Source organism: Suncus etruscus, chromosome 14 (genome assembly GCF_024139225.1).
Source record: "Suncus etruscus isolate mSunEtr1 chromosome 14, mSunEtr1.pri.cur, whole genome shotgun sequence".
Lineage (NCBI taxonomy): Eukaryota > Metazoa > Chordata > Mammalia > Eulipotyphla > Soricidae > Suncus > Suncus etruscus.
Genome location: NC_064861.1, coordinates 90,204,929 through 90,331,809, shown reverse-complemented (window position 1 = coordinate 90,331,809; position 126,881 = coordinate 90,204,929). Strand labels below are relative to the sequence as shown.

The 126,881-nt window shown below is 54.9% G+C and overlaps 6 protein-coding genes across 7 annotated transcripts in view; 5 read left to right on the top strand and 1 right to left on the bottom strand.

The window, feature by feature from the left end:
• The window catches only part of AP2S1 (adaptor related protein complex 2 subunit sigma 1), a 9,446-nt gene extending 8,011 nt beyond the window's left edge, over positions 1–1,435 (top strand). The window contains exons 4-5 of the mRNA XM_049787313.1: positions 836–895; positions 1,131–1,435. Coding sequence (XP_049643270.1) covers positions 836–895; positions 1,131–1,232 — 162 coding nt within the window. The 3' untranslated portion in view covers positions 1,233–1,435. The remainder of the gene's footprint in view (positions 1–835; positions 896–1,130) is intronic.
• Positions 1,436–31,572: 30,137 nt separating this feature from the next.
• SLC1A5 (solute carrier family 1 member 5) lies at positions 31,573–43,752 on the top strand. The gene is made up of 8 exons (XM_049787276.1): positions 31,573–32,350; positions 35,402–35,444; positions 36,069–36,113; positions 37,241–37,407; positions 40,331–40,564; positions 41,661–41,855; positions 41,937–42,071; positions 43,489–43,752. Exons 1-8 carry the CDS (start codon positions 31,812–31,814, stop codon positions 43,718–43,720), a joined length of 1,590 nt encoding a protein of 529 aa, XP_049643233.1. The 5' UTR covers positions 31,573–31,811; the 3' UTR covers positions 43,721–43,752.
• Positions 43,753–51,723: 7,971 nt separating this feature from the next.
• On the bottom strand, positions 51,724–56,714 carry FKRP (fukutin related protein). The gene is made up of 2 exons (XM_049787269.1): positions 56,652–56,714; positions 51,724–53,424 (listed from the first exon to the last, which is right to left on the bottom strand). The coding sequence occupies exon 2, from the start codon at positions 53,392–53,394 to the stop codon at positions 51,856–51,858; it is 1,539 nt and encodes a 512-aa protein (XP_049643226.1). The 5' UTR covers positions 53,395–53,424; positions 56,652–56,714; the 3' UTR covers positions 51,724–51,855.
• Positions 56,715–57,866: 1,152 nt separating this feature from the next.
• On the top strand, positions 57,867–69,161 carry STRN4 (striatin 4). Of its 2 annotated transcripts, none has more exons than XM_049787246.1 (18): positions 57,867–58,148; positions 61,902–62,005; positions 62,197–62,270; positions 62,588–62,666; positions 63,311–63,508; positions 63,824–63,965; positions 65,058–65,217; positions 65,654–65,767; positions 66,013–66,107; positions 66,516–66,691; positions 66,788–66,835; positions 66,950–67,071; positions 67,180–67,350; positions 67,467–67,607; positions 67,701–67,799; positions 67,888–67,974; positions 68,241–68,450; positions 68,559–69,161. In XM_049787246.1, the coding sequence occupies exons 1-17, from the start codon at positions 57,867–57,869 to the stop codon at positions 68,408–68,410; spliced, it is 2,262 nt and encodes a 753-aa protein (XP_049643203.1). In that variant the 3' UTR covers positions 68,411–68,450; positions 68,559–69,161. The 2 variants fall into 2 exon arrangements, with proteins under 2 accessions (XP_049643203.1, XP_049643202.1); XM_049787245.1 differs by having other exon boundaries at positions 65,992–66,107.
• Positions 69,162–71,620: 2,459 nt separating this feature from the next.
• Positions 71,621–95,697, top strand: PRKD2 (protein kinase D2). The gene is made up of 18 exons (XM_049787328.1): positions 71,621–71,869; positions 74,725–74,863; positions 79,260–79,391; positions 83,213–83,367; positions 83,450–83,672; positions 85,118–85,195; positions 85,284–85,437; positions 86,002–86,119; positions 87,041–87,118; positions 87,308–87,545; positions 88,358–88,410; positions 88,511–88,583; positions 88,973–89,079; positions 89,877–90,038; positions 93,152–93,250; positions 93,429–93,696; positions 95,152–95,237; positions 95,483–95,697. The coding sequence occupies exons 1-18, from the start codon at positions 71,621–71,623 to the stop codon at positions 95,693–95,695; spliced, it is 2,625 nt and encodes an 874-aa protein (XP_049643285.1). The 3' UTR covers positions 95,696–95,697.
• A 10,649-nt stretch (positions 95,698–106,346) lies between these two features.
• Positions 106,347–120,010, top strand: DACT3 (dishevelled binding antagonist of beta catenin 3). Its single transcript, XM_049787258.1, is given in 10 exon segments — positions 106,347–106,657; positions 114,573–114,669; positions 114,782–114,934; positions 117,587–118,200; positions 118,202–118,315; positions 118,317–118,358; positions 118,360–118,410; positions 118,412–118,447; positions 118,449–118,505; positions 118,507–120,010. Coding segments are annotated over 10 exon segments (2,001 nt in total). The 5' UTR covers positions 106,347–106,408; the 3' UTR covers positions 119,095–120,010.
• Positions 120,011–126,881: the final 6,871 nt, after the last annotated feature.

The window sequence follows — 126,881 nt, the reverse complement described above, 5'->3', positions numbered from 1 at the left end:
AGCGTTCTCCCAGGGAGAGGAGACCAGGGTGCTTTGGGTCACCCTTGGCCAGACTCAAGAGTGACCCCCGGCGGTGATGGGATGAAGGGGTGGGATAGATCCACGCAAAACAAGTCTTTCATGTTGTTTTGGTTTGGGGGCCATACCCGCTGCTCAGGTCTGACTCCTGGCTCTGCACTCAGGTATCACTCCTGGCGGTGCTCGGGGACTCTCTGGGATGCCGGGGATTGAACTGGGGTCTGTTGCATGCAAGGCAAAAGCCTTCCCCCGTTGTATTGTTATTCCGGCCCAATTTTGTTTGTTTGTTTGTTGGGGGCCATACTTGATGATACTCGAGGGTTACTCCTGATTCTGTGCTCAGGAATTATTCCCGGCAGTCTTGGGGATCAAACTCAGGTCGACAGCATGCAAGGCAAATGCCCTACCCACTGTATATCTTTGTGGCTCCTTTCCACTTTTGGGGGGTTGCCACTCCTGGTGATGCTTGGGACCCCGGATCAGACTGGGACCCTCACGTGCAGTCTCTGCCCGGTTCTCCTGCCCTCGACACTTTTTTTTTGGGGGGGGGGCATACCTGGTGATGCTCGGAAATCACTCCTGGTTTGGGGGACCATATAGGACGCCAGGGGATCGAACCACAGTCCATCCTGGGTTGGCGTGTGCAAGGCAGACGCCCTACCTCTTGCGCCTCTGCTCTGCCCCCCCCAACACTTCTCAGAATGACCTTCCTGCCTCCTCCCTGTCCCCACTTCCCTGCCTTGCTCTCCCCAGAGGTCACTTTCAGTCACTTCTGCCCGTACAATCTCTTTTGCTCATTTCCGTCTTCCTCTCACAGGTCCTAAATGAATATTTCCACAATGTCTGTGAGTTGGACCTGGTCTTCAACTTCTACAAGGTGGGTGCCCAAGAAAGGGGGGTGGGCAGGGCTTCCCCAGCATGCTGGGGCCCTTCTCCCCTGAGCACCTCCGGGTTTGGGGGAGGATTCCAACTTCAAGGCCTTTTAGGACCAAGGCCCAGCGGATCTTTGGCCGGTGGGTGGTTCAGTGTTGAGCCCGGTGGTGCTAGGGACGGAACTCGGGGCCTCAGGCCCCCTGGGCACACACTCCAGCTGGTCTGTCCCGCTGCCCCAGGTTTACACGGTCGTGGACGAGATGTTCCTGGCAGGCGAGATCCGAGAGACAAGCCAGACCAAAGTGCTCAAACAGCTGCTGATGCTGCAGTCCCTGGAGTGAGCCTGGCTGCCCCCCTTCCTTCCCTGCCTGCTTCCCCTTCCTCAGCTGCCCCGGGGAGGGGCCACATGGGAGCAGACTGCACCCCGCAGCTGGCCTCGGGCTCCCCTACCCCCACCCTGAGTGGGTCGAGGCCGCCCCCTTCGTGCCGACTTGCCGTGCCGTGGTGTGACGCTGTGCTGTGGCGTGTGGAGTTCCCAATAAACTACAGTCCCACTGGCCGTGTCTCTGGCCTCCTGACCCTCTCCCGCACCCCTGTCCCAGAGACTTGAGGGGTGGTACCCGCTCCTCAGATGCCCCAGACCGCTTCCTTCCACCTAGAACAGTGGTTTGCCCATTGACTGTCCGAAGTGTCCCCACAGAACCACCCCTCGAGGAGGGATCAGCCCAATCTCAGCTCCAGTGCCCTGAGCACCTGCCCGGCCCTGTAGGTCAAAGGACCATATTTTAGGGCCAGTGTGGGTAGGAAGGTACTCCCTAAGTTAGTGAGGGTAGAGACTCGACAGGGTGCCAAGGGAAGGGGCTTAGCAACCCAGAAAGGTGAAGCCCTTTGGGCAGGACAGGACAGACAGAGCTGGGTGGATAGACTGATGGACTGACAGAGGGGCCATTCTGTTCATTAGGAGGGATGGATAAGTGATGTTTAAATGCATGAGTGGGTGGATGTGGGTGGGGGTAATGGTGGATAGATGGGCGGATGGGTGGGTGAGTAAATAACGAAGGGATGGTGGGTGGTAGATGGAGGGGGAGTTAAGGGATGGAGGAATACAAGAGTGGACAGATGGATAGGTGGATGGGTTGGTGGGTGGGCAGTTGGATGGGTGGATGCTGGATGGATGGGTGGGTGAGTGGGTGGATGAGAATGGATAGATGGATGGGTGGGTGGGTGGATGGATGGATGGATAGATGGATGAATGGGTAAATGGGTGAGTGGGTGGGCTGGTAGGTAGTTGCTTGTGGATAGGAGGGCAATGAGAGGTCAGAACCCCAAGCCCTTTGAGTCAGCTCTTAGCCCTGTCACCCCATCTGACTACAGTTCAGCTGCCAACTTTCTGCCCACCCGTATCACTTCCCTAACCCCCTCTTCATAGAGCCCTTCCTCTGGGTCCCCTGTGTCTTCATCTTGTTTTCTTCTTACTCAGGGCTTACTCCTGACTGTGTACTCAGGGATCACTCCTGGCAGGCTTGGGGGACAACATCTCTCTGGCCCTCTCAAAATCTAGTTCGTGAAAAGAAAAATGTGGATATAGATACACAGACAAATTCAGATGCTTGGGAAAGCAGGGTCCCAGATAAAAGGCTCCAGGTAGGGGTGGCAGAACGGATGCCTCAGCCCCAGAAAGAAACCGCTGGGAACCCCATGACCTTGGGCTTCATCACCCCATCTAGGAGCTGAGCTCAGCCACACGAGACCGAGAGAGCCTAGATGCAAGGTTAACCCAAGGAAACCGTGTCAGACTGATTGTGGGGGGAAGGGAGCTCCGGCCTCAACTGTAGGGGTCTGTCCTACAGGGGTTTAAAGCCCAAGGATGGGGGGGGGGGCTAGTGCTGTAGGCTGGTTGGGCTCTAAATATCATTTCTCAACTTCACTGGCTGTGGCCCAGTGGGCAAGGCCCCAGGGCCGACAGGAAAGGAGGAATTGCCCTGGACAGGGCTCGTCCAGTTGGTGGTTCTGTTGGCACTCGTGTCTCGCCAGGTGGCCCAGAGGGCTGCCAAGGTAAAGTTCAGCCAGACACATGAGCCAGTGGGCCTGGTGCATCGGAACATTGGAACATGCCCCTTTGTGTGACGGACACACATTGGCAACAGCTCCAGGAAAAGGCAGATGGGCAGAGAGATGGCACCACTCTCTGCCCAACGTGGGACGCTGGACTCCAGCCCTGATACACGGTGTGATCTGAGCACAGAGGCAGGAGGAGCCCAGATCTGAACCACCTGGTGTGGCCTCAAGCCTGGAGTGTGATCCCTGGCATCATCAGGTGTGATTCCTGAACATAGCCTGGTGTGGCCCCAAAAAACAAAGAGGCAATTTGGGTTTTTTTTTTCTTGGCTTGGTGTTTTTTGGGGTCATAACTGGTGGTGTTCATGGTTACTCCTGGCTCTGCACTCAGAAATCGCCCCTGGCAGGTTTGAGGGACCATATGGGACACCAGGAATCAAACCCGGGTCTGTCCTGGATCAGCCATGTGCAAGGCAAATGCCCTACCGCTGTGCTAGCTCTCTGGTACCCAAAGAGGTAATTTGGGGACCAATTGGTAAGGTCAGATCTTGACCAACTGGAAGTGACAGAGTGAGCCGTGTCCACACGTATGAGCAGTGGAGACACCATGGCAATAGTCCAAGATAAAAGCGGGGGACAGGAACAGTCAGAGGGGCAACTGCCATGGGGTGTCTGTAGAGACCCTCAAGGGCCAGGGGTGGGGAGTGGGTGTCCTTGTGGGTGGAGACGGGCTGGCTATACACACACACAATATAACATACACACAGAGGAACCATACTCACATATATAGACATACAGACACATAAACAGATATACACGCACAGACACACAGACATGTATATAACATGTATGTATCTATAACGCTCATCCCTGCAGGCACTGCCCCACAAAATGTGGGGAACAGCTTTCTACCCTCAGCAGGGCCCGGTCATTGGTCATTGCTCTGTGGGGGCTCAGTAACCCCTGTGCTCTGTCAGCCTCACTTCCTGCCCTCCCGGGGTGCTGCCCTACCACACCCACACCCCATCATGCCAACTGCCCTGGCCTCACAGCCACTCCACTGCTTGACCCACAGCCAGGGACGCAGCTGGGAGCCATCCAGCCCTGATCCTGGCCCTACCAGAGTTCAAAGATGTTTGCCCGGGCCCTGACCTTGGCTTTGGCACTGCCAGGGCCTCACCCTGCTGGGCCCCAGGGCTGCCGGCAGCTATATTGATGGGTTGACGCTTGGCAAAATGGGGGGTGACGCCAGGGACCCCCCCCCCTTGGCCCCAGGAAACAATCTCTGCACACTCCTTTTGAGCAGTCTTGAAATGACAAACTTGTGACAAGCATGTGACATGGGCAAGGCCGTGATCTGGCAGCATATACACTGTATGTGCTCTTAAATGTGGAAAATTGGGGTGTTTGGGTTTGTTTGTTTGGGTGCTACACCTGCCAGGGCTCAGGGCTGACTCCTGGCTCTGCCTGGAGGGCTCGTGTCTGGACGGGTTTGGGGCACCATACAAGGTGCTAGGGATGGAACCAGAGTCAACAGTTTGGAGGGCAAGTATCTTAACCCCTATAAAGTGCTTTTAAGTATAAATATTTATGACAAAGGCTGCCGAAGCAATAGCACAGCAGTAGGGCATTTGCCTTGCACGTGGCTGACCCAGGACAAATCTGGGTTCAATCCCCAGTGTCCCATATGGTCCCCCAAGCCAGGAGTGATTTCTGAGCACAGAGCCAGGAGTAACCTCTGAGCATCGCTGGCCCAAACACCCCCCAAAAAAGAAATACATGTGACACAGAGGAACATTATATGTGGGATCAAAACAACAATATGCAGAGCTGGAGCAATAGTATGTAAAGCTTTTTGCCTTGCACGCTGTTGACCTGGTTCTATCCCTAAAATCCGATAGGGTTCCCCGGCGCCACCAGGAGTGATTCTTGAGTGCAGAGCCAGAAGTCAGCCCTAAACACCGCTTGATGTATCCCCAAAGCCAAAGCCAACAAACAAATGAAAACAGCAATATCCATCAGACAAGAAATCTCTAAGTAAAAACAAGAAACAGAACAATAATATGTACATATAAAGAATCTTTAAAAACAAAACAAGGAAAAAAAAAAAAAAGGGCCCGGAGAGATAGCACAGCGGCGTTTGCCTTGCAAGCAGCCAATCCAGGACCTAAGGTGGTTGGTTCGAATCCCACTGTTCCATATGGTCCCCCGTGCCTGCCAGAAGCTATTTCTGAGCAGACAGCCAGGAGTAAGCCCTGAGCACCGCTGGGTGTGGCCCAAAAACCAAACCAAAACAAAACAAAACAAAAAAACAAGGGGCCGGCGCGGTGGCGCTAGACGTAAGGTGTCTGCTTTGCCAGCGCTAGCCTAGGACGGACCGAGGTTTGATCCCCCGGCGTCCCATATGGTCCCCCAAGCCAGGAGCAACTCCTGAGCGCATAGCCAGGAGTAACCCCTAAGCCCCCCCCCAAAAAAACAAAACCAAACAAACAAACAAAACATGTGAAATGGGGCTGGAGCGGTGGGGTAAGCGGTAAGGCCTTGCCTGAGCTAGCCTAGTACAGACCAGGGTTCAATCCCCTGGCATCCCATGTGGTCTCCCAAGCCAGGAGCAATTTTTTTTCTTTCTTTTTTTTCTTTTCCTTTTTGGGCCACATCCTGTGATGCTCAAGGATTTATTTCCAGCTCTGTGTTCAGAAATCACTCCTGTCTCGGGGGACCATATGGGACACCAGGGATCGAATCCAGGTCCTTCCTGGGTCAACCACGTGCAGGGCAAACGCCCTACTGATGTGCTATCGCTCTGGCCTCTATTTTCTTTTTTTTTTTTGGGGGGGGGGTCACACCCAGCAGCACTCAGTGATTACTCCTGGCTCTATGCTCAGAAATCTCTCCTGGCAGGCTCAGAAGACCATATGGGATGCCAGGATTCGAACCACTGACCTTCTGCATACAATGCAAACGCCTTACTTTCATGCTATCTCTCTGTTTTTAAGCTTTTTTTTTTTTTTTTTGCGAGGGGTTTGGACCACACCTGGCCTTGTTCAGGTTAGATGCTGCACCGGGTGAAAGGAGAGAGGGAATAACCTGGACGGCTTCCTAGGGGAAGGGAGGTCCAAAATCTGGCAGGTGAGGGGGATTTGCCCTGCCCCTTCAGAAGGCAGGCCTGACTGTTTTCATGGAAATGATTGCCACGGTCCAGGGCCCTAAGCGGTGAAGATGTGGTTGCTATGGCGACGCCACATCCTCCAGCAGGGTGGGTCCTCCGTTCCTGCCAGATGTCCTTCGGGTGGAATGAGAAGGATGCAGATAAAAATAGGCTGCCCTTGGGCCTCCGGCTTAGAATACTTTCCTTTATTTTTATTTTTTTTTGTTTGTTTTTGGGCCACACCCGGTGATGCTCAGGGGTTACTCCTGACTCTGCGCTCAGAAATTGTTCCTGGCTTGGGGGACCATATGGGACCCCAGGGATCGAGCCACGGTCCGTCCTGGGTCAGCCACCGTGCAAGGAAAACGCCCTACCACACCACTGCTCCACCCCACCACAAGCTTTTTGTTTGATTTGGTTTAGTTTTTTGGGACACACCCAGCAACGCTTGGATGTTACTCCTGGCTCTATGCTCAGAAATCGCTCCAGGCAGGCTTGGGGGACCATATGGGATGCCGGGATTCGAACCACCATCCTTTTGCATGCAAGGCAAATGCCCTGCCTCCATGTTATTTCTCCGCCCCCCCACAAGCTTTTTGATCTCTTTTTCCTACCAAGACCCTCACTCTCAACGTCTGCCTGTCCATTCCTGGTCCCAGCCTGGCTTTCAAGTATTCCACCCACCGCCTCGCACCCCAGTACCACCCTTTGGTGCTTTCCTGCCCCTTGTACCTGTTCTGGTTCCCAGATGCCCATCAGCTGCTCACCATGTCCTTTGGGAGGCGACCGGTCCCTTGCACTCCACCCCCCCCACCCCTCCTGCCTTCCTGGCCGCGTCCAACCCAAAACTCAGGAACCAGGGCCAGAGCAATAGCACAGTGGTAGGGCATTTGCCTTGCACGCAGGCAACCCCAGACAGACCCAAGTTCAATCCTCGGCATCCCATATGGTCCCCTGAGCCTGCCAAGAGATATTTCTGAGCTCAGAGCCAGGAGTAACCCCTGAGCGCTGTTTGGTGTAACCCCAAAACATAACAACAATGAAAATGACCCACCCACCCCCAAAATCCTACAGGAGTTTCTCACTTGCACCTTGGACCACATACCTCTAGGGAGCGCTAGTGTTGCCTGACACACTACCTCATTGAGCCTTAACCCAGCCACGTTTCCAATATCCCTTCTTTTTTTTTTTTTGGTTTTGTTGGGGCAGGGGGCACACCTGTTGGTGCTCGGGGTTACTCGTGGCTCTAGTGCTGGGGAAGCCATGCAGAGCCGGGGATGGATCAAAGACTCCCCACACTTAGATGCTCCAGCCCCTGAGACTTCGCTCCAGCCTCTAATTCTGGGTGGGTGTTTCCTGGAACCGAACCCCAGGCTCCACACCCTTGGGGCCTGCAGTGTACTGTGGAGGCGCATGGCCACTCCTAATTTGGGGGCCACACCCAGCAATGCTCAGAGGGTACTCCCAGCTCAGTGCTCAGAAGGTTGCACTTGGTGGTGCTCAGAGGATCATGCCGTGCCTGGATCAAACCCAGACCTTGGTCTGCACCCCACCTGGTTGTAAGCGTGAGTGGGGGAGACTGGAGCAATAGTACAGCGGGGAGGAAACGGAGTTTGCCTTGCATGTAGCAGACTTGAGTTTGATCCTTGGAATCCCATATGGTCTCTTAAGCACCACCAAGAATAACTCCTGAGCACCCAGCTAGATGTATCCCCTGAGCACTGCCAGGTGTAAGTCTAGGCCAAAAGCAAACAAACAAAAAAACACTATTAGAGCCAGAGCAGTAGCACAGCAATAGAGCATTTGCCTTGCATGTGGCTGCCTAGCATAAACCTGGGTTCGATCCCCAGCATCTCATAAGGTCTCCCAAGCCAGGCGCAATTTCTGAGTGCATAGACAGGAGTAACTCCTGAGCCTCACTGGTGTGGCCCAAAAACCAAAAACCAAACAAACAACTTGCTTTGACTTAGTATCGCATTCACCTTTGGGGATTCTTTTTTTTTTTTTTTTTTTTTTTTTTAGGGTTTTGGTTTACATCCAGTGGCACTCAGAGGTTACTTCTGGCTCTGTGCTCAAAAATTACTTACTCCTGGCAGGCAGAGGGGATTATATGGAACCCTGGTCTGCTCTACACAAGGCAAATGCCCTCTCCACTCCAGCCTTTTGAGACCAATTTTATTTTATTTATTTATGTGTTTGTTTGCTTGTTTGTTCATTCATTCATTCATTTTTGCTTTTGGGGCCACACTCTGTGATGCTCAGGGGTTACTCCTGGCTCTACACTCAGAAATCGCTCCTGGCTTGGGGCCCCATATGGGATGCTGGGGGCTCGAGCTTCAGCCCTGTGCCACCACTCCAGCCCTATCTCCGTTTTTCTTAAGGGCCACTGCCAAACGAGCTGATCCCATTACATAGCTTAGTGAAGACCCTATATGGATAGAGTAGCGGCCCCTGAATAAAGAAATGCTCGCAGCTGCCCAAAATTTGGTGCAAGAACAACTAAAAGCAGGACATATAATCCCCTCTAATTCTCTTTGGAATTCCCCTATGTTTGTGATTAAAAAGAAGTCAGGAGGGGCCAAAGAGATAGCATGGAGGTAGAGCATTTGCCTTACATGCAGAAGGATGGTGGCTCAAATCTTGGCATCCCATGTGGTCCCCCAAGCCTGCCAGGAGCGATTTCTGAGTGTAGAGCCAGGAGTAACCCCTGAGCGCTGCCGGGTGTGACCTAAAAACAAAACAAAAAAGTCAGGAAAGTGGAGTCGAAAGAGGAAGCGGCCACAGATGCTGAAAAAATCAATCTACAGTATGAACCTCTCGACTCTGCAGCCACCAGAACTGTCTTGGCCCCATGAAACCGCAGTCACTAATTTTGTAGCTCAGGCTGAGAAATTGCTAAAAGCTATTGATGCCCCTCAAACCCCTTTTGCCCTTTTGCATGTTCATGAGATTGTGCAACCGGCCTTCCCAGAATTTTTTTATCATCCCTGGCAGAGAAACACTGTGGTCCTCCCTCCCCGCCCCCAGGCACTCGCTCCTCCCTCCCGTAGCCCTGTTCACCCCTCATCTACTTTAGGAGCCTGTAAAATGGCCTCTTTAGGGATAAACAGACTCAGGAAACATTTGTCTGTGTCTGTCTGGATTCATGGAGCTTAATAATAGCAAGTTCATCTCTGCCAGAAGAGCAGGTGGCCAGCCATAACTTCAGTCCTTTGGGGGCCGGAGCAATAGGACATCAGGGAGGGCATTTGCCTTGTATGGACCTGACCCAAGTTCCATCCCTGGCATCCTCTATGATCCCTCGAGCCTGCCAGGAGTTACTGAGCAGAAAGCCAGGAGTAACCCCTTGAACATTACCTGATATTGTTCCCAAACAAAACAAATAGAAAATAGTTTTGATCCTTTTTTTTGGGGGGGGGGCACACTTGGTGATGCTTAGGGGTTACTCCTGGCTTCTGCACTCAGAAATCGCTCCTGGCTTGGGGGACCATATGGGACGCCGGGGATCGAACCCCTCAATCTTTTCTTAGTGGGGCACACCCAGGAATACTCAGGGATTACTCCTGGCTCTGCACTCAGAAATTGCTCCTGGCAGGCTTGGAGGAGCCCATGGGATGCTGGGGATTAAACCAGGGTCTGTCCTGGATCAGCAGCATGCAAGGCAAATGTCCTATGTGCTATTGCTCCGGACCCAGGAGTTTCAATCTTTTATTGGGGGTGTCACACCTGATGGCCCTCAGGGACTATTCCTGTGCTCAGGGATCCCACCCCAAAATGCTCAGAGGCTCATGTGATGCCAGGGGTCAAACTGAAGACAGTACAAGACGTGGGGCTGGAGAGATAGCATGGAGGTAAGGCATTTTCCTTGCATACAGAAGGACAGTGGTTCGAATCCCGGCATCCCATATGGTCCCCCTAGCCTGCTAGGAGAAATTTCTGAGCATAGAGCCAGGAGGAATCTCTGAGCACTGCCAAGTGTGACCCAAAAACCAAAAAATAAATAAATAAATAAATAAAAAATAAAAATAAAAATAAACTGAAGACAGTATAAGACGTGTAAGACGTGTAAGACAAGTGCCTTTCCTACTGCATGAATTCCCCAACCCCAGCATCAATCCTGTTTCTCCTCTTAAAGCATCCCCCTTGTCTATTTAGACCCCCAAAGAAGCCCAGGAATTCTCTCCTATACCTATTTTTTTGGGGTGGCACACCCATTTGACGCTCAGGGGTTACTCCTGGCTATGCGCTCAGAAATCGCTCCTGGCTTGGGGGGACCATATGGGACTTGATCCTTCCTTGGCTAGCGCTTGCAAGGCAGACACCTTACCTCTAGCGCCACCTTCCCGGTTCCTCCTATATCTATTTTTGGGGGCCTGGTGTGGACCCCATCTGGCAGTGCTCCTGGCTCTGCACTCAGAATCACTCCTGGGGCTGGAGCGATAGCACAGTGGGTAGGGCATTTTGCCTTGTACTTGGCCAAGCCAGGTTCGATCCCTGACATCCCATATTGTTAGCACCCAGCTAATACCCAAAACAAAGGTGTTCCCCCAATTTTCTCTTTTCTTCTCACCTATCCTTTTTTTGTTCTGTTTTGTGGGGAACCACACCCTGTGGGGCTCAGAGGTTACTCCTGGCTCTGGGCTCAGAAATTGCTCCTGGGGCCAGAGAGATAGCATGGAGGTAAGGCGTTTGCCTTTCTTGCAGAAGGACAGTGGTTCGAATCCCGGCATCCCATATGGTCCCCTGTGCCTGCCAGGGGTGATTTCTGAGCATAGAGTCAGGAGTAACCCCTGAGCGCTGCCAGTGTGACCCAAAAAAACAAAAAGCAAAAACAAAAACAAAAGAAATTGCTCCTGGCAGGCTTGGGAGATCATATGGGATGGCAGGGATAGAAACCGGGTCTATCCTATCCCTGTGATATGTAAAAGTCCACCTGTATCTCACTCTCTCCTCCCCCTGCAGGTTGAATTTGTACTGATTTTTTTTTGGTTTTGGTTTTGGTTTTGTTTTTTGGGCCACACCCAGTGGGTGGCGTTCAGGGGTTACTCCTGGGTCTGTGCTCAGAAGTCGCTCTGGCAGGCTCGGGGGACCATCTGGGATGCTGGAATTCGAACCAACATCGATCTTGGGTTGGCCACTTGCAAGGCAAACAAACGCCCTACTGCTGTGTTATCTCTCCAGCCCCATGAATTTGTACTGACTTAATAAAGTTCAGTCTGGCTTGGTGGGCAGAAAGAGAGAGACACCATGGGGCGAAAAGCCACTAACTCTATGATTCCCTCCTGGCTGGCTTGGTTTATTTATTTATTTATTTATTTATTTATTTTTTATTTTTTATTTTTTGGCCCACACCCGGCATGGCTCAGGGGTCACTTCTGGCTGATGCTCAGAAATTGCCCCTGGCAGGCATGGGGGACCATATGGGATGCCGGGATTTGAACCACCATCCTTCTGCATGCAAGGCAAACGCCTTACCTCCATGCTATCTCTCCGGCCCCTGACTTGGTTTATTAATTCTTCATGGCTACCCTGTTTCATACCCGTTCACCTGGGATTGGAAATACAGTGCGTGGGTGATTTCACAACATGGGGTGATTTTACACCATATAGTTTCCTAAGCACTGCCAATAATGATTTCTGAATTGAGTGCCGCTCAATGTGGCCACCCCTCCCCCAAAATAAAAAAGAATTACTCCTGGCAGTGCTCATAGGACCAGATGGGATGCTGGGATCTAAACTGGGCCAGCTACTTGCAAGGCAAGCACCCTCCCTGCTATACTCTCACTCCATCCCCTGGTCCCCTGTGCATATTTTTTGTTTTGTTTTGTTTTGTTTTGTTTTAGGGTCAGTGGCGCTCAGGGCTTAGTACTGGCTTTGCTCAGAAGTCACTCCTGGCAGGCTCAGGGACCATATGGAATGCCAGGGATCAAACCTGGGTTCTTCCTGTGCATGCAAGGTAAATGCCATACCACTGTGTTATTGCTCCATCCCCCCTGTGTGTCTTTTTTATTTTTTTGGTTTGGGGTTCCCCCAAAGCTCAGGAAGCTACTTCCAGATTGGTGAGTGGAGGACCATGACATACTGAGAACCATATAGAAGCTTCTGCTCTGGCCCTTTGATACTGAGTGATTTGTTTTGGAGGCCACACCCGGGGGGTGCTCAGGGCTGACTCCTGGCTCTGTGCTCTTGGGAGGGCTCAGGGAGCCATATGGAGTGCCAACGATTGGACACAGGTTGGCTGCACTCGTGTAAGTTAAGGACCGCCCCTGATACATTATCGCTGCGGCCCCTGGTCTGGCTGCTTGAGTCATTTTCCTCATCCCCTCTTGTCTTTGTCTTGCTTTCTCTTCATCTATTTTTACCCGCTGTACCTTCAGCACAGGGAAACCACAGGAATGGAGCCTAAATTTCCAGCCTCATCAGGGTTGGGAGTAGCAAGAGATTCTAATTATCTGCCTCTTAACATTTTTTCCTTTGGCTACACTCAACGGCGCTCCGAGATTACTGCTGGCTCTGCTCTCAGAAGTCTCTCTTGGCAGGCTCGGGGGACTATATGGGAGCCGGGGATTGAACTTGGGTCCCTTCCAGGACAGCCATGTGCAAGGCAAATGCCCTACCACCATGCTATCACTTTAGCTCCCTAAGTTACTCTTTCTTTTTTTTTTTTTGGTTTTTGGGCCACACCTGGTGACGCTCAGGGGTTACTCCTGGCTATGCGCTCAGAAGTCGCTCCTGGCTTGGGGGACCATATGGGACGCCGGGGGATCGAACCGCGGTCCGTCTCCTAGGCTAGCGCAGGTAAGGCAGGCACCTTACCTCGAGCGCCACCGCCCGGCCCCCCTAAGTTACTCTTTTTAATAACTAGCATGGGGGGCGGAGTGGTGGTACAGGCGGTAGGGCGTCTGCCTTGCATGTGCTAACCTAGGATGGATCGTGGTTTGATCCCCGCCATCCCATATGGTGGTCCCCCAAGCCAGGAGCGATTTCTGAGCACATAGCCAGGAGTAACCCCAAAGTGTCGAATGGGTGTGGCCCAAAAACAAACAAAACAAGACAAAACAAAATAATGAGCACAGGTGCCAGACTGATAGAACAGCGGTAGAGCATTTGCTTTGCATGCAACCAACACATGTTCATCCCATATGGACCCCTGAGCCTGCCAGGTGTGATTTCTGAACGCAGAGCTAGGAGTAACCCCTGAGCACCGCCTGGGTATGGCCCCAAAACAAAATGAAACAACAACAATAATAATTAGTACAGCTGGGCGCTGTGTGAGGTGCTGATGAGGGAGGTCAAGGAGCGCCTCTGCCACCTGCCCCCCTTATCCCCTGAGCCCTCTGAACACCCCTTTGCTGACCCACACCAGCACCAACTGCAGTGCCCTTTGATGTGGTCACTCTGGGTCCCGAGGCCTGGCAGAGAGGCACTGAGCCAGACCCCACCCCAATGGCCTTTGAAGATGGGATGAAAGGGACTGACCCAAAGCCGCGTGGGGAGCTCAGGCCAGCGGGGACTAGACTGGGAAGAAGGGAGGATGCTGGGAAGCCCTGGGCAAGGCATTTACTGCATGCCGACTGCATATCTGGGGATAGAGTGGTGACTGGCCCTGCCCTAAATGGACAGCAGCGCAGACGGGCCAATGACCAGAGTCTGGCAGCCTAGCACAAACTGGGTGGCGGTGGGGTGGAGAGTCTGATGCAATCAAGAATGACTTCTTGGAGGAGGGGGTGTGTCACTTTTCACAGACAATGTGACTGCCATGAGACTGGCTTCTTCTGTCATCTCTGATGACACCTCAGGTCCCTGTTGCATATGCACACTTGCACTGGCCTCTCTGATTTCTGAACCCCCTAAGTTCATGTCCTAGCTCTGAGCCATCGTGCTTACTGTTCGTTTCTTCCACCTGGCTTGCTCTTCCCGGCTCTTCATCAAATACAGCTCCTTTTCATCACTCACAGGCCAGGGCAATGTAGAGCAATTACCTTGCATATGTGAGGCCCTGGGTTCTATCCCTGTGACATTAAAAAAAAAAAAAAAACAAAGTTGGGGGCTGGAATGGTAACACAGTGGTAGGACATTTGCCTTGCACGCGGCTGACCCAGGATGGACATGGGTTCCATCCCCTGCATCACATATGGTCTCCCGTGCCTGCCAGGAGCGATTTCTGAGCGCAGAACCAGGAGTAACCCCTGAGTGCCACCGGATGTGATCCAAAAACCAAAATAATTAAATAAATAAATACATAGATAAATAAAAAGGTTAATCGAGGGGTTGGTGGAGAGATAGTACGGCAGAGAAGGCGCTTGCCTTGCACACAGATGATCAAACTTGATCCCCGGCATCCCAGAGGGTCCCCTGAACCCCGCTAGGATTGATTCCTGAGAGCAGTGCTAGGAATAAGCCCCGAGTCCCCAAACAAAATTAAAGTAAAACAAAAACCAAAATATGATTGTTCCAGTTTCTGTTACGTAGCAGGTGAAACTGATGTTTTCTTTCTCCTCATACTCTGGTGATGAACCCCAGGGGGGCCTGGGAAAAGGACTCCCAGGTGTCCAGGGGAAGGTACCTTCTCTTGAGGGTATTGGGGGGGTGTCCCAGGGTGAGAGGACAGCATGGGCGAAGGGGACCTAACAGAAGAAGGAGCGATAGCACAGCAGGGAGAATACTGGCCTTGCATGCAGTCAACCTGGGTTCGATCCCTGGCAACCCATGGAATCCCCCAAACCCTGAGTGCAGAGCCAGGAACAACCCCTGAGCATCACCAGATGTGGCTCAAAAAAACAAAAAAAAAAAACAAGGGCCAGAGAGCTAGCATAGCTATAGAGCATTTGCCTTGCACACAGCCAACCCAGGACAAACTCGGGTTTGATCCCCAACCTCCCATATGGTCCCCTGAGCCTGCCAGGAGTGAGTTGAGTGCAGAGCCAGAGTGACCCCTGAGCAATTCTAGGTGTGACCCCCCCCAAAAAAAACCCCAAAACTAAACAAACAAACAAACAAAAAGGAGTGAGAAGGAGAAGGGAGAGGGAGGATCAGGAAACTGCAGGGGATGGGGGGGGGGTGGGTTTGCCAACTGGACCCCACTTACACAGCCTGAGGAAGGAGGTTCTCTGTGTGTGACAACTGCAGGTGGCAGGATTCTTAGGGGTGCCATATATTTGGGGGGGGGGTGATGAGCCAGGGGACCCTTCCTGGATTCAGGACGCTTTATGGCTGGTCTGAAAGGCTAAGCTGGAGGGAGGGAGGGGCCTGAGGAATGACCTTGGCCTGGAAGCCAGCTTGATTTCCTGCAGAACATTCCAGGCCCGACCTTCTGGAACAGGCAGAGAAGACTGACACCCCCCCCCTGCCCCCCACCTTCCCCCAGCTGCATTCCCCGCCACAGCCCCAGGCTGGTTCTCCTAATGGCGTGCTGGGAAAAAGCAGGGACTAATGGAAAAAACAGACACCAGGCTCCAAGGCTGCAGGAGGGTTGCAGAGAAAGCCTTGCCCCCTGCTTTCCCAGGCACCCCCTGGGGGCTCCCTGGACCTCCATGTCCCCCTGTTTTTGAAGATCTCGTTAGATTAAAGGGAAGCACAAACGGTTCAATGTTCTTTGCGTCAGCCAAACATGCTCCAACATGCTGGTCTTTGTCTTTGTCTTTTTTTTTTTTTTTTTTTTTTTTTTTTTTTTTTTTTTTTTTTTTTTTTTTTTAAAAATTTTTTTTTTTTTTTTTTTTTTTTTTTTTTTTTTGTTTTTGTTTTTTTTGGGTCACACCCGGCAGTGCTCAGGGGTTTTTCCTGGCTCCATGCTCAGAAATCGCTCCTGGCAGGCACGGGGGACCATATGGGACGCCGGGATTTGAACTGATGACCTTCTGCATGAAAGGTAAACTCCTTACCTTCATGCTATCTCTCCGGCCCCTGTCTTTGTCTTTTTTAAATTTTATTTATTTTGGGTTTTGGGTCACACCCGGCGGCGCTCAGGGGTTACTCCTGGCTCTAAGCTCAGAAATCATTTCTGGCAGGCTCTGGGGACCATATGGGATGTTGGGATTCGAACCACTGTTCATCCTGGATCGGCTGCGTGCAAGGCAAATGCTCTACCGCTGTGCTCTCTCTCCCGCCCCTGTTTGTCTTCTTCGTATTCATATTCCAGGCTGCTGAAGGGAATCAGGGTCACAGAGAGAACTATGCAATGTCAGTTGGGGGGCCTGAGCAATAGCACATTGGTAGGGTGTTTGCCCTTGCATGAATCCGACCCATGTTCAATTCCCGGCATCCCATATGGTCCCGAGTCTGCCAGGAGCGATTTATTTATTTATTTATTTATTTGTTTGTTTGTTTGTTTGTTTGTTTTTTGGGCCACACCCGGCGGTGCTCAGGGGGGGTTACTCCTGGCTGTCTGCTCAGAAATAGCTCCTTGCAGGCACTGGGGACCATATGGGACACCGGGATTCGAACCAACCACCTTTGGTCCTGGATCGGCTGCTTGCAAGGCAAACACCGCTGTGCTATCTCTCCGAGCCCTTATTTTTATTTGGGGGGGTCACACCTGGCGGTGCTCAGGGGTTATTCCTGGGCAATTTCTGAACATAGAGACAGAAATAACCCCTGAGCACTGCCAGGTGTGACTCCAAAACAAAAATAGAATGTCAGTTGGGGGCCAGAGAGATGGTGCAGTGGGGAGGGATCTGGCATTATACTGGGCCAATTTGAGTTTGATCCCCAGTACCCCAAGTGTTTTCATGAACACCACCAGAAGTGATTACTGAGCAGAGTCAGGACTAAGTAAGTCCTGAGCACTGCAGTGTGTGCTCCAAAAAAGACAACAACTGTACAGCAGTGAGGATGCTCGCCTTGCACTTGGCTGGCCAGGGTTTGATCCTAGGCGCCCATGTGGTTCCCTGAACACAGCCAGTAGTAATTCCTGAGCTTGGAGTAAGAAGTAACTCCTGGTCATTACTAGGTGTGGTCCAAAAGACAAACAAACAAACAAAGAAAACAAAAAGACATATGTGATGGTTGGAACAATATAGTATAGCAGGTATGGTGCTTGCCTTGCACACAAGTCCAGGTTCGATCCCCGGCATCCCATATAGTCTCCTGAGCCCACCAGGAGTGATCCCTGAGCACAGAGTCAGGAGGAAGCCCTGAGCAAAAACACAGTATGCGCTTTTCCAAGGAGTTACCTCCTGGCACTAGGTGGACGGTTCTGTCTGTCTGTCTGTGGATATGACCCAGTTGTGGCAGATTCCTTAAACAGGGACCGGGCATGTGGGTGCGGGCAGCTGCCTAACAGGGCGGTTTCCTCCAGGGTCGGGCCATGATCCAGAACCTTCCATCGGACCCTGAGAATTTAGCATGTGCTACTGTTTCGCTAGGACAAGTGCTTCTGTTTATTGGTCTTGGTGCCAGGGACAGAGCCCAAGGCCTCACACTCATACTGGATCTGTCCCCGAAGGGTATTTATTTCAATGATGTAGGACTTTCACATTAAACAGGAATAGTCCTTGATCTGGCCCCTTTTGGGGGGCATGGGGTGAAGGGGCAAAAATGAGAAGTGCCCACTGGGCAGGGGCCAAGCTGTGTATGGAGGTTTGATGCCTTGAACCACATGGGCCCCTGATCACTGGGAGTAGTCAGTGAGAAAAGCCAGGTTAGGGGCCCCCTGTCTTCTCAAAAAAGGTTAAAAATTTTTTTGTTTGTTTTTTGTTTGTTTGTTCATTTTTTTGTTTTGTTTTGGGTCACATCCGGTGATGCTCAGGGGTTACTTTTGACTATGCACTCAGAAATTGCTCCTGGCTTGGGGGACCATATGAAATACCAGGGGATCAATTCGTCCTAGGTTCGCATGTACAAGGCAAACGCCCTACCACCTGTGCCACCGCTCCAGCCCCCTTTTTTTTTTTTTTAATTTGGGCTATAGCCATTAGTGCTCAGAGGTTACTCCTGGTTCTGCTCTCAGGAACTACTCCTGGCAGTGCTCAGGGAACCATATGGGATGCTGGGGATCAAACCCGGGTCAGCCACATGCTAGGCAAATGTCCTACCTGATGTGCTATGATTTCAACCCCTTTTGTATCTTTTAAAATTTGGACCACAGTTAGCTGCGCTCGGGGCTTATTCCTGGCTCTGATCTCAGAGATCATTCTTGGTGAGGTTTGGGAGGTCCATGAGGTGAAGTGAGGTGAGGTGCCGGCCAGGGACGGTACCAGGCAAACAGTATTCAAAGCCAGCAAGCACCTTCCCCACTATGCTGTTCTCTGGCTCATGCCATTAATTTTTTTTTTCTCTTTTTGGTTTCTGGGCCCCACCCGGCAGTGCTCAGGGGTTCCTCCTGGCTCTATGTTCAGAAATCGCTCCTGGCAGGCTCGGGGGACCAGATGGGATGCTTGGATTCAAACCACTGTCCTTCTGCATGTGAGGCAAACACCCTACCTCTGGCCCCTCTCCGGAGGTATCTCTCTGGCCCCTCATGCCATTAATTTTTATGTTTTTTTCATGTACATTTAGTTTGTTTTGGTTTTGGGGCCACACCTGAAAATGCTCAGGAATTATTCCTGGCAGTGCTCAGGGGAACATATGGGATGCCAGAGATCAAACCCAGCTCAGCTATGCGTAAGGAAGTACTATGTGGTAGTACAGCTGTGTGTACTATCTCTCTAGCCTCATTTTTTGTTTGTTTGTTTGTTTGTTTTTGGGCCACACCCAGGGGCATTCAGGGTTACTTCTGGCTGTATTTGGGGATCATTGAACTTGTTTTGGCTGCAAGCAAGGCAAGTGCCTTACCTCCAGTAGTCTCTCTCAAGCAATCTCTTTGTTTTTGTTTTGTTTTTTAACTTTATTTATTGATTGATTAGTTTTTGGGCCTACCCAGTGGTATTCAGGGGTTACCCCTCACTCAGCGCTCAGAAATCACTCTTGGCAGGCTTGAAAGACCATATAGGATGCTGGGAATTGAACCAGGTCACTACAGGTTAGCTGCATTCAAGACAGATGCCCTACCGCTGTGCTATCTCTCTGATCCCACTCTCTCCGTTTTTTTTTTTTTTTTGTTTTTTGTTTTTTTTGGGTTTGGGGTCAATCCTGGTGGTGCTCAGGGCTTACTCTTGGCTCTATGCTTAGAAATGAATTCTGAGGCCCGGAAATATAGCACAGCGGCGCTTGCCTTGCAAGCAGCCTATCCAAGACCAAAGGTGGTTGGTTCGAATCCCGGTGTCCCATATGGTCCCCCGTGCCTGCCAGCAGCTATTTTTTTTTTTTTTTTTTTTGTTTTTTGGGCCATACCCGTTTGATGCTCAGGAGTTACTCCTGGCTATGAGCTCAGAAATCGCTCCTGGCTTTGGGGGACCATATGGGACGCCGGGGGATCAAACCACGGTCCGTCCTATGCTAGCGCTTGCAAGGCAGACACCTTACCTCTAGTGCCACCTTTCCAGCCCCCAGGAGCTATTTCTGAGCAGAGGGCCAGGAGTAATCCCTGAGCACCGCTGGGTGTGGCCCAAAAACCAAATAAAATAAAATAAAATAAATTCTGGGGCTGGAGAGATAGCAAAGCAGTAAGGCATTTGCCTTAGACGCAGAAGGCTGGTGGTTCGAATCCTGGCATCCCATATGGTCCCCCGAGCTTGCCAGGAGCAATTTCTGAGCATAGAGCCAGGAATAACCCCTGAGCGCTGCCAGGTATGACCCAAAAACCATAAAAAAAATAATAAATTCTAGGGGGCAGAGTGATATAGCATGGTTGTAGGGCATTTGCCTTGTATGTAGCTGACCCAGGACAGACCCAGGTTCAATCCCTGGCATCCATATGGTCCCCGGACCTGTCAGGAGCAATTTCTGAGTGCAGATTCAGGAGTAACCCCTGAACACTGCTGGATGTGGCCCCAAAAAACAAACAAAAAAATGATTTATGGGGATGCTCATGGTGACAGGAACTGAACCAGAGCTGACTGCATCCAACATGAGCTCCCTATCTATTGTACAATCTCTTTGGCCCCAAGCACTGCTAGTTGTTTCCCAACCTCCTGGCTTATAAAGTAACTTGAACATCCCCTCTCCTGTGCACAACTTACTCCTTTTCAGAAATTAAAATGAGATGGGAGGCTGGTGAGTTTGTCACCAGCTTATACAGGGTTTGTCTTGGGTTTCTGGCCTGTCTAACTTGTCTTTGGATCCCCCTCCATCCCAGAGGTCTCTCTCAGCAGCCTCTGAGCTGGCCTGGCCCTTCATAAAAGTGGCCATGGATTGGGCAATGCAGGGCAAGTCCTGGGCACTGCCTGAATTTATTCAGATGTGGGGGTGCATGTCAGCTTCCTCTAAAGCAGTGCAGAAGAGAAATCTTCTCATTCCTGGAATTCCCCTCATCATTGTTAAATAATAATAAAAAAAAATAACAATATCTTGTCCCCAGAGTAAAATGAGGAGAAGGAAGGAAATTGAGTGAAGGCTGGGGCTGGAACAATAGCACAGAACAAGGCACAGTGGGCCTTGCCCCTTGCACAAAGCTGACCTGGGTTTGATCCCTGGCATCCCATAGGGTCCCCTGAGCCTGCCAGGAGTGATTTCTGAGCACAGAGCCAGGACTAACCCCTGAGTGCCACTAAGTGTAGCCCAAAGGGGGGGGGGGAGATAGAATAAAAAAGAAATAGGGTGAAGAAAAACAGATGTGAAATAATGGCGAGCAGGGGTTACGAGGATTTAGGTGCATTGGTGGTATTAAGAAAAGACAGAACTTGGGCCCGGAGAGATAGCACAGCGGCGTTTGCCTTGCAAGCAGCCGATCCAGGACCAAAGGTGGTTGGTTCGAATCCCGGTGTCCCATATGGTTCCCCGTGCCTGCCAGGAGCTATTTCTGAGCAGACAGCCAGGAGTAACCCCTGAGCACCGCCGGGTGTGACCCAAAAACAAAACAAAACAAAAAAATACAGAACTAAATATCCAAATGACAGCATCAACACTGAAATTAGGGGCTGGAGAGATAGCACAGTGATAAGACATTTGCCTTGTACACAGTCAATTCAGGATGGATGGTGGTTCGAATCCTAGCATCTCATATGGTCCCCTGTGCCTGTAGTGATTTCTGAGTGCAGAGCCCGGAGTAGCCCCTGAGAGCTGCCGGATGTGACCACCCCCCAAAAAAAGAAAGGGGAATAAATAAAAGCTAATCATGTAGAGGCTGGATATTGGCTCAGCTTAGAGCACTCGCCTTGCCTGTGGGAGATCCTAGTTTCATTACTGGCACAGACACAAAACTGTTGACATTCTAGATGCTTCTGAGTAAATGCAATTAAATATATATTTTTTAGTAATATTGGGAATAGAACCCAGAACTGTGTATGTTACTGGACCATATTTTTGGCACTAATTCATATTTTTGGGGTAGCCAAGAATCCCAAGACTCAAGAACATTAGGGGGCTGTTGTGATCTTGCTGGCCTGATTCTGTCACATGGAAGTTGGGTGCTGAAGCCTGGAGATGGTGGGGGGTCATCATGTCCCCAACAGTGTTGGGGGCTTCGGGACAGAGGGTCACATGGTAAAGTAGATTGAACTTGAGGCCTGCATGGATGAGTTTGGCAAGAGTCATCTCTTCAGCTCCTATAACTTTTCTTTTATCTTTTTGTTTTTTTCTTTGCCATGTCTGGTGGCACTCAGGGTTTACTCCTGGCTCTGTAATCATAAATTACTCCTGGCAGGTTTGGGGGACCATATGAATGCTGGGAGTTGAACCTAGGTCATGTGCATGGACAGCAAACACCCTCCCCACTGTGCTATTGCTCTTGCCCCAGTTTTCTGGTTTGTTTGTTTGTTTGTTTGTTTTTTCCTGTTTGGAGGTCACACCTGAAAGTGGGCTTACATCTATCTCTGCACTCAGGGATCATTACTTTGTGGGCCTGGGGGACTATATGGAGTGCCAGAGATTGAACCCATATTGGCTACATGCAAGGCAAGAAAACTACCTCCCACTGGACTCTCTTTCCACCCCCTCCCAATTAAAAATATAAAGGGGCTGGAGAGATAGTATGGAGGCAGGGCATTTGCCTTGCATGCAGAAGGACGGTGGTTCGAATCCCGTCATCCCATATGGTCCCCCGAGCCTGCCAGGAGCGATTTCTGAGCATAGAACCAGTTATCAATTATCAATATATATAAAGCCAATTATCAATATATATATATAAAATGAAGTGGGACCAGAGAGACAGTTCAGAAACACATTTTTTTTTTGTTTTGGTTTTGGGCCACATCTGTTGATGCTCAAGGGTTACTCCAGGCTATGAGCTCAGAAATAACTCCTGGCTTGGGGGACCATATGGGACACCGGGGGATAGAACCCCGGGTCTGTCCTAGGCTAATGCTTGCGAGGCAGATGCCTTACCTCTCGTGCCACGGCTCTGGCCCATAGAAACACATTTTTATTTCCCTGCATGTTCCCAATCTGGGTTCAATCCCCCAGTAACCCATATGGTCCCCCAAGCACTGCTGAGAGTGATCTCTGAGAATGGAGCCAGAAGGGACTGGAGCAGTGTTGGAAGCAGTAGGGAGTTCGCTTTGCACACACTAACCTAGGACTGACTTCGGTTCAAAACCTAGGACTAACTTCGGTTCAATCCCCCGGCATCCCATATGGTCCCCAAAGCCAGGAACGATTATTGAGCGCATAACCAAGAGTAACCCCTGAGTGTCACAGGGTGTGGCACAAAAACCAGAGAGAGAGGGCCCGGAGAGATAGCACAGTGGTGTTTGCCTTGCAAGCAGCCGATCCAGGACCTAAGGTGGTTGGTTCGAATCCCGGTGTCCCATATGGTCCCCCGTGCCTGCCAGGAACTATTTCTGAGCAGACAGCCATGAGTAACCCCTGAGCACCGCCGAGTGTGGCCTAAAAACCAAAAAAAAAAAAAAAAAAAAAAAACAGAGACAGAGAGAGAAAGACAGAGAGAGACAGAGACAGAGAGAGAGAAAGACAGAGACAGAGACAGAGAGTAGAGGGAAAAATGAAAGAAAAGAAAAAGGGAGGGGCTGGAGAGATAGCACGGCGGTAGGGCATTTGTCTTGCACACAGCGGATCCAGGGTGGGAGGTGGTTCAAATCCCGGCATCTCATATGGTCCCCCGAGCCAGCCAGGAGTGATTTCTTAGCACAGAGCCAGGAGTAACTCCGAATGCCGCCGGTGTGACCCCCAAAACCAAAAGAAAAAAGAAAAAGAAAAAGAAAAAAAAGAAGGGAAGGAAAGGTATTTTTAGGAGTGGACATCTCAATGATAGGGGTGCATGGTTCAATGGTTCATACCCAGAAGGTCCAGGGCATCCCCCAGCACTGTAGGGTCCCCTGAGCAGCCTCAAGTTTACCAGTCTTGGCCACTGAGCACAGAGACCTGAGTAGAGCTGGGTGAGGCCTGTATCTCTCCAATCCAGAGAAGAAAAAATCACTCAGGGATTGGGACTAGAGAGATACCATGGGAGTAGAGTGTTTGCCTCTCATGTAGAAGGACGGTGGTTTGAATCCCAGCATCCCATATGGTTCCCTGAGCCTGCCAGGAACGATTTCTGAGCACAGAGCCAGGAGTAACTCCTGAGTGCTGCCGGGTATGACTCCAAAAATGCAAAAAAAAAAAAAAAAAAAAAAAAAAAAAAATCACTCCTGTTTTCAGCAAACAAATTAAAAGTGCCCCCAGTGGCACCTTGGGTTTCAACTGTCCTCCATGAGCCCAGAAACTCTAGGGTGGATGACATGGTACCCCTTGAAATGCTCTACCTGGGGCCCGGAGAGATAGCACAGCGGCGTTTGCCTTGCAAGCAGCCGATCCAGGACCAAAGGTGGTTGGTTCGAATCCCGGTGTCCCATATGGTTCTCCGTGCCTGCCAGGAGCTATTTCTGAGCAGACAGCCAGGAGTAACCCCTGAGCAATGCCGGGAGTGGCCCAAAAACAAAAACAAAAAAAAAAAAAGAAATGCTCTACCTGGAGAAAGACTGGCCCAGTTGCTCTCACTATAGACACTGCTGAGAGCTTTTAGTCCAGCCCCTAGTTCTGTTTGTTTGTTTCGTTTTTGGGTCACACCTGGCGGCGCTCAGGAGTTACTCCTGGCTTTGAGCTCAGAAGTTGCTCCTGGCAGGCGGAGGGACCATATTGGATGCTGCGGATTCGAACCACCATCCGTCCTGGATTGGCTGTGTGCAAGGCAAACGCCCTGCTATTGTGCTATCACTCTGGCCCCAGCTTCTAGTTCTTACTGCTTCCTTTTTGTGTCAGCCTCTCCCATTCCTCCTTGATCATTCTAGTCCTGTCTCCCCAGAAACCTCCAATATCTTTCTCTTACATTTCTGGTTACCCCAGTGCAGGTTGGGAAGAGGTAACAGGGTGACGCATGGCCTAGTGGAATAGTGTGTGTGTGTGTGTGTGTGTGTGTGTGTGTGTGTGTGTGTGTGTGTGTGTGTGTGTGTGTGGTGTGAAGGCAGCTCCTGGCACCCCACACTGGGCCTCAAGGCCCAGAAACCCGAGCCCTGCAGCTGGGAGAAGGTCAGAGGGGGGCAGAAGGGTAGGCTGGGCAGTGGGTTATCAATAAATAATTGGGAAGGAAAAGGCGAGGCCCGGCCTCTCTCCTGTCCCAAGGGAGCCTCTTCTCTTGGGAGATAACATGCCTCAGAGGCCTCTCAATGTCCCCCAAGGTTCCACTTCCTCTTTTCCTTCCTCTTTCTCTTAGAAAGGGGCCTAGAAGTTAGTGCGCTTATGAGGGCCTTGTCCTCTAAGTATAAGGCTGAGGGTTGGTTCCCTGGAACCTCCTGCATGTGCCCACGCTGACAGTTCTGGTGTCTGGGAGCCTCATGCTAGAGTGATTTTCAGGGGGTCCCGTGAGGGGCTCTCCTGGAAAAGAAGCCAGATGCTTCAAAGGGCTGAGTGGATGCTTTGTCTGTGGGAGGCCTGGGTTTGATCCCCAGCACTGCGTGGTCCCCTGAGCACTGCTGGCTAAAGCCCTGCTGGTGCCCAGCACCACTGGAAAGATGCCTCCCCAAATAAAACAAAATAAGCAAACCAGGAGATGGAGAGATAGCACATCGGTTGAGGGTTTGCCTTGCACGATGTGGCCAACCCGGGACGGACTCCAGTTCAATTCCCGGCATCCCATATGGTCCCCCGAGCCTGCCAGGAGAGATTTCTGAGTGTAGAGCTAGGAGTAACCCCTGAGAATCGCCAGATGTGCCCCCCACCAAAATACCAAAACAAAACAAGGATAAAACAAAAGATATATGAACTGGACCAGAGGGCTGAGTGTCTTACATTTGGCTGATCTAGGTTTGAACCCTGGCACCATATATGATCCCAAAAGTCGAACCAGGAGTGATCCCTGAGCACAGAATCAGGAGTTAGCCCATAGCATCTCTGGTGTGACCCCCAAACAGAAAAAATGCAAGTCTGAGAGAGGAAGCAAGACCACCTACACTTGCAGCTGTTGATGATAGATCTGCTGGTAGACAGCTGCGGAGTGGACCCCATTCCTCCCACGATGACCATTGTCTAAGCGGGAAACTGAGGCAGAAAGGGCCTCTCCTTTCTCCGGAGCTCCCGATTCCCCACAGCTCAGCCCAGCTTCCTCCTGCCCTCCCTCACTTTCACTCTGTCCCTGAACCCAAGCAGGTTTTTGTGGGTTTGGGGTTTATTTTGTTTAGGCCAATGATGAAATTTGATGTGGATTAGAGGTTAGGCGGGGCGGGAAGCTGACAGAATGATTTGGGGGGTATGAGGAGGACAGGGGTGGGGCACTCCCGGCCAATCCGGGAGCAGATAAACTCCCAGCCCTGCCTTGCTCACCCCACTGCACCCCCATTGCCAGTTTCTTTTGGCTCCCTGGTTTTCTTTGCAACGACTAGCCCTGCCCTCTGCCAGGGTGCCCAGCTGGGCTGGGACATGTGTCCCTTCTCCAGGGCCCTGGTGACCCGCCCTGCCCCAGCCTGCCACCTGCCACAGTGGCAGCTGGGAAACAGCTGCTGGATCCCACCTGGGCCCCCCCCACCCGGCCTTGCCCTGCTCCTTGCTCTAGGCATGTACAGAAGAGGGCCCATGAGGTCAGCGCCACTACATACAGATGACCCCAGGAGCCTCCTGGTCAGCCTGGCACTTACCCTGGTTTTTATACATGTGAACAGTGCTCCCCACTCTTCCCGTAGGCTGGCACTAACTGTCACCCACATTTCCCCGCTGGGCACAGCAGGATGATCATGAGACACATTTGTGGCATTTCTGTGATTCCCCACAAAGTACTTCGGCACCAGCTCTGGATTTTTGTTTTTGTTTTTGTGTTTGGGTCACACTCGGCTGCACTCAGAAATCGCTCCTGGCAGGCTCAGGGCACCATATGGGATGCCGGGATTCAAGCCACTGTCCTTCTGCATGCAAGACAAATGCCCTATCTCCATCCTATTTCTCCGGCCCCAGTCAAAGACTTCTTAGGAAAGAAATAAAAATGAAGACCGGGGCCGGAGAGATAGCATGGAGGTAAAGCGCTTGCCTTTCATGCAGAAGGACGGTGGTTTGAATCCCATATGGTCTCCCGAGCCTGCCAGGAATGATTTCTGAGTGTAGAGCCGGGAGTAACCCCTGAGCGCTGCCGGGTGTGACCCAAAAACAAAAACAAAACAAAACAAAAAAAACTAGACCAATTCAAAGAAGGTAATTTGTCACCAGCTCTAACGTAGACAGAAGGTATGAAGGCTGGAGCTTCTTGGTGGATGCAGGAACTAAAGCTGAGAAGACTGTGGGGCCAGAGCAATAGCACAGCAGGGAGGGTTCTTGCCTTGCATGCAGCTGATTTGGGTTCAATCTCTGGCATCCCATATGGTCCCTTGAGCCCTACTAGGAGTTCAGAACCATGAATCACCCCCTAAGCATCGCCAAGTATGGGCTAAAAACCAAAGTAAAACAAAACATAAAACCCCAAGTTAAAAAAATAAAACTAACTGTTGCCTAGTATAGCCCTGGTGAAGGCAGGACCCCCACAGAAGAACAACAATACCAGCAGAAACAAAAGACCTTGTTCATGATCAGGACGGACACACACACACACACACACACAAAATAAAACAAAACATGGGACCACAGAGATAGCACAACGGTAGGGTGTTTGCCTTCCTGACATCCCATATAATCTCCTGAGCATACCAGGAACAATTTCTGAGTGCAGAGCTAGGAGTAAACCCCTGAGCATCTCTGGGTGTGACCCTCCCAAATACACACACACACACACACACACACACACACACACACACACACACACATACATACACCAAAGCAAAAGTTCAATGCTTCCTCTGTGCCCAAACCCTGATTAACTCTGATGTCTACATAGAACACTCTAGATCAAGACATTCTGAAGAATATCCACATAGAAGCTCATCCCAAAAGCCATTGCAGAGTTCCCGGTGTTCAGAGAAGCCCGTGTTATCTCTCAAATGCATTAATTTTCTCTCTCCCTCCGCAGAATTCCTACATGAAACTGTTTTACTTCACATCGGTCCCCTGGCATTCTTTTCGGGAGGGGAAAAGGGATTGGCTGTAGAAAGAACCTGGAAAGATGCTTGGGCTAAGTTCCCTCTTAGAGCAAATTCACAAAGAGCAATTTCACGCTCCCATTTGTATTTCACAATTGCCCAAGAAATTGAGAAAATGGTGGAGGGAATTAATTTTCACACCGTATAGATCAAGTGGCACTCAGGCACAATCTGATGGCTGCCTAGTGGAGCTGAGGAGAGACAAGTGTCCATGCCATGCGGGTCCTTGTGGCAGACTTTCTCAGTTCTGGCTCTTCCAAGCTCTTCCCTGGGTGAGGAGTGGGCTGAGAGGAAAGTGGTCAAACTCCTTTCAAAGCTGCCACCACTCTTCTCATACACATAAGTCACTTGGAATAAGAGAATGACTGTAGTTATGAGTCAGAGCAATAGTACAGTGGGGAGAGCAGTTCCTTTGCATAACACAGATTCAATCCCACATACCATATAAAGAATAGTTCCTGACTGCAGAGCTAGGAGGAACCACTGAACACTACTGGATGTGACCCCAATGCCCTCCCCAAAAAGAAAAGAGTGATTAGAGTCACATATTTTTATCTCATTTTTTGTTTTTTGGGCCATACCTGATCTGCACTCAGAAATCGCTCCTGGCAGGCTCAGGGGACCATATGGGATGCTGGGGGTCGAACTTGGGTCTGTCTGGGTCTGCCCTGTGCAAGGCAAACACCCTACCACTGTGCTATCACTCCAGCCCCTGATAATAGTTCTTTAGGTAGAGTAAAATTATGTGGGAACCAAGGAGATAGTTAGAGGTCTGGATAACACATGCTTGGCATGTTCAAAGCCACAAATTCAATCCTCAAGCCTCATCTGACCTAACTACTAGCAAACACCCTACCGCTGTGTTATTGCTCCAGCCTCAAGATTTGAGATTCTTTTTCCTGTGGATTTTTGACTATACTGGGGTCTGCACCACTAGATCATTGGCTCTGGTCAAGGGTTAGCACCATGTATTGACCACTTGGTGTTACTGAAAGCTGCCCTTTCCCCCTGAGTTCCATTGGCCTTATCACACTCTTCCAGGGACACAGTTTCCAGAATAACTTTAGAAATAAATTACTAAATAGACAAGTCACTCGGTTTGTATTTAACAAAGGTTAAACCCATGGTGACAAGAGTTAAACCTGTGCTTTGGAATGTGTCACACTCTGCTCAACTCCGGACTTTGTCAATCTCTCTCTCTTTCTCTCTGGTTTTTGGGTCACACCCAGTGGTACTCAGGGATTACTCCTGGCTCTGTGCTCAGAATTCGCTCTTGGCAGGCTCAGGGGACCATATGGGATGCCGGGATTCGAACCACCATCCGTCCTGGATCAGCTGCATGCAAGGCAAATGCACTACCACTGTGCTATCTCTGGTCAAAATTGCTCCTGGTAGGCTCGAGGGACCATATGGGATGACCGGATTTGAACCACCGTCCTGCTGCATGCAAGGCAAACGCCCTACCCCCATGCTATCTCTCTGGCCCCACCAGGAGTGATTCCTAACTGTAGAACCAGGAGTAACCTCTGTGCAAGGATGGGTGTGGTCACCCCTTGAAAAAAGAAATTTGAGATCAAATCCCCAGCTGGTCAGATCATGAGTTTGGACCACAACCAACTTCTCTGCTTTCAAATCAGGGAGAAAGGAGCTCAGGTTCACAGAGATGATACAAAGTCTGAATGGACTTCCTACCTGAGGATGCCTGGGGCTCTGATTTTTTTTGGGGGGGAGAGGTTTGGGGTCATACCTGGTGGCACTCAGGGATTACTACTGACAGTTCTATGCTTGGGGAAGCAGCATAAGGTGCTGGTGAATAAACCTAGACACACTGCACATAAGGTTGTTGAGGGGGATGGAGCAATAGTACAGCAGATATAGTTTGCCAGGGTTCAATCCCCGGCATCCTCGACTTCCAGGAATAATTTCTGAGCTCTGAGCCAGGAGTACCTCTGAGCACTGCTGCACTTCTGGGTCTGGCCCCAAAACAAAATTAAGCATAAAAAAAGTCTGTATTGAGCACTTTGAGCTCTCACCGATTCTGTCCTGGGCTTTCGCATCTCTTCCCTGCTTCTCCAGTGACTTCCCTTCCTGTCCCCATGACTCTTTCTGGCCACTGAAATCTCCTGAGAAGGGTCATTTCCCCACAGTGGCCCATCTGTCCTCTCCAACTCCTCTGGACATGCAGTGTAGCATGAAATAATTAACGATGGGGCTGGATGGCGGTGGATGGCAATGGATTTCTTTTTGCCATCCCAGGCCACGTGGCTCAGCAACCCCATGAACCGGCGAGTTTCAGGCCCAGGTGAAACGCGAAATCACTCACTCACAGGCAGGCGTCAGGAAGCAACAACTTTATTCATGCCCTATTCACCACATGTGTGTGGCCTACTCATAACCTTTTAAGCATTCAGCCATTCTAGGCTAGCCCTGCGTCTTAACTCACTTTAGCCATCTTCAGGGCCAAAGGAAACGGCCAAAAGGGGGCCGAATTCCCTCGGTTCCAGCCTTATTTATCTTTTCCAAGACCCCTCCCAGGAATGGGAGGGTTTTGCAGGTAAGGTTACACCTACTATTCAGTTCCCAAGACCCCTCCCCAAAATGGGTAGGTCTCAGGTACACTACAATGCAGTGCCTTGATTTCCCACTGGAATTCTAGCAAAGAGCTTCTCTTGCATAAGTTTGCTTTGCTGTGGGGAGGTCATGGTTGGTGGTGCATGGAGTTACTTACAGTAAGAAGAACTGGGTCAAGCAGGCTTGAAATGGAACCCGAGTCTCCTACATACGACCCTTTGGGTCTTTCCCCCTTTTCTCTTTAGCCACTCAGGTGATGTTGTTTTAATACCGTTGAAGTTCAACAGCCAGAGTGTTAGTATGAACAGGTAGGGTGTTGGCCTTGTATAAGGGCAACCTGGATGTATGATCCCTGGCACCTCCTATGGTCCCACCAGGAGTGATCCCTGAGCACAGAGCCAGGAGTAACCCCTGAACATCTCCAGGTGTGTCCCCCTCCCCTATGAAAGAAAACCCACAAAAAACCCCAAATTTACTAAAAACCAAAAAGCTCATTTTACAGCTGACTCGTCAGGAGGATGAACGTGTCTCATCTGCACATCCCCCGAAAGTTCTAGAACTTCACCTGGAAGTTTGGGGTGGCCACTAAAACCCCGAACTCAGGGGTGGGGTGGAAGTTCCAGGACAACGAGTCGCCGACGAAACACCTACGTTTTCTCGAGACCGCCCCTCCGCCCCTGCGAACCCCCAATTTTGGCGCTCAGCCCGTCGCCCCAATCAGTTTCCTCGGCGCTGGAAACTAGCGCCGTCGGGTTTCCCCTTCCCATAACAGCGTCCCCGCCGTGGGCGTGGCCATTGTTCTCCTGTCCATTCCGAGACCCCCGCCGGCCTTAGCCACGCCCCTTTGGGCGGGCCCTGGAACTCGATGGCCAATCGGCGCTCAGATTCTTGCCAGGCCACGCCCCTCACCGCCGGCCATGCGAGTCTATATCCAGCAACTTCCGCCCAGCGGGCTTAGAGCCACTTGGTGCGCCCTCGGGACAGGTCCTCCCGCTCCGAGCACCGCTAATTCCGGGGGTCCCCGGGCCGCCGGCCTCCCTGCACCCCCCCAGGCGGCTGGATCTCCCCTTGGCGGGAGCCTGATCGACGCTCCTCTTCCAGGAAAGCTAGCCAGGGTCTCCCCGGACCCCCTTCCATCCATCCCGCTCTGCCTGCCGAAGCCCGGGACTCCCCGATCGCTGGGTTCCCGCCTCCCGGATCCGGGCGTCCGGGATCTGAGCCACCGCCTGCAGACCTGCCGCGTGGACGCCGCCTCCAGCCTTGCGGGGAAGGAAGCCCAGGATCCCCCCCCGCAGATTCCCGCCTGGGACGCTTCTGCATCTGCCTCCCGGCGGTGGCAAGGCCAGAAGCCCCCCAGGGGAGCCTCGATCGCGGGGAGCCGCCGTCCCAGCCTCGCCCGACCTCTCGGACCCTGCCGCCGTGAAGTCACAGCGGCCAGGTTCCAGCCCCCGCGCCCGCTTGCTCAACTGCTCGCCCCGATCGGATCGTTCGAAGGGGCTGGGCCCGGGGCGGGGAAGGTGGGCCAGGCCTCCAGGAGGAGGGAGAGCTGCCACCTCGCAGGCGCCCGGGATTTGCACCCCATCGGGGCGCGCCTCTAGTGCCCCCTGCCTCCTCCCATCATGACGGCTGACCCCCCTCGGGGCGGCCCCAAGGCCGAGCCCACCGCCAACGGGGTCTCCACGGTGGTGGTGACGGAGCCCGAGGAGGCGACGACGGCCAGGGGCGACCGCGTGCGCCGCTGCCTGCGCGCCAACCTGCTGGTGCTGCTCACGGTGGTCGCGGTGATCGCGGGCGTGGCGCTGGGCCTGGTGGTCCTCAAGGTCCGCGGCGGGGAGGCCCTGGACCCCGCCACCCGCGTGGCCTTCGGCTTCCCCGGCGAGCTGCTGCTGCGGCTGCTCAAGATGATCATCCTGCCCCTCGTGGTGTGCAGCCTGGTGGGTGGCGCCGCCAGCCTGGACCCCGGCGCCCTGGGCCGCCTGGGCGCCTGGGCACTGCTCTTCTTCCTGCTCACCACCCTGCTGGCATCGGCGCTCGGCGTGGGCCTGGCGCTGGTCCTGCGGCCCGGAGCCTCCTACCAGGCCACCAACGTCTCGGCCGAGGCCCAGGGGCCCGAACTCCCCGACAAGGAGGTGGCCGATTCGTTCCTGGATCTTGTGAGGTCAGAGCCCGCCTTGGCCCACTTCGAGGGAGGGCAGGAAGGGGGAGGGAGGAGATCTGGGGGACCCTGGCCACGTGGATCCGGGCTGGAGGGCTGAGTAGAGGGGATTCCACTTTCTCCTTACCCCTCCAGCACCAGGGAAGGGCCTGGTTAGGGAGGGAGAAGCCTCTCTACTTTGGGGGGGCACAAGAGACAGTCTACTTGGGGAAGAGAGGAGTGCCTAAGGGCTCTGGAGAGGGGCTTGGGTACCCCTGGAGGATCAGAACGGGGAGTGCGGACCACCACTGGGCTCTCTCCTAGACCCCACCTACATGCACCCATGCCTGCCTGCCTGCCTCCTCTGGCCCCTCTGGCCCGGCCCATGCTTCTGGTTAAGTGGCCACCTCTGTGGGTTCTTCACCCCAGTTTCTTTCGCGCCACAGAGAGTCCCCCAACACTTGCACATGCGCATGACACACAGCTACCCTGACGTGACCCGTTAGAAAGGGGGCAGATTCTATTTTTTTTTTTTTTTTTGGTTTTTGGGCCACACCCGGCGGTGCTCAGGGGTTACTCCTGGCTGTCTGCTCAGAAATAGCTCCTGGCAGGCACGGGGGACCATATGGGACACCGGGATTCGAACCAACCACCTTAGGTCCTGGATCGGCTGCTTGCAAGGCAAACGCTGTTGTGCTATGTCTCTGGGCCCGATTCTATTTATTTTTATTTTTGAGTTGGGAGGATTTGGGGCTATACCCCGTGGCTGCTCTCAGGGGTTACTCCTGGCTCTGTGCTTAGAAATTACTCCTGGCAGGCTGGGGAGGACCCTATGGCGAACCCTGGTTGGCCTCCACGTGCAATTTTCTCTGCTTCTCCAGGACTCTCACCCTCATTTCTTTTAGCCACTCAACCCACTTTATGGGAGGGTAAGTGATAGGGCCCCCCCCCCCCCCCCCCGTGATCTTTTCCTTTGAAGCTTCTGCTGACTCAGTGTCTCCTGTTAATGGGGGGAATGATGAGTCATAGAACTGGGGTTCTCATTCCTTGGGGCATCCCTACAGACTGAAAGGGGTTAGTCTCCAGCAGGCCCCTGGTAGCCCCAGAGTAGCAGGGGGTGGCACCTCCTGGCTGGTGGAGATTAGCCAGGGGCCTCCCCAATCCTTGGGTGGCAGAGTGGGCACACCCAGGCCCAGGCCAACTGTGTGCTGCGAACCCCACATGCAGAGTAAACAGCCCACGCTTGGCCCGCCCCTGACATTCAGCTGAAACCACTCAGCCACACAGAAGTCATTTAGTGATCATTTAGTGTTTGGGCTTGGTGGGGGGGACCCTGCCTGGCACTGCTGGCAGGCAGATTCAGACTCTCTGCATGCCACAGCCTCTGTGGGGCCCCGAAGCCACCCAATCTAAGATTCCAGCTGTCACAGTACACGCTGAGCCTTTAGTGCCGAAGCGCTCAGGGGGCACCATGGGGGCCTGGCACCATCTGTTGGGCTCACACACGTGCACAAGCCCACCAGAAACTAGCGCAGCAGGGCCGGAGAGATAGCACAGCGATAGAGTTTTTGCCTTGCACACAGCTGATCCAAGGATGAACAGTGGTTCGAATCCCGGCATCCCATATGGTCCCCAAGCCAACCAGGAGCGATTTCTGAGCGCAGAGCCGGAAGTAATCCCGAGTGCCGCAGGATGTGACCCAAAAACCAAAAAAGAAAAAGAAACTAGTGCAACAGGTTGCTCCCTGTACCCTCAATCATAGTGCCACATCCGGTGAGGCCCAAACTCCTGCCCAGGGCCCCTTGAACCCCCTAACCTGAGACTGGCACCACACAGCCATGAACATAGAGGGACCCCTGGGGAGGCCAGTGAGTGAGGGCTGGCTGGGCTCAAAACCTCCCACTCTGCCACCTCCTCCTCATGCAGGTTTTGTCCGAGCTCTGTGCCTCAGTTTCCTTTTCTCTAAAATGGAGTGTGGGGGGCCCGGAGAGATAGCATAACGGTAGGGTGTTTGCCTTGCACGTGGCCGACCCAGGATGGACCTGGGTTTGATTCCCAGCATCCCAAAAGGTTCCCCCCTCCCAGTGGTTGGAATCCCGGCATCCCATATGGTCCCCAAGCCTGCCAGGAGTGATTTCTGAGTGCAGAGCCAGGAGTAACCCCTGAACACTGCAGGTGTGTCTCAAAAACAAACAGAAAAAGGGGTGTGGGGAGTTGTAGGTGAGCTCTTCCTATTGCAGCTGTCTGTTTGTCTGCCTGTCCTTCTGTGCCCCACCTTCTGCAACATCACCCCCCAGGCAACTCATTTCCTCTTGATAAGGTGCAGACTGGGGGCAGAAAGGGTCCTGTGGGAGTGGCGTGGGTACAAGTGATGTGACACCTCGCAGCCATCCAGGTCACCCTTTGTGCTGAAACCCTTTGGGCCCCCTGCACATAGAAGGAAGTGGCTGATGCAAGAGCCTCAGAGGATTGAGTTTGTTATAAGGGCAGAACCTAGTCTGGACCCGCCTAGCTGGCTGGGTCAGGAACGGTCACCCCCAAATCACCATCCCTTAGAAACCCCTCCCCCAAACTAAGGGGCTCCCTTATTTTTTTTTTTTTTTTAATTTTTTTTTTTAATTTTTTTTTTTTTTTTTTTTTTTTTGGTTTTTGGGCCACACCCGTTTGACGCTCAGGGGTTAATCCTGGCTATGAGCTCAGAAATCGCCCCTGGCTTGGAGGGACCATATGGGACACCGGGGGATCGAACCACGGTCTGGTCCGTCTACGCTAGTGCTTGCAAGGCAGACACCTTACCTCTAGCGCCACCTTCCCGGCCCCAGGGGCTCCCTTCTTGTGTGGAAGGGTTGTTTGTTTTTGTTTGGGGGGCCGGGGATACTCAGGGGTTACTCCTGGCTCTGCATTCAGGGGTCATTTCTGGTAGGGCTTGTGGGGGCCATGTGGGATTCGTGCAAGGCAAACAACTTCCTCAGTGTGCTCCTCTGTCTGGTCCTTGGAATGTGTTTCTGGGGACAGAATCCGCACCCCCCCCCCCCACTCTATCTTGTCTAACCACCCTCCTATGTTTATCTGCAGAAATATCTTCCCTTCCAACCTGGTGTCCGCGACTTTCCAGACAGTGAGTCCTGGGGAGTCCTCAAGGGTGCAGGGGGGACAGGAAGGGTTCTGCTGCTTAGAGCATGGAGCCTCTTTCCGGGCAGTCCCTGGAAAAACCTCACAAAACAGTTGGGTTCCTAGCACCCCCACTTCCCCTTGTATTCCCTTAAACCCTTCCTACCAGCATTCTTCCTTCCTTCCTTCCTTCCTTCCTTCCTTCCTTCCTTCCTTCCTTCCTTCCTTCCTTCCTTCCTTCCTTCCTTCCTTCCTATCTCCCTCCCTCCCTCCTTCCCTTCCTCTTTCCTTATCTCCTTCCTACCGTCCTTCCTTGTATCCAGCAATGCTCAGGGGTTACTCCTGACTGTACTCAGAAATCAGTCCTGGCAGTGCCCAGGGGACCCTGTAGGTTTGTGGGAATCAAACCGGCATCAGCCACCTGCAAGGCAACAGCCCTCTTCACCATGCTCTCGCTCCGGCCCCACACTTTAGCTGCTGATTTTGCTGTGTGACCTAAGCCAGTGTCAGGAGTTCTCTGAGCCTCAGCTCAGGCTTCTGGAGAAGGGGGTGTTAGTCCATTATCAGCGGGGTGTGCAGAGGCTGTGATGAAACTTTGGTGGAACTAACATGTCTCCCCATCTCTCTGCAGTACTCGACCTATTATGTACCCCAGAAAGCCAATGGAACCCTGAAGGTAAGTGCAGAGGGGATTGGAACCTCCTCCTGCCCCTTAAGTTTTCCCATTTTGTCCTCCCACGCTTGCTCCCTCCCTGCCACCCTGCCTTTTTTCTTGGTTTTTGGGTCACACCTGGTAGTACTTAGGGGTCACTCCTGGCTCTACGCTCAGAAATTGCTCCTGGCAGGCTCAGGGGACTATATAGGATGCCAGGATTCGAACCACCGTTTCTCTGCATGCAAGGCAAACACCTTACCTCCATGCTATCTCTCCGGTACCGCCACCCCGCTTTTATATGCCATTTGTTCTCCAATTTGATTCAAACTTAAAAGTAGTACAGCCGGGAAGACAGGAAACTTGGCAGCTTCACCCAGTTTCTTTTTATTGGTTTGCTTTTATTTTTGGGCCACACCTGACTGTGCTTGGGACTTACTCTTGGCTCTGTGCTCAGGAATCAGTCCTGGCAGACTCAGGAGACCTTATGTCATAAGGCTTATGGGATGCTGGGGATTGAACCCAGGTTGGCTGTGTGCAAAGCAAGCGCCCTTCCCTGTACAATTGCTTTGGCCAGTGTGTCATTTTCTTTGTAGAACTTTCTCCCACCCTTTCTTTAGGCTGTTTTTTCCCCCTTCCTTTTCTTTGACGGGGGGAGGCACATCCAGCAGCACTTAGAGGTTACTCCTGGCTCTCTGCTCAGAAATTATTCCTGGCAGGCTTGGGGGACTATATGGAATGCCAGGGATCGAACCTGAGTTGTCTGCATGCAAGGCAAATGCTCTGCACACTGTGCTTTCTCTCTGGCCCCAAAAGTTATTCTTGGCAGTGCCCGGGGACCCTCTGGGATGCCGGGAATCAGACCCAGGTCAGCCACATAGATGATAAAATACTTCCATGCTGTACTAATGCTCTAGCACTGCTTCCTTCTTCTCTTAGCCCCTTCCTTCAGGAATCCCTCCTTGATTTCACTCCCCTCCTCCCACATTCCCCACCCCCATTATACTCCTATCCCTGCACCCCCTCCCTCATTCCCACCGTATCCCTTATCTGCACTGGATGTCTTGGGAAGAAAGACACTGTCTGGTCAGGGATTGTGCTGGTGGCCTGAGCATCCTCCCTCCAGTGCACCTCTGTCTTCTTGCCCACAGGAGCCCAGGGGGGAAATGGTGGAAGGCATGAATATCCTGGGCCTGGTGGTGTTTGCCATCGTCTTTGGTGTGGCCCTGCGGAAGGTGGGCCCTGAGGGCGAGCTGCTCATCCGCTTCTTCAACGCCTTCAATGATGCCACCATGGTGCTGGTTTCCTGGATCATGTGGTAGGTGGTTGTGTGTCTTTGGGCCCGTGGCTGACCCTCTTGGGGCCTCTGTAAATGGAGGACTCCTCGAGCGTGGAGGCGAGTGTGTGTGGATAGTTCTCTTCTGGGGGCCAGGGTTGGGTCACACCTGGCAGGGCTTGGCAGACTATCTGAGGTGCCAAGGATGGAACATGGTTTGACTGTGCAAAGCAAGTGTCCTACTTCCTGAGCGCAGAGCCAGGAGTAACCCCTGAGCGTCGTCCTCTTCTTCCTCCTCCTCCTCCTCCTCTTTTTATTTTTATTTTTATTGTTTTTGGGCCACACCGGTGGTGCTCAGGGGTTACTCCTGGCTCTGCATTCAGAAATCGCTCCTGGGGCTGGAGAGATAACATGGAGGTAAGGCGTTTGCCTTGCATGCGGAAGGTCGCTGGTTCAAATCCCGGCATCCCAAATGGTCCCCCAAGCCTGCCAGGAGCGATTTCTGAGCGTAGTGCCAAGAGTAACCCTTGAGCGCTGCCGGGTGTGACCCCCCCCCCCCAAAAAAAAAGGAAATCACTCCTGGAAAGCTTGGGGGACCATATGGTATGCTGGGATCGAATCTGGGTCTCCCTGCTGTGCTATCGATCGTCCCTCTCTTCTCCTTTTCCTGCTCCTGCTTTTCCTCCTCCTTCTCCCCCTCCCCCCACTAAGTGGTTGGTACCGGAGCTTACTCCCGGCTCTGCATTCAGGGATCACTCCTGGCGGTGCTGGGGGGACCAGATGGGGAACCAATGATAGCCACGTGTAGGCAAATTCCCTCCCTTCTGTCCTGTCGCTCCAGCCCTACAGATACTTTCTAGATCTTTCTGGAAGGCAGTAAAAAGGGCCCCAGCTGTTTCGCTTGATATCTGCCCTAGCCTTAGTGACTTATTTATTCATGGGGGGCTTCCCATTCTCTACCAGGGGGCCCTTTCCCCATGATACTTGACCTGACTGTGGGCTTATGAATTCAGTGCTTGGCCCAGCAGTCCTGAGGGTTAGGAAGGCCAAATTTTGGTGCAGAATGGGGGCGGGGGCGAGAGATCTCCATCCATCACATTTAACCAGGGATCCAACTTGGGGTCTTGCACTTGCTTATGCCCTAGTCCTCTGAGGTCTGACCTCCTAGCCTTAGAGATGATACTGGCCTTTGGCTGGAGGAAAGACTGAGATGGCTCCGTTGGGGCAGGGAGGTGACTGGAGGGACTCAGCTCATCCTAGTGTGTGTGAGGGGCCCTGGGTTTGAATCCTGGCAGCTCACTGCCTCCAGCACCCCATTAACAACGCCCACAGCGCCTGCTTCAGAGGTTTGTCAGTATGTGAGCCGATTAGCGGGGATGTTGGTAAGGTGCTTGCAAAGTTCCTGGCACCATTCCTACTACGCTCCTTCCCTTTGGCACAATGACTATCATCTTGGTTTTTGATAAGGAGCCCAGAACAGGAGGGAAAAAAAAAACAACCCTTTCTTCCCCGCCTGCTCTGTCCCCCCACCCCCCCTAAGATCTGCACTGCTGAACTCAGGCAGCATTTCCTAAATGCCCTTCTACCTGGGACTGGAGAACTAGCACAGCAGGGAGGGCGCTGGCCTTGACACACGGTCAGCCTGACTTAGGTTCCTTAGCCCTACTGTGCCTCAGTTTCCCCAGCTGGGAAATGGGGCCTGTGACCCCAGGCGCCAATGAGTTAACTTGTGAGACGTCCCCAGGACAGGGGCCAGCCTCTAACATGTAGACGGGCAGCATGAATGGCTAATATTTACCCAGGATTTGGCTTGTATAACTTCGGGGCACACCTTAGCTGCGAGGACATGGGTCTCTCTCACTGGCCAAGTGACACAGCCCAGCTGACTGGGAAATGGCGCTTTTCTTCTGGAACCCAGGGAGAGGAGGGGTTTGGGAGGCACCCGGCAGAGAACTTGGGTGGGTGGGTGGGGGTGCACAGACCATCCCCACCTTTTTTTGTTCTCCCCTGGGAGCGTCTGTCCAGGGAAGGTGTTGATGAAGCCAACCCAGGTCAAGGCTCCCTTGTGCGTTTTTTGCACAGAGCTTTCAACCCCGTCCTTTGGCTTCATGTTTCAGCCTCCAACATTCCTGTGGCTTTGGGGGCCTCCTGGTCACTGTTTAACGCACCTATTATTGGTTTGTATTTAACGTGACAGTCCCCAGCTCTGGAAAGCTGCTGGGGTGTTCAAGGGTTGGGCACCTCATAAATATTTACCTGCTCCACCCTGCACACTTAATACCCCTTTAAGTTGCAACACACAGTGCAGTGATAGAATTGTGGATTGAAGGGGCCGGAGGGATAGCACAGTGGGGAGGAGGTGTTTGCCTGGCATATGGCTGACCTGTGTTCAATCCCCGGCATCCCATTGGGTCCCCTTAGCATTGCCAGGAGTATTTTCTGAGCACAGAGTCAGGAGTAACCCCATAGCATGGCTGGATGTGGCCCATAAATTAAAAAAAAAAAATTGTGGGTTGAAGTTAGGTTAACCGGATCAGCAGACCCACAAGAGAAAGATCTCGAACACCTCTTTTTTGTTTGTTTGTTTGTTCTTTGTTTTGGGCCATATCTGGTGGTGCTCGGGCATTACTCCTGGCTCTGCGCTCACAAACTACCCCCTGGTAGGCTTGGGGGAGCATATGGGATGCGGGGGATCGAGCCCTGGTCGTCCACGTGCAAGGCAAACATCCTTCCCGCTGTGTGATTGCTCTGGCCCCTCACCTTTTTGGGAAGGGTGATGTCTCAACTCCTAATGGCCATAGCTTCTTAGCCTTCTGGGGGGGGGGGGGTGTGTTTGTGTGACCTAGACCTAGGTTCCATCCTTGGACTTCTAATGCAGGAGCACCCTGGAGAGGACACAAGATGGGAGGGGGGACAGGGGCTGGGTTCTGGCCTGAGCCCCGGCCTGCCATCTCTCTATCTTTAGGTACGCCCCCGTGGGCATCCTGTTCCTGGTGTCCAGCAAGATCGTGGAGAGTGGGGATGTGGGGGTGTTGTTCGCCAACCTGGGCAAGTACATCCTGTGCTGCCTGCTCGGCCACGCGATCCACGGGCTGATCGTGCTGCCCCTCATCTACTTCTTCTTCACGCGCCAGAACCCCTATCGCTTCCTCTGGGGCATCTCCTCGGCGCTGGCCACCGCCTTTGGGACGTCTTCCAGGTATGACTGACTGGGGACCTCCAGGGCCTGGATGCGGGGCAGCTGATGTGTAAGGACTTCCCGGTCCTCCTTCCCACTGAGTTTTTCTGTTTGGAAGCCTTGGGTGTGAGGCCAGACTTTCAGAAGTTTCTCTGAGGTCCAGGATCTTGCTTTCCTGCCCCCCAAATCAGGACTGGTTTCTGGACTTGAGCCACAGCAGAGTGAGGCTGGTGGTGGTGTTGGCCTTGGACACATGGCCGACCCAGGTTTGATCCCTGGCACCTGAGCACCGCCAGGAGTAAAACATTGCATTGCTGGGTGTGGCCCCAAAACAAACAAAAAAGGCCTCTTCTTCCTCACTGGCCCTGGCCCTGGGGACCTGACTGTTCCTCCAAAGTGCCCCAACCCAAGTCTCTGGGACTTCCCTTCTGGTTGTCACTATGGTGGGTGGTTGTATCAGTGAGTTCTTAGACAATGTAAATTTGGGGGTGCCCAGGGATTCTTTGGGATCTCTCCCAGCTTGATTAAGTCTAAGTCCCTGGTCTCCCTGCATTCCGCATTCTGGGGAGCCCTTAGTGCCTTTGGCCTTCTGGGAACCTGGGAGCAGCAGAGTGCATCCTGGAGGTGGACAGGTGGGAGTGGGGTGGTTTGGAAGGACGGGGTTGTGGGCAGGGCTTGGGTCATGGGCGGGGCCGATTAAAAGTGGGCACACTTAGAACCAAGTGGGGAGGCTGGTCCGGTGGCAGTGGTTTATCAGAACCCATTAACGTTAGTATCACGAAAGTTGGCATATAACACGCCCCCCCCCACTGCTCAATTTGACTGGCTTAAAGAACTATGTGGGGTGAGGAGGGGGCGTGCCTTGTCCAGGAAAGTGGGCGTGGTCAAAGAGGCGACCGAAGCCTGGGTGGCAGGTAGGCGTGGCCAAATATGTAGCTGACTGGGCTGAGCACTGGGCGTGGTCACAGAAAGGGGTGTGGCCTGGGGGAGTGGGAGTGGCCCTAGAAGTGGGTGAGGTCTGAGCAGTGGGCGTGGCCGCAGAGAGGGTGGTTGTGCGGTGGGCGTGGCCTGATCGGTGGGCGTGACCCGGGCTGACCCCGCCCCATGCGCCCCATAGCTCAGCCACGCTGCCCCTGATGATGCGGTGCGTGGAGGAGCGGAACCGGGTGGCCAGGCACATCAGCCGCTTCATCCTGCCCATCGGCGCCACGGTCAACATGGACGGCGCCGCCCTCTTCCAGTGCGTGGCCGCCGTCTTCATCGCGCAGCTCAGCCAGCGGCCCCTGGACTTCGTGAGCATCATCACCATCCTGTGAGTGGGTGGGCGAGCCCCGAGCCCGAGAGGGGGGCCACTGCCTCTCCCTTCCCTGACCTGCTGCCCCCTCCCTCCCAGGGTCACCGCCACAGCCTCCAGCGTGGGCGCAGCGGGCATCCCGGCCGGAGGGGTGCTCACCCTGGCCATCATCCTCGAGGCCATCAACCTGCCGGTTCACTACATCTCCCTCATCCTGGCCGTGGACTGGCTGGTGTGAGTGCGGGGCTGCGGACGGGAAGGCGGGGAGGGGGTCCTGTGGGGTTAGAGGAACCCCAGAAGGATGATGAACATACCCAAGTTGTTAATAGGGTACCACGATCTGTTACTGGTGTTCTGGGGCCTCACCCTGCAAAGCTGGAGGCTGGGCAGGGAACCCAGGACTTCACCCAGGCAGAGCGTGTACATAGAACGCGCTTGTTAGCCTGTGTGTGTGTGTGTGTGTGTGTGTGTGTGTGTGTGTTCCTTTTTCTTATTGGCAAATAATCACCCCCAGGGCCAGAGAAGATAATACAGCAAAGTAAAGTGGTTGTCCGGCATGATGCTGAACCAGATTCACCCTGGCACCACTTATTGTCCCCAGAACCCTGCCAGGGCACCTCTGGGTCTGGCCCAAAAACCAAAAACAAGGGTCTGAATCAATACTACAGAGGTAGGGCGATTGCTTTGCATGTGGCTGGCCTAGATTTGATCCCATATGGTTCTCTGAGCACAAAGCCAGGAGCGAGCCCTGAGCATCACCAGGTGTGGCCTAGAAAGAACAAAAGAAAAATAGATGCTTCCTTATAAAGATCTCCACCAGGCAACCTGCTACATGAGAAGCCTCACACATGAAGAAACAGGGCCTGCTTCCTTCCGAATATTAAATGCTCAGAAATGTAAAGCCCTGGGCTGGAACGATAGTGCAGCGGTAGGGTGTTTGTCTTTCATGGTGCAGACCTCGGTTCGATCCCATATGGTCCCCCGTGCCTGTCAGGAGTGATTTCTGAGCGCATAGCCAAGAGTAACCTCTGAGCGCCACCAGGTGTGACCCAAAAAACAAACAAACAAAAAAAGAAATGCAAAGCCTGGGACTCAGGGGGTGGGGGGAAATTGTTCTACAGATGGAGCACAGGCTTTGCATGTGGGAAATCTGAGTTTGCTAGGAAGTCCTGGCACCCACGGGTCCCTGAGTATCACCAGTAGTGAGCACAGAGCCAAGAGTCAGCTGAGCAGTCAGTTGTCAGCCCTGAGCATAGAGCCAGGTCAGCCCTGATCACTAATTCAGGAGTAACCCCAAAAGAAGAGACAAGAATGAAAAGTGGGGGCCCGGAGAGATAGCACAGTGATAGGGTGTTTGCCTTGCATGCAGCCGACTCAGGAGGGACCCGGTTCGATTCCCAGCATCCCATATGGTCTTCCATCCTACCAAGGGCAATTTCTGAGTGCAGAGCCAGGAGTAGCCCCTGAGTACCACTGGGTATGGCCCCAAAACCAATCAATTAATCAACCAATAAATAAAGTTAAAAAAAATGAAAAGTGGGGCCAGAGAGCTAGTTGGATGGAGTAGTGGAGAGGAGGGCAGTTGGAGGCAGCGGTGGGGGGGGGGGCAGAGCAAGTCCTCACCCTTCCTCACATTGCCCCCTGCCCACAGGGATCGGTCCTGTACTGTCCTCAACGTGGAAGGGGACGCCTTTGGGGCTGGGCTCCTCCAGAGCTACGTGGATCGCACTGAGAAGCAGAGCTCCGTGCCTGAACTACTCAATGTGAAGACCGAGGCGACCCCTCTGCCGCCCCTTCGTATCGAGGAGGGAAACCCCCTCCTCAGACACTGTCCTGGGCCGGCTGGGGACGCAGCCACCTTCGAGAAGGAGTCAGTCATGTAAGGCCCAAGGTGGGCCCCCGATGGAGCACTGGAGAGAGAGTTGGAGCAGACACGGAGCCAGGTGGCCATCACACTCTCCTGGGAGCTGAGGGGCTCCCAGATGCCCCCACTCCCACAGCACAGTGGGTTGGGGATTATTTATGTGCACGTGGGTGAACGTGTCCCTGCACCCCATCTCTGCCCCAGTCCACATCTTAGAAACAACCTTAATGGAGCCCCCTGGCTCCAGGGTCCAGAGCACCACAAGGACTTTGAAATTTGAGAGCGGGACGTGGCTCCTGTGTGGCTTTTTGGGTGACTTGTGTGTGTCTGTCCGTCCCAGCCTGTCCCCAGGTCCCTCTGTTTCCTCCTCATAAACATTACTCCTGGGGTCAGACATGGCCTACCTGGGTTCCATCTCCAGCATCCCCTAGGGACCCCTGAGCACTGTTGGGTGTGACTCACCCACAAAAAACATACTTGGTGCCAGAGCCTGCCAGGAGGGATTTCTGAGTGCAGAGCCAGGAGTAACCCTGAGCACCGCCGGGTGTAACCCAACAGAAACAAAAAAACAAACAAAAAACCAAAAAAAAAAAAAAGAGAAACAAAGAAAATCACTCCTGGAAACTGGGGGTGACAGGCCATTGATGCTTTCACTTATGAGAACTTTTAGCGTCCAAGGCTCCAGAATTGCCAGTGAACTCAAATTTGACTAAAAACTAAGCACAAGACCTAGCTAGCTTAAAAGAAGCAGAAGTCATGCCTGGTCTTTTCCCCGTCCCCACATGGCCTCCCACTCCCTGCTTCCCCAACCCCGAACTGTAGCTAACTTGTGGAGACCCCGGTGTCCCGCCTCAGCGTTGGGCCCCAACTTTGAACCTTACGGCCCTGTTTGGCTGAGAATTAATGGGGTTGATTGCTGTTTACCCTGGACATTGTTGGGAGCCTCCCAACATAGAAAAAAGATGAATAATTTCATGATGAATTGGGTTTCACTGGAATAAAATCTTAGCTCACCAGCGATTAGTCAAACCATATTCATGGTGCGATTGTGGGGTACCCGGGAATGGGATAGAATGTATGCGGCCATGGGGACGCAATGGCCCAGTTTTTGAGCAGTTTTTTGGGGGAGTATTTTGGAGCTGTATCTAGTGGTATTTGAGGTTACTCTGGGGTCACTTTTTATGATTTGGGGACTACATGTTGCCCAAGATCAAACCCCGGTTGGCCGGGGCCAGAATAATACAGTAGAGAGGGCACTTGGCTTGCACATGGCCAAGTTTGATCCTTTGCATCTCGGGTCCCCAAAGCCTGCCACGTGTGGTTCCTGATTACAGAGCTAGAAGTAACCCCTGAGCATAGTCCAGTTTGACCTCTAAAAACCAAAAATAAAATTTCAGTTGAGCTGGAGCAATAGCACAGTGGTAGGGCGTTTGCCTTGCACTTGGCAGAGCTAGAGAGACCCGGGTTGGATCCCCAGAATCCCATCTGGTCTCCTGAGCCTGCCAGAAGTAATTTCTGAGTGCAGAGCCTGGAGTAACTCCTGAACGCCGCTGGGTGGGCCCAAAAACATTTTTTACAGTTGGTCCCCATTTTTTTTTTTTTTTTTTTTTTGGTTTTTAGGTCACACCTGGTAGCGCTCAGGGGTCACTCCTGTCTTTAGGCTCAGAAATTGCTCCTGGCAGGCTTGGGGGCCCTTATGGGATGCTGGGATTTGAACCACCGTCCTTATGCATGCAAGGCAAATGCCTTACCTCCATGCCATCTCTCCAGCCCCAGTTGGTTCCCATTTATCTGAAGATATTCCCAAATATCCTGAATTGGGCAGCGAGTCCCTTGGGTCAACTTTTATTGTCCTCAGTGATGCCACTGGAAGGTGATGTCACGGAGAGACAGACTGACACACTCCATGGCACAGCTGGTATTTAGGCCTTGAGCAATGCTGGGTCTCTAGTTCCAGGCTGCAGTGTTCAGCGCTTTGGTGTTTGTGCAAAAGCGACCTTGATGGTGTTCAGGGGACCCTCTGCAGTATTGGCTGCCTACAAGGCAAGTGCCTTGCTCACCAGCTGTGCCATCACTGGCCTGGCCCTACCTTGTACCAGAGCGAGGAGAACTCAGATCTTGAGTTCTTGCCTTACATGTGGTTTGATCCCCGGCACCCCATATGGTCCCCCGAGCACCACCAGGAGTGGTCTCTGAGTGCAGAAGCCAGGAGTAAGCGCTGAACATTGCTGGGTGGGGCCCAAAATAATTTCTATGCACTTGGGGGTCAGTAAATGTTGGTTGTTTTTTTTTTTTGGCCACACCCATTTGATGCTCAGGGGTTACCCCTGGATAAGCGCTCAGAAATTGCCCCTGGCTTGGGGGGACCATATGGGACGCCAGGGGATCGAACCTCAGTCCTTCCTTGGCTAGTGCTTGCAAGGCACACACCTTACCTCTAGCACCACCTCACCGACCCCTTGGGTCAGTAAATGTTGGAACTGCAGCAGGGAAGGTATTTGCTTTTTATACAGCTGACCGGGTTCAATTCTTGGCACCACATATGGTCCCCTGAGCCCTGGGCATAGAGCCAGGAGTAAGCCCTCAGAATTAGGAGGTATGGCAATAAGCAAACCATAAAATGATATATGCTATATTTTCTTTTTTTTTTTTTGGGGGGGGGGGCACACCCGGTGGTACTCGGCCCCGCCTGGAGTAATTTCTTCCCTCTTTTTTTGGGTTACACCCGGTTGTGCTCGGGTTACTCCTGGCTCTGCGCTCAGAAATCACACCTGGCAGGCTTGGGGGATCATATGGGATGCCGGGATTCGAACCACCATCCATTGTGGGTCAGATTTGTGCGAGGGACCTTACCACTGTGCTATCTCTCTGGCCCTTGGAGTAATTTCTAAATTCAGAGTGAACCAGGATTCAGCCTGGAGCATTGCTGGCTGGGTATGATCCAAAACAACACAAAACAAAAATCAGATAAATAAGCCAGTGATCATTCAGGGGTTACAAATTCATTTCCATCTTGTTCTGACTAAAATAAAAAGGGGAGAGGGCCTGGAGAGATAACACAGTGGCGTTTGCCTTGCAAGCAGCCGATCCAGGATCTAAGGTGGTTGGTTCGAATCCCAGTGTCCCATATGGTCCCCTGTGCCTGTCAGGAGCTATTTCTGAGCAGATAGCCAGGAGTAACCCCTGAGCACCGCCGGGTATGGCCCAAAAACCAAAAAAAAAAAAAAAAAAAAGAGAAAAAACCCCTGATTCCTATTACCTGTATCTCATGTGGGTGAGGCTGCACTCAGAGATCCGTTTGTACCTGTCACCTGCTGCTCTGGTTACCCCCAACCAGGCCCAATGTTCTGTTCTGAATTTGCTGACAGTCCTTGGCAAGTTTTGAGCAAAACACAATGCAGGCACTTTCTCTGTTTTGACATGGCTGGGTCACTTCCTGGAAAATCCACTCTGTGGATGGAAACTTCCAGAAAGATGCCACTGTGTGTGGGGCTTGAGTTAAGAATTGGGCTTCGGGGCCGGAGAGATAGCATGGAGGTAAGGCCTTTCATGCAGGACAGTGGTTCGAATCCTTTCGTCCCATATGGTCCCCCATGCCTTTCAGGAGCTATTTCCGAGCAGATAGCCAGGAGTAACCCCTGAGAGCTGCTGGGTGTGACCCAAAAACCAAGAAAAAAAAAAAAAGTTGGGCTTCGACCTTGGTCTTTTTTCTGTTTTTATTTTAGGCTTTTGGGCCTCTGCCAGGCATGCTCAGGGATTACATCTGGCTCTGTGATCAGGAATCCTGGCAGTACTCCAGGGACCATGGGGGATGTCAGGGATCAAACCTTGGTCAGTTGTGTGCTAGGTACTATTGCTCTGGCCTCATGGATCACATTGTCTTATTCTTTTTTTTTTTTTTTTTTTTTTTTTGGTTTTTGGGCCACACCCGGTGGTGCTCAGGGGGCGTTACTCCTGGCTGTCTGCTCAGAAATAGCTCCTGGCAGGCACGGGGGACCATATGGGACACTGGGCTTCGAACCAACCACCTTTGGTCCTGGATTGGCTGCTTGCAAGGCAAACGCCGCTGTGCTATCTCTCCGGGCCCCCGTTGTCTTATTCTAATTTTTTCAGTGTCGCAGTGGATGGAATCCAGGCCTCAAACTTGGGAGGCAAGTGTTTTGCCATCAAACTATATATCCCTGACTTGTTTTTTATTTTGAGGTTGGGGTATGGAAATCTGTTAGTACTCAGGGGCTCTGGTGGTGCACCATCAGGCATGGGCTTCAGCCCTTGAGTTGTCAAATGTCTTCCAGGCCCTCCTCAAGAACTTTTTTTTGAGGAGAGGGGTTAGCCAGCATTCAGAAGTGCTCAGGGACTATTCCTAGCCTTTTTATGCTGAGTGACCTATGATGGTGTTTGGGGGACCATACGCTGTGTGAGGGATCTAAGCTAGGTCTAAGGTGGGTTTTTCCTCTGTACCATCTGTCCAGGACTTTAGCAGGATGATTTCAGACTGTGGTGCAGGGGCCTGAGAGAGCACAATGGTAGGGCATTTGCCTTGCACACAACTGATCTAGGACGGATGGTGGTTCGAATCCTGACATCCCATATAGTCCCCCAAGCCTGCCAGGAGTGATTTCTGAGTGCAGAGCCAGGAGTAACCCCTGAGCAGCACTGGGTATGACCCAACACCCAAAAATAATAAAACTCCGTGGTGGACCCGATGCTTTGCTTTGGGTTTGTTCTCTAGCCCTATCTCTCCCAAATAATAGTGATAAAACTGCTGAAGGATAGTATAGCAGGTTTCCCTTGCAGTTTCCCTTACACGCCGCCAACCTGGGTTCGATCCCCAGCATCCCATATGCTCTCTTAAGCAGTGCCAGGAGTGGTTCCTGAGCCCTGAGCATCACTGGGTGCACCCAAAAACAATAAGGAAAACCAAATGAGAAAAACTGCCTGTAAAAAGAAGCGATCTTATGGTCTACATGACCCTTCCTGGTATAATCATTTATCTTAGGCATGGCTTCTAAGAGCCAAGGGCTTGTCCATCACTGGGTGAACTTAGAGCAACTCCATTTGCTCCTACCAAGTCCCACGGGAACGCAAAAGTCTTGTTGGGAGCCACTGGTGGCTCAGTAGTTAAACATTGATGAAGCGGTACATGAAATCTGAGCCTTGAGGACCGGGTCACACATTCACCTCTTACTGCTCTGGGATGCCTCAGTGGGGGCCCCCATCTCTAGACCCCCCCATCTCTAGACCAGTCTCTCTACTCAATCTCTAGCACTCAGGTTTTTTGCTTTGGGGCCACACTCAGCGGTGCTCAGGGGTTACTCCTGGCTCTGCACTTAGGAATTACTCCTAGCAGTGCTGGGGGACCATATGGGATGCTGGGGATTGAACTTGGGTCAACTGTGTGCAAGGCAAATGCCCTCCCCACTGTCCTATCACTCCTGCCCCTCTCTAGCACAATGAAGCCCTTGGCCCCATCTTTAGGCAGTGATCCCATCCCATCACCAGCCCAGTGTAGAGGCGAGGGCCTCTCCAGCACAAAGATTCCCCATTCCTTGACGCATTCACAAGCACAAGTTGGTGTGACTAGCAGTTGGTCTCAGAGAAAGTGACAGTACAGGGCTTTGATTTTCATTTTTGTTATTTTTGGCCACATCCGGAGGCGCTCAGGGGTTACTCCTGGCTCTGCGCTCAGAAATTGCTCCTGGCAGGCTTGGGGGACCATATGGGATGCTGGGAATAGAACCCAGGTTCTTTGGCTGCGCAGAAGCCAAATGCCCTACTGCTGTGCTATCTCTCCAGCCCCCTCTTTGATTTTTGTTTTTTTGTTTTTGGGTCTCACCCGGCAGGACTCAGGGCTTATTCCTGGCTCTGTGTTCAGAAGTCACCCGTGGCAGGCTTGGGGAACCATATGGGATGCCGGATTTCGAACCACCGTCCTTCTGCATGCGAGGCAAACACCCTACTTCCATGCTATCTCTCCGGCCCTCCTCTTTGACTTCTGATTCTGGTTTGTTCTGTTTGTTTTGGGGTTTCTGGGTCACACCCAGCAGTAATTAAAACTTAAAATTAGCTCTGCACTCGGATGTCAGTGGTGGGGCTTGGATGACCATATGGGGTGTTAGAGATAGAACTTTGGTTGGCCATGTGCAAAGCAGTCTGCCTACTCCATCTTTTTCTTTGACCAAATCCCGTTTGCCTCAGGGACAAGGAATGAAATAGAGGGGCTCACATGCAAAACATGAGCTGACTCCCCTAGATCCCTAAACCCTGCCTTTTGGAGCCTTTGGTCTCAAAGCCAGGGGCATATTTTGTGTGTGTGTGTGTGTGTGTGTGTGTGTGTGTGTGTGTGTGTGTGTGTGTGTGGCGTGCACGCCATAGGTTTGAAGCAGGCAGGAGAATAATACCCTCAATATTTATTCTTTATTTGAAAATAACTTAAGCCTCATGACTCACACACAAGTCTGACAGTGGCACCTGTCACCAGGTTAGAAATAAATAGAGGTGCCAGGGTAGAGGCGCTAAAGCGGGCACATGCTCACACTGGGGAGGCAGCTCCCGCGCCCAAGAGGGGGCAGCGCCTCAGCAAGGGAGTTTCCCTTTCTGGCCTCACTTTCCACATTTGTAAAACGGAAACACTTGCAGCTCTCCAGGGAGGGAAGGAAGGAAGGCGAGGGAAGCACCCTGAACACTGCCCCTGGGAAGTGCCAAGGCCAGTGCCAGCTGCAGGGCAGTCAGGGCGGAGCTTACACAGGGTCAGGGTTGCTAGCTAAGGAGTGTCCGGGCTCCAGACCCAGTGCTCAGCCACCCCAGGCACCTGGCAGAGTTCCTGCCGGAGGGGAGGTGGCACCCTAGGCTCCAGAGCGGGGCCTGGGCGCCCTCTGCCGGCGGAAGCAGCCGTGGCGTCCAGGAGCTAAGGAGGAAATTGCTCTCTGGGTCAGAACTGATGGAAGCACAAACTGTAGACACAGGCCCAGGGCTGGGGTTTGTGGCAAGGCAGAGAGGTCCCAGGCTCCACGTTTACTTTTTACCTTTTAGACCACACTCGGAAGTACTCAGAGGTTACTCCTGGTTTTGCACTCAGGAATCACTCCTGTCAGGCTTGGGGGACCATCTGGGATGCCGGGGATTGAACCTGGTCGGCCACATGCAAGGCAAAACTCATTCCTTGCTGTCCACTCTTGACAAACTCTGTTCCTGTGCTGGTGGCCAGGTTCTCAGAAGTCTTGGGCAGGGCACAGCTTCAGTGTCCAGGGAGGAATGGTAACCAGGTTCTGTCTACCGTAATATTGCTGATGATGCCAATGTGCTGGCATGGGGCAGGACCATAAGGCCCAAAGGATGAGGCTCCAGCACCTAAATTCTCTCCTTCTGCCCAAGCCATGCTTCCTACGGACTTTAAAAAGAGATTCTTTTTTTTTTTTTTTTTTTTGTGGTTTTTGGGTCACACCCGGCAGTGCTCAGGGGTTATTCCTGGCTCCAGGCTCAGAAATTGCTCCTGGCAGGCACGGGGGACCATATGGGGCTCCGGGATTTGAACCGATGACCTCCTGCATGAAAGGCAAACGCCTTACCTCCATGCTATCTCTCCGGCCCCTTCTTAAATCTTAAGTGTTTTTGTTTTTGTTTTTGGTGGGAGGATCACATCACATGTGGCTGTGCTTAGAGGTTACTCCTGGCTCTGCGCTCAGCAATCCCTCCTGGCCGTGCTCAGGAATCACATCGGATGCCAGGGATCCAACCTGGATCGGTCAGGTGCAAGAGAAACCCCTCCCCATGGTGCTATTGCTTCAGGCCCCTTTTCTGAGATCGCTGGCTGAGCTTCTTTCTCATAAGAAATAAAGCCTATTTTTTTTATTTGATTGTTTTTGAGTCACATCCGGCAGCGCTCAGAGGTTCCTCCTGGCTCTGCGCTCAGAAATCGCTCCTGGCAGGCTTGGGGGGAAACCATATGCGATGCCAGGATTCAAATCACTGTCCATCCTGGATGAACTGAGTGTAGAGCAAACGCCCTACCGCTGTGCCCCATGAAATAAAACTATTCCTATGAGAAATAAGAGACTCGGGCCGCTCTCTCTGCTGGCACGGACACCCCCCACCCAACCCAAGAGAGCTTCGCTTGGGGAGAGGTGGCAGGAGAAGAGGAGAGGAGAGGAGGCTTCAGCCGCTCTGTGCCAGACTCAGGAGCGCCGGGTTCGGGTACTCGGGGTTCTCGATGACGCCGGGGCCGAACTTGAGCTCCAGGAAGCGGCGGTAGTTGTTGGGCGCCTGCGCCACGAAGCCCGCGAACGCGAGTGGCACCAGCGGCTGCAAGAAGTGCTCGGGGAACTCGGTGTCCTGCCGGTGGTCGAGCCAGGTGTCCTTGGTCATGACGCCGTTGCGGGGGTAGAAGGGCCACAGGTCCACGTGCAGGTGGTTGGTCTCGCTGTACTGCACGCGGAAGAAGTCGCCCTCCACGGCCTTCTCCCACACGAAGCCGCGCTCGTCCACCACTGAGCCGGCCTCGGCGCCGCGCAGCTGCTCGCAGCTGCCCACGTCCTCCAGGTAGATGCCCAGGTCCACGTCGTAGTCCCAGGGGATGATGTCGCCGTGCCGGGCCGCGCCCAGCAGCGAGCCGCCCTCCAGCCAGTAGCGCACGCCCGCCGCCTCCAGGACGCCCACCACGTGGCGCGCGGTCTCGCGCAGCGCGCGCAGGCAGCAGGGGGGCGTCCAGCGACCCTCGTACAGGTAGGCCGGGGTGTCGCCCGCCACGGTGCCGAAGCAGCGCGGGCTGTCCTTGCCGCAGCCGAACCACTCGGGCCGCCCGCCGTCGCCGTCGTGCAGCACCAGGCGGATGCCCAGCGTGCGTAAAAGCGCGGCACGCCGCGCGCGTCCCTCGCGCTCGGCCTTCCAGCGCGCGTGGGCCGTGGCCAGCGGGGGCTGCCGGGCGGCGGGGAAGGGCGCGTCCAGCAGCAGCCGCACCGTCCAGCCCCGCGGCGCGGTCTGCAAGAAGAGGCCGCTGCCCACGGGCCGTGCCAGGGGCGCGGGCAGGTCGAAGAGGTCGCGGGCACGGAGCACCACCACGGCGTCTCCGTCCAGGGCGTCGCAGTTGGCGCTGGCGCTGGCGCTGGAGGCTCGGCTGCTGTAGCGTGCGGTCCACTCCCGCACGCTCACGTTCAAGGCCAGGCAGCGCGCCGGGTTGGCCGAGGCCACCGGGGCGGCCACCAGGCGTGCGCCCCCGGCGCGCAGGGCCTCCACCATGCGCTCCAGCTGTCCCGGGACCCCGGCCCGCGCGCCGTCGGGCACCAGCGCCACGAACTCGGTGGCCACGTAGGTCTCCGGGCGCGAGGCGGCGGCGGGCCGGTCCAGGGCCGGCTGCAGCAGCGCCAGGCGCACGTTGGGCACGCGGGGCAGGGGCAGCGGCGGGTAGGGCAGCGTGTCGGCCGCCACCACCACCGGCAGGCCCGGATCCAGCTGCAGGAACGAGTCCACCAGCTCGGGCACCGCGTGGTCAAAGGCCTCGAACTCGCGCACCAGGATGGTGACCCGGTAGGGCCCAGCTCCGGCTCCGTTGGCTCCGTTGGAGGCGGCGGCTCCAGGCCGGGGATTCCGGGCGCGGGTCCCTCGGGGCTGGTGTCGCAGCCAGGACATGTAGAGGAGACCCAGGAGGTTGAGAGCGATGGCAGCCCCCAGGGCCGCCTGGCAGCGCGTGAGCCGCATGGAGGCGGTCCAGGCCCACGCCGGGGGACGCTAGAGAGAAGGCGACGAAAGGAGGCTCGAGCTGGTCGGCCGGCATTCCCACTCCCTGCCCGGCCTCCACCCAGGACCCTCTCCCCCAAGTCAGTCGTTCTCTTCTGTCTTATGGGGTCTCAGAGCTGGCTTCCCCTCCTCCAGGAAGCCACACCAGATTTCTGGGAGGAGGGATATGTGTGCCTGCTTTTGGGTGCCTTCAGATCCCCTGTTCCTCTAGTGGATTCTGAGACCAGAATTCTCAGCTAGTCTGAGCTAGTAGGGTTTTTTTTTTTTTTGGGGGGGTCTCACTAGTCTGAGCTAGTAGGTTTTATTTGGGGAGCACACCTAGTGGCACTCAGGAATTACTCTTTTTTTTTTTTTTTTGTGGTTTTTGGGTCACACCCGTCAGTGCTCAGGGGTTACTCCTGGCTTCATGCTCAGAAATTGCTCCTGGCAGGCACTGGGGACCATATGGGACGCCGGGATTCGAACCGATGACCTTCTGCATGAAAGGCAAATGCCTTACCTCCATGCTATCACTCCGGCCCCTCAGGGATTATTCTTGGCTCTGCACTCAAAAATCACTCCTGGCAGGCTTGGGGGAACATAGGAGGTGCCATGAATCAATCCCGGGTCTGTCCGTCCGGGTCAGCCACTTGCAAAGCAAATGCCCTACTGCTGTGCTAGCACCCCAGCTCCTGAGTTAGTAGGTCTTTTTTTTTTTTTTTTTTTTTTGGTTTTTGGGTCACACCTGGTGGTGCTCAGGGGTTACTCCTGGCTGTCTGCTCAGAAATAGCTCCTGGCAGGCACTGGGGACCATATGGGACACTGGGATTCGAACCAACCACCTTTGGTCCTGGATCGGCTGCTTGCAAGGCAAACGCCACTGTACTATCTCTCCGGGCCCAGAGTTAGTAGGTCTTGAGAGGTGGCTCAGTTCAGAATAAGGGTGGTTGGTACACAAGAACGCTTGGTTAAGTTTCTGGCTACACCTGGTGGTGCTCTGGGGTTCCTCAGCAATCTATACTGAGGAATCACTCCTGGAGGGCTGGGAGGGGGGGGACCATGTAGGATAACAGGGATTGAACTCCAGTCAGCTGTACACAAGGCAAGTGCCCCACCTGAGGTGCATTTGGTCGCTCAGGCTCCTTGGTCAGGTTTTTATCAAATGAAATCTCCTACCTCACCTGCTCCGTCCCCATCCTTCAATTCTTTGCCCTTCTCATTCAAAGTCAGGTTGAGTTACAAATGCCCCCATCGCCTTTCCAAGCCCAATATGGACAGCTCCTGGCCATTGCCTCCTCTGGGGAGTCTGCCCTGTTCACTTTTCCCTTCCTTCCCAAACCCTAGCACTGGACCTCCAGCCCTCCCCAGCTGTGTTTTCTCTTCACGTCTCAAATCCTGGGTCCTCTGGTCATTGCTTTCCTGATGGGAAATAAATCAAGCTATTTTGGGTTGGCTTCAAAACAGTTTTTTGTTGTTGTTGTTGTTGTTGATGATGATGATTTTTTTCTTTTAGTTTTTGGCACTGGGAATCAAAAGTAGGACATATGTGTAAGCCACGTGCCTTATCACTGAGCTACATCCCTAGAGCAATGTATGTTTATTTTCTAAATTCGGAATAACCCTAATATAACTTGGTTACTTTTGTGCAGTGCCAGAGATGGAAGAAGATGAGGCCTGACAAGACACATATAAGGAGTGGAGATGCCTCGCTAGCACAAATACTTCCACTTATTTAGTTACTTATTTGGGGTTTTAATTTTGGTCCCCCTCTAGGTGGACCCCAACTCAAAACCAAAAACAACTACCAAATGAGGCTGGTGTCAGGGTGTCAAGGTCAGAGCGAGCAATGGTGCAGGTGGAGTTAGTGGCTTAACACACCTGCCTTGCAGCATATGCTCGGAAGTTCAAAACCCCAATGGTGAAGGCAGAGCGACAGCACAGAGGGGAGGGCATTTCCCTGGTCCAAGGCCCACCCGTATTCGATCCCTGGCATCCCACAAGGTCCCTCAAGTCTGCCAGGAGTAACTCATGAGCACTGCCGGGTGTGTCCCCCAAAACAACCCCTCCAAAATTGTCCAAGATGGCACACATGCCAAGTGTTGCCTTGGCACCTCTGCTGTCTTTGATCCCTGGCCCCACAAGCAATTTTCACATCTGGATATATAGAAGGGGGAGCCACCCTCTACAAATGAAATGATGTTTGTGTCAGGGCCGGAGGGGTGACCCTGGCGAGCAGCTGGCCCTTACCTGTGTGCCTAGCTAAGTCCTCGGCACAATGGTAAGCACCACAGCCTGCTACAAACCGGTGAGCAGCTCGGGAGGGAAGGAGTCACCCGCCATTGCAGCAACAACAGTGGCAATATTGGGCCTGATCCCCGGCATCTCTGAGGGTCCCCTGAGTCCTTTCAGGAGTGATTTCTGAGCACAGAGCCAGGAGTAAGGCCTGAACATCACCACCAGGTATGATCCGAAAAACTCAAACAAGCAAAGAAACAAGCAGACAAACAAACAAAATGAACAAAGGAAAAGGGAGGGAATTCAAATATAAACACAAAATAGAAACTCTGGCTTAATTAAGCTCTACACCAATAAACTACAGCTTCCCTCTGGTCCTCAGAGGTGCCTTCAAATCCAGATATGGTACATGGAGTAATTAAGAAAGAGATGAATTGAGCACATGATGTCAGAGCCTGCGTTTTGGGCACAAGGGAGGAAGGAGTCTGCAGAGGAGGCCCCAGACAGGGAGAGGCCAGACACGGCTCCATCCTCCAGGGAGCTCCTGGCACAGATGGGAACAGAGATAGGAACAGAGATTGGGGGGGGGGAGAGAACAGCTTAGGCAAGCCCTGAGTTGTTTCTTGGTGCCCCCCAAAAAGGAGAGTGGGTCCAGTTTCACTTCAGGCCAGGGATTGCTTGGTCTGAGTTGGGATTGAGCTCAAGCCTCAGTAGCTGCGTCTGTACCAGGAGGCTGGACTGGGCAGAGAAAAGGAGCGCTCCATGGGCAAAGCCCTGGCAGCTTCCCTGAGCACTGGCCACGTGGAAGGACTTTGTATTTTGTTAGTTTGGGGGCTACTTCTGGCGATGTTCAGGGCTAACTCCTAGCCCTGTGATCAGGGATCACTCCTGGCTGGTTAAGGATTATATAGGACACTGGGGATCTAACCTGGATTGGCTGCCAGCCCAGGCAAGCGTCTTCCCCACTGTCCTATTGCCTTGGCCCCCACGGAGGAATTTCTTACCTCCTAGGGAGCTGGCTGGTGGAGCTTCAAGGATGCGCTTCTGGCCCAGAGCAGCTGCAGGGCTGGGGGAAGAAGCAGAAAAGTCCAAATCAGCTCATTTTGCACAATCCAACCAAACAGGAGCTTATGTCCAAAAAATAATGGCAAGAAGGTCAGAGCACCGTGGCTTTAGAAATCCTAGGAACAACACCCCGGTTTCAGAAGTGTGAGAGAAGGTCAGTTTTGGGGTGACCAGAAAGGGGCGGCTAAGAGTGACAGGGTGGTTCCCATGGCAACCAGCCCCTGACAAGCTGGATCCTCAGAGTGGGGGAGGCAACCCCTATCTTCTGAGAATGGCTTGCTCAGGGTCAAGGCCAAGGGGTCTGCGCCCTATTTCTTGGCCCCTGGACTTGGCCTGGCCTGGTTTGGTTTCCCTGAGGATGGTTCAGGGCCTGGTAACCATAGCAACCCATTCCTCAGCAGAGCATCTCCAAAAAAGAAAGAAAAAAACCACCTGGCTGGTTTGGTCCACGGCCCTCCCCCTGGGAAAGAGGGAGATGGTAACCATGGCAATGCGGCTCGGCTGGGGGAGGGGGGGCAGAGAGAAAGAAAAGAGGGTTTCCCTTAGGATCCTTGGGGTGTGTGGGGTGGGGAGCCCCCTTTGTACCTGTGCTAGGTGAGAAGAATGCCATACATAGCAGCCAGTGAGGGGCGAGGCAGAAGGACCTGGGTTACCTTAGCCGCCTCCTCCTCCTGCTGCAGGGACACCGGTGGGTATTTTTTTTTGGGGGGGGGGGCGGGTTCGGTTCCACTTGGCCACAAAGAGGGAAGGGGGAGGTTCCAGGCTGAGAGGGTGGGAAGGGTTACCATGACAACCGACCCGCCGGGGAGGCGTAGATGAACTCTTCCCCACGCCCACCCCGCGATGATCGCCCGCCCACCCGCCCGTCCTCTCTCCCCGGGCCTGTCCGGGACTAGAGGAGGAGCCGGGTCCCGAACCCGGGGACGCAGAGGCCTTTGGCGCGCCGCTGCTCCGAGGTCCCGTGGGTGGACGGGTGGGCGGAGCGAGCCAAAGAGGGCGTGGTCACCCAACAGTCCCGCCCGGACCACGCCCACACAACAGGACACGCCCCCGGTCCGGCCGCGCGCGCACGCGCACTGGGGGCCGGCCCAAGGAGCGGCGCGTCCGCGCAGGCGCGCGAGGCTCAGCGGCGCGCGGGCCGGCCCGGGGCCTCCATGATGGAGGAGCGAGCGGCCGCCGCCGTCGCCGCCGCCGCCGCCGCCTCCTGCCGCCCGCTCGGCTCCGGCCCCACGGGGGCGGCCCCTGTCGCCGCCGCAGCCCCCGGCCCCGGCCCCGGCCCGGCCGCCAAGGGGGGCTCCGGCGGCGGGGGCAGCCCCGGCCCCCCGGCGGGCCCCGAGCCCCTGAGCCTGCCCGGCATCCTGCACTTCATCCAGCACGAGTGGGCGCGCTTCGAGGCCGAGAAGGCGCGCTGGGAGGCCGAGCGCGCCGAGCTGCAGGTGACGGCCCCGGCCCCGGCCCCGGCCCCCGACCCGGACCCCGCCCGCCCGCCGCGCTCGCTCACCGCCGCCATCTTGGCGCAATGGCCGCCGGGAAGTCGGGGGGCGGGGGCCGCGCGCCCCGACCCGGCCCGGCCCGGCCCGGTCCGGTCCGACCCATCGGGCCCGGCCCGGCCCGGCTTGGGGGTGCCCGGAGCGTCGGGGCCCGCGAGCGGCCGGCCTGCGAGTGAGCTCAGGCGCCCCGATCGCGGTCCCGGGCCCGGCCCCCGCCCCCGGCCCCCCTTGACAGCTGCTGCTGTTGGGGTCTGCCACACGCTTGCGTCCCGGCCCGCAGCACGGAGGGCACTTTGCTTTCGGGGCCCTGCCGGGTGGACGGCAGCCAGAGGAGGGATTTCGGGGTGCCAGGCCGAGGGACGGGGTGGTTTCCAACCCGCCCACCCCAGGGTGACAGCGCTTGGCTGCTTGCTTGCTTGCTTGCTGCTGCTCGGTACAAAAGGGAAAAGTTGGGGGAGGCCTTGGCAGGGGTGGCTGCCCGCTGTAGCAGCGGAGGGTGGGTGGGTCGGGGTCCCCGGGGTGCAAGGAAGCTTGAGAGCCCAAAGTCTACTTTTGGGGGAAAGCAAGTGGGGGTGTGTGTGAAGTAAGGGTATGTTAGGATACTCCCCCTCTCACGGGGGTATGCGGGTTCGGGCCCCCACTTAGGCTGCAGATTAGGGAATCTGGGATGGGGACAGTGAGGGGGAGTCTGTGGGATCTGGGGGTGACATTGGTACAAGAGGAGGCTGCATGAGTAGGTGTCTTGGCAGGCACGTTTGTGGGGAGCATCTGGGGATCGGGGGTGCGCCCCCCGGGGTGATGCTGGGAAGAGCCTCTGCGAGACTCTGCTCCAGGTTGGGTGACCTTGCTTGACTCCTGGGGGTACCTGAGGAGAGTGAGCCTCAGTGCCCCCGGGGCAGGGGTCTATGAGGGGTCCCCAAGGTGGGGTGGGAGCAGAAGTTGGGACTCCTGCTTCTGCAAGCCCACTTCCCCCCTCCCCTTCTGGCTTAGGGGAGGAATCGGTTCTTGGGACGAATAAGGAAAGCGCCCCCCCCCCCCATTCTCCCACGCCTATTCCTGGGCTGGTGGGCGAGCACCCTTATGTAAGCGCCCCTCTTTGCTTCTGGGGCCCTCTCCCAGATTCTCTGTCAGTCAACTCCTGCGATGCCCAAGTCTTTGTCCTTGTCCTCCTCAGCACCCGGGTGGCGGCACAGTTTATTGAGGAGTTGTTACGTGCTTGGGGCACTAAGGGGCCTTGGATGCCAGGTAGTGTTCAGTTCTGGCCACGTTCTGGAATGGGGAGCTGTCCCCTGTTCCCCCCTTCTGAATAACCAAAGAGGTTGATGTGGAGGCCACGGGTGGAGGGAGCAGTAATTCTAGGGGTCGCCCTTGGGGTCAGGGGTGCTGTGGACGTGGGCACACCCCCGCTGACACCCAGTGCTGGTGAGATACCGGTCTAGGAAGTAGCATACTGGGTTCATCCAGGCTGTCACCAGATTAGTTTGGGGAGCGTTTCTTCTTTTAGCTGTGCTGGGAATCAAACCCAGGGTCTCTGCTTGCAAGAAAGGTGTCTTCTCACCTGGGCTCGGATCATCACACAGGTCCCCACTATGGCCACCACACAGCCTTCCCCTGCGGCCTACCCCTCTGAGACAGAGCATGAGAGTCCCCCGCCCCCGCTGCATCCCGTCCCCCCCCCCCCCCCCTTTAGCCCTTGGAGAGCTGGATGGACTCTGCTGATACTGACTCCAACCCTGTGACCTCAGCTTGTCTTTTCCTGGGAGTGACTTTCCGGTTCCCGGGTACTGGGTCAGCGGCTCTTTCCTCCTGCCCGAAAGTGTGGGAGTGAGAGGGGACAGTGTCCCTTGGGGACTCTTGGTCCTTTTCCCCCATACGCCCCCTCCAGGATCCTCTTGCCAGTGTTGAGTGCTCACGACGGGTGTCCGGGCCCTCTCCCAGCTGCCCAGAGCACTTGTTGCCCTCTGAGAAGCCCTTTCCAGAAGTCTGTGCTGTGGAGGGGCCACAGGGTTGGGGGGGGGGCCCTCTCATGCCCAGGCGCCCCAGGGTTTTTCATCAGGAAGGGATGCAGGAGGCGCTCCCTGTCCTGGGTGAGAGCAGAGGCTGATGGTGGCTTGGGCTGTACCAGGACCCCCAGTTTACACTCCCCGCCGAAGCAGCTTTCTGCCCAAGCTTTGCTCTGGCCTGTCTGTCACCCAGGGATGCAGCTTTTCCGAGAGCCGCCCAAACCTAGACTGGCTGGGAGGTTCTGGTGGATTCTCTGTCCCTGGGTTTGGGGACCTGGCCAGGAGGCAGCCAGCATTGGAGGCGGGAGTTAAGAAGCAGGTCAGTGTCAGTTTCAGGGGGTCCTGGAATTGGTCCCTACTGTGTTCACCCTGCAGACATTTCCAGGCCAGAGAGGAGGCCCCAAAGACCATTTCTCGTGCACGGTGGGATCTGGGAGGGATTTCTTGGGGCCAGACGCATCTCTGGGCTGTCAGAATGCTGTCCCACACCTTCAAGGCAGAGGGTCCCCTCCCGGCCGCCAGCCTCACCTGGGCTCTGGGGTGTATATGGGGGAGCCTTCCAGGCACGTGGCGCCGAGCTTGGGAGGGGGTGGGTGCCAGATGGGCCCTCGGGGGAACAGCCGGAGGGGAGGCAGCTGCGGCTCCCCACTGTGTAAGTTTGGGGCCTGGCTCCAGGAGTGGCTGCAATGTGGGTGTGAGGCCACCTCTGCTTTCCTCTGTGCGGGGTCCACAGATGGACACCTTGAGCCCCAGTGTCTGCTTGCTCCTCCTCCTCAGGGGATATGGGGTGCAGTGGGGCTGGGAATCCATCATGGGTGCAGGAAGGAAAGTCAGGACCCCCCCTTCCTCCACACTCCAGGATTACGCAGCTGCCATCCCAGCCAGTGTGCATTGGGGTGTCTGCCTTCAGCTCTGCTCCCCACGTTGAAACTGGAATTCTGGTTACCTCAGTGCTCTGGACTGCATCTCCCCTTGGCTTAGACCTTTCAGCACCTCCCTCCCCTGTGCTCAGCACTGCTCCCTGCAGCCTGGGAGACCCCCACAACCTCCTGTAGTCAGCATAGCCGGGGCAACCTGCGGCAGGGCCAGGGCCCTGGGTTTCCTCATGGTGGCTGCCAGGCTGTTGGCACAGTCCCTCCTCAGGCCTAGGTTGATGACTGAAACCCGGGGTGTCTTCCTGGGCGAGCTGCTTTTTGTTTTGTTTTGGGGCCATCCCTGGTGGCCCTCGAGTTACTCCTGGCTCTGTGGTCAGGAATTGCTCCTGGCAGGCTTGGGGGATCATATGGGATGCTGGGATTGAACCTGGGTTGGTCTCGGGTTGGCTGCATGCAAGGCTGAGGCAATACCAACTGTGCTGTCAATCTGGCCCTCCTGGGTGAGCTACTGCCTGGAAGCAGGGGATGGGATTGGGATTGCAGGGCAGAGGCAGCAGGGATGGACCGTCTGGGAACTGGATCCGGGAAGATGGGGAAAGCTGTAGCCAAAGACTGCCCTGAGCAACAGAGGGGGACCCACACCTGTAGGCCTGGGAGTCTGAGGAGGTGGGGTAGCCACTTGCCCGCCCACTGCACCCTGAGCTCCAGAAGGAGCTCCAGAAGTCACTCCCAGGGATCCGGCTCAGGGCTGCTGTCCTTTCGCAGGCTGGCTAGCCTGAGCCTGCGCCCAAGTCTGAGCCCTTTTCTTGTCTCCTGCCCAGGCTCAGGTCGCCTTCCTGCAGGGGGAGCGGAAGGGCCAGGAGAACCTCAAGACAGACCTGGTGAGGCGGATCAAGATGCTGGAGTATGCGTTGAAGCAGGAGAGGTGGGTGCGAGGCGTGGGGGTGTTGGAGTGAGTGAGGGGGGTCCAGACCAGCACGAGCTACTCTGCGTCAGGGCCCCGTGACCCCTGTGGCCTTAGTGCCCTCCCTCAGGGTGGCATCGCAGTGGGGGGATCTGGGCTGAGTGCTGGCCACGTCCACCCTCCTGACATCCCCTTATCCCCTGCTCTTTCAGGGCCAAATATCATAAGCTGAAGTTTGGGACCGACCTGAACCAGGGGGAGAAGAAGCCAGAGCCGTCGGAGCCAGGTGCCCCCCTCCCACTAGCCCTGGGAACGGGGGTGTGTGTGTGGGGGGGGGTTCTGCCCAGGTCCCTTTTTCCGGGAGGCGGTTGGGCGGCTTCAACCAGGGCCATCAAGGAACCTGAGCGCTTGCTCTTGGGGAGCAGGGTATTGGGGTCAGGATGCGGTGGCCACTGACTGTCTGAGTGGTTGCTGCTAGATCAGGGAATGGAGAGTAGGGCCCAGGGGTGAGGGGTTAGCGTCAGCCCACCTGAGCAGCCAGGCAGGTCTGGGGGAGGCCGCAGGGAAGGTCCCACACTGAGCCCTATCCCCTCACCCCCGCAGTGTCCAATGGCCCCGTGGAGTCGGTCACTCTGGAAAACACCCCGCTGGTGTGGAAGGAGGGCCGGCAGCTCCTGCGACAGTGAGTGGGGAGATGGGACCCTGGACGTTCCCTGCCCCCTGCTCCTAAGGGCCTGTGTGTCAAGGAAGGGCGTGCTGAAGTACGGGAAGCTTCCAGAAAGATGCGACAGCCCCCTCCTTCGGGTTCCCGGGCCCCTGGAACTTTCTGGCACCTGCTGTTGGTGTCGCCAGAGACTTGGCCTGCGGGGGTGTGGGGTGTCCTTGCCCAGAGGGGGTCCCAGGCAGCGGCTCGTCTGTCGGTGATGCTGATCTCAGGGCCATCCTATACCCCGGACAGTCAGTCACATCTTGGTTTTGGTCTGGGATCACACCTGATGGTGGTCGGGTCCTGGCCCAGTGCTCCTGGGGTGCTCCTCTCTGTCAGCCGCCTTCTTGGCCCTGATCCTGACACTGGTCCAAATGAGCGGCTGAGGGCTAGCAGCGGCTCTGTCCTCAGCGATGTCTCCAGTATTGCTGGGAGTGACCCAAGCACCCCCAGGGATGCCCCTGAAGCCCCACATAAACCACATATTAGCACTTGAAGCGACAACACTTTCTGTCCTTGGCCCTGGCCCATCCCTGTGCAGGAAGAGTCTGGAAACTGAAACGGGGTGTGGGGCGTGCTCAGCAGTGGGAGGTGGTTTGACTATGCCCTGTCTCCGGCAGATACCTGGAAGAGGTGGGCTACACCGATACCATCCTGGACATGCGCTCCAAGCGTGTACGATCCCTCCTGGGCCGTGCCCCAGAGCTCAATGGCACGGCTGAGCCCAGCGAGGGGGCCCCCAGACCCACACCGGGCCCCGGTGCGCTCAGCGGTGGGGAATCTCTGCTGGTGAAGCAGATTGAGGAGCAGATCAAGAGGTAAGGCCCTTTCCCAGCGCCCCATCTGCTCCCGCCTGCTAAGGAGGGTGCGTGCATGCTGGGCGGTCCTTACCAGGAGGGTCTCAGGCTGATGAAGAGTTTGGGCTTGCCCGAGTTGTGGGGAGCCTGTGATTTATAGCTGGGTGAGAGAGAGGGGCCCATTCAGGCAGGTGGGCAGCGGGGTCTCACCCTCCTGTGAAGGGGTTGAGTGGGGAGCCCCGAGTCCCCCTCTCCTTCCTCAGCGCCGGGCACTGGGGAGTCAGGCCTAAGCCAGCAGGGACAACTCTTGACGCCCGTCCCCGTCCTCGTGGGCAGGAACGCAGCGGGCAAGGACGGCAGGGAGCGCCGGGCTGGCTCGGTGCTGGAGCAGGTCCCCTTCCTGCAGAACTGCGAGGATGAGGACAGTGACGACGACGACGAGCTGGACAGTGGACAGCACAAGAAAGCGCGTGGGAAGGTGGGCCTGCCCGTCCGGCCTCCGCCTCTGGGAATTTCCCGCCCCTCTTGCTTGCTAGGCTGCGGGCTTCTCGCTGTGTCAGGCTGGGTGTCTGCTGTCTGCGGGGCTCCATGCCATAGAGCTTTAGGGGCTCCAGCTGGAGGCAGGGCCACCCGGGCCCGGCTGCAGCTTCCTGCACAGGAGCCTGGTGTCTGTGGGATGCTTGGTGCTGGAGCTCCCACATGCAGGAATGGTCTCAGCCCTGAGGCCCCTCTCTTGATGTCCCCCAGTCCCAACTTGGGGTGCACTGCTGGGCTTTATCATTGGGGTTGGCCTGTGAGGTGGTATTCAGCCTGGCAATTGGGAGGGACAGGGGGACTCTTACTCCTTGGTTCCTGCTTGCTGGGTGCTTGATGCCTGGGTGGTGTTGCTTGCAGGAGGTATTGCAAAAATGTTCTTACTATTGCTACTGTTAAAAGTAGCACTGCCTGGGGCCGTAGAGATAGCAGGGAGGTAAGGCATTTGCCTTTCATGCAGGAGGTCATCGGTTGGAATCCCGGAGCCCCTTATGGTCCCCCGTACCTGCCAGGAGCAATTTCTGAACCTGGAGCTAGGAATAACTCCTGAGCACTGCCGGGTGTGACCCAAAAACCACACATACACACAAAAAAAAGTAGCGCTGCCTGTTACTTGAGAGCAGAGATGCAGCCTTCTTGGAGGGGACGAGGAAAGGGGGCGGCCCCAGCCATCCTACACCCTCAGAGCCAGGCACCTGGGCAAAGCCAGGCCTTAGTTTGCTCACCTCCTGTGGGAACGGGATGCTCAGGGCAGGTAGGAGCCACTTCCTGACTGCGTGCATGTTCACGCCCAGCAGCCCAGTTTGGGCTCCTTTCCAGCTCGGACTTTCCTTCCTGAAAAGCCTGGCTGGGAAGCAGGGATCCCTTGTTTGGGGGGTGCGCCTCTGGGAAGGTGCAGTCCCAGAAGTCTCCAGCAGGGGGCCACATTAGGCTTCCCATGGGGGAGGAGCCCACAGGGAACACCGGTGTGTGTTCTTGTAGGTGCCGGGTCCTGTCAGAGCCCCTCACCTCACTGGCCATTTTCTTTGTGCCCCAGCTGCCGTCCAAGGCCTTAGGGCCCGAGATGGAGGACGAAGACGAGGAGGATGACTCGGAGGACGCCATCAACGAGTTCGACTTCCTGGGCTCCGGGGAGGATGGCGATGGCTCAACAGACCCACGGCGCTGCACTGGGGATGGGGCCCCCCACGAGCTGGGTGAGCGAGGGGTGGTCTCTGGATGCTGTTACTCCGCCCTCTGCCTGCAGCTGCTTCCTGCCCAAGCCCCGCCGGACAGAGACACTTCCTGAGCTGAGTGGCCGGAGCCTGCCAGGCCAGCTCTGTCCCTGCCCTGGGGATCCCAAGAGACTTGAGGGCCGCCCCTTTTCCTGCAGCCGGACTGCCAGGCTTGCAAGAAGCTCGCACAGCGCCTGCTGGGCCGATGGGGGGGGCAGGATGAAGGCGGTGGGGGGGCTCTTCCTCCAGCCCCCCACATAGAGCTGTGAGGCTTTGGTCACGTGGGCAGCTGGGGCCCATGGCCCTGGCAGGGCAGCAACTTGCAGCCCCTCGAGCCTCACTGAGCCCCCAGTTTGGGGCAGGTGGGTCCAGCTCACAGCAGCTCACTCCCCGCCCACCTTGGGCCTTGTCGCCGCAGAGAGCCGGCGGGTCAAACTGCAGGGGATTCTGGCTGACCTTCGGGATGTGGATGGGCTGCCCCCCAAAGTGACCGGCCCGCCTCCTGGCACACCCCAGCCCCGGCCGCACGAAGGTAGGAGCCCCCCAGACCGCAGCCTCCCTGTCTTGCCTGAGTCCTCGTGTCTGTCTGTCTCTGCTGCCCTGTCTGGCCCGCCCTACTGTCCGTCCGTCCCTCTGTCTCTCCCCGTCTTTCTCTCTCTCCCTCCGGCTGAGAATCCTGATCTTGTCCTCTCCTGTACCCCTTTTTCTCTCCTCACCTTCCCTTCCACCTTGGCGCCCCCTCCCGTACCCCACCAGGGTCCTTTGGCTTCTCCTCAGACGTTTTCATCATGGACACTATCGGGGGCGGGGAGGTGAGCCTGGGGGATTTGGCCGATCTGACTGTCACCAACGACAACGACCTCAGCTGTGACGTAAGTCCTCAGGGTGTCTTGAGACTCCCCATGTTTCCTTCCCGCTCACTCACGCCTCCCACTGAGTGGAGGTGCCGGCCACCAGGGGTCACCCTTGCCTGCCTGGCTCTGCTGTTGGGGGACTGTGCCTCATACCCCCTTTTGCTAGGGCTGGGTGGGACTTTCTCCCCCCCATCAACCCCTCACGCGCTACTTAAGTCCAAGGTACTATGTGCTGAATCCCAGCCCTCACACAAACTGGCTCTGGGCCCCCCACCCCTCCTGTGGTCCTGCCCCTTCTTATCCAGAACCTCCCCCTTCCCACCAGGGGCCACCCCTTGGGGTCCCTGAGAGGTGTGGAAGCAGGGGTGTGGGGATGGCGATGGGCACCTTCGAGACAGACAGACCCTCAGGAGCCCGCTCCCCCAGCTCTCCGACAGCAAAGATGCCTTCAAGAAGACCTGGAACCCCAAGTTCACGCTCCGCTCACACTACGACGGCATCCGCTCGCTGGCCTTCCACCACAGCCAGTCGGCGCTGCTCACCGCCTCTGAGGATGGCACGCTGAAGCTCTGGAACCTGCAGAAGGCTGCCTCGGCCAAGAAGTGAGGGGGGCACGGCCAGGGGGGCTGGGGCTGCCCATAGCCAGGAAGTGGAGTCAGGGGTGTAGGCCTGATGACCATCTCCCTCCCACCCCGCAGGAACGCTGCGTTGGACGTGGAACCCATCCACGCCTTTCGGGCTCACAGGTAAGGAAGGGACCGTCTTGGGCCCCAGGGTCCTCGATGATTTCCCCGGCTCCAGGTTCTGGACCCTGTCAGTCTGGTTGAAGGCAGGTGCACAGCTCTTCCTTTCCCCCTTAGGGGCCCGGTGCTGGCCGTGACCATGGGCCCCGGCAGCGAGTGCTGCTTCAGCGGGGGCGCCGATGCCTGCATCCGCAGCTGGAAGGTCCCCGATCTCAACATGGACCCTTATGATGGCTACGGTGAGTAAGCAAGCGAGAGCTGGCCCTTAGCCCAGCATATGGCCTCTGTAGCAGGCTGCTGGGGATCCCCGTGCTGGCAGCGGTGGTAAACAAATTGACTCCTCGCAGATCCCAGTGTGCTGAGCCATGTCCTGGAGGGCCACAGCGATGCGGTGTGGGGCCTGGCCTTCAGTGGCGTGGCCCAGCGCCTGGCCTCCTGCTCGGCCGACGGCACCGTCCGCATCTGGGACCCCAGCGGCCGTGGCCCTGCCTGCCTCTGCACCTTCCCCGCGGCCAGTGGTGAGTAAGCGGTCCTGCCACCCAGGACACACACCCTCCAGGACTGACAAAAGGGGGTTGGTGGGGCCCGGCTTGGCTCCCCAGGTCCATCCCCAGCCTCGGTCCATCTCGCCCAGAGCACGGCACCCCCACCTCCGTGGCCTTCACCAGCACCCAGCCTGCCCACGTGGTGGCGTCCTTCCGCTCCGGTGACACCGTCCTCTATGACCTGGAGGCCGCCAGTGCCCTCCTGACGCTCGAGTCACGTGGGAGCAGTGGTAAGGGGCGTGAGATGCGGGGACCCAACACACAGGCGAGTGCCTCTGCCTACCTCTGGGGCTGCCTCTGATCTGACCTGCCCCCACTCCCAGGCCCAATGCAGATCAACCAGGTAGTGAGTCACCCCAGTGAGCCCCTCACCATCACCGCCCATGACGACAGAGGCATCCGCTTCCTGGACAACCGGACAGGTGAGCCCTACCCACCCCACCCCCCCGCGTGCTTCCTAGACAGTGTGACATGAGCCCTCGCGCCCACATTGAGCCCTCCTGTCCCCAGGGAAAGCCGTGCACTCCATGGTGGCCCACCTGGATGCTGTCACCTGCCTGGCTGTGGACCCCAACGGCATGTTTCTGCTGTCGGGAAGTAAGTGGGTTTGGGGCAGCAGTGATAGCGGGAACTCTCCTCTCTAGGCTTGACCTGTTCGTCCAGCCACCCCCACTTCTGTCCATCCAGCCCCTCCCCTCCCTTGGGCCTACCCAGGGCTTCCGCATGGCCACTTCGGGCCAGGGTTGGGACACAGGACTGCATCCATAGGACAAGCAGGGGGAGCCTGCAGTAGCGGGATTCCTCCACATTGCTCGGGGCCCTGTACCCCTCTTTCCTGACCCACACGATGGCCTGTCCCGCAGGTCACGACTGCTCACTGCGCCTATGGAGCCTAGACAACAAGACGTGCGTGCAGGAGATCACGGCACACCGCAAGAAGCACGAAGAGGCCATCCACGCCGTGGCCTGCCACCCCAGCAAGGCGCTCATTGCCAGCGCCGGCGCCGATGCCCTGGCCAAGGTCTTCATCTGATGCCCATGGCCCTGCCCTGGCGCCGGGCAGGGGGCCGGAGGTGAGGGCACCAACACACCTGCTGGGGGTCCCATTCCACTGATGCCCGGTCCCCTCGCTGCCTGGAAGAAGCGGTGTGGCCTCCCTTCCCTTCCCCTTTGTCTCCCAGGTGACTCCTGCCTTACTCCTGCTGGCCTGGGCCTGGAGGTGCTACGGACCCATCCTCCCTCAGGAGGCCCTCCTGGATGCCTGCCTTCCCCAACATGCGGCCTGGGGTATCAACACCTCCGGAGAGCCCACCAGGATGACCCCTGGGAGTTTCTTCTCTACCAGATCCTTGGCTCCCGGACCCTGAGCTGCTTTCTCTGGGGGCAGCACAGCCAAGCCAAGGCTGGGTGTCCTTGGGATCACTCTACTTTTCCAAGACGCCAGAAGGTGCCAGTTTCTCTTTGAACCCAACTCTTCTCCATCCTCTTGAACTTGGGTGGGAACTGGGCTGGGCAGAGCCCCAGACCCCTTGCTCGGGGCCCCCTGGGGAGCCATGGAACCAGCCTGGCCTCCCTCCAGGTCCTTCTAGGGTGGCCTGGCTACAGCAGCCCCTCCCCGCGGCCCCTCCACACTACTGGGCACCCCCAGGGCCCGCAGCTGCTGGGGAACAGACACTGCCCTGGGGGGTGCCCCCACCTCCCCTCACTCTGGGGCATGGTGGGTGGAGTGGGGTTCCCCCCCGACTCCCTGTATATCTGTATAAATAAACGGGATTTTAATGGAGCCCCCCATGTTATCACTGTGTGATAGTCTGCCCCCCCACCCCTCTACTCTGCCTCTATTTATTTCACTCTTCTGGGGTCTCACCCTGTGCCTCGGGCCCCATCCTGGTTCCTGTTTATAAGCCCACCCCCCCACCCCCCCGACTGTCCGTGAACCCTGTCTCAATAAACCCTTTGGAGTAAGCTGTAGCCGTGCTGATTGGGGGGCCACAAAAGATGTGGTGGGGAGGCCTGTGGGAGGGTGAGGGAGTCTGGCGGGTGTGGGTGGGAGGCGGAAGTGGGGGCACAGGACCGAATCTCCTGTCCCTCATGCCGTCCTGTGGCTCTTCCCCGGGGACTGCCCCACCCACAGGGGCTAGATGTGACAGGGCACATGGATGTCCTGTGGTGGGGGCCATGGGGATGCCCGCAGTTGTCCAGAAGCAGGTGGAGGTGCTGCGTGTCCCAGGGCCTGTCCACTTCTCCCCAACATCCCTTACACCCCCATAATGCTCAGAGCCCAGAACAGAGCCGGGCTGGCATGGGAGGCGCCTCACTGTGGTGTCCACCTGGGGCAAGGTGTGGGGGCCCGTTGGCAAGGTGAGCCGGGGGGGGGGGGGTGACACCTGGCCGGCTCCCCGCGTCCCTTCAGCCCTAGCCCTGGCTCTGAGCGCCTCCCAGGTGGGGTTTGGGTTTCTCGGCCTCACACTTCCTCCCAGCGGCAGCCCCCGGATGTGGTGACAATTGTCACTGTACCAACCGCAGTGCTGCCGGGCCGGGGCTGGGCCTCTGCAGGGTCCCTGGGGGCTTCTGTGTGGGAAGTGGATGGTGGCCGGCCCCTCACTTCAGTCAATGGGGGGTCAAGTCCTGCACCCCAACCAGGAGAGGAGTGGAGATCGGCCTGGCACTACAGCAAGCCCGTAGGGGATTCTTGCTGGGGTGCCGTCTGCCCTTGTCTGCCTGTCAGCCGCAGCCACTGAACCTTTCCAGCGTGGGGGGGCCCCATCTCACGTGGAGAAACCGCTGGAGAGCACCTGAGACCCACCTCACCAGAGAGACGCTCGCCTGCACCCCAGGATAATCCGCCAGTCCCCGACGACGTGGGCATGCTGTCTCCCCAACAGCCTTGGCAGGGGGAGTGGGGAGCAGCTGGAAGGGAGACACCCCTCCCCGGGGACCCCAACGCCTTCGAGATCGGAGGACCCCCCCCAGTCCCCGCCAGGCCAGCTCTGCCAGCACAGGCACCCCACTCGGGGGGCTCCCCTCGGCTTGCCCCATTCCGTGCACCTCGCCCGAGGTCCGCACACCTGAGCCCCGCTGTCCCACGCGCTCCCCGCAGTGGGCGCCGGATGCGGCCTTGCAGCGCCTCCGAGGGCCAGGCGCCTCCTGAGCCCGGGGTGGGGCGCGAGGGGGACCCGCCCCGCGGACCCCGCGAGTCCGGGAGAAGTAAGCCAAACTCCCCAAGGCCCGGGCGCTCGCCGGGGAACCGAGGGCCGCGCGGGCCCCCTCCGCCGCGCCTCCCGCGCCCCGGGCCCGCCCTCCCCGGCCCCCTTCCGTCCCGGGGCCCCCGGGGCCCGCCCCGTGACGTCACCGAGCCCCGCGCCCATTGGCCCGCCGCGCCGTCGCTCCCGACACTTCCTCCCGGGCCGCCGCCGAGTCCGAGTTCAACTTTCTGGGGAAGGAGAGCAGCGCCCGCCCGGCCGGCCCCGCCGCCGACAACGCCCCCTCGCCGCCCTTCCCGGGCCCGCCGCCCGCCCGGAGCCTCGGCACGCACCTCCCGACCCGGCCCGGCCCCGCCGGGGAGCCTCCAGCCGTCCGCGGGGTCGCCCGCCGGGCCCGCGATCCACCGCGTCCTCGGGATCCCCGACTCGAGGCTGCTCTGCGGCGAGGTCTGGTGAACGCTTCGGGGCCCCTCCGCGCCCCGGCCCGGGCTTCTCGCCCTCCGGGGGCCTTGGGCCTCTCGGTCCCCGGGGACCCCGAAGGAGGCGCCTCGCCCGTCTGTCCCGATTCCTCGCGATCGCTTCCTCGCCGGCCGCCGATGCCCTCGCGTGTCTCCACCGATCTGGAGCGACCGCTCGATCCCCGGCCCTCCGGGTCCCCCGATCTGGAGTGATCGCTCGGTCCCGGGCCCTCCGGGTCCCCCGATCTGGAGCGATCGCTCGGCCCCCGGCCTTCTGGATCCCCCGATCTGGAGCGATCGTTCGGTTCCCGGCCCGCTTGACCCGCGACCCCCCGATCTAGAGTGATCGCTCGAGCCCTCAACCCACTGGGTTCCCCCGATCTGGGGGTGATCCCTCGATTCCCGGCCCCCCCACTAGATCCGCGGCCTTTCCGTCCCCAGGCCCTCGCTCAAACTCTCCTCCGATCCCCGCGCTCCGCTGCGCCTCCCCGTCGGGGCCCCCGACCGAACGCGCGCGCGCGCGGGGTCCTGCCGCCCGGTCCCCGGTGGGCGCCGCGGGGCGGCCGGGCCGGGCCTCCCCGCATGGCCGCCGCCCCCTCCCACCCCGCCGCGCTGCCCGGCTCCCCGGGGCCCGGGGCCCCGCCGCCGCCGCCGGGCGCCTTCGAGCTGCACCCGCCGCCGCCGCCGCTGCAGCCCCATGGCCCCCCGCCGCCCGGCCCCGGGGTCTCCTTCCACATCCAGATCGGCTTGACGCGCGAGTTCGTGCTGCTGCCCGCCGCCTCCGAGCTGGCCCACGTGAAGCAGCTGGCTTGCTCCATCGTGGACCAGAAGGTGAGCGCGCCGGGCGCCCCTTGCTCGGCCGGGGTGGCCAGGGTCTGGGAGGGAGGAAGGGGCCCGCAGGCTGGGGGGCCGTGGAGGTGGGCGGCGGTGGGGGCGCGGGTCTCTGCCAGCTGTCTCGCCTCCTCGCGCGCTCCCTGGAGGCCTGGGCCAGGGTGCGGTGCCCCAGAGCCACCCCAACTGCCAGTCCCGGCTTGTTGCGCGCAGCCCGAGCCGGCAGAGAGGAAGGGAGGGGCCCGCAGGTGTCGAAGCCAGAAAGCGGGCAGGTGGGAGCCGCAGATGCGGAGTCCCCTCTCCCTCCGCCCAGGCGACCTTCATTTGCTGAAACAGTAGTCAGGGAAGCTCAGCCCGCCAGATCGGGTGACCGAGCAACTGAGGTCTCGGTGCCCAATCTCGGTCCTCCCCCACTCCCCGCCACTGCGTGCGTGCGGGGGTGCAGCCGCCGAACCCCCAGGCTCTGCGACCTGCCGAGCTCCATCCTCACCATCACCATGAGTTACTCTCCAGGCTTGCAGCTGTTTTGCTAGAGGGGCCTTCCTTCTCCCCACTTTCTCCCTCAGCCTCCTTAGTTTAGGACACCCCCAGTCCTCAGGCTGGAAGGAGGGGAGCGTCGTGGCCAGAGGGAACCAGGCGAAACCCAGTCCCCAAATCTTAGAATGCTTCTAGGTTCCAATAGAGGAAAACATTAGAAATGTTGAGTGGTTGACATCTGGGGAAGCTGGTGATTAACCCCTGGGGTTCAAGTGCTTAGAACCCCAACCTGTTGCAATACAAAAACATCAGAGGTTGGAATATTCAATGCCAGGATTGCTGGAACCCTAAGAGTAGTTAAACATTAGCATTAGGGGGTGGGGTCGCAAACGGGGTGGCTGTTCTCTGGATCACTCTGGGCGGCGCTAGGGGATGCATTTGGCTAGCGCCTTACCCCCTCCCCAATACTGTCTCTCGACTCCAACATTAGCGTTTGGGAACACAGTGTGGTGGAAATACTCCCACCTCATCAGTTAAGATATTTATCCAGGGCCCGGAGAGATAGCACAGCGGTGTTTGCCTTGCAAGCAGCCGATCCAGGACCAAAGGTGGTTGGTTCGAATCCCGGTGTCCCATATGGTCCCCCGTGCCTGCCAGGAGCTACTTCTGAGCAGACAGCCAAGAGTAACCCCTGAGCACTGTCGGGTGTGGCCCAAAAAAACCAACCAAACAAACAAACAAAGATATTTATCCTGTTCATGCTTTGCACGCAACCAATCCGGATTTGATTCTCCAGCACCCTTCATGATTCTCTATGGTCATCCGCCCCCCCCCCCCCCCAGCCTGCCAGGAATGATTCCTGAGCACAGAGCCAGGAGTTGCCCCAGATGTGGCCACAAAAAGGTTTAGAATAAGGGAACCCCAATATTATAATAATTATTGTACTATGTTAATAATCAGACAGTTTCAAAGGGAAAACTATTCAAGTACTGGATTCCTCGTATTTGAGCTGATTCCTAGCAGTTTGCTGGAGTCCCTGGACACTGGTGTAATTAAGCTTCCTGCTAATTTGAATTTGAATTTGAAGTTCTTAAATGCATCACCATAATATGGTAGTTAAGAGTTTAGAACCGGGGGTGGGGGTGGGGGGGAGGCTGGAGAGATAGCACAGCCTTGCACGCAGCCAATCCAGGGCGGGCGGTGGTTTGATTCCCTGCATCCCATATGGTCCCTGAGCCTGCCAGGAGTGATTTCTGAGCAAAGAGTCAGGGGTAACTCCTGAGCGCCACCAGGTGTGACCTTCCCCCCCAAAAAGAATCTAGAACAAGATCATTATTAGCATTTAGATTCCCAAGCCAGCCACCATGCTGAATCTTAGCAGACTCTTGCAGATGAGAGTCCTGTGGGCTTCAGGGAGATAAGGGGGGGGGCACTGGGTCCACTCCCCCATTTTCTAGTTAACTGCTTAAATAAAAGACCCTGCAGGGGAACAGGATGAAGGTGGCCCTTGGAGGCACCTTGGAGCCTCTCCTAGCCTCTCCCCATCCCACCGCAGAAGGGGGTCTAGGGGTGAAATTGTGAAATTCTTCATCGGCACCTAAGCCCTTCCTTCAGCCTCTGCTACCATCGTTTATGCTTTGTGCCTTGGGGGGGTTGGTAAAGTGGGGTAGTTAGTGGCTGTCCAGGTGCGGCCCTTGGGGGGCCCAGGCACCCCTTCTTGGTCTCCCCACCTGGGAAGTTTCACTTTCTGTTTTGATGGTTTCATTTCCTGCCCCGCCCCTTCATCCCAACTTGGGGATCCGGATATTGGGGTGGGGAGGGGCCCCCAGTTTGCCTCCTCTTGCATGGAAATCCTTGCCTTCCTCTTCTTACATATCCGTCCCCTGTCTTCCCCCCCCCCCCCCAAACACCCCATTACTGGGCTTCAAGCCAGGTAACTCGGACAACAGATCCAGGAAGGAAACTAGCTGGGAGGGGGTGGTGGTGGCTGGGGTGAGAGGAAAGGGGGGAGTTATGAGGATATTCACAGCCCCTCTGCACCCCCTTTTCCCTCCATTTCTAGAAAATTCGAGGAGCCCAAGCTAGTCCTCCCCGCACTCTGTTTCCCCAATCCCTATTGGGATTGGGTTTCCCCAATCCCAAGCTAGTGGCCGGGGCTTGCACTGTCCTCACCCCACTGCACACCTGCCTGGCACCCTGGCACCCTGCTACCCTGCCCTGCCTTGGGAGGGGGCTGGCAGGAAGCGAGGGGCTGTGAGATCTGAGTTTCCGGGGGAAGCAGCCGGCCCCTGCCCCCCCCCCCCCCCCAGGGTTCCAGCCAGCAGTTCTGAGCTGTTCCGTCCCCGCCTAACCTCCCTCTCTCCCCGCCCGCCCTGCAGTTCCCCGAGTGCGGCTTCTATGGCCTTTACGACAAGATTCTGCTCTTCAAACATGATCCCACCTCGGCCAACCTCCTTCAGCTGGTGCACTCGGCTGCAGACATCCAGGAGGGCGACCTGGTGGAGGTGGTGCTGTCGGGTGAGCGGCTGGGGGTGGGGGGAGCAGAGCTTCGAGCGAAGTTGGGGTGGTGGATGGACCCAGGGTTTGGTTTCTTTCAAGTTGGGGGCCAGTGGTTCTTTTCTGTGGCTGCAGATTAGCATCGCAGCAGGAACTTTTGTAGAGTTTAGCAGCTCTGAAGTGGGCCAGAACTGCTCCGTTCCAGTGCTCTTGGTGGGGGGGGGGGCGGAGGAATCGCAGATATTAAAGCTGGTGGAGTCATAGCACAGCGGGTAGGCCTGTGGCTATGCATGCAGTTTGCCTGAGTTCCATCCATCCTCAGCATCCCTATGATCCCCCCCCACCCCCCAGAACCACCAGGAGTGATTCCTGAGTGTAGAGCCTGGAGTAAAGCAATCCCAGAGAATCCCCAGGTGTGGCCCAAAACCCAACAAAATAGTCATATATATAAAGCTAATGTAGAGGCTCTATTATCTGTTATTTATCTTTATCGACATAGAGGCTGCATCAGACCCCACTGTGGTTGCATTTGTGAAGCACAGACAGGCTAAAGTGACTTTTTGGGGTTTGAATTCAGAGCCTTTGCTCAAGATATGGGATGCTTGAGAAGAGGGTGTCGGGGAGCTTTCCTGGTTAAAACTTCTCTTTCTGCATTTGGATTCAGATGGTTGTGTGAATATGCCCTCATATCTGGTGCCTGTTTTTCTTTTTATTTTATTTATCTATTTACTTTTGGTTTCTGGGTCACACCCGGCAGTGCTCAGGGGTTACTCCTGGCTCTTTGCTCAGAAATCGCTCCTGGCAGGCTCGGGAAACCATATGGGATGCCGGGACTCGAACCACCGTTCTTCTGCATGAAAGGCCAACGCCCTACCTCCATGCTATCTCTCTGGTCCCTGGTGCCTGTTTTTCTAAAGTTAGCCTTTTTTGTTTGTTTTTGTTTTGGGGTCACACCTGGCGGCGCTCAAGTATTACTCTTGGCTCTGGGCTCAGAAATCACTCCTGGTCAGCTTGGGGGACCATATAATATGCCAGGGATTGAACCTGGGTTGACCGTTTAGACCCCTCATGTCAAGTTTTCGACTAGCATTGCTGCAGACAAGAATTGGTAGTACAGCAGGGAGGGCGCTTGCCTCGTATGCTGCCAACCTGGGTTCAGTCCCCAGCACACTCTCCATTCCCCTCAGACCTGCCAGAAGCTTTCCCTGAGTGCAGAGCCCGGAGTAAGCCATAAACACTGAGGGGTGTGGTCCCAAAGCAAATAAACAAAAACCAGCCTTACCTCCCTCGTCCCTGTGACAGGCTAGGCTGTCAGGGTTGAGTCTCTACTCTGTCAGACAGCTCTTTTTTGGCAAACAGCCCCGGTGCTTCAGAGGTGCAGCTGAAATCCGGTTTCCCCCACTAGTCACACCCATCTTCTGAAAGGGCAGAGAGTTCAGTGGTTAAGGCTCTTGTCTTATAAGCCAACCCAGGCGTGGTCCCCTGAGTTCCAGCAGGAGGGATCCCAGAGCACTAGAGAGTGCTCCTCCTGCCCCCCAAAATAAACTTTCTACACCCTGGAAGTATCTAGAACTATGAGGTAGAGGGATGTGCCACACACACAGACATGCAAACACCCAAAGTGCTGAACAGAATAGATGAGTTAACAGAAATTCAGCTGTATGGCCCATGGGACCTGCATAAGTACTTTATTTTAATTTAATTAATTAATCTAGTTAGGGTTTATTTTGTCTCTCTTTTTTTTTTTTTGGCCATACTCTGCAGTACTCAGGGCTAACTCCCCCTGGCTCTGTGCTCAGAGATCACTCCTGGTGGTGTTCAAGGGACCCCCTGGGATGCCAGGCATTGAATTCGGGTTGGCCATGTGTAAGGCAAACAGCCTCCCTGCTGTCGTATTGCTCCTTCACCTAGTTAGATTTTTGTTGTTTTTGCCACATCTGGTGATGTTGAGGGATGATCATTCCTGGGAGGGCTTGAAAGACCATTTCGGTACTGGGGATCAAACCCAGGTTAGCTGTGTGCTATAGCTACTACTTTATTTTAAGAACTTAATTTTTTTTTGTTTGTTTGGGTTTTTCTTTTTTGGTCACACCTGAGAGTACTCAGGGGTTACTCCTGGCTCTATGCTTAGAAATCACCCCTGGGGGCCGGGAAGGTGGCGCTAGAGATAAGGTGTCTGCCTTGCTAGCGCTAGCGTAGGACAGACCAGGTTCGATCCCCCCCCCCTCCCCCCCCCCCCCCCCCCCGCGTCCCATATGGCCCCCAAGCCAGGGGCAATTTCTGAGCGCTTAGCCAGGAGTAACCCCTGAGCATCAAACGGGTGTGGCCCAAAACCAAAACAAAACAAAACAAAAAAATAAATCACCCCTGGCAGGCACAGGGGACCATATGGGATGCCGGGATTCGAACCACCATCCTGCATGAAAGGCAAACGCCTTACCTCCATGCTATCTCTCCGGCCCCCCCCCCCTTAATTTTTTTTTAAAGCTTGTTTGTTTGTTTTGGGCTACATCCAGCACTGCACCAGGGTTTACTCCTGGCTCTGCATTCAGGGAAAAAACTCTTTGTGGTTCTTGGGGGACCATATAGGATGCTGGGATCAAGCCCAAGTTAGCCACATCCTTATCCCCTGCCTCTAGCAGGCCAGGCCTTGGCCTTGACGTCACGTTTATTTGAAGGGGATCTTTAGGACCCCTCCTGGTAGTGCTCAGGCGTGGCGGCTGCATCCTGCAGTGAATCAGTCCTGGCCCCTGGCACAAAAGTACACACTGGCTCTTTGAACTATCTCCCTCGTGTTTGTCCTTTTACCCAATGTGGGAAAACAAACATGACATAAAATGACCACTGAATGATATATTTTCTGTGGTCACGTATTGCTGCTTAGGGGAGGGACTTTTTCTGGCTTTTGGCCCAGCACTGACCCTGGCAGAATGCAGGGCACCCTAAGCAGCACAGGGGCTCTAACCAAGGTTGGCTGCATATAAGACAAGCTGTTATCCCATCTATTATGACTCTGGCCTCTGTTTGTGTGTGTGAGTGAGATGGGATGTCGGGACCCAGAGATTCATTCATGTAAGACTAGTGTTTTGTCATTGAGCTACCCCCCCCCTTTTTTTTTTTTTACTTTTTGGTTTTTTGGGCCACACATGGTGGTGTGTTGTGTATGTAAATATTTTGGGGGATTACTATGTTGCTCACCCTAATCTGATTAGGTGATTGTGCCCTACCCTAGGGTGTGACCTGGCATTCTGCCCCCACCCTAGGGTAGGACCTGATTCTGCTTCCACCATTGGTTGGTATCTGATCCCACCATTGGGTGGGACCTGACTCTGGACTATAAGAGCAAGGGTCTGTGGAAGGCGAGAGGCTTTTGCTGGCTGGAACTGAATCGGAGTCTTTGGACTTCAGTTTTGTCCATCCGAATAAAGCAAATATTTCCACGAGCCTGATTGTCTGCGAGCTGTTTACCCGCCGTTTCACCTCAGAACCGTGGGCTAGACAGGGTGGCTTCACCTCAGAACCGTGGGCTAGACAGGGTGGCAGACACGTGCTCCGAGCTGGAAGAAAAGGGCCTCATTCTCCATCCCTCCATCAGTCAACCTCTTCAGGGGCTGTACTGCTACAGTGGTGCTCAACTTACTCCTGGTTCTGCACTCAGGGGTCACTCCTGGCAGATTCAGGAGACCATATGGGATGCTGGGATTTGACCCACCGTCCTTCTGCATGCAAGGCAAATGCCTTACCTCCATGCTATCTCTCCGGCCCTGTGTGTGTGTGTGTGTGTGTGTGTCTGTTTCGGGCCATACTCATTATTGATGCTCAGGGGTTACTCCTGGCTAAGCGCTCAGAAATTGCCCCTGGCTTCGGGGGACCATATGGGACGGCCGGGGATCGAACCGTGGTCCTTCCTTGGCTAGCACTTGCAAGGCAGACACCTTACCTCTAATGCCACCGGCCTCTATATTTTTAAGTTACTTTGGTCCTGTTGGGTATATTCATGCTGTTGTACAGCTAATCTCCAAAACTGTTTGCATCTTGCTAAACTGAAGCGTTTTGTTTTTGGTGGTGGTTTGGGGTCACATCCAGTGATGCTCAGGTCTGATCTGTATTCAGGGATCTCTCCTGGTGGGCTCCAGGACCATATGTGATGCTGGGGATCGAACCTGGGTCATCCATTTCAAGGCAAATGCGCTCCCCACTCCGGTCCCCAAGCTGAAATGTTTGCACCCCTTCAGCCACATGTCCTATGCCCCCTTCCCTCCTATGTTGGTGTTTGGCCCAGGGAGAATGTCAGGTAGGAGGGAAGGAAGGACCCTGGTGGCCAGGAGCCTCCGGGGAGGGTGAGGAACCCTGGAATATGAGGGCTGGAGCTGTCGCTGCTCCCACCACTCATGTGTCCCCCACTCTGCTCCCACAGCTTCCGCCACCTTCGAGGACTTCCAGATCCGCCCGCACGCGCTCACCGTGCACTCCTACCGGGCACCGGCCTTCTGCGACCACTGTGGGGAGATGCTCTTCGGCCTGGTGCGCCAGGGCCTCAAGTGCGATGGTGAGAAGGGGGCTAGAAGGGTTCGAGGATGGGAAAGGTTGGGGTGGCCCAGCTGGGAACCTGATCTAGTGGGTGGGGCTTGGGAGGAGCCAGTGTGTCCAAGAGGCGGAGATTGGTTTGGTGGGTGGAGCCTGACTGAGGCGGGGCTTTGGCTTCAAGGGTAGTGCCTGATAGGCTCAGCTCCAGGGGGTGGAGCCTGATCTGGGGGTGGGCTCAGTTTCAAGGGGCGGAGCTTGACTGGAGGGGTCCTCATCTTCAGTGGCAGGGTCTGATGGGCTCAGTTTCAAGGGATGGGGTCTGACTGTGGGGTGATGCTCAAGCCCTGGGTGGAGCCTTCTAGACTGGTCTAGCTGGGCCCAGGGCCAGGGCTTGGAGCACAGCTGGAATTCGGGCTAGGGGGCAAAGCGGGTGAAGCCTGGGAGGTGGAGCTCTAAGGAAGAGGTTTGGGTCTTTGCCAGTGAGCAGAGCCTCTCATCAGTCTGGAATCCACCAGAGACCAGTCTAGGAAGGGAGCTATAATGTGCAGGTAGAATTTCCTCATCTGGGAAGTCCCCTTTCTGCTCCTTAAAATCTTTCTGCTGGGGCTGAGCCATAGTACAGCGGTAGGGAGTGTGTTTTGCACGCGACCAACCCAGGTGCAATCCTCGGCAACCCAGATGGCCCCCCGAGTCCCGCTAGGAGTGACCCCTGAGGGCAGAGCCATGAGTAAGCCCTGAGCACACCAGGTGTGGCCATAAACAAAACCAAAAAAGCCTTTCAGAGGGTTGAAACCTCAGTTGCCCCATCACGACTTCCCTCACCCCAGAAAGACTCCCCGGGCTTCGAGAAAACAGGCTCTGGGTTTGGGTCACATTTATAAAACAACCTTCTGAACAGATCTGGGTTTGAATATCTGGGGATGTCGACCTGGCCACTGAGACATACACATGACCATCAGAGCCTATTTCCTATCCGCTGGGCACCAGGGATCGAACCTGGGTCGGCCCTATGCAAGGCAAACACCTTACCCACTCTCCTATCTCTCCAGCCCCTCACATGCACACTGTTAGCAGACTCCGTTGGTTGGTTCAGAATGACAGGTGATGGTCCAAGTTCAAATGGCTCTTAAAGAGGCCCGGTAATTGCCACTCTCTGGGGAGCTGAACTCTCCACCAAAAGGTGAAAGATGAAACCCTGCCATCTGAGAGGCCTTTGAGGAATATGAGAAATGAAAGAGCAAATGAGAAATGAAAGAGCAAGGGGGTGGGGGGGAGAGATGATTCATGGGTGCAAAGGGTACTTGTTTGTTTGAAGCTCAGGTAAGTCTACACACACACACACACACACACACACACACACACACACACACACACACAAAAGGACAGGAACCACAGTGATAACATGGAGGGGAGGGCACTTGCCTTGCATGCAGCTGACCTTCATTCTGTCCCTGGCATCCCATATAGTCCCCCAAACCAGGAGTAAGCCCTGGGCACTAGAAATTGTGGACCAAAAACCACACATGTAATAAGGACAAAAAGAGAACTGAAGGGGCCGGAGCGATAGTACAGTTGTAGGCCATTTGCTTTGCATGCTGCTGACCCAGGTTCAATCCTCGGCATCCCATATGGTCCCCTGAGCCTGCCAGGAGCAATTTCTTACTGCAGAGCCATGAATAACCCTTAAGTGCCTTTAGTGTGGCCTAAAAAACAAAACAACAAAACAAAAGAGGACTGGAGAGATAATGCAGGGATTAAGGCACGAGGTTTGCATGTAGCTAACCCAGTGCAAATCTCTAGTATCACATACAGTTCCCTCAGCAATGCCCGAAGTGACCCCTGAGCACAGAGCCTGGAGTAAGTCCTGAGCACTGCCTGGTGTGGCTCAAAACCAAAATCCATTTGGTGAGGAGATGCACATGGTCAACACAGTCATGCTCTATAAGGAAGAAACCCTTGTCACCCCGTCACCCCGTCCTGCTGGGTGTGGCTTCTTCCTTTCAGTGCCCAAGCCAGGCACCAGGGTCCCCTGGCCAGCTGCCTGCAGTAGGTTTCATCACTTTATACTGATTGGGTAGGTTGCAGTGGTGGGGATCAAACCCAGCCTGTCCCACAGGCCACTCAAATTGGTCTCTTCCCTCCACTGAAGTTTTTTTTTTTTGTTTGTTTGTTTTTTTGCCACACCTGGCGATACTCAAGGGTTACTCCTGGTTCTGTGCTCAGAAGTCACTCCTGGCAGGCTTAGGATGCCAGGACCATATGGGATGCCAGAATTGAGCCCTAGTCCTTCCTGAGCTGGCTGCGTGCAAGGCAAACGCATTACCACTGTGCTCTCTCTCTGGCCCCTCTCCACTGAATTTTTTTTTTTGGGCCACACCCGGTGACGCTCAGGGGTTACTCCTGGCTATGCGCTCAGAAGTTGTTCCTGGCTTGGGGGACCATATGGGACGCCGGGGGATCGAACCGCGGTCCATCCAAGGCTAGCGCAGGCAAGGCAGGCACCTTACCTCTAGCGCCACCGCCCGGCCCCTCCACTGAATTTTTAAGGACACAAATCCAGGCGTCCTAAAAAGCTCCTAATGAGAAGCTGGAGCTATAGTTCAGCAGTAGGGTGTTTGCCTTGCATGTGGCTGACCTGAGTTTATTTACTTATTGGGGGGGCACACCCAATGGCGCTCAGGGTTTTGCGCTTAGAAATCCCTCCTGGCAGGTTCGAGGGACCATCCAAGGATGCCGGGGATCGGACCTAGGTCTGCCCCAGATCCTCTGCGTGCGATGATCTACCCAAACGCCCTACCGCTGTGCTATCTTTCCAGCCCCTGACCCGAGTTTAATCGGCATCCTGTATGGTTCTCTAATGTTCTGCTCCAAGTGACCTCTGAGTGCAGAATCAGGAGTGAGCCTTGAGCACTGCTGGCCCAAACCCAAAACTAAACAAACAAATAAAAGAGCTGCCCATGTAGAGGGGCAGTTTGCAATTTGCAACTGTCTTGCAAGACAGTCTGCAGTCTTGCAGCCAGTACCAAAGCAGTGTTCAACTTTTTTTTTTTTTTTTGGCCACATCTGGCGGTGCTCAGAGGTTACTCCTGGCTCTGCATTCAGAAATCACTCCTGGCAGGCTTGTGGGACCATATGGGATGCCGGGAATTGAACCTGGGTCTGTCCCGGCTTGGCAGTGTGCAATGCAAATGCCTTGCCGCTGTGCTATGGCTCCAGTCCAACTTTTTTTACACCTGGGGACTGGCAAGTGGTTGAAAACCACAGATCTCTAGAAGTGGGAAGGGGGCCGGAGCAATAGTGCAGCGATTGGGCATTTGCCTTGCACACCGTTGACCCAGGACAAACCTGGGTTCGATTCCCAGCATCTCATATGGTCCCCCAAGACAGGAGCACAGAGCCAGGAATAATCCCTAAGTGTCAACCAGGTGTGGCCCAAAAACAAAACAAGTGGGAAGGGGGAGGCAATAATAATAATAATAATAGGTGCCGGGCGGTGGCGCTAAAGGTAAGGTGCCTGCCTTGCCTGCGCTAGCCTTGGACGGACCGCGGTTCGATCCCCCGGTGTCCCATATGGTCCCCCAAGCCAGGAGCAACTTCTGAGCACATAGCCAGGAGTAACCCCTGAGCGTTACCGGGTGTGGCCCAAAAACCCAAAAAACAAACAAACAAATAATAATAATAATAATAATAATAATAATAATAATAATAATAATAATAATAATAATAATAATAGAGGGGGCTGTGGAGCTTTAGGCCTGGAAAGCTGTCCCTGACCCTATAGCGCCCCCTGCAGGAGCTCTAGGGCATGGACGGTGGTCCTTGACCATCTGGCGCCTCCTACAGGCTGCGGGCTGAACTACCACAAGCGCTGCGCCTTCAGCATCCCCAACAACTGCAGTGGGGCCCGCAAGAGGCGCCTGTCGTCCACCTCGCTGGCCAGTGGCCACTCGGTGCGCCTGGGCACTTCGGAGTCCCTGCCCTACACCATGGAGGAGCTGGTGAGGGACTGGAGCGTGGGGGGCTGCGGGATGGGCCACACAGGGGTCCCCGGCCTGATGCAACCACTCCTGCCTTCGCTAGAGCCGCAGCACCACGGAGCTCCTGCCTCGCCGCCCGCCTTCCTCCTCTTCCTCCTCCTCCGCCTCGTCCTACACCGGCCGCCCCATCGAGCTGGACAAGCTGCTGATGTCCAAGGTCAAGGTGCCTCACACCTTCCTCATCCACAGCTACACGCGGCCCACCGTCTGCCAGGCCTGCAAGAAGCTTCTCAAAGGCCTTTTCCGCCAGGGCCTGCAGTGCAAAGGTCAGCAGACCCACCCCGTCCTGTCCCCGACGTATGTCGTCCCCTTCTATGTCCCCCTTCCATCCAGGGTCAGGAAAGGCACCCCTCCATGCATTTCAGATTTAGGACCTCTTTGCTTTTTGGGTCACCCCTGGTGAATCTCAGGGGTTATTCCTGGCTTAGGGGTCATTCCTGGTGATTTTCATGGGACCATATGGGATGCCGGAGATGGAACCTTGGTTGGCCACGTGCAAGGCAAATGTCCTTCCTGCTGCTATCACTCTACCTAAGAATTAGGACCTTTTATGGGACACACAGCCTAAGAAGGTGGTACTCCTTGGATTCTGGAATTCTAGAACCATCTTCGTAGGACCTTGGAGTTCTAGAATGTCAAGTCATCTAGATTTCTAAATTCCTTAGAACAGAATTCTGACCTTAGAACAAGAGAAATCCCCCTCCCATGAATACTTTTACTGGGGATATGGGGTTGGGAGGAGCCTCTGGTTGAGAGAACCTCAAAAGCACAGGGTTCAGGGCTGGCAGGGAGGGGTGCTAGCCTTGCATGTGGTGAAACCAGGCATCCATATAGTTCCTGAGCTCACTAGGAGTGAACCCTGAATGCAGAGCCAGGAGTATATGCCTTAAGCACTGCTGGGTATGGCCCAAACCCTTGTGCCACCCCCTAAAAGCTCCAAATACAAAGGGTTCAAGAATTCTAGATAAGGGCTAGAGTGATATTACAGCAGGAATGATCATCGCCTTGCATGTGGCCAACCTGGGTTCGATCCCCAACATCCCATCTGTTCCTTGAGCCCACCAGGAGTGATCTCTGAGTGTAGATCCAGGACTAAGCCCTGAGCACTGTGGCCCAAGGAATGAAAAACAAAACTGTAGAATCCTAAGAGCTGAGAGCTGGCTCAGCGGGCTGAGGTGCTGGCTTTACATGTGGAACCCTTGAGTTCCTTCTTCTTGAGGACCAGACTAGAAGTATCTCTGAACCCCACTAGGTGTGACACTAAAACCACATTATCCCCTTCCTGCACCCCCGTCCCACTAATTTAGAAGTCTATTTAATGAACATTTACACTGTTAGGACTTTACAACTTTGGAGTCACAGGGGGTTTGGGCCCCAGGTACTACTCCAGGAGGGAGCAGCCGTATTTCCTGCCTAAAATAGCAAAAGTAAGGGACTGGAATGATAGCACAGAAGGAAGGGCATTTGCCTCACACGTGGCAGACTCAGGACGAATCCGGGTTTGATCCCCATCATCGCATATAGTCTCCTGAGCCTTCCAGGAGTGATTTCTGAGTGTAGAGCCAGGAGTAACCCTGGAGCACCACCAGGTGTGACCCAAAAGAAACCTGCAAAAGGAGACTCGGAGTGGGAAGAGAGCTGGGAACTTGGGGTCCGTATGAAACTCACACTGTCTCTGCACTGACCCCCCATTTCCGGATCCCCTTACCAGACTGCAAGTTTAACTGCCACAAGCGCTGTGCCACCCGAGTCCCTAATGACTGTCTGGGGGAGGCGCTTCTCAATGGAGGTAAGAGAGAGACTGGGGGCTGAGTCGGAAATGGGGCCATGACATGGGGGGGTGCCTTCTGATGTCACTTATTTGTCCTCCCCGCCAGATGTGCCGATGGAGGAGGCCACAGATTTCGCAGAGACGGACAAGAGCGCCCTCCTGGATGAGTCTGATGACTCTGGCATCATCCCTGGCTCCCACGCTGAGAACGCCCTCCGTGCCAGTGAGGAAGAGGAAGGCGAGGGCAGCAAGGCCCAGAGGTACCCGGGGCACCTAGGAAGTAGGCCCAGAGTCCTTGCAAGGGCCTCCATCCTCCAACATGGGGTGCTTTCCCAGGTTCCCAAGATGAATCTTCCTAAGCACCCAATAAGCTTTGCTTTTGAGCTTAGTTCTTCAAGTGAAGTTTTCGAAAGTTGGCAGAAGAGGGGCCAGAGTGGGAACGATAAGGCAGTGGGGAAAGCGTTTGCTAACCTGGGTTCGATCCTCAGCATCTTATATGCTCCCTTAAGCCTGCCAGGAGTAATTTCTGAGCTCAGAGCCAAGAGTAAGTAGCTCCTGAGCACTGTTGGGTGTGGTCCAGAAACCAAAAAAGAAAAAAAAAAGAAAAGAGAAACGCTCAGGAAGGCAAAAGTCTTCCTCTCCCTGACCCCTAAGTGCCCTTTTCCCCAATGGAAAATCTGAAAACCAGTAGGGAAGAGGTACCCCAAATCCCCCAACGCCCACCTAGATGTCCACAGGTCCCCAGCATCTCCATTTCCCACAGTCCCAGTCCCGAGGGCTATTTCCTGCTTGTAACCTCGCCCCCGTCTCCCCTCCACCCTCAGCTCCTTGGGGTACATCCCCCTGATGAGGGTGGTTCAGTCTGTGCGACACACGACACGGAAATCCAGCACCACGTTGCGAGAGGGCTGGGTGGTGCATTACAGCAGCAAGGACACGCTGGTGAGTGGCCAGGCCAGGGTGGGCCTTGGGGGTGGAGCTGGACATGGAGGAGGAGCTTAAGTTGTGTGGGCGTGTTGTGTTTATTTGGGGGCGTGGCTTCATCTAAGTAGCAGTGGTTAAGGGGCGGGGCCCGGATAGCTGCGGGAATTTGGAATTGAGGCATATAATTCATGACAACTTCTATAAAGGGCTGGAGGGATAATCCAGTGGGTGAGGCCTTTGCCTAGTACACACCCCACCTCCGTTCAGTCAAAGGCATCTCATAGGGTCCCCTGTCCCAGCATTTCAGGAGGGATTCCTGAGTGCAGAGCCAGGAGTAAACCCCTGAGCATTATTCAAAAAATAAAAATAAAGTCAATGGAGGTGTGGGTGTGTATTGGGGATAAGGCATGGCCAGATGCCTGGAATTCGGAATTCAAGGGAGGGGAGGCCGGGCCTTTGCCTTGCATGCAGAAGGATGGTGGTTTGAATCCCGGTATCCCATATGGTCCCGAGCCTGCCAGGAGCGGTTTCTGAGTGTAGAACCAGAAGTAACCCCTGAGCGCTGTCGGGTGTGACCCAAAAACCTAAATAAATAAATAAATAAAAGGGAGGGAAGGGAAAGGCTGGTTGTAATAGGGCCAGGTCAAGAGAAAAGGAATATGTGACAATGTGACAGACAAGGGAACAGGATGGACGTGGACGTAGGCCTGGAGCTGAGGCCACTTGGAGGATGAGCTGTAATTAGATGGGTGGGTTAGAGGGCCAGGAGAGGTGGTGCAGGGCCAAATGGAGGCGTGGTTATAATATATGGGTGGGGCTAAACTGGGGGCATGGCTATAAGATGGGTGGGCTGGTTGGGTGTGGTTATAAGAGGTGGGTGGGGGGGTGGGCGGTGCTGGGAAGAGCTATTGCCTCATGAGCCCTCCCATGTCTCTGCAGAGGAAGCGACTGTACTGGCGTATGGACTGCAAGTGCATCACCCTCTTCCAGAACAACACGACCAACAGATACTATAAGGTGCCTCTCCTCTGCCAGCTGGCCACTTCTTCCTTCTCTGATCTCTGCTTTCATGTCACTGTCACCAGGAGGCCTCTCCTACCAACCTCCTGCCAGCCCCACTGCCCGTGTATTCCTGGTGTTCTGCATCAGGAAGGTGCCCCAGGCCCCCCGGCCTGTGTTCTGATGTCCCCCGGCCCCGTCCTGCAGGAAATCCCACTCTCCGAGATCCTCGCGGTGGAACCTGCCCAGAACTTCAGCCTCGTGCCGCAGGGCACCAACCCTCACTGCTTCGAGATCATCACGGCCAATGTCACCTACTTCGTGGGCGAGACGGCCGGCGGTGCCCCTGGAGGACCAGGCGGCCAGGGGGCGGAGGCTGCCCGGGGCTGGGAGACGGCCATCCGCCAGGCTCTCATGCCTGTCATCCTGCAGGACACACCCCACCGTGAGTCCCCTTTGGGGCAGAGCACAGGACTGGGAAGGGCCCTGGGGCACCCAGGGGTGACACCAGGAGAATGCGGCTCCCAGGATCAACAGGCATGTGGCCCGCATTCTGCCCAGTTCTTGGACAGGTCGAATCCCCTTTTCTGGCCATGTCCCAGTGGGGCCTGTGCCTCCAGACTGCATCCGGACTGTCACTCTCCTGCCTCCACTGAGTCATTCAGTGCCCTACAGAGCTGGGTCCACACTTTGACCAACACAGGCCAGGATCTGCCCTCACGGGACTCCCAGTCTAGCAAAGGTTACAGACGTGTCCCCAGCTGGTGATGGCCCAGTGGGCTATGTGAGATCAGAGCAGTAGCTAAGTCAGTCTGGCCATTCAGGAGGGCTTCCTGGAGGAGATGGCACTCAGGAGACCCTGAGGACTAGTAAGAAGAGGGAAAAAAACATGGAAAGTCACTTCAGACAGAGGCCAAGGGAAGCCATTCCAGGGTCTGCTTTTATATTTCAGTGTCACTATTGGGCTTTCTTTAATCCTGGATGAGTGACAAATGTGACTTGTCACCAGGAGTTAAGGTTGAAGAATGGGATGACTTTTTGTTTGGACTGAGAGGAGGGTGACAGGACAGAGATCTAGAAACATTTGGGGGAAGAGAGAGCAAGGAGAGAAGTTCAGATGGCCGAGAGATCAGCATCTGTGGGGAGTCTGGGGTGCCGGGATATTCATCCGGGTGCTCTGGCTCCCAAAAACTGCCTGTGGGGTACAGAGTAGAGAGAACTTGGGTCCCTCATCTCCGCTTTTTTTTCTCTCCCCAGGACAAGCCTCTTTGAGCATCTCTGTGTCCAACAGCCAGATCCAAGAGAACGTGGTGAGGCCCCCAGAACTGCCCCCTCCTCCTGCACAGCCCCTTGGTTCTTGGCTCCCCCTGCACCTCCTAATTTGGCTCCCCTGGTCCCCCCCCACCCCAGGATATTGCCACCGTCTACCAAATCTTCCCTGATGAGGTGCTGGGCTCCGGGCAGTTTGGAGTGGTCTATGGAGGTAAGGGTGCTTGGGAACCAAGTGGGGTGCTGGGGGACGTTGGGGCTCACAGCTTCTCTTTGGGTTGACTTGGAACCATCACATTGCCTGTTTCTCTCCCTTTTTTTGGGTTCTTGTTTATGTCTGCCAGGAATCACTCCTGACAGTGCTCAGGAGACCATATGGGATGCCGGGGATCGAACCCAGTTTACCAAGTGCAAAGCTAACACCTCCCCGCCATGCTATGGTTCTGGCCTAATCCATTTCTCTCCTGAGGGCTCCTGAGCCCCCTATAGCCTTCTGTCCACCGTGACCTGGCTCTGGCCATGCCTCTGTACCAGGGGCTCCCCCTCCCAGGACTGGGTGGATCTTACTCCCTGCATCTCTTCTGACCCCCTGATCCCCCCCAGGCAAGCACCGGAAGACTGGCCGGGATGTGGCGGTAAAGGTCATTGATAAGTTGCGCTTCCCCACCAAGCAGGAGAGCCAGCTCCGGAACGAAGTGGCCATCTTGCAGGTGAGCTCTGCACCCTACCCCCTCAGTGCCTCTGGCCCAGGGGACCCATAGTCAGGGAGGACTTCCTGGAGAAGGGAACCTGCTAGTGCTGGCTGGAGAGGTGGAGGGCTCTGTCCTGCCGGAGTCAGCTTGAAGAGGTTCCTGGATCCGAGATGGTTTCCCCTTGAAGGGACAGTCTGGGGCGTACTTTAGAAAAGTCTCTCTGGCTGTCATTAGAGGGTATGTACAAAGGGGGAGGGATTAAAGAGGAGGCTGAGGGCAAAGCCTGAGCAGGAGAAAAGGGATCATGGAGGACTGGGGAGGAGGGAAAGGAGAGCCGATCCTCAAAGATACAAACCTTGGGATGCAGGGGGAAATGGAGAGGACATTTGCCTTGTACACAGCTGACCCGGGTTTGATCTCTGTCTGGCATTCCATAGGATCCTCTGAGCACCATCAGGAGTGATCTCTGAGTGCAGAGCCAGGAGTAACCCCTGAGCACTGCTGGGTGTGGCCCAAAAACAAAACAGGAAAAGATAGAAACCTGGGTCCAGGAGAGTGTTTGAAGGGCTAGAGCACAGGCTTTGACGTGGGAGCCTGGGAGCCTTGAGTCACACCTACCTACACCAAAAGATACAAACTCCTCCCACCATCCTCATGCCAGACCTCTCCAGCAAAGGCTCTACCTTCACCCCAGTTTCATGCTTGAGCAGGAAGGCCACCTCCACACTCCCCCAGAAAGGGAATTCCTCCCATCTTCTCTGTCCCCACCTTTCCTGTCCCTCTGGGGTTTCTAACCCACTGTCCCCCCACCGCAGAGCCTGCGGCATCCGGGCATCGTGAACCTGGATTGCATGTTCGAGACGCCCGAGAAGGTCTTCGTGGTGATGGAGAAGTTGCATGGGGACATGCTGGAGATGATCCTGTCCAGCGAGAAGGGGCGACTGCCTGAGCGCCTCACCAAGTTCCTCATCACCCAGGTGTGCCCCGCTGCCACCCCCTAGCACCTTGGAAGGGCCCTGCACACTCCCCAAGGGCAAGTGCCCAAGTGGGGAGGAGTCCTGCATGGACCGGGACCTAACACAGACTGCATGTGAGAGGCCCCGGGTTCGATCCCCAGTGCATGCATGGTTCCCTAGCATTGCATTTAGTGACCCTAAAATTTCTCCCCACCAAATAAATTAAAAAAAAAAAAAAAAAAAAAAGGCCTAGGGGTCCAGAGAGATAGCACTGCAGTAAGGAGGTTGGTTACCTTACACAGTCAATCCAGGACGGATGGTGGTTTGAATCCCAGCATCCTATATGGTCCCCAGAGCCTGCCAGGGGCGATTTCTGAGCGCAGAGCCAGGAGGAACCCCCAAGTGCCACCCAAAAAACAAAACAACAACAAAAAAGGCCTAAGTTATAAGCTCACCAGCTGGGATCAGAGTGATAACACAGTTTGCCTTATATAAGGTTCGATCCCAGGCATCCCATATGGTCCTATGATCCAGCCTGGAGTAAATTTTGAGTGCAGAGCCAAGAATAATCCCTGAGAATTGTTGAGTGTGAACCCAAAACAAAAAACAAAGCGGGGGGGGGGGGGGACGGACGGGATGAGGTGGCGCTAGAGGTAAGGTGTCTGCCTTGCAAGCACTAGCCAAGGAAGGACCTCGGTTCGATCCCCGACGTCCCATATGGTCCCCCCAAGCCAGGGGCAATTTCTGAGCGCTTAGCCAGGAGTAACCCCTGAGCATCAAACAGGTGTGGCCCGAAAAACCAAAACAAACAAACAAACAAAAAACCCCAACAAAGCTCAATAGCTGTGTGAAGGCCTTCTGAGACAAAAACCAACCAAACAAAAACAATTAAGACATTAGCCTTAATTTCTGGTGGAAAGTCAGGGCCCAGGGTTGAGTCATCATAAGAAACAATAAAACAGAGAAAATAATAGTTCCTTATTCTTTGAGAGTATTAATGACTGTTATTATATTACCAGTCTATCTCATTAAATACTTAATGTTCTGGTATTTCTCCATATTGCACTATTGTTGGAGGGAATTGGGCCACATTCTGTTGTGCTCGGGGGTTAATTCTGTCTCTATACTTAGGGATCACTCCTGACAGTGCCCAAGGGATCATATGGGATTCTGGGAATCGACTTGGATCGGTTGCATGCTAGACAAGCACCCTATCCATTGTACTATTGCTCTCCACTAAAAAAAAAAAATATATATATATATATATATATTGTTTTTGTTTTTGTTTTGGGGCCACACCCGGCGGTGCTCAGGGGTTACTCCTGGCTGTCTGCTCAGAAATAGCTCCTGGCAGGCATGGGGGACCATATGGGACACTGGGATTTGAACCAACCACCTTTGGCAAACGCCGCTGTGCTATCTCTCCGGGCCTCACTAAAAATATTTTTATTTTTATTTTTATTTATTTATTTATTTATTTATTTTGGTTTTTGGGCCACACCCTGTGACGCTCAGGGGTTACTCCTGGCTATGCGCTCAGAAGTTGCTCCTGGCTTCTTGGGGGACCATATGGGACGCCGGGGGATCGAACCGCGGTCCGTCCTAGGCTAGCGCAGGCAAGGCAGGCACCTTACCTCCAGCGCCACCACCCGGCCCCTAAAAATATTTTTAAAAGCTTGAATCTCCAAAGGATTAGGGATGGGGTAGCCAGAATAATAGCACAGTGGGTAGGGCACTTGCTTTACATGCAGCCGATCCAAGTTAAATCTCCAGCATCCCAAATGGTCCTTGAAGCACTACCAGGTTTACCCTCCTCAAAAAATTTTAAAAATAACTGGGGTTGGGCCAGAGAGATAGCATGGAGGTAGGGCATTTGCATTGCATGCAGAAGGATAGTGGTTCGAATCCCAGCATACCATATGGTCCTCCGAGCCTGCCAGGAGCGATTTCTGAGAGTAGAGCCAGGGGGAACCCCTAAGCGCTGCCGGATGTGACCCGAAAACAAAACAAAAAAGACAACCAAAAAAAACAACTGGGGTTGTGGCTCGGGGATAGAAACAGGTAATATCTGTCTCTCTTTTCTCCTGTATGATGTCCTAAAAATACAAAGAAATCAAACAACATGGGGCCCGAGTGATAACGCAGCAGTAGGGCGTTTGCCTTGCATGTGGCTGAACCAGGAAAGACCTCAATTTGATCCCCAGTATCCCATATGGTCCCCCACGTCAGGAGCGATTTCATTTGGGGGCCACACCTGCTGGTGCTCGGGCTGTTTCTGGCTCTGCACTCAGGAAACACAGAGCAGACTTGGGGCACCGGATGTGGTACAGGGGATTGAACCAGGGTCGGCTACACATACGGCAAGAGCAGCCTCCAGGACTCACTCTCCTCTCTCCTCTTAGTTCTTTCTTTGGTTTTGGGCTCACATCCGGTGGTGCTCAGGCTTTATTCCTGGCTCTGTGCTCAAGTATTAGTGCTCCAGTATGGATGGCACAGAGACTCACTGGAGCTTCCCACTCATCTTTCCAGCTCAGCCATTCTGGCCTGCTGTGTCCAACCATCTCAGGCATAAATGATCGTAAATGGGCCTTCCATGTACCCAGGCTCTGGCTCACGGGGATGATCTTTAGGGAATGCTGAGAGGGGCATGGACTGGGTTTGGATGCTGCAGATAGAGTCTGAGGCAGCAGGGTTAGGGCTGGAATCAGTAGTATAGTAGATAGCAGTGCTTGCTCTGCACGCAGCTAACCTGGGTTCCATCTTCGGCATTCCATATGGTCCTCGGGAGCCTGCCAAGAATAATGCCTGGGGCCCGGAGAGATAGCACAGCAGCGTTTGCCTTGCAAGCAGCCGATCCAGGCCCAAAGGTGGTTGGTTCGAATCCCGGCGTCCCATAGGGTCCCCCGTGCCTGCCAGGAGCTATTTCTGAGCAGACAGCCAGGAGGAACCCCTGAGCACCGCCGGGTGTGGCCCAAAAACAAAAAAAGAAAATAATAATAATAATAATGCCTGAGTGCAGAGCCAGGAGTAACTCCTGAGCACCACCACGTGTGGCCCCAATGCTCTATTCCCCAAGTAACCAAGAACCTGGGGCGGGTGCTTTCTCTCTGACCAGCCTCCTCTCGCCCATGCAGATCCTGGTGGCTTTGAGACATCTCCACTTTAAGAACATCGTCCACTGCGACCTGAAGCCCGAAAACGTGTTGCTGGCATCAGCGGATCCATTTCCCCAGGTCAGTCGTGCACCCCACAGGTTTGGGGAGCCCAGCCCACATGGGAGGGCCTGGGACAAGCAGGGCCGTTCTTCGGGGGCTGGATCTGTAGCAAGACACGGCATGGCCTGAGCGGCCTGCATGCCAGCCCACGTCCCCTCTCTGGAGCCCCAGAAGCCCTGACGCCCACGCCCCGCAGGTGAAGCTGTGCGACTTCGGCTTCGCGCGCATCATCGGGGAGAAGTCGTTCCGCCGCTCGGTGGTGGGCACGCCGGCCTACCTGGCGCCCGAGGTGCTGCTCAACCAGGGCTACAACCGCTCCCTGGACATGTGGTCGGTGGGCGTGATCATGTACGTCAGCCTCAGCGGCACGTTCCCCTTCAACGAGGACGAAGACATCAATGACCAGATCCAGAACGCTGCCTTCATGTACCCAGCCTGTCCCTGGAGCCGCATCTCCGCTGGAGGTGGGCGGGGCCGGGAGGGGCGGGGCCTGGGGGACAACAGGGACCTATAGGTAGCCTCTTCGGGGGCGTGGCCAATGCATGAGGGGCGTGCCAGAAGCAACATCTGCAGGGGCATGGGCGGGGCTTGTCTAAACCAGCAGGGACCTTATAGGTAGCATTACAGGGGGCGTGGCCAATGCGTGAGGGGGCGTGCCGGAAGTAGCAGGGGCATTAGGCGGGGCCTGGGAACAACAGGGACCGGAAGGCAATGTCTGCAGGGGGCGGGGGCCGGAGTGTGGGCGGGACTTGTCTAAACCAGCAGGGACCTATAGGTAGCATCACAGGGGGCGTGGCCAGTGCCTAAGGGGGCGTGTCAGGAAGCAGCAAGGGCCTGGGTGGAGCCTGCAGAGGGGCGTGGCCAGTGCTTGGGGGCGTGCCCAGAAGCAGCATGGGCATAGAGCGGGCTTGAGGCAGCATCTACAGAGGGGCGTGGCCAGATTGTGGGGCGTGGCTTGCCTAGATAAAGCAGGAACTTGCAAGGCTGCATCTACAGGGGGCGTGGCCGGAAGCAGCAGGACCCTGGGGTGGAGCCTGCGGAGGGGCGTGGCTAGAGTATTGGGAGTGGCATGTTCAGACACATCAGGGACGGGTGGAGCCCTCCGAGGGCTGTGGCCAGGGCATGGGGAGGGACAGGTCCTGAAATGGGGGCCTGGAGAGGGGGCATGGTCAGAAGCCGCAGGAACCTGGGAGTGGAGGGGCAGGACCCGGGCTTGTGGAGGGGCTTGTCTGGAAACAGCGGGTGGTGGGGTAGGGACCCCTGGGGCCAGGCCACAGGGGCACCCTGGACTTGTTAGATCCCTTGCCAGACATAGCTCATGTCTAGACCCAGTGAACTTTGTGGCTTCCAAAGGATGTGCCCCCCAAATCGTTACGCCACACGCTTGGTTGACACCCTGGGAACTGAGTGAGACTTGGGCAGTCCAGATGAGAATGTTCTGCACCTGAGGAAGCCAAAGATTTGGGGTCAAGGGCTGATCCTTCAAGACAAGACCTGGGATCTTCGGAACTAAGGACCCAAAAGGGTTTACCTAGAGCCAGAGTAGGTAGGGCGTTTGTTTCGCACTTGGCTGACCGGGGTTCAATCCCCAACATCCCATCTGATCAAGCACTGTCAGGAAAGATCCCTGATGCTCCCCTTCCTTCCCGCATAATCTCGAGTGAAACGTGCACGCCAGATTTTATGAAGGTGAAAAAGCAGAACTTGCTGAAGGAGACGTAGAAGTTATGGTGTGTGCCAGTTTGTGTGGTTGGATGGGGGGAAACAAATTCGTAACCGAGGGAGGAAATGAGTAGGCGAGTGTCTGGTGTAGTGAGGCTTGAGCAGAAGGAAGGTAGGTGGCGCCGGCAGGTAGGCTGGGGCGGCCTGGTAGGAGGAGGGCTGGCCCCTCACACTGCAGAACTCGGACTCCTTTGCAGCCATCGACCTCATCAACAACCTGCTGCAGGTGAAGATGCGCAAGCGCTACAGCGTGGACAAGTCGCTCAGCCACCCCTGGCTACAGGTGAGACGGGGTGGGTGGGCGTGGCCTGGCGGCTGGGGTTGGAGGCGCGGATGTCTCCAGCTTTGCTATTGGTCGGCCAGGAGGCAAGGCCATGTGTTGGTTTGTCACCGGGCCTCTCATTGGCTGGGCGGGAGCCTGCCTCTGATTGGCCAGGCCGAGACCCTGGCAGCTCAGCTCCAGACGCTATTGGCCGTCTGCGGCTCAGGCCCCGCCCACAAGTAAACCTCTCATTGACTGGCACCCAGGAGTACCAGACGTGGCTGGACCTCCGGGAACTGGAGCAGAAGATGGGCGAGAGGTACATCACGCACGAGAGCGACGACGCCCGCTGGGAGCAGTTCGTAGCGGAGCATCCTCTGCCCGGGCCCGCGCTGCTCTCTGACGGGGACTTCGGTGGGGTCCTCCAGCCGCAGGACCATGAGATGCAGGGCCTGGCTGAGCGCATCAGCGTCCTCTGAGGCCCGACAGGATGCAGAACTGTTCTGGGGGCGGGGACAACCCGGGACACACCCACATGGGTGGGACCATCCTGGGCCACGCCCCACGGGAGGTTTTAAATGGGGCGTGGTCATCCCTGGGATACGCCCCCTATGGGGCCAACCAGGGGCCTTGTACAAAATCAATTCCCTCCCCCAACCATTAAAACAGACTGTCTTCTGCTAAGCTACTATATGGTGGGGAACCTTCCTTGTTTTCCCAGATGGCATGCACCTGGATGGGTGTCTCTCTAAAAGGGAGGTGGTATGGAGGGGGACTGGAAGGGGCAGGGAAGAGGGTACTGAAGGGAAAGGGATTCTGGAAGGAGAATTAGTGAAGGAAAACAGGGACCAGAAAGGGAAGGTTAGCAAGGTGGGAAGGTATGGGGTCAAACCACCTGGAGAGGAAACTCAAAAGACCAAGAATTGGGAATGGGAGGGAAAGAGTAGAGGGTCCATAGAGTCATAGAAGGTTTAGGGAAGATGATGGTTTGATTTTTTTTTTTTTTTTTTTTTTGGTTTTTGGGTCACACCCAGCGGTGCTCAGGGATTACTCCTGGCTGTCTGCTCAGAAATAGCTCCTGGCAGGCACGGGGGACCATATGGGACACCCGGATTCGAACCAACCACCTTTGGTCCTGGATCGGCTGCTTGCAAGGCAAACGCCGCTGTGCTTCCTCTCCGGGCCCGATGGTTTGATTTTTGTTTGTTTTATTTGGGCACCACACTGCCTATGTTCAGGGTTACTCCTGACTATACTCAGAAGTTACTCTAGGGGCTTGGGTACCCTGCGGGATGCCGAGAATCGAACCTGGGTCAGCCACAGGCAAGACAAGCACCATACCACTGTACTATCACTCTGGCCTCAATGGTTTGATTTTCAAATATTTCTTTCTTTCTTTATTTTTATTTTTTGGTCACACCCTGCACTCAGGGGTTACTCTTGGCTCTGCGCTCAGAAAGGCTCAGGGGACCATATGGGATACCAAGAATCGAACTGCCCTGCTACTCCTCTGGCCCCTCCACCAGTGTTTTCCTTGAAAAATCATGTAATGTTGAATGTGCTTTCGTTCACTGTCCTATACAATCACACCTCTTGGGGTGCCAGAAACACAGTTGGGGACACTTGATTCTCTCTCTCTCTCTCTTTTTTTTTTTTGTTGTTGTTTTTTAGTTTTTGGGCCACACCCAGCGGTGCTCAGGGGTTACTCCTGGCTGTCTGCTCAGAAATAGCTCCTGGCAGGCACGGGGGACCCTATGGGACACCGGGATTCGAACCAACCACCTTTGGTGCTGGATCGGCTGCTTGCAAGGCAAACGCCACTGTGCTATCTCTCCGGGCCGTGATTCTCTCTTTTCAGTGGGTTCATCACCCCATGGGGAGAGAGGACCTTAGAGCGGGACTTCTGAGCACATTTAGACCTCATTTGGCTCCTTTGCTTTGCCTTTGACCAATGCCTTCCAGCTCCCCAGCTTCCTTACCCCGACTTCCTGCCCTCTCATTGAGGGTAAGCAGGGAATCGAACTTGGAGTTCTGATTCTCATTCGAGCAAATAGTCTTTTTTTTTTTTTTGCTTTTTTTTTTTTTGGACCACACCTGGTGATGCTCAGGGGTTACTCCTGGCTGTCTGCTCAGAAATAGCTCCTGGCAGGCACGGGGGACCATATGGGACACCGGGATTCGAACCAACCACCTTAGGTCCTGGATTGGCTGCTTGCAAGGCAAACACCGCTGTGCTATCTCTCCGGGCCCGAGCAAATAGTCTTAACTGTCGCCGCAGATCATCCCAATTTGTACCAAACAGCGCTCTCTGCTGTCTGGCTTCGGTACTGCATGTCTTTGGCGAAAAGCAGTTTGCTCTTGAACCACTGCGCAAGAAACTACAGGGACCACTAGGTCTTGAAGTCACTCTGAAGCTCCATTCTCGCTCATTTGATGATGTAAGAATCAGGAGAGCAGATGGCAGACATGGATCCATCTCTACCAACCGAATCAGGCTGGGAAATGTCCAAAAAGACTACTTAGGCCTGGGCTACTACAGGGGTTAAAGCACTTGCCTTGGGGCTAAAACAATAGTACAGCAGGGAAGGCATCTGTCTTGTACGTGGCTGACTTGGGTTCAGCCCACCCCCTAGCATCCCATATGGTTCCCAAGCCTGTCAGGAATTATTTATTTATTTATTTATTTATTTATTTATTTATTTATTTATTTTTGGTTTTTGGCCCACAACTGGTGGCGTTCAGGGGTTACTCCTGGGTCTGCACACACAAATCATTCCTGGCAGGTTCAGGGGGTCATATAGGATTCTGGGGATCGAACCTGGGTCTAATTCGGGTTGGCTGTGTGCAAGGCAAATGCTCTACCACTGTGCTATCACTCTGGCCCCAGATGTGATTTCTGAGCTCAGAGCCAGGATTAATGCCTGAGTGTGTGACCCAAAACCAAACCAAAACAAAAGTACTTGCTTTGTATGCAGCTGACCCTGATTCTATCCCTGGCACCATCAAGGTTCCCTGAGCACTGACAGGTGTGGCCCATATTCCCTCCCCCAACAACCCCCAAAATACTCAAGTCTGATCTTTGACAATCATTTCACCTTGGCTCTCAGTTTTGTTTGACAATCATTTCACCTTGGCTATCAGTTTTGTTAACATCCTGAGATCGGGAGGGCCTGGAGATGGGTTGCTTGCATTGCACATGGCTGATCTGGGTTCGATCCTTAGCATTTTATAGGTGCCACCAGGAATGATTCCTGGTTACTGAGGTGGGAATAACCCCTCAGCATTACCATGCGTGGCCCCTAAATAAACAAAACAACCTGAGATCAAGATTTAGGACCGGGCCGGAGAGATAGCATGGAGGTAAGGCATTTGCCTTTCATGCAGGAGGTCATCGGTTCGAATCCCGGCACCCCATATGGTCCCCCGTGCCTGCCAGGAGCAATTTCTGAGCCTGGAGCCAGGAATAACCCCTGAGCACTGCCGGGTGTGACCCAAAAACCACAAAAAAAAAAAAAAAAAAGATTTAGGACCGTAATCAAAAATACCCTTGGGGATCAGAGAGATAGCACAGTGGCAGAGCGTTTGCCTTGCATGCAGCCAACCCAGGACAGATGGTGATTTGAATCCTGGCATCCCATATGGTCCCCCGAGCCTGCCAGGAGTGATTCCTGAGCACAGAGCCAGGAGTAACCCCTGAGGGAGTGTGACCCAACAAAGCAAAATATCCTTGGCATGAATACTAGGAACTAGCCCCACAAAACAAGTATGTTCATCAAAGACAATAATCACACAGAGAGACACAGTGACCGACAGCTGAAGTAAAGATGGAAAAAACGTCCACCTGGAGGGTCCTTAGCTATAGAACAGTGGGGAGGGCATTTGTCTTGCATGCGGCCATTCTGGGTTTAATCCCAGCATTCCATATGGCTCTGAGTCTGCTAGGAGTAATTCCTGAGTGCAGAGCCAGGAGTAACCCGAGTGTCCAAAAACAAAAGTCCATCTGGAGGTGTGGCTCAGTGGTAGGGCACATGCCTGGCATATCTGATGCCCTGTACCAGCTACAATAACAAAATGGTGGGACTGGAGAGATAGCATGGAGGTAAGGCGTGTGCCTTGCATGCAGAAGGACAGTGGTTCAAATCCTGGCATCCCATATGGTCCCCTGAGCCTGCCAGGAGCGATTTCTGAGTGTAGAGCCAGGAGTATCCCCTGAGCGCTGCCAGGTGTGACCGAACCCCCCCCCCAAAAAAAAAAACAACAACAAAACGGACCAGAGAGACAAAATGGAGGTAAGGTGTTTGCTTTGCATGCAGGTTGGTGGTTCAAATCCCGGCATCCCACATGGTCCCCCGAGAATGCCAGGAGTGATTTCTGAGTGTACAGCCAGGAGGAACCCCTGAGCGCTGCTGAGTGTGACCCAAAAACCAAAAAAAGAAAAAGAAAAATGGTTATTTGAAGTGAATTACAGCTCAAAGAGCTGAGTTCCCACTTACAATTTAAGAGACCTGGGTCCCACCCCATCTCTCCTGATCTGAGTGTCGCTGGGTATGACTCCAAAATAGTGACAAAATATTTCTACATGAAGGACCTCAGCTATACAACTGAGTTTTCCCTAATGACTCACTTTCTGCCAATTTTCTCCTCACTGTCCATAAAACCCCTTAAGAGCAGGGGGGGAGTGACCCAGCCTCATTAACGAGCACACTAACCCTTTAAGTCTGCAGGGCCTCCCTCATAAAATAACTCAGTCCCTCCCCCCTTCCCTCAGCTGTACCCCCTCACAAGGACCCCCTCACAATGCTTGTCCAAGCCACTGCCCCCCATCCCCTTAGGATTAGCATAATCATTTCATTCCCTTACTCTGGGACCAGGGCGATAGTACAGCAGTAGGGCGTTTGCCTTGCATGCTGCTGATCCAGGATGATGCGGGTTCAACTCCCAGCATCCCATATGGTCCCCCCAAGCCTGCCAGGAGGGATTTTGAGCACAGAGCCAGGAGTAACCCCTGAGCACTGCTGGGTGTGGCCCATAAACATAAAACAACTATTCCAGTTACTCTACTAATTGGGTGTTCGATTTGTTTTGGGACCACACCTGGCAGTGCTCAGAGGACCATATAGGATGTGTGCAAGGCAAATGTCCTCCCTGCTATACTATTGCTCCAACCCTCTAGTTTGTCTTTTAGAAAAGACTTTTCAAGGAATCTGGAACATTTCATGTATGCGAGACTAATTCTCTCCCGCTCTTAGTCCACCAACTCCACCTCCCCTCCCCGTCACCCCATCCACACACGAAACAGGAAACAAAACAGCAGTCTCTCGCCAGGAGTTAAAATAGGCCCATCTCTCTCGCCAGGAGTTAAAATAGGCCCATCTCGGGCGGTGGCGCTAGAGGTAAGGTGCCTGCCTTGCCTGCGCTAGCCTTGGATGGACCGCGGTTCGATACCCCGGTTTCCCATATGGTCCCCCAAGCCAGGAGCGACTTCTGAGCGCATAGCCAGGAGTAACCCCTGAGCATCACCGGGTGTGGCCCAAAAACCAAAAAAAAAAAAAAAAAAATAGGCCCATCTGAAGTCCTGATTCTCTCCATGACCTCCCCACTTCTGGAGAGCCTGTATTTGCCTTGAGCTTTGCTCTGACACCGCCAGAGGGCACTCCTGAGCCAGGTCCCATCCCAGATTCTGAGCTAGACACATCAAGGGCCTTTCTTTGCAGGCCCTCCGGGGAGAGCCCTGACACCCCTTTAGCGCCCCTTGAGACTCACCTGCACACCCCCGTTAAGATGGGTTAAGATGGGTTAAGATGGCACTCGAGGTCCCAGACTAGGTAATGAGCTTGGCACAGGCTTTGCATACAGGGTTTCTGTCCCACATTACATAGTTAGGAGTGACCCCAGATCTCAGAGCCAGGAATAGACCCCAAAAGAAAAACAATGATGTTCAGGCTTCCCAACTGTGTGACTTTGCGTCTCAAGAAATTACAACCTGGGCCCGGGCGGTGGCGCTAAAGGTAAGGTACCTGCCTTGCCTGCGCTAGCCTTGGACGGACCGCGGTTCGATCCCCCGGTGTCCCATATGGTCCCCCAAGCCAGGAGCAACTTCTGAGCGCATAGTCAGGAGTAACCCCTGAGCGTTACTGGGTGTGGCCCAAAAAAAAAAAAAAAAAAAAAAAAAAAAAAGAAATTACAACCTGGGGCCGGAGAGATAGCACAGCTGTAGGGCATATTTGCCTCGCATGCTGCCAATCCTGGAGGGAACCAGTTTGATTCCCAGCATCCCATATTATCCCCCAGCCTGCCAGGGGCGATTTCTGAGCTCAGAACCAGAAGTGACCCCTGAGTGCCGCCGCTTGTGGTCCAAAAATCAATCAATAAATAAAAAAAGTAAAAAAAAAAAAATTACAAGCTGGGAGTTTATTGATAGTCCAGTGGGAAGGGCATTTGCCTTGTACACAGCCAACCAGAATTTGATCTCCGGATCCCTTAGGTCCCTGGAGCACCTCCAGGAGTGAGTCCTTAGTGCAGAGCCAGGAGAAAGCCCTATAAAAAGATTATAGACGTGGCCCCCTAAATTTTTTTTTTTTTTTTTTTTGTTTAGCAGTTGTATCCTTTTTTTTGGGTCACACCCGGCAGTGCTCAGGGGTTATTCCTGGCTCCAGGCTCAGAAATTGCTCCTGGCAGGCACGGGGGACCATATGGGGCGCCAGGATTCGATCCGATGACCTCCTGCATGAAAGGCAAACGCCTTACCTCCATGCTATCTCTCCGGCCCCTGGCCCCCTAAATTTTAAGTCTCTTTGGGACAGGGAGATGGCAGGGGACTCGGTCCCAACTTGTTCTGTCATCTGGCCTACAAGGCTGCCACACCTCCTCCTGGCTCATCTTTGTACAAATGTTTCCTTCAACCATGGTTGTGGACTTCACGCCTTCTTCCCAGTAGGAACCAATCATTTCCCCCCATACTTGTCCCATCCACTCACAGTTTAAAAGTTTTTGGATTGGGCCGTAGAGAGATAGCATGGAGGTAGGGCATTTGTCTTGCATGCAGAAGGATGGTGGTTCGAATCTCGGCATCCCATATGGTCCCCCGAGCCTGCCAGGAGCAATTTCTGGGTGTAGAGCCAGGAGGAACCCCTGAGCCCTGCCAGGTGTGACCCAAAAACAAACAAACAAAAAAAAATCTTTGGATTGACAGCGCTTTGTCCTGCCTAGCCTCCTTTCTTTTTGTTTGTTTGTTTGTTTTTTGTTTTTTTGGCCACACCCATCGATGCTCAGGGTTTACTCCGGCTGTCTGCTCAGAAATAGCTCCTGGCGGGCCTGGAGAGATAGCACAGCAGCGTTTGCCTTGCAAGCAGCCGATCCAGGACCAAAGGTGGTTGGTTTGAATCCCGGTGTCTTGTATGGTCCCCCGTGCCTGCCAGGAGCTATTTCTGAGCAGACAGCCAGGACAAACCCCTGAGCATCGCCGGGTGTGGCCCAAAAACCAAAAAAAAAGAAAAAAAGAAGAAAAAAAAAAAGAGGGGCTGGAGAGATAGCATGGAGGTAAGGCGTTTGCCTTTCATGCAAGAGGTCATCGGTTCGAATCCCAGCGTCCCATATGGTCCCCCGTGCCTGCCAGGAGCAATTTCTGAGCATGGAGCCAGGAGTAACCCCTGAGCACTGCCGGGTGTGACCCCCCCCCCCAAAAAAAAAAAACCACACACAAAAAAAAGAAATAGCTTCTGACAGGCACAGGGGGCCCGGAATTCGAACCAACCACCTTCGGTTCTGGGTTGGCTGCTTGCAAGGCAAATGCCACTGTGCTATCTCTCCGGCCCCCTGCCTATCCTCCTTAGTGGCTCCTCTCACCTCTTTCCCTCACTTTCTCACAAGACTCCTCCCTTTCCTGAGGAGCAGTCTGGAATGGGGGTGCATCCTGCACATCCTGGGTGCCCCATCTTGAGGCTCAGTCTGTCATCACACCTTTTATTTGATATTATTTCTTTTTTGTTTTATTTTGGGGATGCACCTGGCAGTGCTCAAGGGACCATATGGGATGCTGAGGATCAAAACTGGTTTGGTTGGGGCCGGAGAGATAGCATAGAGGTAAGGTGTTTGCCTTGCATGCGGAAGGTCGGTGGTTTGAATCCCGGCATCCCATATGGTACCCCGAGCCTGCCAGGAGCAATTTCTGAGCGTAGAGCCAAGAGTAACTCCTGAGCGCTGCCGGGTGTGGCCCAAAAACCAAAAAAAAAAAAAAATCAAAAACAAAAAAAACAAAAACTGGTTTGGCTATGTGCAAGGCAAAGGCCCTCCCATCACATCTCTGGCCCATCATCACACTTTTTTTTTTTTTTTTGGTGTTTGGGCCACACCCAGCGATGCTCAGGGGTTACTCCTGGCTGTCTGCTCAGAAATAGCTCCTGGCAGGCACGGGGGACCATATGGGACACGGGGATTCAAACCAACCACCTTTGGTTCTGGATCGGCTGCTTGCAAGGCAAACACCGCTGTGCTATCTCTCTGGGCCCACACCTTTCATGTATCAATGACTACACTGTCATCGTGGAGAAACACTCTCTTCACTGAAGTCACCTGGTTTTTTTCTTCGATTAAGGGCCTGGGAGACAGGACAGCTAGTAAGGTAGCTATCCTTGTATGTGGCCAGTTCAGATTCTGGTCAGCCCAACACTCCCTGAGCACTACCAGGAGTGGTGTTCCACCACAGAATCAGGAGTGAGCACTCCTGTATGAACCCAAAATAGTGATGAAAATGACAATAGTGCTCAAACCTTGCATATAGTCAACCCACATTTGATCCCCAACATCCCATAGGGTCCACTGAGCATCACCAGGAATGGTTTCTGAGTGTAAAACCAGGAGTAACCCCTGAGCACCACCGGATGTGGCCACCCCCCAAAAAATCAATAAAATGTTACCAGTCTATCAATCTTCTAGTCTCCATGCCAGTGACAGAACTGCCCTGGGGACTCATTTCATGGTCCAAGTCCTGTCCCTGCCACTTGTCCTTGGCGCGCTGGTCTTTCATCAACATATTTCCTGGCCACTCAAATAAATAGGAAGATTATTCCCCAGAGCCTGGCCTTGCTCCCGATGAGGCTGGCTTTACTGAGGAGATTTCAGTGGCTGAACCGGAGCGTCCTTCTTCAGGAGGAGGACAGAGTTGGCATCTCACTCTGCTGCTGAGAAAGCAGTTTCCTGAGGGCTGCGAGTTGAAAAATGGCACACAGGGGCTGGCTTGCAGGACGTCTGGTTAGGTGTCTTTGGGGGGGGGGGGCGTCCACACCCAATGGTGCTCAGAGGTTGCTCCTGGCTCTGCAGTGAAAGATTGCACTTGGTGGTGCTCAGGGGGACCGTATGGGAATGCTGGGGATCAATCCTGGGTCTGCCATGTGCAAGGCAAGTATATTAGCACTCTGGACCCCTGGTTAGGTGTCTTTTTTTTTGTTTTGTTTTTGGGTCACACCTGGCAGTGCTCAGGGATTACTCCTGGCTCCATGCTCAGAAATTGCTCCTGGCAGGCACGGGGGGGGGGGGGGGGGACCATATGGGACGCTGGGATTCGAACTGATGACCTTCTGCATGAAAGGCAAACGCCTTACCTCCATGCTATCTCTCCGGCCCCTGGTTAGGTGTCTTAAGGTGTGGTGCGGTGTGGTGTGTGTGTGTGGTGTGGTGTGTGTGTATTTGTGTGTGTGTGGTCTTTGGGCTACACCTGGTGGTGCTCTACTCCTAGGTCTTAACTCCAGGGTTCACTCCTGGCAGGGTTTAGGGGAACATATGCAGCGCTGGGGACCAAACCAGCTTCATCTATATGTAAAGCAAGTGTCCTACCCACTGTACTGTCTCTCTGGCCCTTGACCAATGAATTACTCTCAGTTCACAGGCAGTTACTTAGACACAGGGGAGGATCAGAAAAGGAAGAGGTTCTACGGGGCCTTGGCATTTAGGAAGTCAGGGTCTGTTTGAGAAATGGGTGTGAAAATTGGAGCAAGAGAGCCTTGAAGTTGCAGAGATAATGACCCAGTGTAACAGCACAGGCTGGCAGCCTGCTCCCAGAAATGGGACCCTTGGAAACCAATGTGAGCCCCAAAGACCTAGGACCAGGGACAAGAAAACAGAGCATCTCAGATGGTGGAGAACAAAGGGTCTTAGGAGGTGGAACAAAGGGCCCTGGAATCGCAGGCTTGTGATTGCGAAGCCTCCCAGCCTTTGTGGACAAAAGACACTTAGAACGTGTCCTGATGGGATTAGAATCCGGGCCCAGACTGTCATCGTTCCAGAAATGGGACTTTAACGGATCTGAGACTGGGGGGGCAAAAACAGGCTACGTCATGAGTGGGTCCCGGTGCACAAGACAACTGCAGGCAGCAGGACCCTTTGTTCCAAAGATAATATGGAGAGTCTCAGCTGAATTTGAAAAGCAGCGCGGACCTTTCGAAGCCCAAGACTGTCCAGAGAAATTGGTCCAATGCAGAAGCATCTTTTTTTATTAACTAATTAATTAATTAATTTGCAAGAATGTCAGTGAGTGTCTGGGAAGACTTCGTGGAAGAGGAGGCAATATCAGGCCTGGATTCTAACACGATCGAGGCCCCTGAGGGTGATGGTGATCACGGAGGAGGTTGGGTGGGGGGCAGAGAAGCAGCTGCCAAACCGTCACGTGGCCCCATTCTCTATTTATAGCTCTCCCCTGCCCCTCTCTCGGGATTGTCCAATGAGAGCCCTCGCTCGCCCGCCAAGGGGGCGGAACCGAGGGAAGAAACGATCCAATGAGAGCAGAGCAAGGGCGGGCTGGTTTTATTGTGACGCGGGGGCGTGGCCAGGCCCCCCGGGAGGCTGAGCCGGGTGGGCGTGGCCAGGCCGGCCTACCCCAGCGCTGGGCGAGTCGAGCCGCAACGAGCATGCGTCGTTGCGGGGGAGTGAGAGGGGTGGGGCCGCGGGCTCCGAGCTCGTCCGCCAATGGGCGCCGGCGGCTGCGCGATCGGGGCGTGTCTATGCAGATTAGGCGCGGTGGGCGGCCCAATGGGCGGGCGCCTATGCAGATGAGACGGTGACAGCCGGGCGGGCGGGCGGGCGCGCGGGCTGCCGGGCTGGGCGGGGAGGTGGGACCGGTCGGCGGCGCGGCGCGGCGCGGGGTGGCCGCGGGGCCCGGCCGGGCTTGCAGCCGGGCGGGCGGGCGGGGGGCCGCAGCCATGATCCGGGCCTTCTCGTTCCCGGTGAGCCCCGAGCGGGGCCGGCTGCGGGGCTGGCTGGAGGGCAGCCTGGCCGGGCTGTGCGAGCTGCACTGGCTCCGCGAGCGGCAGGAGTACCGCGTGCAGCAGGCGCTGCGGCTGGCCCAACCCGGCCTGGGGGGCGCCGAGGCCGAAGACGACGAGGACGCCGACGAGGACGAAGATGCCGCGGCGGCACGCCGGGCCGCGGCGGCCCTGGAGGAGCAGCTGGTGAGGGGGCCGCCGGTCCGCCCGTCCGTCCGTCCGTCTGTCTGTCCGTCCGTCCCGGGTGGATGATCATGATCCTCGCCCCGGTTTGGGGGGGAAGGGACAGGGGAGAGAAAAAGGACGGGGGTGGGGCTGAGACACCCCCCCAGCCTGGCAGCCCTGGTGGGATCTTGTCTCCCCGCCCCCCTAAACTGGGGGTGCAAATAGAGGCCCCCCACCCCGCCTCATCTCCGCTTATGATGATGCCCAGGTCCCCCCCAATCCCATTCCCCAAAGAAAGATCCTTCCGGGCACCCAAGCGTGTGTCCAACCCGGGGCTGGGTTTGGTCAAAGCTGGCAGGGTTCCCCATTTTCTTGCAGCTCAGCTCCAGAGACAGGGAAGGTGTGTGGGTCCCCATTTCACGGAGAGAGAAACTGAGGTTCAGAGAGGGCAAGGGACTCCCCCCCCCCACGCCAAGGTCACACACACAGCAGCCCCTGCTTCCAAATGCTCATCGTCTTCTGGGGGTGGGGTGGGTGACCCTCGCCTGGGATCTCCCCACCCACCACCTTTCTTTCCCAAGTCTGGGTGTGCTTGGAGATTTCTGGAGGGATGGGGGGCTGTGGGGGGAGGGATCTCGGGCCTCCTGAGGGAAGGATGGATGGATGGATGGCAGCTGAGATGACACCACAGTCCCCCCAAGGCCCCCCCAACTCGGGCGGTGGTGGTGGTGGTTCTCACAGTAGTGACCCACACTCACCCTTCTGTCCTGCCTGGACCCCAGCTTGGCTAAAGCAAAGGGGAGGAAGGTTGAGGCGGCCCCCCTCTACCCCTGCCCCCACCAGAGGCGCACCCCATCTGGGCTGGGGTGCTGGGAGGCAGGCGGAGGTCATTGGAATGATTCAATGAAACCGCATCCCAGCTCCCCCTCTGGGTTGGTCCCTCTCGCCATCTCTTCCCAGGGTTTGCAGGCCTCTCCCTCCCACCCCTACATTCCCGACTTTCTGGGCCCTGCTCGCAGCAGCCTCCCAGGTCCCCCCTCGGCATTTCCGCACCCCCCTCTCCCCAGCCCTGCCCTATCCCAGTTCCTAGCTCTGCTTCCCCTCCCCCTCTCCTGCGCCCCCTCCCACCCACAACCCCCCCCCACCCCGCTCCTGGTGCCCCAAAGCCTGTGTGTGGCCAGAGCGTCAATGTTTGGGGAAATCTGAGCCGAGGTGGCAGGGGTATGTGGGGGGGGAGGAAACGCTCCCCATCGCTGACCTCAACTGCCCCCCCCAGATGGGGGCTGTGGAGGTGTTGGGGGGGCGGTCCCGAGGCCTCCAGACTCGGGGTCTGCACGCACGCCCCACCCCTCCCCAGCCTGGAGAGGGACCCCAGGCTGCTGGCGCATTCTTCTCTGCAAACAGAAACAGCTGTGGGAGGCCCCACCCCCTCCAAAGTTAGAGACGTGGGGTGCAGTGGGGGGGCTGCACCGGTGTGTCTCCCCCCACTACACACACATACACACACACACACACACACACACACACACACACACGCACACACATATGCACCTCACCCAGAGGTGCTGGCAGGGCTGGGAGAGAAGGTGCCACAGGGTGAGGAAAAAGTAGAGATGGATGGAATTCCCGCCTCTGCCTCAGTTTCCCCGTTTCTGCCCCCTGAGCAACCCCCTACAAGGTTGTAGTGGAGAGCAGCCCCCTTCATCCCCACACCCCCAGTCTCCAGGCAAAGCTCAGTCCCCGAAGCAGAGGAGGCGGTGGCAGGCAGCGGAGGGAGGAGCAGAGACTTGCTATATATAAACCCCACTGGAGCGGGCGGTGGGGGTCCTGGGTCCTTCAGCAAGGGGGGTGTGCTCCCCTTTCTGCACCAAGGTGCTTCTCAAGGAAGCAGACCTTCTCCTCTGGCAGATTCACAGACAGCTAAAGAGGAAAAAATGAGGAAGGGGGTGCAGTGGGAGAGCACCACGCAGCGAGCATTTGCCTTGCAGGTCGCTGACCCTGAGCATCACCACGTATGGTCCCCTAGGCAGCTCCAGAAATGATCCCTGAGCACAGAGCCAGAAGTCAGCCCTGAGTACTGCTGGGTGTGGCCCCCAATCCCCCAAATAAGTGAATACATAAATAAAATCAATTAAAAAATAGGGAGAGAGGGGCCAGAGTGGTGGTGCAAGTGATAGGGTGTTTGCTTTGCACGCGCTAACCTAGGACGGACTGTGGTTCGATTCCCAGCATCCCATATGGTCCCCCAAGCCAGGAGTGATTTCTGAGTGCAGAGCCAGGAGTAACCCCTGAGTATCGCCGGATGTGGCCCCCAAACCAAATATATATAAATATATATAAATGGAGGAGGGCATTTCTGAGAAAGAAGAGAACAATATGGCTGGGGTCAGGGGTCCTCTTGTCACTCACCAAAGCACACAAATTTTCCTTTTTCTCTTTCTCTTTTTTTTGGGGGGAGTGGGTTATACCTGGCACTCAGCTCAGGGGTTACTCCTGGCTCTATGCTCAGAAATCATTCCTGGCAGGCTCAGGGGATGCCGGGGGTCAAACCTGGGTTGTCTGTGTGTATGTAAGACAAATGCTCTTCCTGCTGTGTAATCATTTTGCAACCCCCACACCCCAAAAACCTTGACCTTTGGAAGACTAAAAAGTCTCTTTCTAGCAAGAAGAACTTAAGCTAGACCCAGGGAAGAACTTCCCAAGGCCAGAGAGGAGAGAGAAAGGGAGAGAGGAGACAAGACTTAGAGGCCTGGGAGTGGGGTGGGGCACTGCAAAAGCAAGAGTGGGGGACTCTGGCTGGCCAGGAGCCAGTCCCAGGCCTGGGCCTTCTGCTCTGTACAGATTCATTCATTCCTTTGCAGTGGGAAGGGATGAGGTCAGACTCACAAGCAGAGGGGGAGGGCGTGGGGATGTGAGGAGGGGGTTCTGGCAGAGAGAAAAGGCCTCTTAACTCCTGCTCTTCCCTAAACTCCCGCCTGCCAAGTGGAACTCTCCCTCCACACCTCTCACCCTCTTTTTCTTGAGGGGCCACACCCAGCCGTGCTTAGGGTTGACTCCTGACTCTGAGCTCAGGTGTGTTTTGGGGGGAATCTTAGGTGATGTCTGGGATCGAACCCCGGCCTGCTGTGTGCCAGGCAAGTGCCCACCCCACTGACCCCCAGAATTCCCCTCACTTACATTTTTCTTTTCTGGAGTTACTTCTGGTTCACTCCTGGCTAGCTCTGGGGACCCTGTGGGATCTTGGGAACCGAACCCAGGTCAGCCACGTACATGACAAGCTCCTTACTGACTGTGCTGTTGCTCCAGCCCCTTACAATTTTATTTTTTCATGACACATGTAAAACCTTCCTGTATTGATCCACTATTAGAGACATCTCCCTTAAAAGCTAGTATTGATCAATCTCTTAAAAGGGAGTCCTGTTTCAGCTCCGAATTTTGCAGAAGGTTCTAGAAGAGAGGAAGGGGTGTGTGTTGCTATGTGACAGAAGACCAGAGAAGACAGGGCCTGAGCTCCAGGCCACACAGCAGGCAGGGGGAGGATCGAGTTGGATCCCTGGCAAAGTGGTACCCCCCCCCTCACCCCATGTCTCCTTTAAGCCCCTTCCCATCCATCCATCCTGTCTCCCTGTCACCACACTCCCGAGCTTTGCACGGGCCTCTGGTTTCGGGACACAGTTTACATACCAAGCCACTAGACTTTGCATGGAACAAATTCCACTTTCTTAGGGAGAGGGGGCGGGGAAGCAGGTCCCAGATTTTCTGCCAGAGGTTCTTTGAGTGTGGCCTCCTGGGGGGACCAGCTGCTTCAGGGAAGGATGGATGGGTGGGTGGGTGGGAGAGAGCAGGAACTGGTTAGAAGTGGAAATTCTGGGGCTCTGTCTGGACTGAGACCAGACTCTGGTCAGGACACCAGACACAGATTTTAAGCTGCGCTCCAGGAATCCTGCGGCTTGCTCCCTCCCACTGGCCCCTCTTCCGGGCACTTTTGTTCTCCTGCTGGGCCTTTCCAAATGAGGGGTTCCCTCTGTACTGTCCATTCTGCAATCCAGAGAGAGGATCATGGTGAAGGGGCCGTGCCATGGGGAACACCCGGAGCCTAGAGGCGCAGTGAGCTAGAAGGGGGGTGTCCAGCTGGGTGGTCCCATGCTGCTGTTGTTACACACCGAACCTGCCCAGAGCTGCCTGGCATGACTCGGGCATCCTCCAGTGGCATTCAACCATCTTTGGCTGGTTCTGGCCACAGAGGAGGGAGGACACAGCAGGGACCCCAAAGATTCTCAAACCTCTGCCTTTCTTCCCTCCTTCCTTCCTCTGGGGCTGACATTCTCAGCCCTGACAACCGGAAGTTCCCGCTCCGGGGAAGAAAACACACCCCTAGCTAGCTATGGGGATACCGCAGGGACCGTTACTGGGGAAGGGGCATGTTGTAAATAAAGATGGGGGCTGAATGAAGCAAGGTGGGGTGCAGGGAGAGGGTGAAGTCAGTTGCTCAAGGAGTCCCCCTTCATGGCCAAGAGCAGAGACTGAGGAAGAGACTTGTGGGGTGCAACAGGACATGGGGGCACCTCATTCTTTGCAGCCACCAGCTAAAGCAATGGCAGCAGAAGCCTTGGGCTGTCTCCCTGGGCCCAGTTCGGTGAGAAGGGCTGAACGTGGGGGGCCTGAGAGCCGCCGCCGCTGGAGCCTGGGAGCTGGGGAGGGTGTGTGGGGTGCCAGCCTGCTTTTCTGCCCTAAATAGGCAGCCCCAGGCGCCTGCCCCCCAACCCCGCCTCCTCCCTCCCCCGCTGGTCTAGACAAGCCGCTTTTGTCTGAGGGTCAACCGGCAACCCTGGGCTGCCAGCCACCACCTCCCGCCTCCCGCAGGCCCCTGGAAGCTTCTTCCTGGCTCTCAGCCTGTTAGCCAGGAGGAGGAAGAAAGGCTAGGAGACCCTCCTAGGGGGAGTTTAAGCCCCTACCTGTCCCTGACCCTCTCCCCAAACCCAGCAAGCTATTTTTTGTTTGGGGGCTACACCTGGCAGTATTCAGGGGTTACTCCTGGCTCTATTCTCAGAATTAATCCTGGCAGTCGGGGGGCGGGGGGGAGGTACCATATGGGATGCCAAAGATTAAACTCCGGTTGACTGTGTGCAAGGCAAATGCATCGCTCCGGCCCCTCCAGCAAGCTTTTGGGTTAGAAAGATAAAAAGGTTGAGTTGCATGCAGCCAGCCCTGGTTTGAGCTAAAATAAGTTATTAACTTATTTTTAGTGTTGAAGGCCTTTTCCAGCGATGCTCAGGGGTTATTTCTGGCTCTGCATTCAGGGATCACTCCTGGTGGTGCTCATAGATGCTGAAGATCAAACCCAGCAGCGCTCAGGGGTTCCTCCTGGCTCTGGGCTTAGAAATGACTCCCAGGTTGAGTCTGAGCGATAGCACAGGTAGGGCGATTACATGTGTTGCCTTGCACGCAGCTAACCTGGGACCAACCCAGCATCCATCTGGTACCATTAAGGCAAGGCCAACTTGTTAAAGAACTTTATTTGGTGGGGCCGGAGCAATAGCACAGTGTAGGGTGTTTACCTGGCATATGGCTGACCCAGGACGGATCTGGTTTGATTCACAGCATCCTAAATGGTCCCCCGAGCTTGCCAGGAACAATTTCTGAGTGCAGAGCCAAGAGTAACCTCTGAGTGTTGCCAGATGTGGCCCCCCCCCCACAAAAAAAACAACTTTACTTAGGGGATGTTTTAGTTCACATCCGGTGGTGCTCAGGGGTCACTCCTGGTGGGCTGGGGGAACCATCTAGGATGCTGAGGATTGAACTGAGGTCAATGATGTGCAAGGCAAATGCCCTCCCTGTTGTGTCATTTCTAGCCCCTCACCACAGACTACTGAGCACTTCTCATGTGGTTGCTTTGGGGATCATGTGAGATGCCGGGGTTTGAACTTGGGTCATCTCATGCAAGGCAAGTATCCTCCTCTCTGTACTATTACTTCAGCCTTAAGAACTTTTTTTTTTCCCCCACGCCTAGTGAGCTCAGGGGTTACTCCTGGCTATGTGTTCAGAAATCTCTCCTGGCTCAGGACACCAAATGGGACGCCAGGGGATTGAACCAAGGCTCATCCTGGATCAGCCACATGCAAGGCAAATGCCCTACCTCTGTGCAATCGCTCCGGCTCCCTAGAGAGCTATTTTTTACTCCGGGGAGTTACTTCTGGCTCTGCACTCAGAAATCACTCCTGGTGGTGCTTTGGGATCATATGGGATGCCAGGGATCAAAACTACGTTGGCTAGGTGCAAGGCAAACAAACCCTTACCTACTTGAACGACCTCTCCAGTGCCCTTAAAGAGATTTTGAAAGGGCTACAGGGCGGTTTGGAAACAGGGTGGGGACCAAGCGTGAATGGCGAGGGCTTGCAGGGACAGATCACCAGAGTCCAGGTCTCTGTTGGGTCCTGAACACCAATTTTTTTTGAAGGGTTTGACTTGGGGGCCATAAGGGGTGACATTTAGGGTCTCCTGTTGCTATTGCACCTGGGGCACTTAGGGCCATGCAGTGCAGGATGAAACTTGGGGCTCCAGCCCTTTGAACTTGCTCCTGGCGCTCGAGTACCTTTGGGTTATGAGGACCTGGGGTTAGACTCCAAGAGGGACATCTGTGGGGGGGGGGGCAAAGGGACTGTGAGGACCAGGCAGTGGCTCATAAAACAGCACATGTGGCCATGTATGGGGTTCCATCCCTGATAGAGGGAATGAGGGTTGAGAAAGGAGACAGAGGGAAGAGGTGGGAGGCAAGGATGGGGAGTCCTGAAAGCTTGTCACCCCTAAATGAAATGGTGGCGGCTGAGTGGTGAGGACTGAGCCAGCCAGAAAGACTTGGGGGGCCTCACTAGGTGGTGATCAGGCGTTATTCCTGATTTTGCGCTCAGGAATCACTCTTGGTTGATTCTTGGGGTATGGGATGCTGGGGATCAAACTCAGGCAGCAACCGTGTGCAAGGTAAATGCCCTCCCCACTGTGCTAGCCCCTAACTAGAAAGACATTGCAAAGAGTACAAGGGATAGAGAGCTCAGGATGCAGGAATGTCTTTGCTTTGTTGTGTTTTTCAATTTTTTTTAGGACTACACTGGGCAGTTTTCAGGGATTACTCCTAGCTCTGTGCTCAGGGGACCCTTTGCCTATGCCAGGCTAGCACCTGATCCACTGTACTATCTCCAACTCCAGGAACTTAAAAATAACTGGGAGAGCAAGGAGCAAAAGCCAGTCGGCAGGGTGCTTGCCTTACATGCCGCCAACCTGGGGTTCAACCCCGGCACCTCATATGATCCCATGAGCACCGTCAGAAGTGACTTTTGAGCACAGGGCCAGGAGTAACCCCTGAGCACACTGGGTGTGGCTTTAACAACAAAATAATAATTACTTGGTTTTGTTTGGAGGCCACACAGGGTGGTGCTCAAGGGTCACTCCTGGTGGGGCTCAGAAGACTATGGGGTACCAGAGAACAAACCAGGTTGGCCACACACACACACAAGGCACCACTGTCCCTATCTGCTGTTCTATCTCTCAGCCTCATTTGTTTGGGTTTTTGGGTTACTCGTGACTCTGCTCAGGAAACATTCCTGGCAGGCTATGGGATGATGGATGCTGGGGATCGAACCTGGGTCAGCTGCATGCAAGGCAAAAGCCCTCCCAGCTGTGCTATCACTCTGGCCCCATTTTTTGCTTAGCTTTGGGACCACACATACTGGTGCTCAGGGGCGACTCGACTCAGTGCTCGGAGACCCTGGGGTGCTGAGGACAGAGACTGTGCTCCAGCCCATCTAGCTGTGTCTTCATCATCTCCTCCTTGGAAAGCCAGAAGCCCATCTCAGCGGCGCAATGTGTGAACTCCTGGGCTGGGAGACCTGCAAAGGGGGCATCAGGGTCTTGGGGTGCCCTAACCTCCTTTTGTCCTCAGGAAGCCTTGCCAGGGCTCATCTGGGGCTTGGAGCAGCAGCTGGGAGACCTGAGCCTGGAGTCTGGGGGCCTGGAGCAGGAGAGTGGGCGCAGCTCTGGTGAGCAGAGGAGGGGGGCCTGGCAGGACACCCCGCTCCCCTGTTGTGCTCTTGCTCTCCAGGGCCGTCTGGGCCTCCTGAGTCTCTCTCTCCCCTACTCCCCGGAACCCAGGCTTCTATGAAGACCCCAGCTCCACCGCCGGCCCCGATTCTCCGCCCTCCACCTTCTGTGGGGACAGTGGCTTCTCTGGCTCCAGCTCCTACGGGCGCTTGGGGCCCTGTGAACCCCGAGGCATCTATGCCAGCGAGAGGCCCAAGTCTCTAGGTAAGAGGGAAGGGGGTGCCAGCTCTGGGGGCCAGGTAGAGGACAGTGATGATGGCTGGGCTGAGTTTGGGTTGGGGCCGCACTTGGCGATGCTCAGGGCCTACTCATGGCTCTCTGCTCAGATTTACTTCTAGCAGGATCAGGGAACCATATGGGATGTAAGGGATCAAATCTGGATCAGCTGTATGCAAGGCAAATGCCCTCCCTGCTGTGTGCTATCTTATCTTTCCAGCTTGTCTCCAATTTGAAACACTCGTTCCTTCATTCCTTCGTTCCTTCCTTCTTCCTTCCTTCGTTCCTTCGTTCCTTCGTTCCTTCCTTCCTTCCTTTCTTCCTATTCTACCTTTTATTCTTTCTTTCCAGTATTTCTTTTTTCTTTTTTTTTGGTTTTTGGGCCACACCCGGTGGTGCTCAGGGGTTACTCCTGGCTGTCTGCTCAGAAATATCTCCTGGCAGGCACGAGGGACCACATGGGACACTGGGGTGGTTCGAACCAATTTTTCCAGTATTTCTTTTCTCTCTCTCTATTTTTTGGTTTTGTTTTTTTGGGTCACACCCAGCAGTGCTTAGTGCTTACTCCTGGCTCTGCATTCAGGGATCACCCCTGATGGGCTTGGAGGATCATACAGGATGCCGGGTTGCACCTGGATTGGCTGCATGCAGGGCAACTAACCTCCCCACTGTCCTCTCTCCAACCTCACATGGAACACACATTTTTCTGGATGTGATTCCAGGCCAGACCATGTGGGCGGACCCCTCTCTGGGTCTCTGTTTCTCCATCTGTTGGACAGGAAGTACTTGTAACAGTCCCCCACTCAGCAGAAAGTTCTAGACCATGAGAGCGCCTTATCCCAGAGGCAGTGGACTTGGCCATGGGATCAGCTGGATCTCAGGGACGGACTTTCCTTCTATAGAGGAACTCAGAGCCCCCCAAGACCATATGCCAGCGCCATGCTGTGAGAGAACCCTGCCGGGGCAACTCCCCTTCCTCACGCTACTAAAACTCTGGTAGGAGAAATAATCAGCCAACCCAGGGCCTCTATGGAGGACATGGGCATCAAAGGATGCTGTCCTGGGTCCCAGCCCTGCTACCATCCCCCCAAAATAAGACCCTGAGAGAGAGTGAAGACAAGACACATGAGTCAGAAGCCAAGGAATGTGGAGCTGGAGCCAAAGCACAGAAGAAGGGGCACTTGCCTCGCATGCGGCCAACCTGCTTTTCATCCTTGGCATCCCAAAGAGTCCCCTGAACACAGTCAGAAGTAATTCCTGAGTGTAGAGCCAGAAGAAAACCACTAGGTGTGGTTCCTCCCCCAAAAAAGTTGGGGGATGAGCATTGACCTATAGTAGGAGAAGAGAAAAAGAAAAGAAAAGGAAGGCAGGGTGTTCACTTGATGTTTGGTCCAGTTTGGGGTGCTCTGGTGAGGGAGGACTCCTCACTGCGAGGTGACATCGGATTACCCCCAAACTGAGTGAAGGAGGCAGGTGAGGCAGTTGCAGTGAGAGGAGGGATCCATAGGACCCAAGCAAAAACGCACTGAGGTTAGAAGGTGAGGTGTGGGGGCTGGAGGCAGGGCAGGAGAGGAACCACAGAGACTCAGGGATCGGGCGCACAAAGACGGAATGGGCAGAGATCTGGCGTGAAGAGAAGGTCCAGGAAGAGTGCCAGCATTTGTGGTTCTGTTAGGAGCCTGGTAAGATCGAAAATACCAGGTGCAGGAAGCAAACGGGGGTCAGTAGTTTTAGAAGAGTGGTTTCAGCGGGCAGACACTTGCCTTGCATCTCAACCCCTGGCACCCCGTATGGCAGTGGTCAGCAACCTGTGGCTCTCGAGCCACATGTGGCTCTTTACACTTTTAATTAGGCTCTTCTGTGTGCCAGGGGGCCACTCCAGGAGTCAGGACTCTGCTCCTAGCCTCTGCCAATGCGCGCCCTGTGTGGCTCTCAAAACAAATTTCAATCGTGGTTTTGGCAAGATTTGGCTCAGTTGAAAAAAAAGGTTGCCGACCACTGCCGTATGGTCTCCAGAGCCCTAACAGGCCGGATCCCTGAACACAGAGCCAGGAGGAAACCCTGAGACTTCCACACGCTCTTTTTTGGGGGCTTTGTTTTGCTTTGGGTCCATACCCAGCGGGCGCTCAGAGGTTACTCCAGGCTCTGTGCTCAGGAATAACTCCTGGAGGTGTTCTCAAGACTCTAAGGGATAGTGGGGAGCGAATCTGGGCTAGCTGCTTGCAAGGCAACCGCCCTTCACGCTATTGCTCTGGCCTCCCCACTATTTATTTTTTTGGTTCCCAAACAACAAAGACAATAAGGGTTAGAGATCAGAGATAAGCCAGGGGTTAAGGCACTTTGCTTTGCATGTGGCCACCCCAGGTAGGTCAATTCTGGCAGCCTCAACACACTGCAGGTGTGGCCCAACCCTCAACCTCGAAAATGAGGACCAGCATCTCTGCATCTTTAGGATGTGTGTGTGTGAATCTCTACATCTTGTGTGTGTGTGTGTGTGTGTGTGTGTGTGTGTGAGAGAGAGAGAGAGAGAGAGAGAGAGAGAGAGAGAGAGAGAGAGAGAGAGAGAGAGAGAGAGAGAGAGAGAGAGAGAGAGAGAGAGACCTGCTCTGCTGCCCCTTCTTTCCCTCCCTGCCTCCCCAGGAGACGCCTGTCCCAGCGCCCCGGAGGTGGTCAGCGCGCGTCCAGCCGTGCCTCGCTCCTACTCGGCGCCCTACCCGACGGCGGCCGCGGGCCCCGAGGGCTGCTCCTCCGCCGACCGCCGGGCCCGCGCGGGGCCCTTCCTCTCGCCCAGCCCCTTGCACGCCGTGGCGCTCCGGAGCCCGAGGCCCTGCGGCCGGCCCCTGGCGTCGGTGGCCTCGGTGGCGGCGGACTCGAGCGACCCGGGGCGGCCCCTGGACGGCTACATCACGGCGCTCCTCCGCAGGCGCCGCCGCCGGGGGGCTGGCCAGCCCCGGACCAGCCCGGGGGGCGCGGACGGGGGTCCGAGGCGCCAGAACAGCGTCCGCCAGCGGGTCCCCGACGCCGCGTCTCCACCCCCCGGCGGCGCGCGGTCCGCGCAGGAGCTGCCCGGCGGTGGTGCCAACGCCGGCGGCGCCTTGGAGCGTCCCGGGGCGCGCCCCAACAGCCCGGCCCCGTTGGGGCGCGGGGCCTGGGGCTCGCCCTGGGAAGCCGAGGCCGCGCCCGAGCCCCCCGGGGCGCCGCCCGCCGCCCCGGAGCCCCCCGACAGCCCCGCCGACGGCCGCCTGGTGAAGGCGCCAGTACATCCCCGCGGCGCAGGCGGCCACCCGCGGCCTCCCGGGGCGCGCAGCCCGCCGCAAGGCGCCGCCGCCGCTCACCCGGGGCCGCAGCGTGGAGCAGTCGCCCGCCCCGCGAGCGGGAGCGCCCACGCGTGTCCGCGGGCCGCCGTGGACGCGTTGGCCGAGGCCCAGGGCCGCACGGGGGGGTCGCCGCGCGCGCGCAAGGCTGGCGCGCTCGCAGTCGGAGACCAGCCTGCTGGGGACGCGCGGCCGCCGCCGCGCCCCCGGGGCCGCCCAAGTACCCCACGGCCGAGCGCGACGAGCCCCCGGCCGCCGCGGCCCCGCAGAGGGCCCGCGCCCACCCTGGCGGCCCAGGCGGCCGGTTCGTGCCGCCGGTGGCGCTCCACGGCCGAGATCGACGCCCCCAGACGCTCCGCGCGCGCGCCAGGCCCCGTGCGCCCTCGGCATCGCGGCCCCGGGCCCGGCCCGTCCCCGCAGGTGCCGCCGCGGAGGCTGCTCTACGGCTGCGCCGGCAGCGACTCCGAGTGCTCCACCGGCCGCCTCGGGGGCCCCCTGGGCCGTCGGGGACCCGCGGGTGGAGGCGGAGCCGGGTGGCTTGGCCGGCGGCTACGGCGGAGGAGCGAGTCCAGCGCCAGCGACGGGGAGTCGCCCGCCTTCAGCTCCGCGTCCAGCGACTCCGACGGCAGCGGCGGCCTGGTGTGGCCCCAGCAGCTGGTGGCCGCCACCACCGCCGCCGCCGCCGCTGCTGCAGCAGGACCCGGACCCGGGGTCGGGGGAGGGACCCCCGCGGGCCCAGCCAAGGTCTTCGTGAAGATCAAGGCCTCCCACGCGCTCAAGAAAAAGATCCTGAGGTTCAGGTCCGGGTCGCTCAAGGTTATGACCACGGTGTGAGGGTGTGAGTTTGTTCACTCGCTCATGGTAGGTGGGCTTGGGCCTTCCCCCTCCACCACCGCCACCCCAGATGGCCTGGGCACCCCAGATCCCCTCACCGCTCACACTCACCCACCCGCCGACAAGGCCCTCCCACACGCCCCTTTCCAAAGACCACCACTCTCGGCTTCCAAAGACCCTCTCCTGTCCCCCCTCCATGCCACTCCGATGAGAATAGCAGCCCCCTGGGCAGTGCAAAGGGGACCCCCCCAAACAGCCCCCAGTTCAGCCCCGCAGTGGCAGGAAGCGTCCCTCTCCTTCCCACCCCCGGGCCTTACTTTGTTCATCTGTACTATGGTATGCAGCAGGCGTCATTTATGGGAATGTCCCCATTTTAGTTACGGAGCAAAGTCTGTTCCCCATTACTTCTCACACCCAGGCCTCTTGGTCCTTTCCACTGTTTCCCTGATAAACCCTCCCTCCATTCACAAGTGCCCCCCTCCTCCATGTCCCTGAACCCCTCCTCAGACGCCCCTCTGGCACCCTCTTGGAGACTCTGAGTCGGACCCAATTGGTGCCTGCAGAGGGACCCTGAGAAGGGAAAGGGCCCCGACTTTTGGGGTTTTGAGGGTCAAGCAGGAGTTGGTAACACCTGAAAAGAAAGTCCGCACTCACCTTTCTTCTGGAACAATGATTCAGAATTGGGAGGTGGAGGTGGGAAAGGAAGATGGTTTCTATCTCATGCCCCCCCCAATGAGATGGAGTTGGGGTGGGGTGGGGGGCAACCCAGGATGACCCTCAGCTGTTTTGATCCAGTATTTTTTTTCTTTTAAAAAAATTACTGTATTTATTATGATAATGATGACTCCCCGGTGCCTGGGGGGGCAGATTCTGTGTTTCTCTAACCTCTTTGTAAATAAATTCACACTGTTACATAGTCTGTGGCTTCTCCTTCTGGGGTAAAAGGGCGGGGGACTGGGAGGCTTTACTTTGCTCTGGATCAGTGTTGGGTGGGACATACATCAGGGAACTCCAAATAGCAGAGAGCACTGTGGAGCCCTTGAGCCAGACCTCCCAGCTTCAAATCTAACTCCAGTGGAACAGAAGCACAGAAACATTATTTGTGCCAAGGCGGTGGCTCAAAGGGCTGGAGCACATTTTGTGTGCGGGAGACCTGGGTTTGATCCTGGCAACACCTGGCTCCTTAAGCACTTCTGAGAGTGTGATTGCTGAAAACTGAGCCAGGAGGAGCTTCTGAGCCCCGCCAGTGTGATCCCCAAAAGAGAACAGAAAGAAACAGTTTAAAGGGACAATTCCATACATACTTCATGATTTTCTTTTCTTTGTGGACATATGGGAATAAATATATATGTATATATATACACACATATAATTACTCTGTTATGTAAAACCACATAAGTTGTACACTGTGCTTATCAATTTTATTTATTTTTAGGGGAGTTGGGCCATACTTGCTGATGCTCAGGGATTACTCCTGACTATACTCAGGTGTTGTGTATGTAAATATTTTGGGGGATTACTATGTTGCTCACCCTAATCTGATTAGGTGATTGTGCCCTACCCTAGGGTGTGACCTGGCATTCTGCCCCCACCCTAGGGTAGAACCTGATTCTGCTTCCACCATTGGTTGGTATCTGATCCCACCATTGGGTGGGACCCGACTCTGGACTATAAGAGCAAGGGTCTGTGGAAGGCGAGAGGCTTTTGCTGGCTGGAACTGAATCGGAGTCTTTGGACTTCAGTTTTGTCCATCCGAATAAAGCAAATATTTCCACGAGCCTGATTGTCTGCGAGCTGTTTACCCGCCGTTTCACCTCAGAACCGTGGGCTAGACAGGGTGGCAGACACGTGCTCCGAGCTGGAAGAAAAGGGCCTCATTCTCCATCCCTCCATCAGTCAACCTCTTCAGGGGCTGTCCTGCTACATAATGACGCCCGGACAGGGACCTGAACCCTGGACCCTCAGATCTGTAAGTGAAATATTTCATTTACAGATCTGAGGGTCCAGGGTTCAGGTCCCTGTCCGGGCGTCATTATGTAGCAGGACAGCCCCTGAAGAGGTTGACTGATGGAGGGATGGAGAATGAGGCCCTTTTCTTCCAGCTCGGAGCACGTGTCTGCCACCCTGTCTAGCCCACGGTTCTGAGGTGAAACGGCGGGTAAACAGCTCGCAGACAATCAGGCTCGTGGAAATATTTGCTTTATTCGGATGGACAAAACTGAAGTCCAAAGACTCCGATTCAGTTCCAGCCAGCAAAAGCCTCTCGCCTTCCACAGACCCTTGCTCTTATAGTCCAGAGTCGGGTCCCACCCAATGGTGGGATCAGATACCAACCAATGGTGGAAGCAGAATCAGGTCCTACCCTAGGGTGGGGGCAGAATGCCAGGTCACACCCTAGGGTAGGGCACAATCACCTAATCAGATTAGGGTGAGCAACATAGTAATCCCCCAAAATATTTACATACACAACACTCAGGGATAGCTCCTGGCAGGACTTGGGGATGTGGGATGATGACGAGGATTGAACTCAGGTTGGCCAGGTATAAGGCAAGTGCCCTATTCACTGTACTGTTTTTCCAGCCCTACAGGTTTTTTTTTTTTTTTGGGGGGGGGTTGGATCACAACCGGCAGCGTTCAGGGGTTACTCCTGGCTCTAAGCTCAGAAATCGCTCCTGGCAAGCTCAGGACCATGTGGGATGCTGGGATTCGAACCACCAAATTCGAACCACCTTCGTGCTATCTCTCCAGTCCCCAGCCCTACAGTTTTTAAAATTTATTTAAACTAAAATAATTTATTATTATGGTTTTTTGTTTGTTTTTTTTGTTTTGTTTTTGTTTTTGGGCCACACCCAGCAGAGCTCAGGGGCTACTCCTGGTCATCTGCTCAGAAATAGCTCCTGGCAGGCACGGGGGACCATATGGGACACCGGGATTTGAACCAACCACCTTTGGTCCTGGATAGGCTGCTTGCAAGGCAAACGCCGCTGTGCTATCTCTCCGGGCTCTTTTTTTGGTTTTTGAGGGCACACCCGTTTGATGCTCAGGGGTTACCCCTGGCTAAGCGCTCAGAAATTGCCCCTGGCTTGGGGGACCATATGGACACCAGGGGATCGAACCGAGGTTGTTCCTTGGCTAGCGCTTGCAAGGCAGACACCTTGCCTCTAGCGCCACCTCACTGGCCCCTTATTATTATGTTTTAAATCTTCATATTCTGTTCTCAGGGGGCTCTGTGGTGCCAGAAATAAAATGGGGACCTTTAAAACAAGTCTTTAAGATAAGATCTCTTTATTCTTGCTCTCTCTCTCAGAAACACACACACACACATACACACACACACACACACACACACACACACACACACACACACACACACACATGATCATATACCACTTGAGCCATCTATCCCAGCCCTGTTTATTTATACTCTTTTGTCACTTCTGCTTGGAGATTTCTTTGGGGGAAGAATTTTAATTAAGATTCAAAAAAAAAATTGGATTTCAGGGGCTGGAGCAATAGCACAGCAGGGAGAGTTTGCCTTGCACATGGCTGACCCCAGTTGTATTCTTAGCATCCCATAGGGTCCCCTGAACACCGCCAGGACAGTAATTCCTGACTGCAGAGTCAGGAGTAACCCCTGAGCACCACCATGTGTGACCCTAAAATCAAAAAATTAATAATTGAGCTCAGGACCAAAGTGATAGTATAGAAGGTAAGGCATTTGCCTTGTAAACAGTCAACCTGGGTTCCATCTCTGGTACTGCATATGGTCCCCTGAGAACTGCAGGGAGTGATCCCTGAATGCAGGGCCAGGAATAAACCTTGAACAAATGGGGGCCAGAGAGATAGCACAGTGATAAGGTATTTGCCTTGAATGCGGCTGACCTGGGAAGAATGTTGATTCAAATCCCGGCATCCCATATGGTCCCTGGAGCCTGCCAGGGACATATTCTTAGAGCAGAGCCAGGAGTGACCCCTGAGTGCCTCTGGGTGTGACCCAAAAACAAAAACAAAAACAAAAAAACTTGAACACAGCATGGTAAGCCCCACCCCCAAACCACACACACACACACACACACACAATTTTTTGTTTGTTTGTTTGTTTTGGGCCACACCCATTTGATGCTCAGAGGGTACTCCTGGCTAAGCACTCAGAAATTGCCCCTGGCTTGGGGGGGACCATATGGAATGCTGGGGGATCGAACCACAGTCCTTCCTTGGCTAGTGCTTGCAAGGCAGACACCTTACCTCTAGCGCCACCTCACCGCCCCCCCCCCCACAATTTTGAGCAGGAGGAACAGTCTAGGGGTGACACAATAGAGTTCACTGAGCTGCCTGGCATCTCAGTGACTCTGGTTCAAGTGCTCAGCCTGCCTATAGCATCGTGGGTAGCTCACTTGTTTTGCACAGCTGCCTGGATCCTACTGCCAGGGGTCACTGCTGAGCACAGAGCCAGGAATAGCTCCTCGACTCTGCCAGGTGTGGCTCAAAACACAAGCAAAATTTCTTTTTTTTTTTTTTTTTGGTTTTTTTTTTTTTTTTTTTTGGGCCACACCCGGTAACGCTCAGGGGTTACTCCTGGCTATGCGCTCAGAAGTCGCTCCTGGCTTGGGGGACCATATGGGACGCCGGGGGATCGAACCGCGGTCCGTCTCCTAGGCTAGCGCAGGTAAGGCAGGCACCTTACCTCCAGCGCCACCGCCCGGCCCCACAAGCAAAATTTCTTAGATGGTTAGAGTACTATTTAGCGTCTCTGTTTCTTTTTTGTGTCAGCTAAATTATATTCCTTGGGAGTTTGGCCATTTCAACCTCACTAAAAAGCTGATATTTTCCTGGGACCGTATTACTGGGAGTAGCTGCACAAAGCTTAAGGCTGGTATCCTCTCTCCTGTTTCTTTGCTACTGCCCATGGATGGTGCAGCCTTGGAGCCCATCCCCAGGCTTTTTTTAATTTTAATTTGTTTGGATTTGGGGCCACACCCGGTGACGCTCAGGGGTTACCCTGGCTATGTGCTCAGAAATTACTCAGGGACCCCGGGGGACTGTATGGGATGCTGGGGATCGAACTCAGGTTCATCCTGAGTCAACCGCGTGCAAGGCAAATGCCCTACTGCTGTGCTCTCGCTCCAGCCCCATTCCCGGGCCTTTTTGTGCCTGGGTGCCTGTGTTTCTGTACCGGCTGTTCTTCGAAGCTGAATCGCTTGGTCCTGGCAACAGATTCCTTTAAAAATCTCTCTGTGGGCCAAAGAGATGACTCAAAGGGCCTTGTTGAATATTTTGCACGTGGGGAATCCAGGTTCAACCCACAGCACCACCTGGTCCAACCACCCCCCAGGAGCCATCGTGTGGCCCCCCAAGAGCTAAGAACAACCCAGATCTTCTCACTAACTGTTGTCACCCTCCCTCCCACTCACACTGTCCTCATTTGACATTTGCAACAGCACTTCTGGAAACGCCCCTTTTCCCACCCCTTCAGCAAACAGCAGATGCTATTAATCATTTTCACTCTGCTGATCTTATGGGGGGGGGTTGGAAATTGTTCTGCTTCCTTCCCTGGTTCCTTGGGGGGGGCGGTGACACATTATTTTCTAGGTTTCGTATATGCCACTTGCATTTGGAAGGGGGCGAGGAGGAACAGATTTCACTGTTTTCAATGTTTTTTCTTGACCAATGATTCTTTAGATCAAGTGCTTAGTGGTGTGCAGAAGATTGTGTGTGTAAGTGTGTGTGTGTGTATGTGTGTGTGTGTTTGAGTGGGATCCTGGTCCTCATGCAAGACCCTATATGATCTCTCCAACCCCCGTTTGTTTTTATCTGTGAGCATCTTATTATCCTTGTGGCCTATTTTCCCACTGAGTGATCCCACAATTCACATTGATTTTTGTGCGTAGGTCAAATAGAGGTTCAAGGGTTAGAATGACAGTACAGTAGGTAGGGAATGTGCCTTGCATGTGGCCGATCAGGTTTTGATCCCCGACATCCCATCAAACCCACCAGGAGTCAGTCCTGAGTGCAGAGCTAGGAATAACCTCTGAGCATCACCAGATATGTGTCTCCCCCCCCACACACACCCCAAGAAAGATCCCAGGAGGATGGGTTGTCCCAGCTGGACTACAGAGGATACAGCAGAGATCAGTTAGGAAGTGGATGGAGAGAAGCATTGAAGACACAGTTAAGGGGCCAGATAGTACAGTACACAGCTGGCCCTGGGTTTGATCCCCAAACCAAACCATATAGGATTTCTGGAGCATCTCCAGAGGTCACTCCTGAGCACAGAGCCAGGAATAGTCCTTGAGCACTGCTGGGTGTAGCCCAAAGTCCTCCTCTGCCCACCAAAAGAGCAGTTCCTGGGGGCCGGAGAGATAGCATAGCGGTAGGGCATTTGCTTTGCAAGCGGCCGACCCAGGACAACAGTGGTTAGAAACTGGGCATCCCATATGGTTCCCTGAGCCTGCAAGGAGCAATGTCTGAGCACAGAGCCAGAAGTAACCCAAGTGCCACAGTATGTGGACCCCCCCCCCAAATCAGTTCATGGAAGTTATTGCTGTATCAGTTACAGTATGAGAAAGGAAGGTGGAATCGGAGTTATAACAAGAGAAGGTTTGCCTTGCAAGCAACCAGGCTCGATCCTGGGCATCCCGTATGGTCCTTTAAGCCTACCAGGAGTAATTTTTCTCTTCTTTCTCTTTCTTTTTCTTTCTTTCTTTTTGATCTCTATTTCTCTTTCTCTCTTTCTTTCTTTCTTTCTTTCTTTCTTTCTTTCTTTCTTTCTTTCTTTCTTTCTTTCTTTCTTTCTTTCTTTCTTTCTTTCTTTCTTTCTTTCTTTCTTTCTTTCTTTCTTTCTTTCTTTCTTTCTTCCTTCCTTCCTTCCTTCCTTCCTTCCTTCCTCCCTCCCTCCCTCCCTCCCTCCCTCCCTCCCTCCCTCTTTCTTTCTTTCTTTCTTTCTTTCTTTCTTTCTTTCTTTCTTTCTTTCTTTCTTTCTTTCTTTCTTTCTTTCTTTCTTTCTTTCTTTCTTTCTTTCTTTCTTTCTTTCTTTCTTTCTTTCTCCTTCCTTCCTTTCTTTCTTCCTTCCTTATTCCTTCCTTCCTTCCTTTCTTCCTTCCTTCCTTCCTTCCTTCCTTCCTTCCTTTCTTTCTTTCTTTCTTTCTTTCTTTCTTTCTTTCTTTCTTTCTTTCTTTCTTTCTTTCTTTCTTTTTCTTCTTTCTTCCTTTCTTCCTCTTTCTTTCTTTCCTTCTTTTCTTTCTCCTTTCTTTCTCCTTTCTTTTTTCTTTCTTTCTCCTTTCTCTCCCTCTCCTTTCTTTTTTCTTTCTCCTTTCTTTCTTTGTTTCTTTCTTTCTCCTTTCTTTCTTTTTCTCCTTTCTCTCTCCTTTCTTTCTCTCCTTTCTTTCTTTTTCTTCTTTCTTCCTTTCTTCCTTCCTTCCTTTCTTTCTTTCTTTCTTTCTTTCTTTCTTTCTTTCTTTCTTTCTTTCTTTCTTTCTTTCTTTCTTTCTTTCTTTCTTTCTTTCTTTCTTTTTCTTCTTCCTTCCTTCCTTTCCTTTTTCTATTCCCTCCCTCCCACTCTTCCTCTCTCCTTCCCTTCCTTCCTTCCTTCCCTCCCTCCTTCCTCCCTCCCTCCCTTTCTTCTTCCTTCCTTCCTTTTTTTGGAGGGGAGCACACCCAGCAGTGCTCAGGGGTTACTCCTTGCTCTCTGCTCAGAAATAGCTCCTGGCAGGCACGGGGGACCATATGGGATGCTGGGATTCGGACCAACCACCTGAGGTTCTGGTTCGGATGCTTGCAAGGCAAACACC

Bases quoted from the DNA above. Each gene is read 5' to 3' on its own strand.
- PRKD2 (XM_049787328.1), top strand. From the start codon at position 71,621: ATGGCCGCCGCCCCCTCCCACCCCGCCGCGCTGCCCGGCTCCCCGGGG. The intron at 83,673-85,117 runs GTCAGCAGACCC...TCCCCTTACCAG, and splicing joins CCAGGGCCTGCAGTGCAAAG to ACTGCAAGTTTAACTGCCAC. The intron at 90,039-93,151 runs GTGTGCCCCGCT...TCGCCCATGCAG, and splicing joins CCAAGTTCCTCATCACCCAG to ATCCTGGTGGCTTTGAGACA.
- SLC1A5 (XM_049787276.1), top strand. From the start codon at position 31,812: ATGACGGCTGACCCCCCTCGGGGCGGCCCCAAGGCCGAGCCCACCGCC. The intron at 32,351-35,401 runs GTCAGAGCCCGC...GTTTATCTGCAG, and splicing joins TCGTTCCTGGATCTTGTGAG to AAATATCTTCCCTTCCAACC. The intron at 41,856-41,936 runs GTGAGTGGGTGG...CCTCCCTCCCAG, and splicing joins GTGAGCATCATCACCATCCT to GGTCACCGCCACAGCCTCCA.
- STRN4 (XM_049787245.1), top strand. From the start codon at position 57,867: ATGATGGAGGAGCGAGCGGCCGCCGCCGTCGCCGCCGCCGCCGCCGCC. The intron at 62,667-63,310 runs GTGAGTGGGGAG...TGTCTCCGGCAG, and splicing joins GGCCGGCAGCTCCTGCGACA to ATACCTGGAAGAGGTGGGCT. The intron at 65,218-65,653 runs GTGAGCGAGGGG...TTGTCGCCGCAG, and splicing joins TGGGGCCCCCCACGAGCTGG to AGAGCCGGCGGGTCAAACTG.
- FKRP (XM_049787269.1), bottom strand. From the start codon at position 53,394: ATGCGGCTCACGCGCTGCCAGGCGGCCCTGGGGGCTGCCATCGCTCTC.